The sequence below is a fragment of the Salmo salar genome, chromosome ssa06 (assembly GCF_905237065.1).
Source record: "Salmo salar chromosome ssa06, Ssal_v3.1, whole genome shotgun sequence".
Classification (NCBI taxonomy): Eukaryota; Metazoa; Chordata; class Actinopteri; order Salmoniformes; family Salmonidae; genus Salmo; species Salmo salar.
The window spans coordinates 55252781-55396959 of record NC_059447.1 but is presented as its reverse complement, the minus strand read 5'-3'; positions in this window follow the sequence as shown (position 1 = coordinate 55396959).

Genomic DNA, 144179 nt, shown 5'->3' with positions numbered 1-144179 from the left:
GAAGGCTCTTTGGCCCATACAGAGAGTACACAGTAGTGGCAGAATACCTGACCATTGTGATTGACCCAAAGTTAAGGAAAGCTTTGACTATGTACAGACTCAGTGAGCATGGCCTTGCTATTGAGAGGCAGGCCTGGCTCTCAACAGATGACAGGCTATGTGCACACTGCCCACAAAATGAGGTGGAAACTTAGATGCACTTTCTAACCTCCTGCCAAATGTATGACTATATTAGAGACACATTTTTCCCTCAGATTACACAGACCCACAAAGAATTTGAAAACAAATGCAATTTTAATAAACTCCCATATCTATTTGGTGAAAAAACACAGTGTGTCACGTCCTGACCAGTAAGAGGTTATTTGTCACGTCCTGACCAGTAAAGGGGTTATTTGTTATTGTAGTTTGGTCAGGACGTGGCAGGGGGTGTTTGTTTAGAGTGTTTCGGGGTTTGTTGGGCTATGTTCTTATGTAAGAGGGGTGTTTGTTTTATGTGCTTCGGGGTTTGTGGTTAATGTTCTATGTTAGTATATTTCTATGTTCATTCTAGTCTTTCTATTTCTATGTTTAGTTAATGGGGTTGACCTTCAATTGGAAGCAGCTGCTCCTCGTTGCTTCTAATTGAAGGTCCTATTTAAGAGGGGTGTGTTTTCTATGGGATTTTGTGGGTAGTTGTTCCTTGTTTAGTGTTTGTGCACCTGACAGGACTGTTTCCTTTTGTTCTTTTTTGTATACGTATTTATTTGTTTCTCCTTCTTCAAAATAAAAAGAAGATGAGTATACATATTCCCGCTGCATTTTGGTCCAATCCTTACGACAACAGTGACATTATTTGTTATTGTAGTTTGGTCAGGACGTGGCAGGGGGTGTTTGTTTAATGTTTTTCGGGGTTTGTGGGCAATGTTCTATGTTAGTCTATTTCTATGTCTGTGTCTAGTTTATCTATTTCTATGCTTAGTTTGTTGGTTTGACCTTCAATTGGAGGCAGCTGTTTCTCGTTGCCTCTAATTGAAGGTCCTATTTAGTAGGGGTGTTTTTCCATGGGTTTTTGTGGGTAGTTGTTCCTTGTGTAGTTGTGTTCCTTACAGGACTGGTTCTCGTCGTTGTTTTTTTGCATTAAGTGTTTTCTTTCATTTTCTTCTCGTTAAATAAAGAAGATGAGCAGACACATTCCCGCTGCGCCTTGGTCCCATCTTTACGGCGAACGTGACAGTGTGCCATCACACCAGCAATATTTGTGACCTGGTGCCAAAAGAAAAGGGAAAACAGTGAAGAACATACACCATTGTAAATACAATATTTATATTTATTTATTTTCCCTTTTTTACTTGAACTATTTGCACATTTTTATAACACTGTACATAGCCATAATATGACATTTTAAATGTGTCTATTCCTTTGAAACTTTTGTGAGTATGTTTACTGTTCATTTTTATTGTTTATCTATGTCACTTGCTTTGGCAATGTAAACATAGGTTTCCCATGCCAATAAAGCACTTTGAATTAAATTAAATTGAAATGAATTAGGGTTTTTGGGATATCGTGTTCAAATTAAGAAAAAATACTGTGTTCTTGCCAGAGGGGTCTTCAAAAACACCTGTTCACACATGGTATTCTTTCCATACAGGTTTATACATACTGTACAATCCCACAGTAGGTATGGAAAGAAAAGGGCCTCCACAGCTAACATGAGAGATGGGCTACTTCCGAGCCATGCAGTGACTTCAGAGTCTGTGTCCCAAATGGCACCCTATACCAAATAGTGCACTACTTTTGACCAGAGCGGTATGGGCCCTGGTCAAAAGTGGTGTACTATATAGGGAATATAGTACACAGGCATCCAGAGATACAGAGTGGCCTGCCCACTGGAATAATTAATCAGGGTTGAGGTAGTGTGTGTATGTGTGTGAGAATGGGGGGGATTTGGGGAGACAGATCTGGTGCACCTGTTACTTTCAACACCGTGCCATTAATCACTTCCTATACTGCAAAGAGTAGTTGTCTAACTCCATGTCTATTTCCTACCTGCTATCAGGAATAGGAGACCATAGAAGCCTATACTGTTTTACTGTCATCTAGGCCCTGCGATAGACTCGCATCCTGTCCAGAGGGTGTACTTGTACATCAAGCTGCCTCACGCTACAGAAACGGGAGCTAGACTCCTGCCCTATGGGCCTTTCTGGCTCGGACAAGGCTACTTACTATACTGTCATGTATAGATTAGCTTATCTGTAGCCAACTGTCTTTGTTTAGTTGATGTTGTATGAAGTGGTGGGCCTTGTACAGTTATGCCACTTAAGAGTGTGTGACAGGGTTCCATGGTGGCATCATTCCCAGGGTCACTAGGGATTGTGGGATATCATTTCTAACACTACCTCTACTGAGTGGTCTCTGAGAGGAAGGAGTCACGTATTCAGGCTGCACTTCAACAATGTGAGTGATGCGGGGGAGGGGAGGTGGAACTTGGGACGGAGCGATCGTGCTTGGTGCAAGTGGAACACAATACTCCCTCCGTCAACATCCCTCGATTTTCACAATTCATGATTCATCCCAGACCGGCAGTTGGTTGGTTGGTTTATTGGTTGGTTTGTGCGTCCTCTCTCTCTCTGCTCAAAACATCCTGATTAAGAGTGGGAGAGAGAGATGTTAAAGATAGGAATGAGATCATCATGTTTGCTAAACTAGAGGTGTGTCATCACTCATAATAGGACTTGTCGTTCACACACACACACAGATGTTTCATTCTCCCAGTGAGTGTCTCATTATTTGTTCATGACAACTGCAGCTGTAACAGTTTAACAGAGTACTTTATTAGTACCGATACGTCTTTCGTAAGCATGGGGATTCTGGCAGGATGGGGAAGTGCATGTGTGAGGTAACCACACACACACACACACACACACACACACACACACACACACACACACACACAGTACCATTGACTGTGTCCCAAGCGGCACCCTATTCCCCACTACTTTTGACCAGGGCCAATAGGGCCAAAGCAGCTGTTGATTTTTAGCCCCCTGACAAAAGGATGGTGTGTTAATTCAAGCATGTGATGGAGGTAGAGATGATGGTGACACATTCAACCCCTTTCAGTTAACCTGTTGGGGGTAGGGGGCAGTATTTGCACGGCCGGATAAAAAACGTACCCGATTTAATCTGGTTATTACTACTGCCCAGAAACTAGAATATGCATATAATTATTGGCTTTGGATAGAAAACACCCTAAAGTTTCTAAAACTGTTTGAATGGTGTCTGTGAGTATAACAGAACTCATATGGCAGGCAAAAACCTGAGAAGATTCCTTACAGGAAGTGGCCTGTCTGACAATTTCTTGGGCTTCTTCACTCTCTTTATTGAAAACTGAGGTTCTCTGCTGTAACGTGACACTTCCTACGGCTCCCATAGGCTCTCAGAAGGCGGGAAAAAGCTGAATGATGTCTTTGGAGCCCCTGGCTGAAAAACATTAGCGCCTTTGGTAAGTGGTCGATCAGAGGACAATGAGACTGAGGCGCGTGCACGAGGCCACCCCATGTTTTTATTTTCTCTGTCTTTGAACTAAAACAGGGATTCCCGGTCGGAATATTATCGCTTTTTTACGAGAAAAATTGCATAAAAATGGATTTTAAACAGCGGTTGACATGCTTCGAAGTACGGTAATGGAATATTTAGAATTTTTTTGTCACGAAATGTGTCGGGCGCATCACCCTTCGTCACCCTTCGGATAGTGTCTTGAACGCACAAACAAAACAGAGGATATTTGAACATAACTATGGATTATTTTGAACCAAACCAACATTTGTTATTGAAGTAGAGGTCCTGGGAGTGCATTCTGACGAAGAACAGCAAAGGTAATCCAATTTTTCTTATAGTAAATCTGACTTTGGTGAGGGCTAAACTTGGTGGGTGTCTAAATAGCTAGCCCGTGATGGCTGGGCTATCTACTCAGAATATTGCAAAATGTGCTTTCACCGAAAAGCTATTTTAAAATCGGACATAGCGATTGCATAAAGGAGTTCTGTATCTATAATTCTTAAAATAATTGTTATGTTTTTTGTGAACGTTTATCGTGAGTAATTTAGTAAATTCACCGGAAGTTTGCGGTGGGTATGCTAGTTCTGAACGTCACATGCTAATGTAAAAAGCTGTTTTTTATATAAATATGAACTTGATTGAACAAAACATGCATGTATTGTATAACATAATGTCCTAGGATTGTCATCTGATGAAGATCATCAAAGGTTAGTGCTGCATTTAGCTGTGGTTTGGGTTTATGTGACATTATATGCTATCTGCTGACATAATCTAATGTTTTGCTTTCGTTGTAAAGCCTTTTTGAAATCGGACAGTGTGGTTAGATTAACGAGAGTCTTGTCTTTAAAATGGTGTAAAATAGTCATATGTTTGAGAAATTGAAGTAATAGCATTTCTAAGGTATTTGAATAACGCGCCACGGGATTCCACTGGCTGTTGAGTAGGTGGGACGATTTCGTCCCACCTACCCTAGAGAGGCTAAATCACTGATCCCTCTTGCTTTCTCTCCACATGATTTGCTGTGTATGAGTTTATTGCTGGTGTGTGTGGACTGATTCAAGCAGGCCACTGATGATAGAGATTCTATCAGTTGCCTTCAATAAAAGTCAAATTCAGAGAAAGTGATTGTACCACTGAGCCATTATGTCATTTCCTGTCACAAACTCCTGTCACAAACTCAGATAGCTCCTGAGCCTTGACCTGTTGTTTCGGCCTGTTTGTTTCCGAAGTTGTATTTGTTTTATTTTTATAATGTTCATAAGAGTTTCTGTCAACACCTGCCAGCTAGGTTACAATGGAACCCACTCGCCTTGAATAGCTAACAAACTTTTTCAGCGCTAGAGAAGCTGTGTTTATTATGCTCTTGTACGGGACTGTGTAACGCCCTGGCCATAGAGAGGGTTTTTTGTTCTCTATGTTTGGTTAGGCCAGGGTGTGACATGGGTGGGCGTTCTAGGTTTATTTTTCTATGTTGGTGGTTTTCTTTGTTTCGGCCGTGTATGGCTCTCAATCAGGAACAGGTGTAGATCGTTGTTTCTGATTGAGAGTCATACATAGGCAGCCTGTTTTGCCTTTGGGGTTTGTGGGTGAATGCTTTCTGTTTAGTTGTAAGTACCTGACGGAACTGTCGGCTGTAATTTTTGTTTAATTTGTAAAGTGTTCATTTTTGCATTAAATTTCAAGATGAACACATCCTCCGCTGCACCTTGGTCTCATTCTGACGACGGCCGTTACAGACTGTCACGTCTACTGTCACGTCTACTCCCCTGCTCCGGGGCTTGACGTCGCCGGTCTACTAACCACCGGTCCTGGCAACCCATCATTACGCACACCTGGCAACCATCATTACGCACACCGCGCCCCATCATGAGGCACACCTGGACTTCATCACTCCCTGACTACTTTCCCTTTATCTAGCACTCCGTTATATCCCCCATTAAGTACTATTGTTTCCTGTTTTCATTTTTAGACGCGACTCCTGTTTTTGTATTCAATCCATGTTCGTTCCTTTCAAACTCACTGACTGCAATTGCTTCTTGAATCCCTGCGTCTTCGTTATGGGGACAATAATCCGGAGTTCCAATGCGGCAATTGTTTGCTTGCAGAGGGTTACAGGAATGAGGTGGCTATTTTTAGCAAGCAAATTTCAATTCTGCTCAAACTTATGGGGAAAACGAAAATGGGAACTTTCTTGCTCTCAAGACCTGTGGCTGGATGCCGCTCAGGCTTGATAGATGTATCGAATGGCCTGTGCTACCTGGAACTTGCTTGCAAAGGAAGTCGTCTCTTGTAGCCATCTTGTAGTGGAGTAGATGGAGAATAGCAAGAGGATTGTTCCAATCAGCGCTGATCTTGTGTCCCAAGTCGTGGAAACCTGTCACGACTTCCGCCGAAGTTGGCTCCTCTCCTTGTTCGGGCGGCGTTCAGTGGTCGACGTCACCAGCTTTCTAGCCATCGCCGTTCTATTTTTCATGTATCCATTTGTTTTGTCTTGTTCCCTGCACACCTGGTTTTCATTCCCCAATCAATCTACATGTATTTATTCCTCTGTTCCCCATCATGTCTTTGTGTAAGATTGTTTGTGTTAAGTGTATTTTGTCTATTGGTGTTTTTGTTACGCGCCAGACATTTGTCTATGTTCCGTGTTTTGGGCACGTTGTTTGTGCTTTTGATATTTTACCAGAATAAAGTGTGCGCCTGTTCACTTCACTCTGCTCTCCTGCACCTGACTTCGCCTCCAGTACACATCCAGTGACAAAACCAAAGGCAGAACCATGCTACTAAGCGGCCTGGAGTGTCAGAGAGGTTGACATGTAGAATAGATTTGCCGCACTGGTGCCTGATCTACCTGTGCCTTCATCGCCGGGACTGTGCTGTGCTGACTCCAACTACGCTGAAAGGTTCCACAAATTGTGTGAGGGGTAGGAATGGGTAGATTTCTCCATCCCCTTCTCTGATCATTGTATTGGGCAGTTCAATGGTGAGAAAGGTCTCAGTCCCTGGAGCAAAAACGTTGTGCTATCCAGGAACACAAGTACAGGACATCAATAAGCTACTCCCAAACATTTTAAACCTGAATCAGGAAATTAGTCTTTCATAGTTCATGTGGAATTCAATAACATTATGAAAAGCAGCTTAGAACAGCTGAAGTTAGATTCTTTAAAATCCATCTTGCTTAACACCAACAAACGCCCCATAATATCTGGCCCTGGTCCCTCCCTAAATCATGGCATTGAATGTTAAGCAGACTTTTAGCCCTCCATAACTGGCTACGTGACTATTGCAGCTCTGTGGGTGTAACATTTATTGAGAATTTTGATACCTTCTGGAAACAAAGCTTGTTTTATAAGGAGGATGGGATCCGCCCAAATAATTTGGGTTCCTGGATCCTTTCACAACATTATAAGACTGCGATGAGATAATGGCTTATCAATGATCCAAGCCCAGCTCATTTAATCCCTATCATTGTGTTGCTGAGTTGTCATAATGCTTCAGCAAATGTATATTATCCTAGGGGCATTGGAACACACAATGTAAATGACCTAATTTATGTCCCTCTAACTGCCCTGAATGACTCTGCTGATCCTACAGCTATTGTATGCAGTAATCATGGGCCTATGAACCAGAGTCATACTGTTAGCACTGAGGCGGTGTGCCCTAGTAGGAAGTCCACTATGTGCAGCTCACCCTGCACTTACATAAATAACATGAGCATGTCTACTTCTGCTAAGCTTCCCAGGAAAACAACATAAACAATCAAGCATCTAAGAAAAGTGCTACAAATAGCCCATGTTAACAAATGTAGCTTAAGAAACAAGGTTCATGAAATCAATAATATACTAGTAACAGATTCCATTCATATTCTGGCAATCTCTGAAACTCACTTAGATAATACCTTTGATGATACAGTGGTAGTAATATAGGGTTATAACATCTACAGAAAATACAGAAATGTCAATGATGGAAGTGTTGCCGTTTATATTCAGAACCACATTCCTATAAAGCTTAGAGACAATCTCATGTTAAATACTGTTGAAGTAATATGGCTACAAGTTCATCTGCCTCACCTAAAGCCCATTCTTGTGGGAAGCTGCTATAGACCACCAAGTACTAACAGTCAGTATCTGCATAACATATGTGAAATGCTTGATAATGTATGTGATAAACAGTGAGGTATATTTTCTGTGTGACTAAAATATTGACTGCCTTTCATCAAGCTGCCCACTCAAGAAAAAGCTTCAAACCGTAACTAGTGCCTGCAACCTGGTTCAGGTCATCAATCAACCTACAAGGGTAGTTACAAACAGCACAAGAATGAAATCATCAAAATGTATTGATCACATCTTTACTAATGCTGCAGAATTTGGCTTTAAAGCAGTATCCAAATCCATCGGATGTAGTGATCACAACATAGTAGCCATATCTTGGAAAACCAAAGTTCCAAAGGCTGGGCCTAATATAGTGTATAAGAGGCAATACAAGAAGTTAAGTAGAGATTCCTATGTTGTTGATGTAAAGAATATTTGTTGGTCTGTGGTGTGTAATGAGGTGCAACGAGACAATGCTCTTGACACATTTATGAAATTGCTTATTCCAGTTACTAACAAGCATGTACCCATTAAGAAAATGACTGTAAACACTGTTAAATCCCCTTGGATTGATGAGGAATTGAAAAAGTGCATGTTTGAGAGGGATAAGTCAAAAGGAATGGTCTGGCTGCACAACCAATTGGCAAATGTACAGCAAATTCAGAAATCATGTGAATAAACTGAATGAAAACAAGAAGAAACTATACTATGAAACAAAGAGAAATTATATAAATAATTATAGTAAAAAGCTTGGGAGTGACTTAAATGATATTTTGGGCAAAAAGGAAAACTCAGCTCCATCATTCATTGAATCAGATGGTTAATTCATTACAAAACCCTCTGATATTGCAAATTACTTTAATGTTTTTTTCATTGACAAGATCATCAGACTTAGGCAAGACATGTCAGCAACAAACGCTGACACTACACATCCAAGTATAACTGATCAATTAACTAAAGACAAGCATTGTCATTTTGAATTCCGTAAAGTGAGTGTGGAAGAGGTGAACAAATTATTGTTGCCTATCAACAATGACAAGCCACCGGGGTCTGACAACTTAGATGGAAAGTAACTGAGGATTATAGCAGACAATATTGCCACTTCTACTTGCCATATCTTCAATCTAAGCCTACTAGAAAGTGTGTGCTCTCCGGCCTGGAGGGAAGAAAAAGTAATTCCGCTACCCAAGAATGATAAAGCCCCCTTTACTGGCTCAAATAGCCGACCAATCAGCTTTCTACCAAGCCTTAGTAAACTTTTGGGAAAAATAGTGTTTGACCAGATACAATGCTATTTTACTGTACATTTTACAGACTTTCAGCACGCTTATAGGGAAAGACATTCAACACGTGATGGAAAAACGTACAGTATGTGTTATGGCTTTACACCTCCTGCTATATTGTGGATAAAGACTTACCTGTCTAACAGAACACAGTGGGTGTTCTTCAATGGAAGCCTCTCCAACATAATCCAGGTAGAATCAGAAATTCCCCAGGTCAGCTGTCTAGGCCCCTTACTTTCTTTCAATCTTTACTAATGACATGCCACTGGCTTTGAGTAAATCCAGTGTGTCTATGTATGCGGATGACTCAATCCTATACACGTCAGCTACTACAGCGATTGAAATCACTGAAACAATTAACAAAGAGCTGCAGATAACCTCTCTGGGGTATGTGGGACGCTAGTGGGACACACTATTCAACAGCCAGTGAAATAGCAGGGCAGCAAATTCAAAACAACAAAAATCTCATAATTGAAATTTCTCAAACATACAACTAATATAAACCATTTTAAAGATACCACTTCTCGTTAATCTAACCACATTGTCCAATTTCAAAAAGGCTTTACGGCGAAAGCATAACATTAGATTATGTTAGGACAGCGCCTAAACAAGAAAAACCACACAGCCATTTTCCAAGCAAGGAGAGGCGTCACAAAAACCAGAAATACAGCTAAAATGAATCACTAACCTTTGATGATCTTCATCAGATGGCACTCATAGGACTTCATGTTACACAATACATGTATGTTTTGCTCGATAAAGTTCATATTTATATCCAAAAACCCCATTTTACATTGGCGTGTAATGTTCAGAAATGTTTTGCCTCCCCAAAACGTCCGGTGAATGAGCACATCAATTTACAGAAATACTCATCATAAACGTTGATCAAATATTCAACTGTTATTCAAAGAATTATAGATACACTTCTCCTTAATGCAACCGCTGTGTCAGATTTCCAAAAAGCTTTACGGCGAAAGCAAATTTTGCAATAATCTGAATACAGCGCTCAGATATCAAAACAAGCCATACAGATACCAGCCATTTTGGAGTCAACAGAAATGACAAAAATGACATTATAAATATTCACTTACCTTTGATGATCTTCATCGGAATGCACTCCCAGGAATCCCAGTTCCAGAATAAATGTTTGTTTTGTTCGATAAAGTTCATCTTTATGTCCAAATACCTCCATTTTGTTCACGCGTTCAGTGGAGTAATCCAAATCCACTGTGCTCGCGCAGTGAGTTCAGACGAAAAGTCGAAAAAGTTATATTTCAGTTTGTAGAAACGTCAAACGATGTATAGAATCAATCTTTAGGATGTTTTTATCATAAATCTTCCATCATATTCCAACCGGACGATTCCTTTGTCTTCAAAAAAGAAAAGGAACACAGCTAACTCTCATGTGAGCGTGCGCCACTGAGCTCATGTCATTTTCTCAGTCATCTGATTCCAATGGCTCTTATTCTCTACCCATTCACAGTAGAAGCATGAAACAACGTTATTAAGACTGTTGACATCTAGTGGAAGTCTTAGAAAGTGCAAAATGACCCCATTGACACTGTATACTGGATAGGGAATCACTTGAAAAACTACAAACCTCAGATTTCCACACTTCCTGGTTGGATTTCTTCTCAGGTTTTTGCCTGCCATATGAGTTCTGTTATACTCACAGACATCATTCAAACAGTTTTAGAAACGTCAGAGTGTTTTCTATCCAAATCTACTAATAATATGCATATCCTACCTTCTGGGCCTGAGAAGCAGGCAGTTTACTACGGGCACGCTTTTCATCCGGACATCAAAATACTGCCCCCTACCCCGATGAAGTTAATTTCGGAATAGTTGGCAAGGAAGTTAGTCCAAAATATTTCAAAAACTCAAAACATTGTAGTTGGGACAAATCAATAATAAACCCTAAACCTCAACTAAATCTTGTAATAAATAATGTGGAAATTGAGTAAGTTGAGGTAACTAAACTGCTTGGAGTAACCCTAGATTGTAAACTGTCATGGTCAAAACATATTGATACAACAGTAGCTACGATGGGGAGAAGTCTGAACCTAATAAAACGTTCTCTTCCTTGTTAACAAGACTATCAATCGGGTAGATCCTACATACTCTAGTTTTGTCGCAGCTGGACTATTGTTCAGTCGTGTGGGACCTCTGAAATTACAATTTGCTAGGAACAGGGCAGCACGGCTGGCCCTTACATGTACACGGAGAGCTAACATTAATATGTAAATCTCTCATAGCTCAAAGTGGAGGAAAAATCGACTTCATCACTAGTTGTTTTTGGAAGAAGTGTTGATATGCTGAATGCATGAGCTGTCTGTTTAAACTACTAGCACACAGCTCGGACACCCATGCATACCCCACAAGACATGCCACCAAAGGTCTCTTCACAATCTCCAAGTCAAGAACAGACAAAGGGAGGTGTACAGTATTACATCAGGTAACTGATGCAAGCAGTAGAATCATATATATAAAAAAGATAAAAATACACCTTATGGAACAGTGGGTACTGCGAAGAGGCACACAGACAGGCACACATACACATGATAACACACTCACTACTCTATACACACATGTATTTTGTATTGTAGATACTGTATGAAATAGTAGAGTAGTAGCCTGAGGGAACACACTTAATGTGTTGTGAAATGTAATGTCATGTAATATTTTAAATAACTGCCTTAATGTTGCTGGACACCAGGAAGAGTATGGGGATCCTTAATAAATACAAATAAAACATTTTTCTGGACACAACTTACAGTAAACATGACTAGGCTGGCTTGTCTCATCAGTTTACCTGTATAGTAATACATAAGAGGTGTCCTTCTCTGAGCAATAACCACCTTTTACAAAATGTACTTCATTTTTTAAACGTTGAGTATTGCTATATAACCTGAAAACCATATACTTGCCTCCAAGTCAAAATGTACAACAGTAGGGTTTTAAAATACCTCTTAGCAGGAACACTCAGATCAATCATGTTTTTCTGATCTCAAGTTGAGAAGTTACAGCTTAACAGACACTTGAGATCAAGAGAGTGGGCCTCCTATGCAGCGGCCACAGCGCTGCTCACAACCTCCCAGGTGCCCACTTGCCTACCCCGCTAAAATGTTACCAAATCTAACACGAGTCGACAAGACTGCCGGATCACCCTATGTGTAACGTTAGTCGTACAAGGCGATGTTCTGGCTTTTACCACTGCTTTATTGTTATAGCCTTTCTGCAACATGAGCTTCTTTGAAGCAGTGTGACACGAGGAGAGGAGAAAAGAAGAGGAGGAGAAAAGAGATGAAGAGTCAAATCACAGAGACACTTCTGTGTCTACCGTAAAGCTTGACCACTAAACCTTTGAAACCCTGGCCGGCTGTACCGCTTTATTACAAGTGGCAATGAAAAAAGAGAATGATGAGAAATTATGCACAGATGTGACTTCTACAATGGATTTGATCCTCTTCCTCAATATCCTCTCTCCCCTGTCTCTGAAAGGCTTGACAGCCCAGAGATTGGCTGTGGTCTGTATATGCATCCCAAATGGCACCCAAGTCCCTACGTAGTGCACTACTTTTGACCAGAGCACTATATAAGGAATCTGGTACCATTTGGGACACGTCCTGCTGTGCATCTATTTGTTGCTACTCGTCCCTCTCCCTTAATGTGCCAGGTGTATCCTACAACAGCGTCTCAGTCTCACAGTTAAATCCCAGAGCTACAGAAACCCCCTCCTTCTCAGGCTGCCATTACAAAGAGCATCCAAAGGAAATGAAATATGTAGCTCTGGCTGTACAGGATCTAAATAACATGTGAGATGAATTACGCCGTTTCCTCCGCTTTACCTCTCTGTCTCTGATCTGTCTGGCTACAAGCCTCCTCCGCCTCTCTCATCATCACTTCAGATTTGGTTCACTCACCATTAAAATCACATTGATGTGCATTCCCTGTTATTGGACCTGTGTGTGTGTGTGTGTGTGTGTGTGTGTGTGTGTGTGTGTGTGTGTGTGTGTGTGTGTGTGTGTGTGTGTGTGTGTGTGTGTGTGTGTGTGTGTAATTAAGTCAGTTGGATGGAGCGAAAGGGTCTAATCAAATACCTGTTCAGCTATATTTGGGATCATGAGGATGAATTAAACCTTACATATACCTTCTGACCAAACCCTAGAGAACCTTCTGTTGATATTGGCAAGACAGGGAAAGTCTCACGCCCTGACCATAGAGAGCCTTTTTTATTCTCTATTTTGGTTAGGTCGGGGTGTGACTGGGGGGGGGGGGTGTTCCTTTCTAGGTGTTTTGTTTCTATGTTGGCCTGGTATGGTTCCCAATCAGAGGCAGCTGTTTATCGTTGTCTCTGATTGGGGATCATATTTAGGCAGCCATTTCCCCACTGTGTTTTGTGGGATCTTGTTTCTGTGTAGTTGCCTGTGAGCACTGCATTTGCTTCACGTTTCGTTTGCTGTTTTGTGCGTTTCACGAATAAAGATGTGGAACCCAGATCACGCTGCGCTTTGGTCTGTCTCTCCACACAAGCGTAACAGAAAGACTGTAGAATGCCTGCATATCTGCACTCAATCACTATGTGAAGAGGCACACATTCAACTGATTTGAACTAATTATACTGTATGTCTATGGAAAGTACTAAGTATATTTGAGTACTCTAGTCTAGAGTGATCTCACTGTAGGAAAAATGGGTTAGATGTACATGAGGAGTCCTCTATGTTGCAGTGACATGTACTCATGGATGCCAAGGAAATCCAAGCTTCCCCAAAAAATTGACCAAGATAAAAAAAAAAAGACAATCATTTTACTTTCGTCTCTCTGTGTTTCATAAATTTCCTTCAAACTCTTATTTAAAAATTGAATAAAAACATTTCCTCATCAATCTACACAAAATACCCCAAAATACCCAACAATTTTACTTTCGTCACTCTGTGTTTCATAAATTTGCTTCAACTCGCAAGAGGCTGAATGTACAGTGCATTCGGGAAGTATTCAGACCCCATTAGTTTTTCCACATTTTGTTGTGCTACAGCCTTATTTTAAAATTGAATAAAAAAAATAAAAAATTCCTCATCAATCTACACAAAATACCCTATAATGACAAAGCAAAAACTGTTTTTATAGATTTTCTAAAGTTTGGGGTCACTTAGAAATGTCCTTGTTTTAATCATTAAAATAACATCAAATTGATCAGAAATACAGTGTAGACATTGTTAATGTTGTAAATGACTATTGTAGCTGGAAATGGCAGATTTTTTATGGAATATCTACATATGCGTACAGAGGCCCATTATCAGCAACCATCACTCCTGTGTTCCAAAAGCACAATGTGTTCGCTAATCCAAGTTTATCATTGTAACGGCTGTTGTATGTAGTGGACCAAGGCGCAGTGGGTTGAGTGCTCATATTTACTTTTATTGAACACTTAATCACAAAACAAGAAAAAGAACGAACGCACAAACAGTCTTGCAGGCTAAACACAGCAGTGCAAAAACAACTTCCCACAAAAGACAGGTGAAAAAAGGGCTACCTAAGTATGACTCCCAATCAGCAACAACGATGTACAGCTGTTCCTAATTGAGAGCCATACCAGGCCAACAAAGAAATACACAACATAGAAAAACCATAGAAATACAAAACAAGAACATTACACATACCTACACGTACGCTACGGTCACAAGACGCAGGCCTCCTAATTGTCCCTAGAATTTCTAAGCAAACGGCTGGAGGTAGGGCTTTCTCCTATAGAGCTCCATTTTTATGGAATGGTCTGCCTACCAATGTGAGAGACGCAGACTCAGTCTCAACCTTTAAGTCTTTACTGAAGACTTATCTCTTCAGTAGGTCCTATGATTAAGTATAGTCTGGCCCAGGAGTGTGAAGGTGAACGGAAAGGCTGGAGCAACGAACCGCCCTTGCTGTCTCTGCCTTGCCGGTTCCCCTCTTTCCACTGGGATTCTCTGCCTCTAACCCTTTTACAGGGGCTGAGTCACTGGCCTACCGGTGTTCTTCCATGCCGTCCATGGGAGGGGTGCGTCACTTGAGTGGGTTGAGTCACTGACGTGGTCTTCCTGTCTGGGTTGGCGCCCCCCCCTTGGGTTGTGCCATGGCGGAGATCGTTGTGGGCTATACTCGGCCTTGTCTTAGGACGGTAAGTTGGTGGTTGGAGACATCCCTCTAGTGGTGTGGGGCCTGTGCTTTGGCAAAGTGGGTGGGGTTATATCCTGCCTGTTTGGCCCTGTCCGGGGTATCATCGGATGGGGCCACAGTGTCTTCTGATCCCTCCTGTCTCAGCCTCCAGTATTTATGCTGCAGTAGTTTATGTGTCGGGGGGCTAGGGTCAGTCTGTTACATCTGGAGTATTTCTCTTGTCTTATCCGGTGTCCTGTGTGTATTTAAATATGCTCTCTCTAATTCTCTCTTTCTCTCTTTCTGTCTTTCTCTCGGAGGACCTGAGCCCTAGGACCATGCCTCAGGACTACCTGGTATGATGACTCCTTGCTGTCCCCAGTCCACCTGGCCGTGCTGCTGCTCCAGTTTCAACTGTTCTGCCTGCGGCTATGGAACCCTGACCTGTTCACCGGACGTGCTTGTTGCACCCTCGACAACTACTATGATTATTATTATTTGACCATGCTGGTCATTTATGAACATTTTAACATTTTAACATTTTGACCATGTTCTGTTATAATATCCACCCTGCACAGCCAGAAGAGGACTGGCCACCCCTCATAGCCTGGTTCCTCTCTAGGTTTCTTCCTAGGTTTTTGGCCTTTCTAGGGAGTTTTTCCTAGGGAGTTTTTCCTAGCCACCGTGCTTCTTTCACATGCTTTGCTTGCTGTTTGGGGTTTTAGGCTGGGTTTCTGTACAGCACTTTGAGAATATCAGCTGATGTACGAAGGGCTATATAAAAATAAATTTGATTTGATTTGATTTGATTTGATTACCGAAAAACCCCGGAACAAACACCCCTCTTACATAAATACATATCCCAACAAACCCCGAACCACATAAAACAAACACCCCCTGCCTGATCAAATTGATCAGAAATACAGTGTAGACATTGTTAATGTTGTAAATGACTTTTGTAGCTGGAAACGGCTGATTTTTTATGGAATATCTACATAGGCGTACAGACGCCCATTATCAGAAAAAATCACTCCTGTTTTCCAATGGCACATTGTGTTAGCTAATCCAAGTTAATCATTTTAAAAGGCTAATTGATCATTAGAAAACCCTTTGCAATTATGTTAGCACAGCTGAAAACTGTTGTCCTGATTAAAGAAGCAATAAAACTGTCCTTCTTTACACTAGTTGAGTATCTGGAGCATTTGCATTTGTGGGTTCGATTACAGGCTTAAAACGGCTAGAAACAAAGAACTTTCTTTTGAAACCCATCAGTCTATTCCATGTGAGAAATTGCCAAGAAACTGAAGATCTCGTACAAAGCTCTGTACTACTCTCTTCACAGAACAGCGCAAAATGGCTCTAACCAGAATAGAAAGAGAAGTGGGAGGCCCCGGTGCACAACTGAGCAAGAGGACAAGTACATTAGAGTGTCTAGTATTGAGAAACAGATGCCTCACGAGTCCTAAACTGGCAGCTTCATTAAATAGTACCCACAAAACACCAGACTCAACGTCAACAGTGAAGCGGCGACTCCGGGATGCTGGCCTTCTAAGGCAGAGTTCCTCTGTCCAGTGTCTGTGTTTTTTTGCCCATCTTAATATTTTCTTTTTATTGGCCAGTCTGAGATATGGCTTTTTATTTGCAACTCTGCCAAGAAGGTCAGCATCTCGGAGTGTTGTTTCCAGCTACAATAGTCATTTACAAAATTAACAATGTCTACACTATATTTTTGATCAATTTGATGTTATTTTAATGGACATAAAATGTGTTTTTCTTTCAAAAACAAGGACATTTCTAAGTGACCCCAAACATTTGAACGGTAGTGTATGACATTTTTTACATAAGTATTCAGAACCTTTGCTATGAGACTCAAAATTGAGCTCAGGTGCATCCCTTTTCCATTGATCATGATTGAGATGTTTCTACAACTTGATTGGAGTCCACCTGTGGTAAATTCAATTGACTGGACATGATTTGGAAAGGCACACACCTGTCTATATAAAGGTTCCACAGTTGACAATGCATGTCAGAGCAAAAACCAAGCCATGAGGTTGAAGGAATTGTCCGTAGAGCTCCGAGACAGGATTGTGTCGAGGCACAGATCTGGGGAAGGGTACCAAAACATTTCTGCAGCATTGAAGGTCCCCAAGAACACAGTGACATCCATCAATCTTAAATGGAAGAAGTTTGGAACCGCCAAGACCCTTCCTATAGCTGGCCACCCGGCCAAACGGAGCAATCGAGGGGGAAGGGCCTTGGTCAGGGAGGTGACCAAGAACCCGATGGTCACTTTGACAGAGCTCCAGAGTTTCTCTGTGGAGATGGGAGAACCTTCCAGAAGGACAACCACCTCTGCAGCACTCCACCAATCAGGCCTTTATGGTAGAGTGGCCAGACGGAAGCCACTCCTCAGTAAAAGGCACATGACAGCCCACTTGGAGTTTGCCAAAAGGCACCTTAATAACTCCACATGAGAAACAAGATTCCCTGGTCTGATGAAACCAAGATTGAAGTATTTTAGCCTGAATGTCAAGCGTCATGTCTGGAGGATTCCTGGCACCATCCCTACGATGAAGCATGGTGGTGGCAGCAGCAACATACGGTGGGGATGTTTTTCAGTGGCAGGGACAGGGAGAGTAGTGAGGTTTGAGGGAAAGATGAACGGAGCAAAGTACAGAGAGATCCCTGATGAAAACCTGCTCCGGATGTCTGACTGGGGCAAAGGTTCACCTTCCAACAGGACAACGACGCAAAGCTCACAGCAAGACAATGTACAAGTGGCTTCGGGACAAGTCTCAGAATGTCCTTGAGTGGCCCAACCAGAGCCCAGACTTGAACCCGATCAAACATCTCTGGAGAGACCTGAAAATAGCTGTGCAGCAACGCTCCCCATCCAACGTGTGCCAAGCTTATAAGTGTCATACCCAAGAAGACTCGAGGCTGTAATCACTGCTAAAGGTGCTTCAACAAATTACTGAGTAAAGTGTCTGAATAATTACGTAAATGGCATATTTCAATTATTTATTTATTTTTACATTTACAACTATTTCTACAAACCTGTAATTCATTTTAGAATAAGGCTGTAACATAACAAAATGTGGAAAAATTCAAGTGGTCTGAATACTTTCCGAATGCACTGTATCTCACCAGAGAAAGAATCTGAGCGAATGAAACAGTGCCTTCTGTCTCAGTATGTTTGACACCATTTATCTGATGCTGTCTGGTCAGAAAGAGTATAACATTGTTGCCGCCTGTAGCATTGAATGCAATGGAAGCATTTGCATTTGCCCTCCCTTGATAAAAAGTTGATAAAATAATAATCAATCAGCGTTGAGCTAAACTGAGTGAGACCAATCACATCAAAGACGAAGTGTCATTATTGACAGAAAAACTAATATTGTTGCATCTCATTGTGTTGTTGTCCTCCGGTGGCTACTTAGCTAAAATTGTCCTTTTCCTAAATTCGCCAAGGATGGAGACAGGGATTTGAACTTAATTCTCAGTACTGGCCAATGATTATAACGGCGATTCTGATCCACCCATAAATTCATACATTGTGCCCCTGGTCTGAGAGGATGGAAGTTCTAGATATAGTATGCTAATCCTAACTAGCTGGCCGGGTGTATCGTTGCCCATGAAAGGAATTTAGGCTAGTGAGCAAGTATTTTAGCCAGGTAGCCTAGGACTACAAAAACTAAAAGCGTGTACTGTATTACAGCGTCATAGACCGTTTAGGCAACATGAAAGAGGAGGATGGCATTGGCATTTCTCTACAAGTAGGGTGAGAGTAGGGTTGTGGTGGTCATTACATTTTGTCAGTTGGTGTTTGCCAAGCAAATAACTGCCGGTCTCACTGTAATTGACCGTTAATTAACAAAAATACATTTAGTATCGCCTAGCGATACTTCCACGCATAGCCTTCAAGAAGAAAACGTAGTCTATTTCAGAAGAACAGAATAGCATCCTCTGAGTTGTCCTTATGTTAGGCTCTGATCTAGCTATGCCAAATGGCTGTGGGCTCCATATTTTATTTAGCAGACAAGATTTGCTTAGAATTCAATGGCAATATTATTGTTACGTTCACTGTCCTCAAACTCCCTGTCATATATAAGCCAAGGCGCAGCGTGCCGGTAATTCCACATTCTTTTATTGAAGTGAAACTGAACAAAACAAAAACCAGGTAAGCAGAATTGAAAGTGACACAACTGAGGCACACACAAAACACACACAGAAAATAATAATTACCCACAAATACAGGTGGGGAAAAGGCTGCCTAAGTATGATTCCCAATCAGAGACAACGATAGACAGCTGCATCTGATTAGGAACCATACTTGGCCAAACAAAGAAATACATGACATAGAATGGCCACCCCACATCACACCCTGACCTAACCAAAATAGAGGAAATAAAACATCTCTCTCAGGTCAGGGCATGACAATTATATTATAACTTATAGTATGAAGAGTACAACTGAACATAGCTGAATAAAATAGAAAGGATATTTTCTCCAAACGATTTGAGAGAGTGCAAAATATTCTATGTTGAGCGGTTAACAAAGAAACAGGTCCTCCTATATGCAACTTTAGTTGTGATACAAACATTAGGCTATATGTTTAGATTTTTAACACGTTCTTAGACTGCATGATGCGACTCTAATGATGATTTGAAAAAAGTTGTATGCAAGGCATGAGCTCTGCTTTGTTTTTTGCACAGGCTGCACACTGTTCATCAGTCTCTCATTCACAATTTGACAAGCACCTGATAATGCCTCGAATTTCTCGGTGGCATCCCCTTTGTGTGACCATAATGCCCCCTAAAACAATCAATGCCTTTTGAGACCAGTGGCCGTTGTGCCCTTGGGGTGAATACAGTGGCGATTTTAGCATGTTGGTGGGGCAAAAATTTGTAAAATGGGGGATGCATGCCAGCATAGCCATTACACAACACTAAACAAACATTAATTGCACTATAACGGTGACAAAGGTCTCCAACAGCAGAGTCCCAACAGCAGTCCCAATACCTTACCACTGCTACACCTGGCTATCAATGGAGCCTTGTTTGGCAGCAAAACAGTTCAATCAGACTAATTTACTGCCTTTTAAAAAACCATAGCTGATATGGCTGACTTGCTAAACAAATGTGGTTTATACTGACAATTGAGATGTACAAACTTTGGCATAAGGGGACGACGATCGGATAAGAGGCAATTCGTGATTTCGATTAAGACATTAATGAGCGAGCTAGGACGGACGTAATCAATATAACTATTTGTTCAGCACTTTTGAAATGTAGAGCGACAGAATTCAGAACATGGGCCGTTCTTACAGAATTCTCCTTGAACACCAAGTCAGAACAGTAGGATAAATAAAGGGGCATATAAGCAGACAATGAAAGCTATTACAATATTCAATGATTACATTTCTATAAAACAGGCTACATGTGCACCAACAAGTCAGAACAGTAGGTGTAATTAAGAGGGGAAAAGGGACCAAATTAATAGAGTGAGGCATATGGGCTACTAACAGCTTACTACACAACATACACTTAGTATTACTTTCTTAGCTACAGTATACATATCTCCCTGGTACATTACATAATTTATGCAGCAAGACATTTTTGGACTCACCTTGTTGTGTTGTGCTTACTTGAACAGGAAGATGGCTTGGTGGTCCTTCTTGGGTTAATTTTGTTATCAAATTGTAAAAAAAAAAGTAATTCTCTGCTGGATTTATGGTGCTTTCCAGACAACTGGGAAGTCTAGAAAGAGGCCCGACTTGGATGACCATTCAAAAGTATTTTCCCAGTCGGAGCTCGTTTTTTCCCCCGAGTTCCCAGTTGTTTTGAACTCACTGAAGTCAGATTTCCCTGTTCCATGTTTCCAGTTGACAGCATGCCCAATGTTGAATGTTTATGGTTTTAAGCTTGGAAAAGAGACCCTTAAACCCAGACTTGTGATCACACACCCACTCCACTGAATCGCATGCTAGTGATTGGGATGCAATGCTTGCAGTTAGCCACTGATTCTTTTCATTATTTATCTTCATATTACAAGGATTTAAAAGGATTTGCCAGTAGATCGTTGACTTGATTAATGATGATGACTGCTAGCTAAGATTTTGAAAGTATGATGAAAACATGATCAGTTCAATCAAAGCTACTGTAGATATAACGTGATTTGACGTCATTTTATCTGTGGTCAATGACCTTGAGCCTTCTTGGATGGGCAATTTTAATGTAACTATGGCAGCACCCAAGGGGCTTGAATTTTTTAGCTCTACCTTTAGATTTGGCGGTGACGTAGTGTCCCCATGAGTGACAGAACACTGAGACAATCACGGCGCAACTAGAGAACATTATGAAATAACATGCAAAACAGTCAACACCCCCCCCCAAAAAAAAAAAAAAATACAAATTTTTTTAAGCTAAAAAGAGCCCCACCTGCCTTGAATGACGGGTCGCCACTGGCTGTATATGCTAATTATAATTCCCTTCTCCCGGCTGTGTGCTCCGAAGCACCTCTCACTCTCTCAGATATCTCAATTCTTCTTAGCCAATGCCCGTCAAGTGATAGGTTCCTTCTCACAGACTACAAGTGAAAACAGACACATCGGGGACACAACTGCACGTGTCCTTATCGGAGGGGCATATTGAAGATGTTGTAAGAACTGTCCACATTTACTTTCCGTCAGCCAACAAGATGAGTAGGCCTAATGAACAGCAAAAGCATATGTCAATCTACGATCCCCCATAGTACAAAAGTTGACCTATTCTGGGCAAGAAATAAATATTTCAAACATAGTCTAGAACAGGGATACGGTAGATCCCAAATTAATACAACCACTAGCATAAAAAAACCTTGTAAAAGCAATGAAGCTGACGCAACAGATCAGAACGTGTAACTTAAAATCTTGATAAACTATTAAGCTATTTCTTCCTTCACATTATAAGAGCAGAAATATGCACACGGCAGTAGGCTATAAGTGCGAATGATCCAAAATGCAATCAGTGGGAAAACCATTCTCAAAAGTGACCTCAAATGTGATTATGCATGTAAAGCTTTTATTATAAAGTTACATTTTTATGGTGAAAATGATCTTCCTCAAACTTGAAACTCTTGCGCTGCGTATGTAGCCAGTTAGGCTCTACACCCGTTGTAAAGCAGATTAATGTGCTTAATTTTAAGAAGTTATTTGGCCACTTTAGTTGTTATACAAACTTTATCAAAACATATAGGCCTATGGGCTAGGCTACATGAGGTGTGCGACTATGATTTGAAAAAGTCACCAAAAAAAGGCATGCGCTGTTTCTTTCCTTACTGCACACAAACTGGGCATAATTCACAAGTGATAGGCTAATATTATCACCCATCAGACTATTCTTGATTTAATCTTGTCTTTACATATACTAAATAATGTATGTGTGAAATTTGTTTTGATTTAGAATGGACCATTATCATGCATCTATGTGTCATCTATGCAAATGTTTCTGTTTTCTCACGCAATTGCATAGCCTATAGAAATGTTATGCAACATGAGCTCATGGGCTCTCATGAAGTGTTTGATTAGATTTTAAATCACATTTGCATTGATGTCAGAGTGATTAGAGGGACAATAGAGTGCTGAGTACCAGGCAGTTAGCACGTTTGGTAGGCTACTAATGACCATCAGCAGCATCAGAGCTTGGAGAAGCCTAAACGTCATTACTCGTGTCCTACGGAGTGAAGGTAATGCGGTCACCGTCACCATAACATCCCTGTGAGTCTACATGTTTTTTCTGCACACACACACACACACACACACACACACACACACACACACACACACACACACACACACACACACACACACACACACACACACACACACACACACACACACACACACACACACACACACACACACACACACACAAATCAGTACCATGAACAGCCACATCATATTTAGCTTACGTTGATTTGACTAAATCATTTTGGTATCTTTTAGTTGTCACTGTATTAGACTAAGCATAGGTGATTAGATGATGTTGCAATGGTGCTGGAATAGTTGCAACCTGTTACTTGCGGTAACTCTCCAAATCAACAGTTGTTTAGAGGTCCGAAAATGTCGGCAACATTACTTTGCTTGACCATGCTGTAGGTCATGTAACTGTTTGTTACATGCAATATGTTTTGTGGACTTCACCGGACAGATATTTCTCTCCGGTTTTGTAATGAAACAAATGTGGAATTGCTATACGGCATTGTTTTAAGAAGGTCATACCAAGGATCATTTTGCTATTTCATTTTGAATTTTAAGACCCTTAAAGTATCCCCAAAAATCTGTTTGTATTTGCTGAACATTTTTTTTGGCCTTAGTGCTATTAGTCCATACAAATGCATTAAATAACACCGGCTGCAACTGGGAGACCCATGAGGCGGCGCACAATTGGCCCAGCATTGTCCGGGTTAGGGGAGGGTTTGGCCAGCAGGGATGTTCCTGTCCCATCGCGCGCTAGCGACTCCTGTGGTAGGCCGGGCGCAATGCACGCTGACACGGTTGCCAGGTGTACGGTGTTTCCTCCGACACATTGGTGCGGCTGGCTTCCGGGTTAAGTGTGCTTTGTGTCAAGAAGCAGGTGCGGCTTGGTTGAGTTGTGTTTCAGAGGACGCACGGCTCTCGACCTTTGCCTCTCCCGAGTCCGTACGGGAATTACAGCGATGGGACAGGACTGTAACTACCAATTGGATACAATGAAATTGGGGAGAAAAAGGGGTAAAATATATATAAAAATGCATTAAATAACACATTCTCTAAATGGAACAACAGTTAGTCCCCCGCAAAAAAATCTAAATGAAGTTTGATCTGAATTGTTTGTCCTTTTTTACAACCCCTTGTTTTTGGCACTAAACAGTGTCTATATACAATATACTTCAATATTTTCTTTTACCAGTACCGGGGGATCTTCAGAGCAGTCTTGTGAGGCCTGTGGGGGTCCTAGATCAAAACAACCCTCATGTTCATGTTTGTGAGATTCTCACCTTTGCATAGAGAGGTAGACCAATTTTTGGGATGTTTCATGGTCTGACATATACCGCTCTAGCTCTGTCACCTTTCACAGCGGATGCGGTGGATTGAGATGCATCCAATCCAAACAGATAGCTTAAACGGATGGATTTTTTTTGGCCGATTTCTGTGCTTATTAGATATCCACAAGAGCGCCGACATCGACCTTGGTGGGTTATATAGGGAGCCAATTTATTTTCAGCACTTTTATTTCCATGACTGATCAAATCTAATGTTATCATGGCTCTCCGTTGTCCCTCTGCAGCAGAAATATGGTGAGCAATACGTTTTGAACATCGAATCGCAATAAAATCACATTATCGAATGACAATACATATAGAATCGTGAGAATTGCAATACATATCGTATCAACACCTAAGCGTCGGAATAATATCGTATCGTGAGGTCCCTGGCAATTCCCAGCTCTAGTTTTTACCTGCTGAGAAGTTAGCTAGCTCAACTAAATTTAGCAGGAGTTGCAGATCTGTAATATTGTCCTCCAGGCCAATTAATAATGCTAGGAAATGAGTCCTTTATACAGTCTGCACTCCCCGATGTCCTTGATTTAAATCATTAAACTGATAAGGTATTCAAGGGGAGTCGAGGCCTGTTCCTCCTATTCTAATTATAACTAGGTGGAGGTCTGGAGGAAGGTGAGGGTGGAAGTCAGTCATCTGAATGGACTTGTCCACAAAGTCCTCTCCTTTCCTCTCCTCTCCACTCCTCTCATCTGCACTTTAATGTAGAACAAGCACCGGTCATTAACATTTTAAATGACCCAGGATGAGGTTGTGAGTTCTCCTCTGTGAGATTGGGAAAGAAGGTGGGGACTGAGAGGAGGACAGGATGCATTGGTATGCAGGGCAAGTGTGGCATACATGACAATGTCAACGTCAACACATTGAAATGACAAGCTGGGAAGATGGAGCAGGGAGAGAGAGGCTGTAACTCGGAGCAGCTTAGAGACGAAGACATAATCCTTTTAGCGTACGTTCAACAATAATATAGAGATAATTATTGTGGAAATGTCATGGTTTTATCGCAAAACAGCCATACTGTGAGAAATGCAATTTCCCCCTCCGATTATATATGTGACAACGGTTTTAAATGGAGTCATTTACACAAGTAATTTCAAATGCATTTTGGGAAATGTGTTGTAGTAGGCCATCTTCATTCTGAGCGCCTAAATGTCTGCTCGCATACAATCACACACACATGCACGCACACATAGACAATCTAAATATATTGCTTTAGTAAATGGGTTGTATTGATTAAACATTCATTGGTTTAGTATATCCCTAAACGCCATTTACTAATGCAAAACACATTGATTTAAAACCACAACGAGATGCCATTAATTGTTGCTAAATACAAAGTTGATTTAATAGGTTAATATTAGTGGTTAATCAATGGAAAACAATATTTCAACGTTACTGGGTTGTTCCACAAAATGAGTCCCTTTTGGGTAGTGTAAATGTTTGTTTTAACCTCATTTTAATATTTTGTCATGAAGAGCACATGGTCAACTCAATAGAAAACATGTTTTCACATCTCAAGAGATTAAATCAAAATCTGTAACTGCCTAGTAAGTGCCAAATAAAGTAACAGTGTTGACAATTTTATCTTAAATCAGCCAATAATGGAAGGGGGAATGGAAGCTTGTAGTATGCATTGGCTGATTTAGGATGGTAATTGAATGCACGCTTCACAAAAATAGATACATTGTTTAAACATTTCTAGCAGGTCTATCTTTGGGTAACAGGCAGTGGCGTAGCGGAGGTATATGCCTTATACAAACTTTTTTTCCCTGTGGGCATTGCATATACTCTTAATCCCCACTGATGCGTATCAAAGCAGTGTAGTGGAGATATACACTGTATCAATTACTAAGGCTGATGGAACAGATCAGAATATTTAGCTTAAAATATTGATAAACTATTATTTGTTGACATTTTAATCGCAGCAATGTGCACACGGAGGTCAGCCTACACGTAAATGTTCCAAAATGCAATTTTAGTAAAACATTGTAAAACGCAAACTGCACATGCAAGCGGTTTCATGGACAGAGATGGAAATATCCATTCAAAATGTAAAGATGCAAAAACTAATCATGGGATTCTAATATGACTAGGATAATACCTTTGACTGCTAGACAATATGCAGTAACAGGAGAGCGCATATTAGGATGTGTTTATAAAATATATTTCCCTCAACACTTCTATGGTTGGATTTTTCCTTGGCTACTTTGAAGCAACATAATATGAAGTAAAACATCCAGGTTTCAAACAATTAAGGAGCAGGAAAAATATAGCTATGCTAATGATAGGCCAAACTGTCTTCTGGTAGATGGAAAGGCTTTCCCAAAAGCCTTCTCAATTAAATGTTAACTAGCTACAAAGTAGCCTATGCCTACTTGGCAGAATGATATCATGATTTGTTGCATCAATCCAGTGGCCAGTGGTTTTGCAAAGTCAACCTCATGTGCGTTACAGAAACACAGCTAACCAAACATCAGTGCTAGCTGCCTGCGCAGTTACATTTACGTCATTTAGCAGACGCTCTTATCCAGAGCGACTTACAATTGAATTTTAAAGGGTAACAAAAATGTATTTTGATTTTCCCCAGACCTCAAAAGTGGTCTCCTGATGTGCTTTAAGCATTATTGTGAACATCCAATTTTGTTGCTTTGCTATAAAAAAATTTAAACATTGAGAACGAACCCCCCCGCCGCCCCCCCCCCCCCAAAAAAAAATATGAATTTCTGACTCAGTTGACAGCCTTATTTATCTATTTCAATAGTAGACCTACTGTTAACCTACAGTACAGCATGGGCTCTGGGGGCCCAGAAATAATTTAACTGAAAGTTAGGGCATATCGGTGAACAAATGGCATGGTCAGAGCTACGACGGTGCCAGTGCAATGAGTGGAGTTTACTCAGGTGTTTAAAAGTGCATATCAGTCCCGAGAGCTTAATGCTTCTTAGGTAATTCTTTATTCGTTTTAGTTTAGAAAACAATCTCTCTGCAGAAGCGACAGTTACAGGGATAGTTAAAAACAGCTTGATTGGACCAAAAGGCTTCTCAACACTTTTTACCCGCAAGCCATAAGACTCCTGAACAAGAAATCAAATGGCTACCCGGACGATTTGCATTGTCCCCTCCTGCCCCCAACCCCTCTTTTACGCTGCTGCTACTCTCAATATGCATAACTATACATTCATGTACATACTACCTCAATTAGCCCGACTAACCAGTGCCCCTCGCACATTAGCTACCCACACTATCTGCGTTGTGTCCCACCACCCGCCAACCCCTGTTTTACGCTACTGCTACTCTCTGTTTATCATATATTCATAGTCACTTTAACCATACCTACATGTACATACTACCTCAATTAGCCCAACTAACCGGTGCCTGTATATAGCCTCGCTACTGTATATAACCTCGCTACTGTTATTTTTCACTGTCTTTTTACTGTTGTTTTTATTTCTTTACTTATCTATTGTTCACCTAATACCTATTTTTTACTTAAAAATCGCACTGTTGGTTACGGCCTGTAAGTAAGCATTTCACTGTACCTGTTGTATTCGGCGCACGTGACAAATAAACTTTGATTTGATTTGATTGCCGTAGCAACATGAGGGAGACTGGGCAAAAGGGAGTGGTGCTTCATATAAGCAGTTCTGCATCTTTAAATGAGCCTCTCATTCTCTTTAATTGCAGGCCTCAACACATTACAGAAAGAGATTAACTGTATAGGAAGCTCTGGGGACAGGTGGTTTGGATACTGGACATCCAATAAATTAGCAGACTCAAACAGATATTATATTTGGTGGACAACAATAGTGAAAAAGAGACACAGACAGGAACATAGAGATAGATGCAGCAAGGAATACTTCGGGAGAAATGTTAGGCTATTTGATGTGTTTATAAAAAGTTTATAAATAGCAGCTACACTGAACAAAAATATTTATGCAACATGCAAACATTACAGTTCAAATAAGGAAATCAGTCAATTGAAATTCATTCATTAGGTTCAAATGTATGGATTTCACATGACTGGAAATACAGATATGCCTCTGTTGGTCACAGATATCTTATAAAAAAGGTAGGGGCGTGGATCAGAAAACCAGTCAGTATTTGCCTCATGCAGCGCGACACATCTCCCTCACATAGAGTTGATCAGGCAACTCTCACGTAGAGTTGTGGCCTGTGGAATGTTGTCCCACTCCTCTTCGCGAAGTTTCTGGATATTGGCAGGAACTGGAAGACACTGTCGTACATGTTTCTCCAGAACATCCCAAACAAGCTCAATGGGTGGCATGTCTGGGAAGGATGCAAGCCATGGAACAACTGGGAAATCTTCAGCATCCAGGAACTGTGTACAGATCCTTGCAGCATGGGTCTGTGCATTACCATGCTGAAACATGACGTGATGGCGGTGGATGAATGGCACGACAATAGGCCTCAGGATCTTGGCACGGTATCTCGGTGCATTCAAATTGCCATCAAAAAAATGCAATTGTGTTCGTTGTTCATAGTTTATGCCTGCCTATAGCATAACCCCACCGCCACCATGGGCACTCTGTTCACAACGTTGACATCAACAAACTGCTCGCCCACATGACGACATACATGTCGTCAGCCATCTGCCCAGTACAGTTGAAAATGGGATTCAAACATGAAGAGCACACTTCTCCAGCATGCCAGTAGCCATCAAAGGAGAGCATTGGAAGTTAGTCATGACGCTGAACTGCAGTCAGGTCAAGACCCTGGTGAGGAAGATGAGCACGCAGATGAGCTTCCCTGAGACAGTTTCTGACAGCTGTCCAGGTGGCTCGTTACAGACTTTCCCGCAGGTCCTGGTCCTGGGCTGGCGTGGTTGCACGTGGTCTGTGGTTGTGAGGCCGCTTGAATGTGCTGACAAATTCTTTAAAACGATGTTGGAGGCGGCTTATGGTAGAGAAATGAACATTAAATTCTCTGGCAACAGCTCTGATGGACATTCCTGCACTCAGCATGCCAATTGCACACTCCCTCAAAACTTGAGACATCTGTTGCATTGTGTTGTGTCAAAACTGCACATTTTAGAGTGGCCTTTTATTGTCCCCAGCACAAGGTGCAGCTGTATAATGATCATGCTGTTTAATCAGCTTATTGATATGCACTACCTGTCAAGTGGATGGATGATCTTGGCAAAGGAGAAATGCTCATTTCCAGGAATGTAAACAAATTTGTGTTCAACATTTGAGAGAAAAAAGCTTCTTGTGCATATGGAACATTTCTGGGATCTTTCATTTCAGCTCATGAAACAACTCATGGACCAACACTACATGTTGCGTTTCTTTTTTTGAGCAGTTGAAATAGCAGCTCAATACTGTATATAGCTATAGATAGTAGACTACACTGCATAATGAAATAATCCATGGTAACTAGTTTTGAGAATGGACTGACAGTATTATTTGGCAAAAATAGACCGGTTTTACACACCACAAACTTCTATCCAAGGTGGGAGAGAGTGCGAGGACGGTTCATGTCATTCAGTTTTAGGTAGGCTATACAGGACAGTTGTGTATAAACAGTACAGTGTGTATACAGGGGCTTGCGAAAGTATTCACCCCCTCCTGTTTTGTTGCCTTACAACCTGGAATTAAAATGTATTTTTCAAAGTGCCTACCACTTTGAAGATGCAAAATATTTTTTATTGTGAAACAAACAAGAAACAAGACAAAAAACCAAAACTTGAACATGCATAACTAAAGCCCTGACCTCAATCCAATAGAAAATGTGTGGGCAGAACTGAAAAAGCATGTGTGAGCAAGGAGGCCTACAAACCTGATTCAGTTACACCAGCTCTGTCAGGAGGAATGGGCCAAAATTCACCCAACTTATTCACCCAACAAACGAAAAGTTTGACCCAAGTTAAACATTTTAAAGGCAATGCTACCAAATACTAATTGAATGTGTCAACTTCTGACCCACTGGGAATGTGATGAAAGAAATAAAAACTGAAATAAATCATTCTCTCTACTAGTTTAAATGTATTTGGCTACGGTGTATGTAAACGTCCCACTTCAACTATATATATACAGTTGAATTCGGAAGTTTACATACAATTATGTTGGAGTCATTAAAACTCTTTTATCAACCACTCCACAAATTTCTTGTTAACAATCTATAGTTTTGGCAAGTCGGTTAGGACATCTACTTTGTGCATGACACAAGTTATTTTTCCAGAGTCAGGTTGGAGACCTGAGTCAACTCCTCATGCTTACCGTGGGGGGCGAGTGATCGAGCAAGCACCATGTTATGCGGGGATGCGCACTGTGTCGCCTGTGCGCAGCTACAGCCCGGTGCGCTCGGTGCAAGCTTCCCACAGTTGCCGTGCTAGAGTTAGCATTCATCCAGGAAGGATTTTGTCTGCTCAGTGTTCCTGGTCTCCGGTGTGTCTCTTCTGCCCAGGTTATCCTGCGCCAGCTCTACACATGGTACCCCCAGTTCGCCAGCACAAACCTGCGCGACCTGTTACAACGCCCCGCACTTGCCGGGCTACGGGGGTTATCCAGCCAGGACGAGTTGTGGCAGCCATAAGCTCCAGACCTCCAGTGCACCTCCACGGCCCAGTATACCCTGTGCCTGCTCCGCGCACCCGGCCTCCAGCGACGTTCCCTAGTCCAGAACTCCCAGCGACGTTCCCTAGTCCGGTGAGACCAATTCCAGCTCCACGAAAGAAGCCTCCAGTGATGATCTATGGTCCGAAGCCTGTAGACATGATCCATGGCACGAAGCCTCCAGTGATGATCAATGGCACGAAGCCTCCAGAGATGATCCATGGCCCGGAGCCTGTAAGGATAATCCATGGCACGGAGCCTGTAGGGATAATCCATGGCAAGAAGCCTGTAGGGATAATCCATGGCAAGAAGCCTGTAGGGATAATCCATGGCAAGAAGCCTGTAGGGATGATCCATGGCACGAAGCCTCCAGTGATAATCCATGGCCCGGAGCCTCCAGTGAGAATCCATGGCCCGGAGCCTCCAGTGATGATCCATTGCACAAAGCCTGTAGCGATGATCCATGGCACGGAACGTACAGCGACGCTCCCCAGTCCGGAACCTACAGCGACGCTCCCCAGTCCGGAACCTACACCGACGCTCCCCAGTCCGGAACCTACAGCGACGCTCCCCAGTCCGGAACCTACAGCGACGCTCCCCAGTCCGGAACCTACAGCGACGCTCCCCAGTCCGGAACCTACAGCGACGCTCCCCAGTCCGGAACCTACAGCGACGCACCCCAGTCCGGAACCTACAGCGACGCTCCCCAGTCCGGAACCTACAGCGACGCTCCCCAGTCCGGAACCTACAGCGACGCTCCCCTGTCCGGAGTCTCCAGCGACGCTCCCCAGTCCGGAGTCTCCAGCGTCGCTCCCCAGTCCGGAGTCTCCAGCGACGCTCCCCAGTCCGGAGTCTCCAGCGACGCTCCCCAGTCCGGAGTCTCCAGCGGCGCTCCCCAGCCCGGAACCTCTTGAGACGGCCTGCAGCCCAGAGTCTTCAGCGGCAGCCTGCAGCCCAGGATCTTCAGCGGCGGCCTGCAGCCCAGGGTCTTCAGCGGCGGCCTGCAGCCCAGGGTCTTCAGCGGCGGCCTGCAGCCCAGGGTCTTCAGCGGCGGCCTGCAGCCCAGGGTCTTCAGCGGCGGCCTGCAGCCCAGGGTCTTCAGCGGCGGCCTGCAGCCCAGGGTCTTCAGCGGCGGCCTGCAGCCCATAGACTTCAGCGGCGGCCTGCAGCCCAGAGTCTTCAGCGATGATCTACAGTCCGGTTCCTTCGACGATCCACAGTCCGGTTCCTTCGACGATCCACGGTCCGGTGGTACTAAAGCAGAGGGATCAGCGGGTGGAGCGGGGGTTACGCCCGAACCAGAGCCGCCTCCTCTGCTGGAGGATAAGGTTATGTGGACTGCATTAGAGCCGCCATAAACAGGAGTTACCCACCCTACCCTCCCTTTTATTTTTTAGGAGCATTCGGAGTCTGCACCTTTGGGGGGGGGATACTGTCACGTCCTGACCATAGTAAGATGTTGTTTTCTATGGTAGAGTAGGTCAGGGCGTGACAGGGGGGTTTTGTGTTTTTCTATGTTTTCTATATCTATGTTTAGTTCTAGTTTCCTATTTCTATGTTGTTGTTTTTTGGGATGATCTCCAATTTGAGGCAGCTGGTCCTCGTTGTCTCTAATTGGAGATCATACTTAAGTAGGTTTTTTTTCCACCTGTGTTTGTGGGTAGTTATTTTCTGTTTAGTTAGTCTGTGTACCTGACAGAACTGTGCGCTTTCATTTTCTGGTTGTTATTTTGTCTTTAGTGTTTGGAGTTATAATAAATATCATCATGAGCAATCAACACGCTGCGCTTTGGTCCCCCTCTCTACGACAGTCGTTACAGGTGGACTCCATTTAAGTTCTAGAAACATCTCAAAGATGATCAATGGAAACAGGATGCACCTGAGCTCAACTTCGAGTCTCCTAGCAAGGGGTCTGAATACTTATGTAAATAAGGTATTTCTGTTTTTGCTTTATCATTGTGGGGTATTGTGTGTAGATTGCTGAAGAAAATGTTTAATTTGATAAATTTTAGAATAAGGCTGTAACGTAACAAAATGTGGAAAAAGTCAAGGGGTCTGAATACTTTCCGAAGATCCCCATATGCAATAGGGTGCCATTTGGGACGTAGGCAATGTATCTGAGCACTATAAACCATAGGCCTTCCAACTCCTCCCAACTCCTTTACACCAATCAGATGAACCCCGGAACATGCAGTATGTCAAACGCTGATTCTCCTTTTTCTCCACAATGTGATTTATCGCACCACTTTTTGACCCGCTTTACTCTTCTCTTCCCTCCCTCCCTCCCTTGCTTCTTAGATTTTGCTGTAAATTCAAATGTACGCCAATTGTGAAAAATGTCAGCCTATATTTTATGCTGGTAGAGAATTATAGATTAGTTTGATAAGGGAAATATGTGAGTTTTGAATGGAGAGGAATGTATTTCAGGGGGTTGTGTTGTGTTTTGAAGGGGTGAAAGAGTAGTATTTCGAGTGGGGGAAATAAGTTGTATATTTAGGGGGTGAGAAAGTAATGTTTTGAGGGTGTGAAAGAGTACTATTTTGAGTGGAGAGAGTAGTATTTTGAGGGGGTGAGAGTAGTATTTTGCAGTAAGTGAGTCAGTGAGAGCCGAGGCAGTGAAACAAGACCCTTCAACCCCATCAGAAAACAAAGCGGGATCCCCAGAGCCCTTCTATCTCCGCTGACCTGCCTGGCAGCCAACATATCTCACAGCCATACAGACCACACCCTTTACCATTGTTCTCTCACACTACCCTGAGTACACACACACGCACACACACACACACACACACACACACACACACACACACACACACACACACACACACACACACACACACACACACAAACACTAGCATGCTTGCGCACACAAGGGACACACAACAAACACATTGTATGTTGTTTTACTCTCCTTGTGGGGACCTAAAATTAATTTCCATTCAAAATCCTATTTTCCTTAACCATAAACTTGACCCCTAAACCTAACCCTGACCTAAATTCTAACCCTAAGCCGAAAATAGCCTTTGTCTTTGTGTTGACCTGGGAAATGTACCCACAAGGCTTTACTATCCTTGTGTGGACTTTTGAAGATTTCTGGTACCCATGAGGATAGTAATACAAGTCCACATATGTGGGGACCGAAAATTAAATTTCCATTCTAAATCCTATTTTCCCTAACCATAAAACGAACCCTAATTTTAACCATAATTGTAACCTTAACCCTGAAACTAACCCGAGCCTCAAATAGCCGTTGTCCTCATGGGGACCTGGGAAATGTCCCCATGTGGGAGAATTTGCCTTGTTTTACTATCCTTGTGGGGAATTTGGGGGATTTCTGGTACCCACGAGAATAGAAAGGCACACGCGCATGCACACACTGCAATACAGAGCAGAGCAGCATTGCGCTGGCCACCTCCTCCCATTCTAGGGTCTCAGGGTTATAACAAGACCCTGAGGGCAGAGTGCTGTCAATTAGCGATAGCATCCCTCCATATAGCCATCTAGACCGTTTCCTTAATCACAATGCCTGTTGCCAAGCAACCACAATCCCATGGAACTCCTCACTCAAGACACCGTGGCCTGCTACACCCCCGAAGGCATCAAAACTCAAGACGTGTCTTGAGTGGAATGAATGGTTCAAAGGAACCCCTTTCAAAGATGCCAATGATGTCCTGGATGTATCTCGAATAAATGTTTTATGTAGGCTGATGTTTGTGTGTGTGTAGGGCAAATGGCGAGAGAAAGAACATGAGAGAAACAAATAGATGTTCTCTTCAACATTCACTCATACACTCTGATATAGTATTCAGGGCCGAGTCAAGCTGCTGTGTGGGTTTCATGTTGGACTTATGCTCAAAAGAATGTTCCCCTCGCTCTCTCACTTATTAAAATAACAAAAAGTCACAAATGTATCAGGATATATGAATTAAAAGGACATCTCTAAATTGGCAGTTCCAACAGCTGTTTGTTATCACTGCCTCTCTCACTTTTATTTTATCCAAACACTATGATCATGTTCTTTCGCTAGCTAACAGTCATTCACAGTTTTGCTACATCTTTCTTGAGGGAAAGAATGAAAAAAAGACTAAGGCTTAGATTAAATCAGATAAAGCATTAGCAGACACCCGCATAAAGGTTATTTTGGCGGTGTCAGAGGTGGAAATGCATTGGGGCCTTCAAATCAGTGAGCTGCTCTTGCATCATTGTCACGAAGCCAGACCGCCCACCTTGCATTAGAAGTTCAGAACGAGAAAGTTTAGGCTATATAGAAATAATTTAGCTGAGATTGAAAAATCGTTAAATGAAATAATTAGTATTTCTATCTTCCTAATTGAGGTGTAGATTACATCTCACATTCCAGTATTTGAACTTGTAAACAAGGCTGCATGGGATTTCATTGAACCAAATGAGTCCCACCGTAATGTTGGCACGTTTTGGACTTCTAACCCCTTTTAAACACTGTGTATTTGATTTTGCATCCGTAGAACCATTAGTCTGTGTGATTAATGGGTGCTGAGCTAGAGCGGTGTTTGTGAGACAAGGTCAAATCTCGAAGGGGTCCGGGGCTGAATATTTTTACAAAAACGTACAGTATGTAGAGTCGGAATGGTTTGAGATACAAATTATTAAAAGCTATTTATGAAAAGCCGAGACTCTAATGAACACGCACAAGCAATGTTTTGTTCTATGATGCTTATAAGCTACACAAGGGTCATTAGAAGGTAAGGGGTTATAAACATAGAATATCATAGGAAATTCCAGGACATAGTGTCTATAATACTGTAAAAAGATCACATACTGTTGAAGTCGGAAGTTTACATACACTTAGGTTGGAGTCATTAAAACACGTTTTTCAACCACTCCACAAATTTCTTGTTAACAAAATATAGTTGACACAAGTATTTTTTCCAACAATTGTTTACAGACAGATTATTTCACTTATAATTCACTGTATCACAATTCCAGTGGGTCAGAAGTTTACATACACCAAGTTGACTGTGCCTTTATACAGCTTGGAAAATTCCAGAAAATTATGTCATGGCTTTAGAAGCTTCTGATAGGCTAATTGACATCATTTGAGTCAATTAGAGGTGTACCGGTGGATGTACTTCAAGGCCTACCTCTTTGCTTGACATCATGGAAAAATCTAAAGAAATCAGCCAAGACCCCAAATTGTAGACCTCCACATGTCTGGTTCATCCTTGGGGAGCAATTTCCAAATGCCTGAAGGTACCACGCTCATCTGTGCAAACAATAGTACCCAAGTATAAACACCATGGGACCACGCAGCCATCATACCACTCAGGAAGGAAATGCATTCTGTCACCTAGAGATGAACGTACTTTGGTGCGAAAAGTGCAAATCAATCCCAGAACAACGGCAAAGTATCTATATCCACAGTAAAACGAGTCCTATATCAACATAACCTGAAAGGCACCTCAGCAAGGAAGAAGCCATTGCTCCCAAACCGACCCCAAAAAAAGCCAGACAACGGATTGCAACTGCACATGGGGACAAAAATCGTACTTTTTGGAGAAATGTCCTCTGGTCTGATGAAACAAAAATAGAACTATTTGGCCATAATGACCATTGTTATGTTTGGAAGAAAAAGGGGGACGCTTGCAAGCTGAAGAACACCATCCCAACTATGAAGCACGGGGGTGGCAGCATCATGTTGTGGGGGTGCTTTGCTGCAGGAGGGACTGGTGCACTTCACAAAACAAATAGCATCATGAGGACGGGAAAATTATGTGGATATATTGATGCAATATTTCAAGAAATAAGTCAGGAAGTTAAAGCTTGGTCGCAAATGGGTCTTCCAATTGGACAATGACCTCAAGCATACTTCCAAAGTTGTGGAAAAATGGCGTAAGGTATTGGAGTGGCCATCACAAAGCCCTGACCTCAATCCCATACGAAATTTGTGGGCAGAACTGAAAAAGCGTGTGCGAGCAAGGAGGCCTACAAACCTGACTCAGTTACACCAGCTCTGTCAGGAGAATGGGTCAAAATTCACCCAACCTATTGTGGGAAGCTTGTGGAAGTCTACCCGAAACGTTTGACCCAAGTTAACCTCTCGGGTAGGGGGCAGTATTTGCACGGCCGGATAAAAAACGTACCTGATTTAAATCTGGTTATTACTACTTCCCAGAAACTAGAATATGCATATAATTGTTTGATTTGGATAGAAAACACCCAAAAGTTTCTAAAACTGTTTGAATGGTGTCTGTGAGTATAACAGAACTCATATGGCAGGCAAAAACCTGAGAAGATTCCTTACAGGAAGTGCCCTCTCTGACCAGTTCTTGGCCTTCTACACTCTCTTTATTGAAAACTGAGGATCTCTGCTGTAACGTGACACTTCCTACGGCTCCCATAGGCTCTCAGAAGGCGGCAAAATGTTGAATGATGCCTTTGCAGGCCATGGCTGAAAAACAGTAGCGCATTTGGATAGTGGTCGATCAGAGAACAATGAGACTGGGGGCGCGTGCACGAGCCGACAGCATGTTTTTATTTTTTCGTCTTTGAACGAAAACAGGGTTTCCCGGTCGGAATATTATCGCTTTTTTACGAGAAAAATTGCATAAAAATTGATTTTAAACAGCGGTTGACATGCTTCGAAGTACGGTAATGGAATATTTAGAAATCTTTTGTCACGAAACACGCCGGGCGCGTCACCCTTCGTCACCCTTCGGATAGTGTCTTGAACGCACGAACAAAACAGAGGATATTTGAACATAACTATGGATTATTTTGAACCAAACCAACATTTGTTATTGAAGTAGAAGTCCTGGGAGTGCATTCTGACGAAGAACAGCAAAGGTAATCAAATTTTTCTTATAGTAAATCTGAATTTGGTGAAGGCCAAACTTGGTGGGTGTCAAAATAGCTAGCCCGTGATGGCGAGCTATCTACCTAGAATATTGCAAAATGTGCTTTTGCCGAACAGCTATTTTAAAATCGGACATAGCGATTGCATAAAGGAGTTCTGTATCTATAATTCTTAAAATAATCATTATGTTTTTTGTGAACGTTTATCGTGAGTAATTTAGTAAATTCACCGGAAGTTTGCGGTGGGTATGCTAGTTCTGAACGTCACATGCTAATGTAAAAAGCTTGTTTTTTATATAAATATGAACTTGATTGAACAAAACATGCATGTATTGTATAACATAATGTCCTAGGAGTGTCATCTGATGAAGATCATCAAAGGTTAGTGCTGCATTTAGCTGTGGTTTGGGTTTATGTGACATTATATGCTAGCTTGAAAAATGGGTGTCTGATTATTTCTGGCTGGGTACTCTGCTGACATAATCTAATGTTTTGCTTTCGTTGTAAAGCCTTTTTGAAATCGGACAGTGTGGTTAGATTAACGAGAGTCTTGTCTTTAAAATGGTGTAAAATAGTAATATGTTTGAGAAATTGAAGTAATAGCATTTCTAAGGTATTTGAATATCGCGCCACGGGATTCCACTGGCTGTTGAGTAGGTGGGACGATTTCGTCCCACATACCCTAGAGAGGTTAAACAATTTAAAGGCAATGCTACCAAATACTAATTGAGTGTATGTAAACTTCTGACCCACTGGGAATGTGATAAAAGCTGAAATAAATCATTCCCTCTACTATTATTCTTACATTTCACATTCTTAAAATAAAATGGTGATCCTAACTGACCTAAAACAGGGAATTTTTACTTGGATTAAATGTCAGAAATTGTGAGAAACTGAGTTTAAATGTATTTGGCTAAGGTGTATGTAAACTTCCGACTTCAACTGTAGTTGCTGTCACAAACTCCAAACTTCACACAGTTGTCACTAACTAGTTGGATATTAAAATATCCTAGTGAGTATAAACTATTTCTGTAATAACAGCATTCATATAAATGAGTTTTTCAGGTTTTTGCTGTGGCGGAACATTTTTAAATTGACATTTGTGAGGCGAAATACACTATTACAAACCTATAAATTATACATATAAAGATCCTAGAAATATTCCATTTGCACAAAAAGCCTATTTCTCTGAAATGTTGTGCACAAATTTGTTTACATCCCTGTTAGTAAGATCCTGACAGGTGTGGCATATCAAGAAGCTGATTAAACACAATGATCATTACACATTTGCACCTTGTGCTGGGGACAATTGAAAGGCCATTCTAAAATGTACAGTTTTGCCACACAATGCCACAGACGTCTCACGTTTTGATGAAGCATGCACTTGGCATATTGACTGCAGGAATGTCCACCTGAGCATTTAGCTATTGCTAAATAATTGAATGTTAATTTCTCCACCATAAGCCACCTCCAACGTTGTTTCAGAGAATTTGGCAGGACGTCCAACTAGCCACATAATCGCAGACCACGTGTAACCACGCCACCCCAGGACCTCCACATCCAGCTTCTTCACCTGCGGGATCATCTGAGACTAGCCACCCGGACAGCTGATGAAACTGTGGGTTTGCACAATCAAAGAATTTCTGCACAAACTGTCGGAAACTGTCACAGGGAAGCTCATCTGCGTGCTTGTCGTCCTCACCAGGGTCTTGACCTGACTGCAGTTCGGCGTCGTAACCGAATTCAGTGTGCAAATGCTGACCTTTGATGGCCACTGGCATGCTGGAGAAGTGTGCTTTTCAAGGATGAATCCCGGTTTCAACTGTACCGGGCAGATGGCATCGTGTGGGCGAGCAGTTTGCTGATGTCAACATTGTGACCAGAGTGCCCCATGGTGGCGGTGGGGTTATGGTATGGGCAGGCATAAGCTATGGACAATGAACACAGTTGCATTTCATCGATGGCAATTTGAATGCACAGACATACCATGATGAGATCCTGAGGCCCATTGTCGTGCCAGTCATCCGCCGCTATCACCTCATGTTTCAGTGCACAGCCCCATGTCACAAGGTTCTGAACACAATTCCTGGAAGCTGAAAATGTCCCAGTTCTTCCATGGCTTGTAAACTCACCAAACATGTCACTCATTGAGCATGTTTGGGATGCTCTGGATTGACATGTATGACATGAAAGTGTGTTCCAGTTCCTGCCAATACCCAGCAACTTCGCAAAGCCATTGAAGAGGAGCTGGACAACATCCCACAGGCCAGAATCAACAGCCTGATTAAGTCTATGCGAAGGAGATGTGTTGCGCAGCATGAGGCAAATGGTGGTAGATACTGACTGGTTCTCTGATCCAAGCCCTACCTATTTTTAAGGTATCTGTGACCAACAGATGCATATCTGTATTCCCAGTCATGTGAAATCCATAGATTTGGGCCTAATTAAATAATTACAATTGACTGATTTCCTTATATGAACTGTAACTTAGTAAAGTCTTTCAAACATATGTATGTTGCGTTTATATCTTTGTTCAGTATAAGGGCAGGACACGCAGATAAATTAAAGTTGAAGAAATTGAAAGTCGATTTTTGCTGGGGTCTCGGATAGGGTTAATGTAACAGGCAATGTCCAATGGCAATGTCCGCAATAATGCCGGGAAGCACTTGCAGATTTGACAGCTTGAGAGCAGTTCCACCTCCACCACCATCAAAATAACCATCCGAATCCGATTGAATAGAGCCCTAAGGGTAAGTCCCAAATGGCACCCTATCCCCTTTATAGTGCACTACTATAGTGCACTACATAGGGAACAGGGTGTTTGGGATGCACTATATATCAGGATGGATGTGTTTGTTAGTGGAGAGACCTGTTTGCCCTTTAAGCAGTGTCTCAGGAGGTCTGGGTGGACTGTTGATCCTTGTGTGATTCTGCAAGCGAGAGAAGGATGAAAGCCCCATCAGAGAGATGCTAGAAGAGGGAGCTTTAAAGGCACAAACTGGGATCTGGGAATCTGTTCAATGTTTATTTCAATTCAAGTTACTCTTGATATTCATGGAAACAAGTGATGGCTTAGACTGCTTTAATACATGGGATCTAGGAATCATTCTCAAGATTCTTAAAAACAAGTAGAGTGGCTGCATACCATTTTGCTGACAAATCCTAGATTTGAGATTCAACGCAGGCAAGCTAAGCCTCTCAGACACAGAGAATGGGTGTGATGCCCGGCGCCTGCCTGCTGCCGAGTGTCATTCTCATCCCATCGCCAGCCAGCCAACTCGCTGCAGTCCCTGTTTATACCATCTCCATACTCTTAGAAAAAAGGTGCTATCTAGAGCCTAAAAGGGTTCTTTGGGTTCTTTTGGTTCCAGGTAGAACCCTTTCACCAAAGGGTTGTACATGGAACACAAAATATTTCTACCTGAAACCAAAAAGGGTTCTTCTATGGGGACACCCGAAGAATCTTTTCGTAAACATTTTTTTCTAAGAGTGCAACATTCAAAAGAGAACTGCCACTGTAATCAGTCATGTCAGCTTTGATCTTGGAGGGGAGAGGGAGAAATAATGACATGCTTTCTGGAGGTGCTCTTTTCACAATAAATGAAAGTCAAGATTACATTTGAATTTTCAGGGTAATGAGAGCTGGTCCCCCGAGGAGGAGGAAGAGGAGGAGGAGGAGCAGGAAGAAGAGAGGAACCTTGGTTCCGGTAATGCTGTTGTGGCCCTGAGGAGGAGAATGCTCTATACTGCAGTTTTCTATGGATGTTGCTCCCTCTTGCAATATAAAGGAGCTTACTGTTTACCTAATGCATTTCCACTTTGTTTCTCGTTTTGAAATGGTAATAGTCGTCCATGTGGTAAGAGCCTTTAGCCTATTGGTAATTCCGTTTAGAAAAGCTGTTTCTATCAGGGATCATCAACTACAGTACCAGTCGAAAATTTGGAAACACATACTCATTCAAGGATTTTTCTTTATTTTGACTATTTTCTACATTGTAGAATAATAGTGAAGACATCAAAACTATGAAATACACATATGGAATCATGTAGTAACCAAAAAAGTGTTAAACATCCTTTGCCTTGATGACAGCTTTGAACACGAATGGCATTCTCTCAACCAGCTTCATGAGGTAGTCAACTGGAATGCATTTCAATTAACAGGTGTGCCTTCTTAAAAGTTAATTTGTGGAATTTCATTCCTTCTTAACCTGTTAGGGCTAGGGGGCAGCATTGACACGGCTGGATAAAAAACATACCCGATTTAATCTGGTTACCACTCCTACTCAGTAACTAGAATATGCATATACTTATTACATATGGATAGAAAACACCCTAAATTTTCTAAAACTGTTTGAATGGTGTCTGTGAGTATAACAGAACTCAAATGGCAGGTCAAAACCTGAGAGATTCCTTTACAGGAAGTGGCCTGTCTGACCATTTCTGGAACTTCTTTGCCATCTCTATCATTTACTAAGGATCTCTGCTCTAACGTGACACTTCCCACGTCGTCCATAGGCTCTCAGAGCCCGGGAAAAAAGAGAATGTCGTCATTCCAGCCCCAGGCTGAAACACATTATCGCCTTTCTCAAGTGGCCCATCAAGAGACACTAGCTTATGCGCGTGACCCCGACCGCCCCGCCTTTGGGATTTTTTCCTCTGTTTGCCGAAAAGGAGATTCCCTGTCGGAATTTTATCGCTTTTCTACGAGAAAAATGACGTAAAAATAGATTTTAAACAGCGGTTGACATGCTTCGACGTACGGCAATTGAATACTTTGAATTTTATTGTCAGGAATTGCGCCAAGCGCGCGACACTTCTTTACTATTTCGGATAGTGTCTGGAACGCATCGAACAAAACGCCGCTATTCGGATATAACGATGGATTATTTTGGACCAAACCAACATTTGTTATTGAAGTAGACGTCCTGGGTGTGCATTCTGACGAAGACAACAAAAGGTAATGACATTTTTATAATAGTAAATATGATTATGGTGAGTGCTAAACTTGCCGGGTGTCTAAATAGCGAGCCCGTGATGCCTGGGCTATGTACTTAGAATATTGCAAAATGTGCTTTCACCAAAAAGCTATTTTAAAATCGGACATATCGAGTGCATAGAGGAGGTCTGTATCTATAATTCTTAAAATAATTGTTATGCTTTTTGTGAACGTTTATCGTGAGTAATTTAGTAAAATGTTAGCGAATTCCCCGTAAGTTTGCGGGGGGTATGCTAGTTCTGAACGTCACATGCTAATGTAAAAAGCTGGTTTTTGATATAAATATGAACTTGATTGAACAAAACATGCATGTATTGTATAACATAATGTCCTAGGGTTGTCATCTGATGAAGATCATCAAAGGTGAGTGCTGCATTTAGCTGTCTTCTGGGTTTTGGTGACATTATATGCTGGCTTGAAAAATGGGTGTCTGATTATTTCTGGCTTGGTACTCTGCTGACATAATCTAATGTTTTGCTTTCGTTGTAAAGCCTTTTTGAAATCGGACAGTGTGGTTAGATTAACGAGAGTCTTATCTTTAAATGGCTGTAAAATAGTCATATGTTTGAGAAATTGAAGTAATAGGATTTTGAAGATTTTGAAAATCGCGCCACAGGCTGGCAGTGGATGTTACGTAGGTGGGACGAATTCGTCCCGCCGGTCCCATAGAGGTTAATGCATTTGAGCCAATCGGTTGTGTTGTGACAAGGTAGGGATGGTATACAGAAGATATCCCTATTTGGTAAAAGACCAAGTCCATATTATGGCAAGAACAGCTCAAATAAGCAAAGAGAAACAACAGTCCATCATTACTTTAAGACATGAAGGTCAGTCATTGCGGAACATTTAAAGAACATTGAAAGTTTCTTCAAGTGCAGTCGCAAAAACCATTAAGCGCTATGATGAAACTAGTTCTCATGACGACCACCACAGCAAAGGAAGACCAAGAGTTACTTCTGCTGCAGAGGATAAGTTCATTAGAGTTATTGCAGCCCAAATAAATGCAGAGTTCAAGTAACAGACACATCTCAACATCAACTGCTCAGAGGAGATTGAGGGAATCAGGCCTTCATGGTAAAATTGCTGCAAAGAAACCTCTACTAAAGGACACCAATAATAATAAGACACTTGCTTGGGCCAAGAAACATGAGCAGTAGACATTAGACCAGTGGAAATCTGTCCTTTGGTCTGATGAGTCCAAATTTGAGATTTTTGGTTCCAACCACCTTGTCTTTGTCAGACGCAGAGTTGGTGAACGAATTATCTCTGCATGTGTAGTTCCCACAGTGAAGCATGAAGGAGGTGGTGTGATGGTGTGGGGTGCTTTGCTGGTGACAATGTCAGTGATTCATTTAGAATTCAAGGCAAACTTAACCAGCATGGCTACCACAGCATTATGCAGCGATAAGCCATCCCATCTGGTTTGCACTTAGTGGTATATCATTTGTTTTTCAACAGGACAATGACCCAACACACCTCCAGGCTGTGTAAGGGCTATTTGACCGAGAAGGAGAGTGATGAGTGCTGCATCAGATGACCTGGTCTCCACAATCACCTGACCTCAACCCAATTGAAATGGTTTGGGATGAGTTGGACCGCAGAGTGCAGTTAAAGCAGCCAACAAGTGCTCAGCATATGTGGGGACTCCTTCAAGACTGTTGCAAAATCATTCCAGGTGAAGCTGGTTGACAGAATGCCAAGAGTGTGCAAAGCTGTCATCAAAGCAAAGGGTGGCAACTTTGAAGAATCTCAAATATAAAACATACTTGGATTTTTTAGCACTTTTTTGGTTACTACATGATTCCATATGTGTTATTTCATAGTTTTGATGTCTTCACTATTATTGTACAATATAGAAAATAGTAAAAAGGAAAAAAAACCTTGAATGAGTAGGTGTGTCCAACATTTTTGACTGGTACTGTATATTCAGCCACAGGGCGATTTATTATTATTTTTTTTTTTCTTGAGCAGATGGTCAGGGGGCTGGAACATAATTACAAATAATTCTTACATTTGTACACCAAACATTAGGAACACTTTCCTAAAATTTAGTTGCACCCCTCCCCCTTTTGCCCTCAGAACAGCCTGAATTCATCAGGGCATGGACACCTCAAGGTTTCAAAAGCATTCCATGTTGAATCCAAAGCTGGCCCATGTTGACTCCAATGCTTCCAACAGTTGTTTCAAGTTGGCTGGATGTTCTTTGGATGGTGGACCATTCTTGATACAGACGGGAAACTGTTGAGCGTGAAAAACCCAGCAGCATTGCAGTTCTTGACACCTACTACTATACCCTGTTCAACGGCACTGAAATATTTTGTCTTGCCCATTCACTGTATGAATAGCACACATACACAATGTATCTACTTTCTCAAGGCTTAAAAATCCTTCTTTAACCTGTCTCCACCCCTTCCGTAAGGGATCATAGCTTTCACCTGGATTCACCTGGTCAATCTATGTCATGGAAAGAAAAGGTGTTCTTAATGCTTTATATACTCAGTGTATAGCTCTCTATTATGCATGGGAATAGTTTGGAACATATATATTTTTTTAAATTACTTGCTGCTGATTTGCTGGTGTTTTTACAGTCTTTAATGTCCAACAATAAAACATGGGGGGGGGGGTGGGTCAAATAAATCCCCTGAGGTCCGCCGGTTGGTGAATCATGTTTTATGTTATTTACCTACTGCACTTTCTATATTGTTAACCTCTCTAGGGTAAGTGGCACCAAATCGTCCCACCTACGTAACAGCCAGTGTAATCCCGTGGCGCGTTATTCAAAAACCCAGCTAAATGCAGCACTAACCTTTGATGATCTTCATCAGATGACACACCTAGGACATTATGTCATACAATACATGCATGTTTTGTTCAATCAAGTTCATATTTATATCAAAAACCAGCTTTTTACATTAGCATGTGACTAGCATGTGACTAGCATTCCCACCGAACACTGCCGGTGAATTTACTAAATTACTCACGATAAACGTTCACAAAAAGCATAACAATTATTTTAAGAATTATAGATACAGAACTCCTCTATGCACTCGATATGTCCGATTTTAAAATAGCTTTTTGGTGAAAGCACATTTTGCAATATTCTCAGTAGATAGCCCGGCATCACAGGGCTAGCTATTTAGACACCCAGCAAGTTTAGCACTCACCAAAGTCAGATTTACTATAAGAAAAATGTTATTACCTTTGCTGTCTTCGTCAGAATGCACTCACAGGACTTCTACTTCAATAACAAATGTTGGTTTGGTTCAAAATAATCCATAGTTATATCCAAACAGCGGCGTTTTGTTCGTGCGTTCAAGACACTATCCGAAAGGGTAAATAAGGGTGACGAGCATGGCGAAATTCGTGACAAAAAATTCTAAATATTCCATTACCGTACTTCGAAGCATGTCAACCGCTGTTTAAAATCAATTTATATGCCATTTTTCTCATAAAAAAGCGATAATATTCCGACCGGGAATCTGCGTTTAGGTAAACAGACGAAAGAAAATAAAGCATTCGGTCGACTCGGGCACACGCCTAAGCCCATAGTACTCTGATCGGCAACTTGCCAAAAGCGATAATGTGTTTCAGCCAGAGGCTGCCTCGATATCGTTCAGCTTTTTCCCGGGCTCTGAGAGCCTATGGGAGCCGTAGGAAGTGTCACGTTAGAGCAAAGATCCTCAGTCTTCAATAAAAAGAGCCAAGATGAAACACAACTTGTCAGACAGGCCACTTCCTGCATGGAATGTTCTCAGGTTTTGGCCTGCCATTTGAGTTCTGTTATACTCACAGACACCATTCAAACAGTTTTAGAAACTTTAGGGTGTTTTCTATCCAAAGCCAATAATTGTCCATATATAATAATTATATGCATATTCTAGTTACTGGGCAGGAGTAGTAACCAGATTAAATCGGGTACGTTTTTTATCCGGCCGTGTCAATACTGCCCCCTAACCCTAACAGGTTAAAAGGTAACATTACATTATGTAAGAGTGAAAGGAAAAATGAAAACATGCACATCATACATTGTGTTTGTATAACGCTTTTCATGATACTCAAAAACACTTACATTAAACAGTCAAGAACTAAAATAAAACAATACTAGTAGTTACCTAGTTAAGGCTCTGTTTTAACAAACCTAATGCAATAGTAAATCTTAGCCCTGGTGGTAGCGCTATAGGTCCATGGGTGTGTCCAAAATATTTTTTGCTTTTTTCACAGCAGGAATTATGGGTGCAGTAGCTGGCAGTGGCGCAAAAGGGCTGGGTTTTGATGAATAAATAAGTTGTAGGGCTGGCTTTTGATTTATAAATAAGTTCTAGGTGTGTCGAGGCTTGACCCCTCACTGGCCAATCAAAACATGCGCCATTTCTAAATATTTTGTTGCTTTAGGTTGTGTATTTATGTTTTTTAATGTATTGCGTTGTCATCAACTCCAATTTGAATGTTATGTTTATTAATTAGCCTAAAGAAACAAAATAACAACATGAAGTTCTATCCCATCTTGAATCAGCCGTGAATAACTAGTGTGTGTGTGTGTGAGAGTGAGAGTGAGAGTGAGAGTGAGAGAGAGAGAGAGAGAGAGAGAGAGAGAGAGAGAGAGAGAGAGAGAGAGAGAGAGAGAGAGAGAGAATTCTGAGGCTGCACATGTCTCTGGATATGTGAGGAAAGCCCCTGGGTAAGTAATCTTAATCACGATAATCATTATGATTAAGACAGCTGCGTAAACAGAGAAACACTGAGGAAAACAGAAAAACTGCATGTGCGTGCTGTGTGTGTGGGTGGGTGCAACAGGATATCTCTTCATGCAGCTGATTTAGTGTTGGATGCACTGATAACAACAAACACATGCAACAAATCAATGTAATCCTCGCTGCACACAATGTCACGGTGGGACCATACTTGCGAACATTAGAATAAGTTTAACTTTTCTCTCTCAAAATAAGCATCAGCCAATTAAAATTGTTGACGTAGTTGTACGTGATCAAACGCTATGTAAGCTGTTGGTAGACTTAGCCCTATGCTAACCTGCACAGCTGGTCTTAATTATATCCGGTTCAAATTGCAGCAACGTTCAATTAAAAGTCTTGATGCAATTGGACGTCATCCAACACATTAGTTTTTCCCCTGTTAGAAATGTACAATTACATTAATTGTGGTACTTTGTTGAGAAGATAAGTGCAGACAAAATCTTGTAAATGAAGATTACAAATACATTTAATAAGGAGTTTCTTGTTGGATGTCACGTATACCCCTTCTCCGGCCTCTTGGTCATCAGGCTGCTGATTATCCCGCACACCTGTCACCATTGTCTTGCGCACCTGCGCCTCATGACACTCACCTGGACTCCATCACCTCCTTGATTATCTTCCCTATATCTGTCACTCCCCTTGGTTCATTCCTCAGGTGTTATTGACTCTGTTTTCATGTCGGTGCGTTGTTTGTGTTTTGTGTTCATTATTTATTTTATTTATTTAAACACTCACCCCCTGAGCTTGCTTCCCGACTCTCAGTGCACTCGTTACATTGGAGTTCCTCTTGCAGACTGACACATAGGCTACTGGCACTAATACATAAATAATTGTCGCAACTATAGGCTACAGTATATTACATAGACGTGTAGGCTATACTTAGATGTACAATGATTTATATGCATTATTATAATCATCCACTTCATCACATATGCATTATTTGGTTCGAGCATCAGCAGTGAACAGTGTTTTCTCTAACAAAAATGCTTGACCCAAGAAGGGCTCAAACCACGATTAATGTGCACTGTTTTCGAGTCAACCACTTTAGCGGTGTGTGCCACCAGGAAGTAATGAGTATGACGGTACAAGTCCATAAGGGTCTTCAACATTTTTTTTTTTACAATGTCCGATTAACTTAAATGTTGCATAGACCTTTATCTTTTTTCCATAAAAGCACATGGATGCGTGTGAAACGGATTAGCAAAAATGTGAGATTTTGCCTTTTGTCTAACGTTAGTTGCTAGCATAGTCAATGATGAATCATTATCAGAGACATGGCACCCACAGAGATGGTTGCCTCGCTTCGCGTTCTTAGGAAACTATGCAGTATTTCGTTTTTTTATGTATTATTTTTTACACTGTTACCCCAGGAAATCTTAAGTCTTATTACATACAGCCGGGAAGAACTATTGGATATAAGAGCAACGTCAACTTACCAACATTACAACCAGGAATATGACTTTCCTGAAGCGGATCCTCTGTTTGGACCACCACCCAGGACAATAGATCGGATCCCAGTCAGGATCTGTAGACGGGCTCACCGCTCCCGAGTATACTACTCGCCAATGTCCAGTCTCTTGACAATAAGGTAGACAAAATTCGAGCAAGGGTTGCCTTCCAGAGAGACATCAGAGATTGTAACATTCTCTGTTTCACGCAAACATGGCTCACTCTGGATATGTTGTCGGTACAGCCACCCGGTTTCTTCATGCATCACGCCGACAGAAACAAACATCTCTCTGGTAAGAAGAAGGGCAAGGTTGTATGCCTTATGATTAACGAGTCGTGGTGTGAACATAACAACATACAATAGAACATAGAATTCCTTACAATCAAATGCCGACCACATTATCTACCAAGAGAATTCTCTTTGATTAAAGTCACAGCCGTGTATATCCCCCCCAAGCAGACACCTCGATGGCCCTGAAAGAATTTCATTTAACTCTATGTAAACTGTAAACCACATATCCTGAGGATGCATTTATTGTAGCTGGGGATTTTAACAAAGCTAATCTGTACAAAAAGGCTCCTTAAATTTTATCAGCATATCGAATGCACGACCCGGGCTGGCAGCATTCTGGATCATTGCAACTCAAACTTCCGCAACGCTTACAAAGCCCTCCCTCGCCCTCTTTTCGGCAAATCTGATCACGACTCAATTTTGTTGCTCTCAGCCTGTAGACAGAAACTAAAACAGGAAACGCCCGTGCTCAGGACTGTTCAACGCTGGTCCAAACAATCTAATTCCACGCTTCAAGATTGCTTCGATCACGTAGACTGGGATATATTCTGGATAGCCTCAGACAACAACATTGATGTACACGCTGATTCGGTGAGCGAGTTTATTAGCAAGTGCATCGGTGATGTTGTACCTACAGTAACTATTAAAACCTTCTCCAACCAGAAACCGTGGATTGATGGCAGTATTCGCGCAAAACTGAAAGCGCGAACCACTGCTTTTAATCATGGCAAGGCGACTGGAAACATGACCGAATACAAACAGTGTAGCTATTCCCTCCGCAAGGCAATCAAACAAGCTAAGCGTCAGTATAGAGACAAAGTAGAGTCGCAATTCAACGGCTCAGACACGAGACGTATGTGGCAAGGTCTACAGTCAATCATGGATTACAAAAAGAAAACTGTTGGTTTGTCGCGGACACCAACGTCTTGCTCCCAGACAAACTAAACAACTTCTTTGCTCACTTTGAGAACAATACAGTGCCACTGACACGGCTCACTACCAAAACCTGCGGGCTCTCCTTCACCGCAGCCAATGTAAGTAAAACATTTCAACGTCCTCAGAGCATGCTCAGACCAACTGGCTGGTGTGTTTACGGACATATTCAATCAATCCCTATCCCAGTCTGCTGTTCCCACATGCTTCAAAAGGGCCACCATTGTTCCTGTTCCCAAAAAAGCTAAGGTAACTGAGCTAAACGTCTATCATCCCATAGCACTCACTTCCGTCATCATCAAGTGTTTTGAGAGACCTGTCAAGGATCATATCACCTCCACCCTACCTGACACCCTAGACCCACTCCAATTTGCTTACTGCCCCAATAGGTCCACAGACAACGCAATCGCAATCACACTGCCCATCTGGACAAGATGAATACCTATGTACGAATGCTGTTCATCGATTACAGCTCAGCATTTAACACCATAGTACCCTCCAAACTCGTCATTAAGCTCGAGACCCTTGATCTCGACCCCGCCCTGTGCATCTGGGTCCTGGACTTTGACGGGCCGCCCCCACCCCGCTGATGCTCAACACTGGGGCACCACAAGGGTGTGTTCTCAGCCCTCTCCTGTACTCCCTGTTCACCCATGACTGCGTGGCCATGCACGCCTCCAACTCAATCAAGTTTGTAGACGACCCTGCAGTGGTAGGCTTGATTACCAACAGAGACAGCCTTCAGGGAGGAGGTGAGGGCCCTTGGAGTGTGGTGTCAGGAAAAGAACCTCACACTCAACGTTAACATAACAAAGGAGATGATCGTGGACTTCAGGAAACAGCAGAGGGAGCACCCCCCTATCCACATCGACGGGACAGTAGTGGAGAAGGTGGAAAGTTTTAAGTTCCTCGGCTACACATCACGGACAAACTGAAATGGTCCACCCACACAGACAGTGTGGTGAAGAAAGCTCAACAGTGCCTCTTTAACCTCAGGAGGCTGAAGAAATTTTGCTTGTTACCAAAAACACTCACAAACTTTTACAGATGCACAATCGAGAGCATCCTGTCGGGCTGTATCACCGCCTGGTATGGCAACTGCTCCGCCCAGAACCGTAAGGCTCTCCAGAGGGTAGTGAGGTCTGCACAACGCATCACTGGGGGCAAACTACCTACTCTCCAGGACACCTACACCGCCCGATGTCACAGGAAGGCCAAAAAGATCATCAAGGACACAACCACCCGAGCCACTGCCTGTTCAACCCCCTATCATCCAGAAGGCAAGGTCAATACAGGTGCATCAAAACGAGGACCGAGAGACTGAAAAACAGCTTCTATCTCAAGGCCATCAGACTGTTAAACAGCCATCACTAACTTTGAGTGGCTGCTGCCAACATACTGACTCAAATTTCTAGCCATTTTAATAATAAAAAATTGGATGTAATAAATGTATCACTAGCCACTTTAAACAATGCCACTTTATATCATGTTTACATACCCTACATTACTCATCTCATATGTATATACTGTACTCTACACCATCTACTGCATCTTGCCTATGCCGCACGCCATCGTTCATCCATATATTTATATGAACATATTCTTATTCATTCCTTTACACTTGTGTGTATAAGGTAGTTGTTGTGAAATTGTTAGATTACTTGTTAGATATTACTGCACGGTCGGAACTAGAAGCACAAGCATTTCGCTACACTCGCATTAACATCTGTTAACCATGTGTATGTGACCAATACGATTTGATTTGATCATTCAGACCAAGAGGAACAAAAGTAAATGATGAATTTGAAGGTATAAAATATCCCTCTGGTGGCCAAGTTGACCTATTTTAAGAGTAGTATATTCCCATTGCCAATGCTGATCTAGTTGTTATTTTCAGATGGAATACATGTTATGATTGAAAAAGCTAACTGACAAGTGTCAGACTAGCAGGTTCTTTTCCCCACAGTGCACTGAAATAAAGTCAGTTCAAGACTCTTTCATGGTAGACGTCCCAGGTCATTTCAATATTGTGATGTCCCATTTCAGATGCTGCATGCTAAGTGGCTGAGAGACATCATCTAGACTTGACCTTCCTCCACTCTGATCTCTGACTCCTTGACTGTCATTATAGACAGTGACCTCTACAGTAAGTCACAGGGAGGAGCCAAGAGCAAACAAGGGGGAGTGCCCAATTAAGCATAGTGTGCCCTTGTCGCAATCCAGATGGGAATTGTTTCAATGACAAAAGCCATTTTCAAATGGCTGGGGCTTGGATTGGATTGTAAATGTCTGTTATTTTCTTATGTTTGGTAATTCCAGCCAGTTAATGCCTGTCATGTGACTCTGATATGCAGTCAACATAGGCAAACAAAATCCAGATTTTTAATGGTGGTCAATGGTGTTACCCAGTGCACACTCAGTATATGCTTTAACCTCTAGGGTAGGGGGCAGTATTTGCACGGCCGGATAAAAAACGTACCCAATTTAATCTGGTTATTACTACTGCCCAGAAACTAGAATATGCATATAATTATTGGCTTTGGATAGAAAACACCCTAAAGTTTCTAAAACTGTTTGAATGGTGTCTGTGAGTATAACAGAACTCATTTGGCAGGCCAAAACCTGAGAAGATTCCAAACAGGAAGCGCCCTCTCTGACCATTTCTTGGCCTTGTTGATCATCTCTATCCAAAACAGGGGATCTCTGCTGTAACGTGACATTTTCTAACGCTCCCATAGGCTCTCAGAAGGCGGCGAAAAGCTGAATGATGTCTTTGCAGCCCCTGGCTGAAAAACATTAGCGCATTTGGTAAGTGGTCGATCAGAGGACAATGAGACTGAGGCGCGTGCACAAGGCGACACCATGTTTTTATTTTCTCTGTCTTTGAACGTAAACAGGGTTTCCCGGTCGGAATATTATCGCTTTTTTACGAGAAAAATAGCATAAAAATTGATTTTAAACAGCGGTTGACATGCTTCGAAGTACGGTAATGGAATATTTAGAAATGTTTTGTCACGAAACGCGTCGGGCGCGTCACCCTTCGTCACCCTTCGGATAGTGTCTTGAAGCAACGAACAAAACAGAGGATATTTGAACATAACTATGGATTATTTTGAACCAAACCAACATTTGTTATTGAAGTAGAAGTCCTGGGAGTGCATTCTGACGAAGAACAGCAAAGGTAATCCAATTTTTCTTATAGTAAATCTGACTTTGGTGAGGGCTAAACTTGGTGGGTGTCTAAATAGCCAGCCCGTGATGGCTGGGCTATCTACTCAGAATATTGCAAAATGTGTTTTCACCGAAAAGCTATTTTAAAATCGGACATAGCGATTGCATAAAGGAGTGCTGTATCTATAATTCTTAAAATAATTGTTATGTTTTTTGTGAACGTTTATCATGAGTAATTTAGTAAATTCACCGGAAGTTTGCGGTGGGTATGCTAGTTCTGAACGTCACATGCTAATGTAAAAAGCTGGTTTTTGATATAAATATGAACTTGATTGAACAAAACATGCATGTATTGTATAACATAATGTCCTAAGATTGTCATCTGATGAAGATCATCAAAGGTTGGTGCTGCATTTAGCTGTGGTTTGGGTTTATGTGACATTATATGCTAGCTTGAAAAATGGGTGTCCGATTATTTCTGGCTTGGTACTCTGCTGACATAATCTAATGTTTTGCTTTCGTTGTAAAGCCTTTTTGAAATCGGACAGTGTGGTTAGATTAACGAGAGTCTTGTCTTTAAAATGGTGTAAAATAGTCATATGTTTGAGAAATTGAAGTAATAGCATTTCTAAGGTATTTGAATAACGCACCACGGGATTCCACTGACTGTTGAGTAGGTGGGATGATTTCGTCCCACCTACCCTAGAGAGGTTAACTACTAAAGTGTGCTTTTCAGGTAACATGAGTCATCTTGCAGCATCCCCTCCAGAGTGGATGTCCATTTACGACCTGCCTGCCTCACCTCTTGTTCAGCACATATTGAAAGCTTAAAGGTCAACTCCACCATTTTTCAACATAATTTTCTATAAGGGCACAGGGCGAGACCCAGATGCAGACACGGGAGGTTGATGGTTCTGGTCTCTGATATGTATTAGTATCCAAGGGGGCAGGCAAGAGAATGGTTGTGGACAGACAAAAAGATCATAACATGGTCAGAGTCCAGGAGGTACAGAGTGGCAGGCAGGCTCGAGGTCAGGGCAGGCAGTATGGTCAGGCAGGGGGGTTCAGAGTCAGGGCAGGCAAGGGTCAATACTGGGAGGACTAGCAAAAGAGAAAATAGAAAAAGCAGGAGCACGAGAAAAACACGCTGGTTGACTTGACATGAAGAGACAAACTGGTACAGAGAGACAGGAAACACAGGGATAAATACACTGGGGAAAATAAGTGACAATCACAAGGACAGGTGAAAGATCAGGGCGTGACAATTTTCATTATCTCCAACACAATACAAGTGTCAACGTTTGTGGAAATGGCGCATTTCTAAGTTTTGTTGAAAAAAATATAAAATTCAAAAGTTCTTCAAAAGTTAAAACTGTTTCCATTGATCATCCTTGAGATGTTTCTACAACTTGATTGAGTCCTCCTGTGGTAAATTTAATTGATTGGACATGATTTGGTAAGGCACACACACCTGTCTATATAAAGGTTCCACAGTTGACAGTGCATGTCAGAGCAAAAACCAAGCCATGACATCGAAGGAATTGTCCGTAGATCTCCGAGACAGGATTGTGTCGAGGCACAGATCTGGAAAAGGGGACCAAAAAACATTCTGCAGCATTGAAGGTCCCCAAGAACACAGTGGCCTCCATCATTCTTAAATGGAAGAAGTTTGGAACCTTCAAGACTCTTCTTAGAGCTGGCCGCCCGGCCAAACGGAGCGATCGGGGGAGAAGAGCCTTGTACAGGGAGGTGACCAACAACCCTATGGTCACTCTGACATAGCTATAGAGTTCCCATCTCAGTGGAGATGGGAGAATGTTTTAGATGGACAACCATCTCTGCAGCACTCCACCAATCAGACCTTTTTTGGTAGAGTGGCAAGACGGAAATAACTCCTCAGTAAAAGGCACAACAGCCCGCTTGGACTTTGCCAAAAGGCATGTAAAGACTCTCAGACCATGAGAAACAAGATTCTCTGGTCTGATGAAAGCAAGATTGAACTCTTTGGCATGAATGCCAAGTGTCACGTCTGGAGGAAACCTGGCACCATCCCTACGGTGAAGCATGGTGCTGGCGGCATCATGCTGTGGGGATGTTTTTCAGCGGCAGGGACTGGGAGACTAGTCAGGATCGAGGGAAAGATGAACGGAGCAAAGTACAGAGAGATCCTTGATGAAAACCTGCTCCAGAGCACTCAGGACCTCAGACTGGGGCAAAGGTTCACCTTCCAACAGGACAACGACCCTAAGCACACAGCCCAGACAATGCAGGAGTGGCTTTGGGACAAGTCTCTGAATGTCAATGAGTGGCCCAGCCGGAGCCCGGACTTGAACCCGATCGAACATCTCTGGAGAGATCTGAAATAATTGTGCAACAATGCTCTCCATCCAACCTGACAGAGCTTGAGATGATCTCAGAGAAGAATGGGAGAAACTCATCAAATACAGTTGCCAAGCTTGTAGCGTCATACCCAAGAAGACTTGATTCTGTAATCGCTACCAATGGTGCTTCAACAAAGTACTGAGTAAAGGATCTGAATACAGTCCTGTAGCCTCCTGCTTGAGTTTTTGCTTGTAATGCGAATTACGGGGATTAGGGCCTGGTCCAGGAGGAGCTGTAAATCTTTATCCTTCAATAAACAAAACATCTTTGTCCGGTAATCGCTGTTCTGATGTCCAGAAGCTCTTTTCGGTCATAAGAGACAGTGGCAGAATCATGTGCAAAAACAGTTTAAAAAAATTACATCTAAAATACACACAATTTGTTAGGTGCCCTTGTAAAACGGCAGCCACACCCTTACGGCACCATTCTGTCAGATACACTATATATACATATATGTATGTGGACACCCCTTCAGATTAGTGGATTCGGCCATTTCAGCCACTCCTTTTGCTGACAGGTGTTTAAAATCGAGCACACAACCATGCAATCTCCATAGACAAACATTGGCAGTGGAATGGCCTGACTGAAGAGCTCAGTGACTTTCAACATGGCACCGTCATAGGATGCCACGTTTCCAACAAGTCAGAGTGTCAAATTTCTGCCCTGCTAGAGCTGCCCCGGTCAACTGTTATTGTGAAGTGGAAACATCAAGGAACAACAACGGCTCAGCCGCGAAGCTTTAGGCCACACAAGCACATAGAATGGGGCAGCTGAGTGCTGAAGCGTTTAGTGCGTATGTCCACGGTTGCAACTCTCACTACCGAGTTCCAACCTGCCTCTGGTAGCAACGTCAGCACAAGGCCTGTTGGTTGGGAGCTTCATGAAATGGGTTTCCATGCCTGAGCAGACGCACACAAGCCTAAGATCCCCATGCGTAACGCCAAGCGTCGGCTGGAGGGGTGTAAAGCTTGACTTTAGAGAAGTGGAAAAATCATTCTCTGGAGTGATGAATCACGCTTCACCTTCTGGCAGTCTGACGGACGAATCTGGGTTTGGCGCATGCCAGGAGAATGCTACCTGCCCCAATGCATAGTGCCAACTGTAAAGTTTGGTGGAGGAGGAATATTTGTCTGGGGCTGTTGTTCATGGTTCGGGCTAAGACCCTTAGTTCCAGTGATGGGAATTCTTAACGATTCTAGACATTCTAGATGATTCTTTTCTTCCAACTTTGTGGCAACAGTTTGGCGAAGGCCCTTTCCTGTTTCAGCGTGCCCCTGTGCACAAAACCGAGGTTCATACAGAAATGGTTTGTCGAGATCGTTGTGGAAGAACTTGACTGGCCTGCACAGAGCCCAGACATCAACCGCATCAGACACCTTTGGGATGAATTGCAACACCGACTGCGAGCCAGGTCTAATTTCCCAACATCAGTGTCCAACCTCACTAATGCTCTTGTGGCTGAATGGAAGCAAGTCCCCACAGCAATGTTCCAACATCTAGTGGAAAGCCTTCCCAGAAGAGTAGAGGCTGTTATAGCAGCAAAGGGGGGACCAACTCCATACTAATACCCATGATTTTGGAATGAGATGTTCGACGAGCAGGTGTCCACATGCTTTTGGTCATGTTGTGTATGTAGAACGTGGTTTGGGGCTGGAGATTATGAATACAAGGTTGAAAAGTGGTGGAATTTCCCTTTCAGCATTTCCCTGTTCTGCACACAACATGCTGACTTTGAAAAACAGACCTGGATCTCTCTCTCTCTCTCTTTTTCTAAACAGCACCCATCCAACAACCACTTCTGCTCCGATCAACTGTTCCCAGGCAAGGCTAGGGTGAGATGGGGTACAGCCAAACTAACCATACTGCAAATAACGTAGCGCTATATATACCAGCTCATCAGTGCACAGCCGCCACCCAAACACCCCCAATCTTTAAGATTGAGTTCCAAATGACAACTCTATTCTCAATATAGTTCAATACTTTTGACCAGAGCCCTATGTGATCTGGTCAAAAGTAGTACTCTGTATAGGGGGCCATTTGGTACGTATCCTAAGACATCACAATGGCAACGTCTATGCTGTGCATGCTACTGTGTCTGAGTGGTAGCCACTGTTCTCTGTCTGCACGGAGGAAAGACAAGCCAGGTTGACAGGTCAGTGATAAGTCAGAGTGACCTGTAGGGGTTCATATAAACCCACCATTGTAAGCATTGGAAATGTTAGGACTCACTCACTCACTCACTCACTCACTCACTCACTCACTCACTCACTCACTCACTCACTCACTCACTCACATATCCCTAAAGCTCAATCCCATGGTCATGCATTACAGTCTGGAATTGGTTGATGAAAGCATCGTTGGGAGGCTCTGTACGATTGTATTTTTCAATTTGTTAAGGTTATGATAACCAAAATAAATGACATATTACTGGTTGCAAACATACAGTATCAGGGCCGGACTGGCCATCTGGAAATTCTGGCAAATGCCATCTTTTACTAAGGTGGCTGGTCGAAATTGACACAAAAAAAGGCAAACGGCGGGTGGCCAATGGGCCTTTTAAGATTTCTTTAATTACTTTTTGTGCAATTTCTCTGTTGTCATAATAATATATAAAGAGCATTTGGCTGATCAGTGGGCAACGGCCGGGGTGGCTGGTGTGGCTAAAATGTCATGGCTACATTTTGTCCCAGTCCCCCCCTGAAACATACAGTATCATTCAATGACAATGGAAATTCGTAAAGCTATATCTAGCTCTACCCAGAATATTTTTGGGGTCTTCGATTTTTCTTGTTTTGGGGTTTATTTGTTACCACCTATCATTCATTGAGAAGAGGTACTGTACACCTTATTTTGTAAGGTAAGGCATGATTCTTTTAAAATGTATTTGTATTTATTATTATTTATTTAGGGGTGGATCAGCTAGTGTGGTTTCTATCAATGTAATTGTCTGCATCATTTCCAATCCCCCATATATATTTTATGAATATAATATTATTTTATTATTATTATATATTTTTTTATTATATATATTTTTAAATATACTTTATTTTATTATTTTCCCCTAGCCCTACCACCCCTCCCCTAATTGAAGTAAGCTAATGGACAACAACACAACAACACTTCACTTCTTGTTCCAGCTTATACATACCACAGTATATATATTTTACGGACACAGTATATTTTACATTAGTTATCTTTTGTTTGTTTTTAGTCCCATCCTTCAGCTACCCTTAACCTCTTCCATTGATCTCTGAAGACCATACAGTTTTGTTTTTGCAATATATTTTTTAACTGTACTGTGATGTTCCACAAATGTTCTGAACCTATTTTACGGACACAGTATATTTTACATGAGTTAAAAATATTTGTGGGCTTTGACTTTTCTTTTTTCATCAGGAGTTTTCTGTGAGCAGCAGCAGCAGTCATGGCGAACGTGCAAAGACGTTTTTCTTCCACCAGGAATACCATGAAGACCCACGTTGGAACAACTACTTCTTTGAATAATGAAACAATCTCCAGAGGATTCAATTAATCAATGACAAACCTATGAAAAAAAGCAGTGTTCGGAAGGGATTTATGTCTTTCTTTCTTTCTTTCTTTCTTTCTTTCTTTCTTTCTTTCTTTCTTTCTTTCTTTCTTTCTTTCTTTCTTTCTTTCTTTCTTTCTTTCTTTCTTTCTTTCACCCAAGACTCACTGGGTGTGAACAGACCATTGTAATAGTTGTCACAGCAGGGTATTTATTGACATGCTAGTGCTAAAAAATGAGATTTTATATTGTTTGAGAAAAAAATATTCTGGGGTGCCTGGCTTGCAAGGTTTTTACTTTTCGATTCTAGCATGTTTTTATTATTCTGTTGGTCCCCCAGTCTAAATCTGTACTGCTTTGCAAACGGCCGTTATCAATCCCACTTTTTTTTTTAAAGAAAGCCTTTTAAAAAAACCTATTAACGCCAAGCTGGCAAATTAAAGTGAAAGTGAGTTTGTATCTTACAGAACATACAAATCTGGAAATAAATAACATCATTCGCCTTTAGAGCGGCAGAGGAGAATGAGGAGAGGGAGAGAGAGGTAAGGAGCGAAGAGAGGGAGAGAGAAATTGGAGAGAGAGGGAGCAGCTGCGGTCTTCAAAGGGAAATGTAGCTAGCGCTCAGTTCAGCCTTTGCAAGAGAGCACTACTTTTGACCAGAGCCCTGGTCAAAAGTAGTGCACTATATAGGGAATAAGGTGCTATTTGGGACGCAAGTTGGGTCGGGGGCAGCAGGGTGATCAAGAGCCTAAAGGCTTACAGCCCATTGCTCATGAATGTATTTATTTACACGGCAGCCTCCGGACCGACTGCTTTATGTATTCCAGACCAACGGCAGGAAAGCGGGGTCAGCCGCTCAGCCCACATCTGTGAGCGAGATTCAGATCCAGAGGGGCAGGGTTTGGAAGAGAGAGAGCGAGAGAGAGAGAGAAAGAGGAGGGGGACAGAAGGGAGGGAGCCCGTTACCCGTCCAGGGGTGACCAGAGGTCCCCCTTCCGGAATCCAAAGCCGCTTCCTGGGCCCTGCCTGCACTTTATTAGGGCCTACTGTTGGTAAGGAATCGGCAATAAGCAGCAAGGCTCCTCTGGATGTCATTCAAGGCCTGACCATTCATCTCCCCCACTCTCTACTCCCCTTCACACATTTGCTGCTCAGCCTCTCACCTTTATCTTATCACGCTGGCATGTAGTGTGCATCCCAAATGGAAGCCTATTCCTTTTATAGTACACTACTTTTGACCAGAGTCCATAGGGCTTTGGTGGAGGAGTGAAAGAAGAGATGAGATGCCGGCTTTCTCTGAATTCATCCACCCTAAATAAAGTCAAGGTCATTTTTATTTTATTTCACCTTTATTTAACCAGGTAGGCTAGTTGAGAACAAGTTCTCATTTACAACTGCGACCTGGCCAAGATAAAGCAAAGCAGTGCGACACAAACAATAACACAGAGTTACACATGGAATAAACAAGAGTACAGTCAATAACACAATAGAAAAAAGAAAGTCTATATACAGTGTGTGCAAATGGTGTGAGGAGGTAAGGCAATAAATAGGCAATAGTAGCAAGTAATTACAATTTAATAAATTAACACTGGAGTGATAGATGTGCAAATAATGATGTGCAAGTACAAATACTGGTGTGCAAAAGAGCAGAAATGTAAATAAAAACAATATGGGGATGAGGTAGGTAGATTGGATGGGCTATTTACAGATGGGCTATGTACAGCTGCAGCGATCAGATAGCTGCTCGGATAGCTGATGTTTAAAGTTAGTGAGGGAAATATAAGTCTCCAGCTTCAGCGATTTTTGCAATTCGTTCCAGTCATTGGCAGCAGAGAACTGGAAGGAAAGGCGGCCAAAGGTGGTGTTGGCTTTGGGGATGACCAGTGAGATATACCTGCTGGAGCGTGAGCTACGGGTGGGTGTTGTTATCGTGACCAGTGAGCTGAGATAAGGCAGAGCTTTAATAAGCAGAGACGTATAGATGACCTGGAGCCAGTGGGTCTGGCGACGAATATGTAGCGAGGGCCTGCCGATTAGAGCATAGACTGTATACCACCCAGTCGTGGGTGGTATATGGGGCTTTGGTGACAAAATGGATGGCACTGTGATAGACTGCATGCAGTTGGCTGAGTAGAGTGTTAGAGGCTATTTTGTAAATGACATCGCCGAAGTCGAGGATCGGTAGGATAGCCAGTTTTACTAGGGTATGTTTGGCGGCGTGAGTGAAGGAGGCCTGGTTGCGGAATAGACAGCCGATTCTAGTTTTAATTTTGGATTGGAGATGTTTAATATGAGTCTGGAAGGAGAGTTTACAGTCTAACCAGACACCTAGGTATTTGTAGTTGTCCACATATTCTAAGTCAGAACCTACCAGAGTAGTGATGTTAGTCGGGCGGGCGGGTGCGGGCAGCGAACGGTTGAAAAGCATGCATTTAGTTTTACTAGCGTTTAAGAGCAGTTGGAGGCCATGGAAGGAGTGTTGTATGGCATTGAAGCTCGTCTGGAGGTTTGTTAAAATAAGAAAACACAATACGCTTAATGATAAAATGCAGACTACGTAACAAATAGGACAATCCAGCTGTTATGCCCAGGCCTGTTAAATCATCCCCTGTGTATCCCAAATGGAACCCTATTCCCGTTATAGTGCACTACTTTTGACCAGGGCCCATGAGCTCCGGTCAAAAGTATTGCAGTATATAGGGAGCAGGGTGCCATTTGGGACGCACATGTGTTTGGGGAATAGAGACAAAGATTTCTCCCCAACACCTCTAGTCAATGACAACTACTTACAGGCAAAGGGTAGCACCATAAAGTGCACATGAAATTGATTATAAAGGCAGATTAATCATTTGAGATGTAGGGGTTATTAAGATGTATCTGGAGTGCTGCTATCTAGACAGGGATTTCTATTCTGAGGGTTGACACATTTAGCATTTAATTCAATCTGATAGCACTAAGCACAGTGTAGTGCACTACTTCTGACCAGGACCCATAGGGAATAGGGTGCCATTTGGGAGGCAGCCAGTGTACAGAAAGTTAAGACACCATCTAATCTGGTGGAGTTCGATTGGGCCAGGGCAGGCGGACAGGTCACCCATCTCTCCAGGTTAATGTCTGCCATAGGGAATCCATGGTCATGAAGGGATCCAGATTTTTAGCAAACCCTTTTCCTAACCTTAACCTAATTCCACTAACCTGCAACTAATTATCATAACCTGCTGCGTAAGCTAACCTGCTACGAAAAGTCAAATCTGACATACATTTTACAAAAGCTGGATCCCTTCTAGCCATGACCAGAATACATGTACCTGACTCACATTTTAAAAGTAGACTCAGCAATATGACACTGTGACACTATTAGATCTTGTTGATGATTTATATAAGCAGGAGGTCATCCTACTGTGATTTGTGATGTCATATTACTGAGTCCACCTATAAGGAATAAAACAAAACGGGAGAGTGGTTTTGACCACTACTTTCAATATGACTTTGGCCAGCAGTTCAATCTCATGGAGAAAGGTTGGTGTCACGTCCTGGCCAGTATAAGGTTAATTGGTATTGTAGTTTGGTCAGGACGTGGCAGAGGGTATTAGTTTTATGTGGTTCGGGGTGGTGTGTTTGTTGAAGGGGCATTTGATTTAAGTATTCCGGGGTTTTTGGGCACTGTTTGGTTTTCATGTATTCTATGTTTAGTCTAGTGTGTCTGTTTCTATGTTTGGTTAATTGGGGTTGGGACTCTCAGTTGAAGGCAGGTGTTTGTCTATCTGCCTTTGATTGAGAGTCCCATATATTAGGGTGTGTTTGTTTGTTATTTGTGGGAGATTGTTCTGCGTTTAGCCTTATGCTTTGCCAGACTGTTTTTTGTCGATCGTATTCCTGTTTGTTATTTTGGGTGTTCATTTGGTACTTATTAAAACGTCGAGATGAGCATTCACATAGCTGCTGCGTTTTGGTCCTCTTTAACCGACGACAAGCGTGACAGAATCTCCCACCAACTAAGGACCAAGCAGCAGAGGAAGGAGCAGAGGGACTTCGAGTTGGACTGGCGGGAGAAGTGGACCTGGGAGGAATTTCTGGACGGGGCCGGACCTTGGCACCAGGCTGGGGATTATCGCCGCCCGCAGTGGGAAATTGAGGCAGCCAAGGCAGAGAGGCGGAGGTACGAGGCCATGGACGCGCTGAGGGAGAAGCACGAGAGGCACCCCCAAGAAATGTTTTGGGGAGGGCACACGGGTAGTTTGGCTAGGCCTAGAAAGAGCCGGAAGCCAGCTACCCGTGGTTATATGGAGGAGCGTATGAGGTGGAGAGCGCCATGTTTCGCTGAGGAGCGCACTCTCTCACCCATACGCACGCACAGTCCGGTGCGCGTTATTCCAGCCCCTCGCAGGTGCCGTGCTAGAGCGGGCATCCAGCCTGGTAGGAGGATGCCTGCGCAGCGCATCTGGTCGCCGGTACGCCTCCGAGGACCAGGCTACCCAACTCCCGCTCTACGCACGGCTACCATCAGGCCTCTGCACAGCCCAGTCTGCCCTGTACAAGCACCCCGCTCGTACAGGGCTACTAGTTCCATCCAGCCAAGACGGGTTGTGCAGGAGGTAAGATCAAGACCGACTGTGCGCCTCCATAGCCCTGGGTTTCCAGCTCCTGTCTCTCGTGCGGACCCGGAAGTGCGTCAACCCAGTCCGACTCGTCCAGTTCCCGCTCCCCACACTAGCCTTCAAGTGCGTAAACCCAGCCTCGCCAGTCAACAGTCGTCAGAGCTGCCCGCCAGTCAACAGTCGTCAGAGCTGCCCGCCAGTCAACAGTCGTCAGAGCTGCCCGCCAGTCAACAGTCGTCAGAGTGGCCTGCCCGCCAGTCAACAGTCGTCAGAGTGGCCTGCCCGCCAGTCAACAGTCGTCAGAGTGGCCAGACCGCCCTGAACTGCCGGAGTGGCCAGACCGCCCTGAACTGCCGGAGTGGCCAGACCGCCCTGAACTGCCGGAGTGGCCAGACCGCCCTGAACTGCCGGAGTGGCCAGACCGCCCTGAACTGCCGGAGTGGCCAGACCGCCCTGAACTGCCGGAGTGGCCAGACCGCCCTGAACTGCCGGAGTGGCCAGACCGCCCAGACTGTCCCGAGCTGCCAGACCGCCCAGACTGTCCCGAGCTGCCAGACCGCCCAGACTGTCCCGAGCTGCCAGACCGCCCAGACTGTCCCGAGCTGCCAGACCGCCCAGACTGTCCCGAGCTGCCAGACCGCCCAGACTGTCCCGAGCTGCCAGACCGCCCAGACTGTCCCGAGCTGCCAGACCGCCCAGACTGTCCCGAGCTGCCAGACCGCCCAGACTGTCCCGAGCTGCCAGACTGCCCAGAGCTGCCAGACTGCCCAGAGCTGCCAGACTGCCCCGACAGCCTGGAGCGGCCAGAGCCGGAGCCACCTCCAGAGATAGGTGGGTTGGGGAGGGGGGGTGTAGCACAGTGCCGTCGTTGTCGGCAGCCACCCTCCCTTCCCTCCCTTTAGTAGGGGGGAATTTTTCTTTTTTGGTGTTGCTTGGGGTTATTTTTGTTAAGGTGCTTCCGGGGTTAGCACCTTTAAGGGGGGGGGGTACTGTCACGTCCTGGCCAGTATAAGGTTAATTGGTATTGTAGTTTGGTCAGGACGTGGCAGAGGGTATTCGTTTTATGTGGTTCGGGGTGGTGTGTTTGTTGAAGGGGCATTTGATTTAAGTATTCCGGGGTTTTTGGGCACTGTTTGGTTTTCATGTATTCTATGTTTAGTCTAGTGTGTCTGTTTCTATGTTTGGTTAATTGGGGTTGGGACTCTCAGTTGAAGGCAGGTGTTGTCTATCTGCCTTTGATTGAGAGTCCCATATATTAGGGTGTGTTTGTTTGTTATTTGTGGGAGATTGTTCTGCGTTTAGCCTTATGCTTTGCCAGACTATTTTTTGTCGATCGTATTCCTGTTTGTTATTTTGGTGTTCATTTGGTACTTATTAAAACGTCGAGATGAGCATTCACATACCTGCTGCGTTTTGGTCCTCTTTAACCGACGACAAGCGTGACAGTTGGTATGTAAATGATTTTTACTTTCACATTCATAATATATACAGGCTAGTCCATAATTATTGGCCCCTTGATAAATATGAGCAAAAACACAGAACAAAATTAACAATAAAAAATACTGAGCTATATTGTATGTTTTAAAGCGAAATTATATTATTTTAGACTAATAGAATTGCTCAGAGAAAGAGATTTAGTAAAACAAGTAATAAGAACAATTCTAAAAAAGATAAAGGCTCAAAATGTCACGGCTGTTTGAAAGAGCGGACCAAGATGCAGCGTATTCGTAGTTCCACGTTTTATTAAATCATTGAAACCGAATGCAACAATTAACACTTTAAGTAAATACAAAACAACAAACTGTGACGCTGGAGGAACATGAACAATCACCCACAAAAACCTGTGGAACAAACCTAACTTAAATTGGACCTCCAATTAGAGACGACAACCTCTAATTGGAGGTCATGCCAAACACCACCAACATAGAAATACAAACCTAGAACCAAAACATAGACATACAAAACCCAGACAAACACCCCCTGACCATTTCTACCATAGAAAATAACACTCACATGGTCAGGACGTGACAGTACCCCCCCCCCCAATGGTGCGGACTCCGACCACGCCTAAAAAACACAACACAAAGGGAGGGTAGGGTGGGTGACAACTGTCTATGGCGGCGGCTTTGGTTCCGGGCGTGGTAAACCCACTGCCCGCTGATCCCCCCGCTTCTGTATGACTGGGGGAACCATACCATGGGTCCTCGTCGGATTCTTTGAACCACCAACCGCCGCTGATGACTCCAGGCTGCAGATCGCCGCTGATGATTCTGGGCTGCAGACCGTCGCTGATGACTCGGAGCTGGGAGGCGTCTCTGGAGTCTCCGGACTGGGGAGCGTTGCTGGAGGCTCCGGGCTGAGGAACGTCGCTGGAGGCTCCGGGCTGAAGAGCATCTCTGTAGCTGGGGACCTTCGCTGCAGGCTCCGTGCCATGGGTCATCACTACTGGTTCCGCGTCATGGATAATCACTGGAGGCTTCATGCCTTGGATTATCCCTACGGGCCATGGATCATCATTGGAGGCTTCATACCATGGATTATCGCTGGAGACGTCGGACCATTGACCATCATTAGAGACTTCCTTCGGGGCGCTGGAACTGGTCTCACCGGACTGGGGAGACGTACTTCGGACCGCGTGCTCACAGCAGGCACCAGCCTTACCAGGCTATGGTGGCGGACTGGAGGTCTGCTACATGGGGCTGGCATAGGAAGCGCCAGGCTAGTCACACACACACCTTCAGGCTAGTGCGGGGAGTAGGAACAGGACGTACTGGGCTCTGGTGACGCACTGGAGGTCTGCTACGTGGGACTGGTATAGGAGGCGCCAGGCTAGTACCACATACCTTCGGGCTAGTGCGGGGAGCAGGAACAGGGCGTACTGGGCTATGGTGGCACACTGGAGGTAGAGTGCGCGGAGCAGGCACAGGGTACACTGGGTCTTGGAGGCACACTGGAGGTCTGGATCGCACGCCCTGCACAACCCGCCCAGGCTGGATCCTCAACTCCGCTCGATCACTGCGGTGTGCGGGCCCAGTTCGCACCGGCCTTTGTATGCGCCCTGGTGACACAGTGCGCGTCACCGCAAAATACGGTGTCTGCTCCATCACTTGCTCCTCATAGTAAGCCCGGGAAGTTGTCTCAGGACTCCATCCTGACCCTGCCCAACTCCCCTTGTGCCCCCCTAAAAAAAAATTGGGGGCTGCCTCTCAGTCTTGCCTTCAGGTGCATTTAGAGCCTCCTCTCGTCACCGCTCTGCTCTTGCTGCCTCCACTTCTTCCCATGGACGGCGATTCCATCCCTTCTGGATTTCCTCCCATGTCCAGGATCCCTTGCCGTCCAATATCTGTTCCCATGTCCATTCCTCCTGCTGCTCCTTCTTACGCTGCTTGGTCCTTCTTTGGTGGGTGATTCTGTCACGGCTGTTTGAAAGAGCGGACCAAGATGCAGCGTTTTCGTAGTTCCACATGTTTTATTAAATCAGTGAAACCGAATGCAACAATTAACACTTTAAACCTCACGAAGAACAATCACCCACAAACAACTGTGGAACAAACCTAACTTAAATAGGACCTCCAATTAGAGACAACGACAACCTGCTGCTTCTAATTGGAGGTCATGCCAAACACCACCAACATAGAGATACAAACCTAGAACCAAAACATAGACATACAAAACCCAGACAAACACCCCCTGTCACGCCTTGACCATTTCTGCCATAGAAAATAACACTCACTACGGTCAGGACGTGACACAAAAGTATTGGCTCCCCTGTTTTCAAGACTCTAGCACCCTGCTCTTGTAAGGAAAACAGCACTGAGACTTTTTCTAAAGTGTTTTATGAGATTGGAGAACACATTTGTTAGGATCTTAGGCCATTCCCTCATACATAATATTTTCAGAACCTTGATATCTTTAGTCTGCTCTTATTGACCGCCCTCTTTAGGTCAAACCACAGGTTTTCAATCGAGTTCAAGGCCAGAGACTGAGGTGGCCATTGCTAAATATTGAGTTTGTTGTCAGTTAACTATTTATTTGTGGATTTTGATTGGTCCTTAGGATTATTGTCTTGCTGGAAGATCCACTTGCGACCAAGTGTCAGCCTCCTGGCAGAGGCAACCAGGTTTTGGGCTAAATTATCCTGATACTTGGTAAAGTTCATGATGCCGTTGACCTTAACCTCTCTAGGGCCGGCGGGACGAAATCGTCCCACCTACGTAACAGCCAGTGGAATCCTTTGGCGCGATATTCAAATACCTTAGAAATGCTATTACTTCAATTTCTCAAACATATGACTATTTTACAGCTATTTAAAGACAAGACTCTCGTTAATCTAACCACACTGTCCGATTTCAAAAAGGCTTTACAACGAAAGCAAAACATTAGATTATGTCAGCAGAGTACCCAGCCAGAAATAATCAGACACCCATTTTTCAAGCTAGCATATAATGTCACAAAAACCCAGAAGACAGCAAAATGCAGCACTAACCTTTGATGATCTTCATCAGATGACACACCTAGGACATTATGTTATACAATACATGCATGTTTTGTTCAATCAAGTTCATATTTATATCAAAAACCAGCTTTTTACATTAGCATGTGACGTTCAGAACTAGCATACCCCCCGCAAACTTCCGGTGAATTTACAAAAAATTTACTAAATTACTCACGATAAACGTTCACAAAAAGCATAACAATTATTTTAAGAATTATAGATACAGAACTCCTCTATGCACTCGATATGTCCGATTTTAAAATAGCTTTTCGGTGAAAGCACATTTTGCAATATTCTCAGTAGATAGCCCGGCATCACAGGGCTAGCTATTTAGACACCCAGCAAGTTTAGCACTCACCAAAGTCAGATTTACTATAAGAAAAATGTTATTACCTTTGGTGTTTACATTTACGTCATTTAGCAGACGCTCTTATCCAGAGCGACTTACAAATTGGTGCATTCACCTTATGATATCCAGTGGAACAACCACTTTACAATAGTGCATCTAAATCTTTTAAGGGGGGGGGTTAGAAGGATTACTTTATCCTATCCTAGGTATTCCTTAAAGAGGTGGGGTTTCAGGTGTCTCCGGAAGGTGGTGATTGACTCCGCTGTCCTGGCGTCGTGAGGGAGCTTGTTCCACCATTGGGGTGCCAGAGCAGCGAACAGTTTTGACTGGGCTGAGCGGGAACTGTGCTTCCTCAGAGGTAGGAGGGCCAGCAGGCCAGAGGTGGATGAACGCAGTGCCCTTGTTTGGGTGTAGGGCCTGATCAGAGCCTGAAGGTATGGAGGTGCCGTTCCCGTCACAGCTCCGTAGGCAATCACCATGGTCTTGTAGCGGATGCGAGCTTCAACTGGAAGCCAGTGGAGAGAGCGGAGGAGCGGGGTGACGTGAGAGAACTTGGGAAGGTTGAACACCAGACGGGCTGCGGCGTTCTGGATGAGTTGTAGGGATTTAATGGCACAGGCAGGGAGCCCAGCCAACAGCGAGTTGCAGTAATCCAGACGGGAGATGACAAGTGCCTGGATTAGGACCTGCGCCGCTTCCTGTGTGAGGCAGGGTCGTACTCTGCGAATGTTGTAGAGCATGAACCTACAGGATCGGATCACCGCCTTGATGTTAGTGGAGAACGACAGGGTGTTGTCCAGGATCACGCCAAGGTTCTTAGCACTCTGGGAGGAGGACACAAGGGAGTTGTCAACCGTGATGGCGAGATCATGGAACGGGCAGTCCTTCCCCGGGAGGAAGAGCAGCTCCGTCTTGCCGAGGTTCAGCTTGAGGTGGTGATCCGTCATCCACACTGATATGTCTGACAGACATGCAGAGATGCGATTCGCCGCCTGGTTATCAGAAGGGGGAAAGGAGAAGATTAATTGTGTGTCGTCTGCATAGCAATGATAGGAGAGACCATGTGAGGATATGACAGAGCCAAGTGACTTGGTGTATAGCGAGAATAGGAGAGGGCCTAGAACAGAGCCCTGGGGGACACCAGTGGTGAGAGCGCATGGTGCGGAGACAGATTCTCGCCACGCCACCTGGTAGGAGCGACCTGTCAGGTAGGACGCAATCCAAGCGTGGGCCGCGCCGGAGATGCCCAACTCGGAGAGGGTGGAGAGGAGGATCTGATGGTTCACAGTATCAAAGGCAGCAGATAGGTCTAGAAGGATGAGAGCAGAGGAGAGAGAGTTAGCTTTAGCAGTGCGGAGAGCCTCCGTGACACAGAGAAGAGCAGTCTCAGTTTAATGCCCAGTCTTGAAACCTGACTGATCAGGATCAAGAAGGTCATTCTGAGAGAGATAGCAGGAGAGCTGGCCAAGGACGGCACGTTCAAGAGTTTTGGAGAGAAAAGAAAGAAGGGATACTGGTCTGTAGTTGTTGACATCGGAGGGATCGAGTGTAGGTTTTTTCAGAACGGGTGCAACTCTCGCTCTCTTGAAGACGGTGTTCTTCGTCAGAATGCACTCCCAGGACTTCTACTTCAATAACAAATGTTGGTTTGGTCCCAAATAATCCATAGTTATATCCAAACAGCGGCGTTTTGTTTGTGCGTTCAAGACACTATCCGAAAGGGTAAAGAAGGGTGACGAGCATGGCGCATTTCGTGACAAAACATTTCTAAATATTCCATTACCGTACTTCGAAGCATGTCAACCGCTGTTTAAAATCAATTTTTATGCCATTTTTCTCGTAAAAAAGCGATAATATTCCGACCGGGAATCTGCGTTTAGGTAAAAAGAGGAAAGAAAATAAAGCACGGGGTCGACTCGTGCATGCGCCTAAGCCCATTGTCCTCTGATCGGCCACTTGCCAAAAGCGTAAATGTGTTTCAGCCTGGGGCTGCCTCGATATCATTCAGCTTTTTCCCGGGCTCTGAGAGCCTATGGGAGCCGTAGGAAGTGTCACGTTACAGCAAAGATCCTCAGTCTTCAATAAAAAGAGCCAAGATGAACAACAACTTGTCAGACAGGCAACTTCCTGCATGGAATCTTCTCAGGTTTTTGCCTGCCATATGAGTTCTGTTATACTCACAGACACCATTCAAACAGTTTTAGAAACTTTAGGATGTTTTCTATCCAAAGCCAATAATTATATGCATATTCTAGTTACTGGGCAGGAGTAGTAACCAGATTAAATCGGGTACGGTTTTTATCCGGCCGTGTCAATACTGCCCCCTAGCCCCCAACAGGTTAAGAAGGGCCCCAGGACCAGTGGAAGCAAAATAGTCCCATAACATCAAAGATCCACCACCATATTTTACCATATGTGGTACTTTCTGCAAATGCTTCTGTTTTTCATCACCAAACCCACCACTGGTGTGCATGACCAAAGAGTTATATTTTCATGTCATCTGACCATAGCACCAGTTCCAATCCAAGTGCCAATGCCGTTTACCAAACTCCAGGAGATGCTACGATTTGCTAGGAAGCCAACAATGACAATCTACTAGCTATCAATTACAATCAACCACAAGATGGGGATGGCGATCAGCATGTGGAGGGACATATGCCTCTGGCTCCATGTGATAAAACCACCCAGGTAATCCCCACTAGTTTTCATGGAGATGGCAAAGATAAGGAATGTTTTTCTTTGTGGAAATCACGTTTAGAGCTAGCTGTTAAGGCATGCAATGACACTCACAGAACTCTGTGGCATGAAACCTTAGAGTTCTTGGGAACAGGAATGATGGTGATCATCTTAACACATGTGGGGTTTACAGACTGTGACAAGGAGAGGTTGAAATTTACAGTGAATATGCCTGCCAGCTGTTCTGCGCAGGCTCTGAGAAAGCGCCCTGGAATACGCGCCCTGGGCCCCGTGGCCTTGCGGGTGTTGACCTTATTAAAGACTTTCCATACATCAGACTCAGAGAGCGAGATCCCCCAATCTTCTGAGTTGGTGGTGGCCACACCCGGCACGATGTTGTTATTGTCAAAGTGTGCATAAAATGCATTGAGTTCATCTGGTAGAGAGGCTTCGTTTGGCAGATCATCGCCGGGTCCTTTTGCTCATTTGATGACTCTGCAGAGGTCATATCAGGACTTCTTGTACTTGTTCCTTTCCTCAGCCGTAGCCTTAGGGTTGTCTGTGATAGCCCTGTGTGCCGTAGCCCTGTCCTTTAGTTGAACGCCAACCTCAGTGTTAATCCAGGGTGTTAGATTGGGGAAGCAGCGAACCTTCACTCTGGGGACAACGTTGCAGATGCAAGACGACAGATTTAAGTGCCTTTGAACTGGGTATGGTAGTAGGTCACAAATTGCAATTCTGCTGGGTTTTTCCACGCTCAACAGTTTCCTGTGTGTCAAGACATCCGACCAACTTGACACAATTGTGGGAAGCATTGGAGTCAACAATGGCCAGCATCCGTGTTGATTTGTGCAACTCAATTTAAAGAAAGGTGTTCCTAGTATTTGGTATACTCAGTGTATGTAGTTTGTTTATATGTATGCTGTATGTGTCAGGCTTTAGCTGAGATTTTTCTTAACAGAGCTCAGTATATTTGACCAGGCATCAATTGTTTCTTGACTAACACCATTCTTGCTGTCGATAATTCTAATGTTGTAACTTTTAACAGTAACTGTATCTACTGGCAAATTGGGAGAGAGTGGGGTGATTGCCATCTAAGAGCCAACATCTTTTTTTGCGGCAGTGATGCCTGGCATATAGAAAAAAAAGGAGCTGCCTGATAATGTCTTCAAATCTTGGAATGTTCTCAAACCATGACTGTCCATGATATCAGTGCGACCTCTGCATTGTGTTTTGATTGGCGAACAGATGGCCCGAGGATCAGAGTTGGTCTAATGATGCTTTATTTTCTGATAAAGAAACAAACATCCATAAATGAAATGCTATGCTGCCAGTATGCACCAACTTCTCTGTAAAGTACAAATTAATAACAGGAGACAAGACTAGACATGCTAGCCCAATGATGACATGTACAGAGACAAGTACAGTAACTAGCTAGCATGTACAGCATTCACAAATCAACAGATAAAAAGTTAATAAATTAATGAATTGCATAAAATCACAAGATACTGGTAGAAGACCATAATATTACAAAGTCTCAGACTATATAAACTAAATATCTGTGTTTTAACACATCAGATTCATGAGGATTTTCATGGGACAATTTTACATGAACCTACCTCTTCCACATAGATACAGTAGAAAGGGAAGAGGTAAGGGGAGCAGAGGATGTTTATGAGGAGGAATACAGAAGGAGAAGGAAGTGTGCGACATTAAAAAGGGTGCTTACAACAAAAAAAGGAATGTACACTAATATCAGGCATGGGAACTATTCAGATTTTGTATATTTACACAACATGAAATTCGAATTTCCTGGGCCAGGGGCTCCATAGAAAATTCAAAAAGCAGTGGTGAGATGGGATCACCTTTGAATGCTACTTCTAGTTATTCTGAACGGGACAGAGCAGGTATTTCCTGTTTTTACTATGGCTGTGGGATTGACGTATAGTATTTTTATCCTATTAATACAATTGGAGTCAAGTCCCATATGTTCCAAAACTGACCAAAGATATGACCATTTGAGTCTATCAAAAGCTTTTTCTGCATCGAGAGCTCCCCAAGTAGATTTGGTTTCTGACGAAGCTGATGTAAGATATGTAATAAATGACGGAGGTTATCTGAGGATAATTGTTTTTTAACAAACCTGCTTTGGTCCAGATGTACCAATTTGGTTAAGTACGTTTAGAGACGGGACGACAGAGTTTTTTCAAATAGTTTAATATCTGTTTATCAAGGATAGAGGGCGATAGTGAGAGCACTGGGTGGCGTCCTTACCTTTTTTATATATAAAAGTAACATTTCTGCTGTATTTCCATCCCTTCCAAATGAACCTTTGTGAATGGCTGTATTAATTATTTTAAGAGACAGTGGACCTAATTGGTTCCAAAATTTTAAATTGACCTCAGGAGGAATTACGTCACAACCAGGTCATTTGCCTTTATTCATGTTAGCCAATGCCCTTTTGAGTTCATGAGGCCAGATTTGGGCTCCCAGCAAGCCGGCTTCCTCATTTGAGAGAAGAGGGGTTTTTATATATTTTAAAAAGGACTCGATCTGGCTTGGTGTGGATTTACAATCAGATGTGTATAATTCTTTATAGAAACAGGAGAATCTTTGGTTGATTAATTTGGGTTCTGATAGTAATGTACCTGACTCAGATTCAGTCATTTCAATATCCAGTAATTGATCATTACTGCAAAGCTTTTTAGCCAGTGGACGAAAGGGTCGATTACCATGCAATTAATGGTTGAGTCTAACTCGATGGATGGCAAATTCTGCTCTCTGTCTTATCAATAGATTTAGTTCTGTCTTGAATTTGAAGAGAGTAGTCACTACCTGGTCTGAACATCATTAACAACTTTTCCAATTCGGTTATCTTCTTTAATTGTGATTTATTCAGCCCAGATGCAAATGCAGTTGTGTTTTTTTTTAATAAAACCTTTGACAGCGTCAAACCTATGTCTTCAGGTTGCTCATCACATAAGCATGGCTCACCAAACCACGCTATTTTGTTGAGTAGCCTTGCTTGATCATGAAGATTTGTATTAGTGTAGCAGATGGTGATCTGTCAAACTCACTCCTTAGACTAAAGTGCAGTACTTAAGTAAAAATACTTTAAAGTACTAGGAAAAGTACTTTTTGGGGGGCATCTGTACTTTACTTTCTATTGATAGTTTTTACAACTTTTATTTTTACTTCACTACATTCCTAAAGAAAATAATTAACTTTTTACTCCATACATTTTCCCTGACACCCAAGAGTACTCGTTACATTTTGAATGCTTAGCAAGACAGGAAAAGGGTCCAATTCACATGTTTATCAAGGCAAATCCCTGGTCATCCCTACTGCCTCTGATCTGGAGGACTCACTAAACACACGTGCTTCATTTGTAAATGATGTCTGAGTGTTGGAGTGTACCCCTGGCTTTCCGTAAATTTAAAAAACTATAATATGGCTTGCTTAAATAAGGAATTTGAAATTATTTTTACTTTTACTTTTGATACTTAAGTATATTTGAGCAATTATATTTACTTTAGATAATCAAGTATATTTAAAACCAAATAATTTTTTACTTTTACTCAAATATTATTTTACTGGGTGACCTTCACTTTTACTTGAGTCATTTTCTATTAAGTTATCTTTACTTTTACTCAAGTATGACAATTGGGTACTTTTTCCACCACTGCTAAAGTGTAAACCCTTACGCAATTGAAGAAGGACTTTTTTTAATAGCATGATGAGTTGAAATGCTTCAGGAGGACGGTCACGTGTGTTTTCGAACCGAAGTACTGAGTTTGAGTCTCCGTATGAGCTGAATCAGGGGAAGTGGTATTCGCAAAGCAGGCAGTGTGATGTCCTTTACATTGGTGCGCTCAGCTCAACTACTGGGGTCGCTGTGTAGTGAGTTTGGAGGGTGAATGTAGCAGATGGGGATCTGTGAAACTCACTCATAAGCCTGAAGTGTCAGCCCTTGCGCAATTGAAGAAGGCCTTTTTAAATAGCGTGGTGGGTTCGAACTCTTCAAGAGTGCGGTCTTGTGTGTTTACAAGGCAGAGGTCCTGAGTTTGAGTCTCGATATGAGCTGAATAAGGGGGAAGTGGTACTTGATAAGCAAGCAGTGTGTGGTCCTTTACATGAACTTCCGGAACTTATCCCTATGGGCTTTAGCTAAGTGGGCTAACACAGTCTGTGACATGCAGGAGACCTGGTTCAAACCCAGAGAGTCACAAGACCAACATTAAGTAGGAAGTAGAAAGGCTATCATTAGAAGGGCTATGGCATTCATTCAGGAATGTCCGTAGTCATGGTAGCATCCACATTAATGTAGAAGTGTTTAGAAACATATTATATTCTTATTTACAATAAAAGTGACTCCAAAATTACACAATATATTTCTATTGGGCACAAAATAATCTGAAACAACCAAAACAGACAGCAAATGCATCTAACACATTTGTAGAGTCACAAACTTGATGTAGTCATTGTGTACTATGAATATGGGACCAAATAATAAACTTTTGACTACTTTAATACACATAAGTGAATTTTCTCAAATGTTGGTCCCAGAAAATGGCAGGACCATGTAAAAAAAATGCTATAATTTTGAAACTGGTTCACCCGATATGGATGAAAATACCATCAAATTAAAGGTGACCGTCTGCGTTATTTCATTATACAATTTCAAATCCAAAGTGCTGGCATACAGAGCCAAAAGAACTAAACATTTGTCACTATTCCAAGACTTTTGGAGCTCACTGTAAGGATGCATAAGCAGAAAATAACCCCATACATACTGTAAAATATGGTGGTGGATCTTTGATGTTATGGAACTATTTTGCTGGTTCTGGAGCCCTTGTTAAGGTCAGTGGCATGATGAACTTTACCCAATCTTAGGACATGTAACCCAAAACGTGGTTGCCGGCCAGGAGGCCGTGGCTCCAAGTGGATCTTCCAGCAAGACTATAAGCCCAACAGAATTGGGCTCAATTCTAATTGAAGGCAGCTTCTACTTTTCAGTTGATTGAGAAGTCATTGAAAATAAATGTTTTTTTTCTCAATTATTTGATTGTAATATTTTTCTTCCTGAATTTAATGCCTTTCAATTCGAATTGAGCCCAACCCTGAACCAAGCACTCATCAAAATCCACAAATAAATGGTTAATTGACCACAAAATCATAGTTTTGCAATGGCCATCTCAGCCTCCCATTGAAAACCTGTGGTTTGAATTGAAGAGGGCAGTTCATAGGCGAAGACGAAGGATATCAAGGATCTGGAAATAGTCTGTACGAAGGAATGGTCTAAGATCCCTCCCAATGTGTTCTCAATGTCATTAAACATTTTAGAAAAAAGTCTCGGTGCTGTTATCCCCGCAAGGTGAGGTATTGAAAGTGGTTTGGGTGCTGGGGAGCAAGGCCTGGGGTCATTCTCATGAATGGGACACTTTTATATTATAACTCCAACACCTCCACAACCCCCTGCCCTACTCCCCTCTCTCTCTGTTCCCCCTCTCCCCCTCTTCTCAGAGGCCCAGCAGGACTTGGCCTGCCTCCCATCTGGTGTCCGAGTGAGGGCCCAGCCAGCCAGCCAGCCAGGAGCAGAAGCACTGCTGCTGCCCCCACGGTAACATTAGCAAGTCAATGAAAGCTAATCATCCCCTCTCATCTCTCCTTTCTTCCCTCTTTCCTTTCTTCAGCTGGCCAGTGGAAGACACTATGGAGAGTCTCTCTCTCGGTTTTCTCTGTCTTGCTCAATTCAATTGTGCTTTATTGGCATGGGAAACATATGTTTATATTACCAAAGTGAAATAAACAACAAACAAAAGTGAGAAGAAACAAATTTAACATCAATAAAAATGTATAAAAATGTAAAATGTACACTAAACATTGCACTCAAAAATGTTTAAAAAATATAAGATATTTCAAGTGTTATATTATCAGTTATGTACAGTGTTTTAGCAATGTGCAAATAATTGCAGTATGAATAAAGATGAATAAACTGTAAGAACAATTTGTGGTAATCACAATATTGCGGTGGTGTAAAGTACTTAAGTAGTACTTTAAAGTATTTTTACTTAAGTTGTTTTTTGGGGTATCTGTACTTTACTATTGCATTTTTTGTAAATTTTTACTTTTACTTCCCTACATTGATAAAGAAAATAATGTACTTTTTACTCAATACATTTTCCCTGACATATAAAAGTACTTGTTACATTTTGACAGGAAAATGGTCCAATTCACAGACTTATCAAGAGAACATCCCTGGTCATCCCTACTGGCTCTGATCTGTCGGACTCACTAAACACACGCTTTGTTTGAAAAATTAATGTCAGAGTGTTATAGTGTACCCCTGGCTATCCGTAAATAAATACAATACGAGAAAATTGTGCTGTCTGGTTTGCATAATATAAGGAATTTGAGATTATTAATACTTTTACTTTTGATATGTAAGTACATTTTAGCAATTCCATTTACTTTTGATACTTAAGTATATTTAAAACCAAATACTTTTAGACTTTTACTCAAGAAGTATTTTACTGGGTGACTTTCACTTATACTTGAGTCATTTTCTATTAAACCTGTTGGGGATAGGGGGCAGTATTTGCACGGCCGGATAAAAAAACGTACCAGATTTAATCTGGTTACTACTCCTGCCCAGTAACTAGAATATGCATATAATTGTTTGATTTGGATAGAAAACACCCTAAAGTTTCTAAAACTGTTTGAATGGTGTCTGTGAGTATAACAGAACTCATATGGCAGTCAAAACCCTGAGACAAATCCTGACAGGAAACTGAAATCTGATGTGTGGAAATCACTTCAAACATTTGCCATTGAAACACACAGGGGCTTGTGAATGATTTAGCACTTCCTATGGCTTCCACTAGATGTCCCCAGTCTTTACAAAGTGGTTTGAGTCTCCTACTATCAAAATTGACTGAAAGAGAGGATGTTTATCTTGGTCACAGGGGATGGGCCATTACCATTGTGACGTCGGCGCCCATGGGTACTCTCCCTTTTCGAAACGTTTTGAAAGACAATGCAACCGTCCCAATGGAATATTATTGAAGCCCTGGTTGAAAAAGCCCCTAAAGATTTATGTTATACAACGTTTGACATGTTTGAACGAACTTAAATATATTTTTTATTTGCTCATTCCTGACGACAAGTCAGATGCACACGGTACATTTTCACTAGCCTTCGGAGCGCGCTAACACTATTGGGACATAAATTATTAACTTTTTTGAACAAAACTACATTTGTTATGGACCTGGGATTCCTAGAAGTGCCTTCTGATAAAGATAATCAAAGGTAAGGGATTATTTACAATAGTATTTTTGATGGTTGATCGTTCCAAGATAGCTCCAACATTTATAGCCTAGACTTTTTTTCTGGGCATACCACGTCGTTTATTGCAAAGTGTGATTTCCCAGTAAAGTTATTTTTAAATCTGGCAAAGAGATGGCATTCAAGACATGTTAATCTATAAGTCTTTGAATGACAATATTACATTTTAACAATGTTTTCGAATAGTAATTTTGTCAATTGTAGCGCTGATTCATCGGAAGCATTTGAGGGAAAAGATTTTCTGAACGTCATGCGCCGATGTAAAATGCTGTTTTTATATATAAATATGAACTTTATCGAACAAAAAATGCATGTGTTGTGTAACATGATGTCCTAGGAGTGTCATCTGATGAAGGTTGTCAAAGGTTAGTGCTGCATTTAGCTGTGTTTTGGGTATTTGTGATGCATGCTAGTTGCTTTGAAAATGGCTGTGTGATTATTTCTGGCTGGGTACTCTGCTGACATAATCTAATGTTTTGCTTTTGCTGTAAAGCCTTTTTGAAATCGGACAACGTGGTTCGATTCAGGAGAGGTGTATCTATAAAACGGTGTAAAATAGTCATATGTTTGAGAAATTGAAGTTATAGCATTTATGAGGTTTTGCATTTAGCGCGACGCGATTCCACTGGCTGTTGATTAGGGTGGGACGCAAGCGTCCCACTGGCCCAGACAGGTTAAGGTATATTTACTTTTACTCAAGAATGACTTTTGAGTACTTTTTCCACCACTTCAATATTGTTTGTACTCCACTGGTTGCCCTTTTCTCACAGGAATGGGCCACAAAACTTGCTGCTGTGATTGCACATTGTGGCATTTTGCCTAACATGTGGGAGTTTATCAATGTTTGATTTGTTTCAAATTCTTTTGGGGTCTACGGGATCTGTGGGAAATATATGTCTTTAACCTCTCTGGGCTAGTGGGACATCACCGTCCCACTCTATTCAACAGCCAGTGGAACAGCGTGGCACGAAATACAAAAACTTCAAAATGCAATAATTTCAATTTTTCAAACATACGACTATTTTACACCATTTTAAAGATAAGACTCTCGTTAATCTAACCACATTGTCCGATTTCAAAAAGGCTTTACAGCGAAAGCAAAACATTAGATTATGTTAGGAGAGTACACAGCCCAAAATAATCACACAGCCATTTTCCAAGCAAGCATATATGTCACAGAAACCCAAACACAACCTAAATGAAGCACTAACATTTGATGATCTTCATCAGATGACACTCCTAGGACATTATGTTATACAATACATGCATGTTTTGTTCAATGAAGTTGATATTTATATCAAAAAACAGCTTTTTACATTGGCGTGTGATGTTCAGAAAATGTATCCCCACTGAAAACTTCCGGTGAATTTACTAAATTACTCACGATAAACGTTGACAAAATACATAACAATTATTTTAAGAATTATAGATACAGAACTCCTGTATGCAATCGCTTTGTCAGATTTTAAAATAGCTTTTCGGGGAAAGCACATTTTGCAATATTCTGAGTACATAGCTCAGCCATCACGGCTAGCTATTTTGACACCCGCCAACTTCGGGGCACACTAAACTCAGAATTAGTATTAGAAAAACTGTATTACCTTTGCTGATCTTCGTCAGAATGCACTCCCAGGACTGCTACTTCAACAACAAATGTTTTTGTTCCAAATAATCCATAGTTATGTCCAAATACCTCTGTTTTGTTTGTGCGTTCAGGTCACTATCCAAAGGGTAACGCGCGAGTGCATTTCGAGACCAAAAAAATCTAAATGTTCCATTACTGTACTTAGAAGCATGTCAAACGCTGTTTAAAATCAATTTTTATGGTATTTTTCTCGTAAAATAGAGATAATATTCCAACCGGACAATAGTGTATTCATTCAAAGAGGAAAAGAAAAAACAGCATGGTCTCATGAACGAGCATATCCAATCTCTTTGTCCTCAGGCAGACCACTGACAAACTGAGCTACTATACTCTGCCCAGAGACAGGAGACGCCTCAATCCACTTTCTGAAGGCTTTAGAGAGCCAATGGAAGCCTTAGAAAGTGCTACGTAACCCCACAGATACTGTAGTTTCGATAGAGAATCTAAAGAAGAACTACAAATTCTCAGACAGGCCACTTCCTGCTTGGAATTTTCTCAGGTTCTTGCCTGCCATATGAGTTCTGTTATACTCACAGACACCATTCAAACAGTTTTAGAAACGTCAAAGTGTTTTCTATCCAAATCTACTTGTAACGGCTGTCTTCGTCCTCAGACGAAACAGAGAAGTCATTGTCTGAGAAAGTGGACCAATACGCAGCGGAGTTAGTGTTCATCTATGAATTTAATTAAGCAAGAACACTATACAAAAACAAAACAAGGAAACCGACAGCCAAACAGTCCTGTCAGGTGCAAAACACTAAACAGAAACAATTACCCACAAAACCCAAAGGAAAAACATGCTCCTTATGTGTGACTCCCAATCAGCAACAACGAGCTTCAGCTGTGCCTGATTGGGAGCCACACACGGCCCAAAACAAAGAAATACAAAAACATAGAAAAAATAACATAGAACGCCCACCCAATGTAACACCCTGGCCTAACCAAAATAAAGAACAAAACCCCTCTCTATGGCCAGGGCGTTACAGTACCCCCCCCAAGGTGCGGACTCCGGCCGCAAAACCTGACACTGAAGGGGAGGGTCCGGGTGGGCCTTCTTACGGCGGCGGCTCAGGTGCGGGACGTGGCCTCTGTTCCACCTTTGGCGTCGCCCTCTTAGGTGGCACACCTGGCCGCGCCGAAGGTCTGGTGGACGACCCTGACTGCGCCCGGCTGGCGGGCGGCCCTGGCTGCGCCCGGCTGGCGGGCGGCGATGGCTGCGCCCGGCTGGCGGGCGGCGATGGCTGCGCCCGGCTGGCGGGCGGCGATGGCTGCGCCCGGCTGGCGGGCGGCGATGACTGCGCCCGACTGGCAGGCGACCCTGGCTGCGCTGGCCCAGGATTCACCAGGCTGGGGAGACATGAAGGAGGCCTGGCCCTGGGCGCAGGCACAGGACTAACCAGGCTGGCGGGCGGCTCTGGCGGCTCCAGACAGGTGGGCGACTCTGGCGGCGCTGGCCCAGGATTCACCAGGCTGGGGAGACATGAAGGAGGCCTGGTCCTGGGCGCAGGCACAGGACTCACCAGGCTGGGGGGCGGCTCTGGCGGCTCCGGGCAGGTGGGCGGTTCTGGCGGCTCCGGACAGGCGGGCGGCTCTGGCGGCTCCTGACTGGCGGGCGGCTCTGGCGGCTCCTGACTGGCGGGCGGCTCCTGACTGGCGGGCGGCTCCTGACTGGCGGGCGGCTCTGGCGGCTGCTGACTGGCGGGCGGCTCTGGCGGCTCCTGACTGGCGGGCGGCTCTGGCGGCTCCTGACTGGCGGGCGGCTCTGGCGGCTCCTGACTGGCGGGCGGCTCTGGCGGCTCCTGGCTGGCGGGCGGCTCTGGCGGCTCCTGGCTGGCGGGCGGCTCTGGACTGTCGAGGCTGGGCTGACGCACTAGAAGCTTGATGCGTGGTGCTGGTACTGGACGTGCCAGCCTGGAGACACGCACCTCAGGGATAGTGCGTGGAGCGGGAAACACTGGACCATAGAGGCGTACTGGCAGTCTCGAGCGCAGGACTGGTATTACCCGTACTGGCCGGATACCCCCTTCTCCCTGGCACATGCGGGGCGCTGGTACTGCGCATACCGGCCTGAAAATACCCGGACTTGCCACAGCACCCATCACCCCAAAGCACGGGACCTGTCCTGTATGTCTCTGCCCAAAAAGGGTTCGGGGAGCTGGCCTGGGGCTCCATCCACACCCAGCCAAACTACCCTTTTGCCCCCCCAATTTTTTTTTATTGGGGCTGCCTCTCAGACTCCCTTAACTCCTCCATAGCCCTGGAAATGCTTATCCTTAGTTCTGTCCATGTCTCGCGATAGTCCATCCATTGCTCCCTCCTCCGCTGCTTGGTCCATTTTTGGTGGGTAATTCTGTAAGGGCTGTCGTCGGAAGAAGACCAAGGTGCAGCAGAGGATGTGTTCATCATTAGAATTTTAATAGAACAACGTAAACACTATACAAAAAAACAAGAAAACTGACAGCCAAACAGTCCTGTCAGGTGCAAAACACTAAACAGAAACAATTGCCCACAAAACCCAAAGGATAAACATGCTCCTTATGTGTGACTCCCAATCAGCAACAACGAGCTTCAGCTGTGCCTGATTGGGAGCCACACACGGCCCAAAACAAAGAAATACAAAAACATAGAAAAAATAACATAGAACGCCCACCCAATGTAACACCCTGGCCTAACCAAAATAAAGAACAAAAACCCCACTCTATGGCCAGGGCGTTACACTACTAATAATATGCAAATATTTGACTCTGGGCCCGAGTATTAGGCCGTTTACTCTGGGCACGCTTTTCATCCGAAATCGAAAATACTGCCCCCTATACCTTGACAGGTTAACAGCTGATTCAAAGTTTTGTAATTATCATGTATATGTTTTTGTTCTTTGTTATATGGTCTCCATTTTGGATACGCAGCTCTTCGTGTTGTTTTTTGTTTAGTGTGTTACAATTTTCCCAGAAGGGATTTGATTCTCTCTCACAGACAAGAGAGTGTTATCTCTCTCTGTCTCTCTCTCTCTAAAGCACATTGGTGGAAAAGAGAAGAACTATGAGGGCTGTGTGTGGACACTATTTACAACACAGCACAACACATGAGAAATAATATTCTCTGGATAATCACAAATGTCCAAAGAATATGATCCATTATGATTGATGTTAACATATACTGTACATGATGAAAGTCTGGAGATCAAATAATTCTAAATCGTTCATAAATATCCAGGGGTTGTAACCCAAATTATTTTCAAATCGTTTCATTCTGAACAGAGTCATTCTTCTGAACCAGTTTGACCAAAAAAAAGTACTGGTTTATATCGTTCCTTTCTGTTCCTTTTCAAACCTCAAATATATATTTTTACATTAAGCTCGACATTAAATTACTTCACTAATCAGTGCGGATAGAGCAGATTGCTGTGGAGCGGGTAAGCAAATTTAATCTTAACAGGAAAGTTGTTAAGAGCAAATTATATTTTGCTGCAACAGCATGGCTTAATCATAGCGAAAGACAAAACACACACACACTCTGCCGCCAGTTACAGTGTAAAGCATGAGATGCAACTGACATTTTTAGGGTGAGGAGAGAGCGAGAGAGGATGGAGGAGGCTTGCCTTGAAGTTCTGGGCATCTTGTTATGACATGCATTATCTGAATTAGGCCCACAGAACTGAAGGAACTTTTAATGTCTTTGAACTTCCGAATCGGTTTAATGTTGGACCAGAGTAAATGTTAGCTAGCTAGCTAACAAGCTTGTGTGTGCAGAGCAGCACTAGAATTAAAAACACATCTTACCTTTTTGTAGTTAATAAATCCAATGTGAAAACTATTATATCTTTAACTAGCTTTGAAAAAGTAAATCCATTCTCCTCTAATTAAACATCTCTCCCTAATTCCTGAACTACACTTCTAACATTGTCAGTAGGCTATAATAACCTATTATTCAGAGGGGATGGGCAGGGATGGTCAGTGGCATACCGCACGGTCTGAACAAGGCCCCCACCCCCTCAATCCACCCAAAATTAGCAGTTTTGTAGCTAATCTTGTACAATTCTACACATTTTGCCATGAGGCTGAAATAAAATGTTGCTGTTTAAAAGCTAATTTCCTCTTATTCTACACATATTGCCATATTGGCTGAGAGAACATTTAGCATTTTTCCAGCAAATTTCCATTTTTTATTTTATTTTTTTGCCATGGCTTATAACGTGTTCATATGCAAAAAAATGGGCTTGGGGCACCTCCGCTTTGCAGGTGCTGCAGGGGTGTGTGGTACTCCAGTTTGTACAGTATATTCCTCCAGAACTCCATAAGTGGCAGCTGAATATTGATCCCATTAATGAAACAAAAGGCTTCTGATGTCTAGCGAGACCCTTATTAATGTTTGTGACCTGTAATATGAGAGCAATTTCCATCTGTGGGCACACGGCATACTCTGAATTTGAGAAATAAAGTGGGGATGATTGTTAATATTTAATTGCTCGGGGGACATGCATTCAACTTTTATCACTTCCGCAATATGTCATTTGCATCTCTGTGTTCAGAGGACAGCGATGGAGTGGACCAGCCCGCCTGCAAGCCACCAGACAGCCAGCCAGGTAGGGAAGCTATGAGAGGCAGATCCAGGCACACTGCCAACCACCCTCCGCACTCTAATGTGTGCAGACAGGCAGAGAAGACTGATAAAGGTAGGGGTCGTGGGGCCGTGGGGGAGCGTAGTGTTCTTTAGGGATGGCTGGGGGGAGAGGTGGGAGGGAGGCATTTATTTGGGTTAGGGGGGATAGATTGGTGACATAAATGCATGGCCACGGAGGAGAGGAGGATACAATGGGATTGGGGTGGGCTGGAGAGGGATGGTGTGATGGAGCAGAGGGCTGATGGGGGAAGGAGGAGAGGGGAGAAGAGAGAGGCAGAGGGGAGGGTCTGGATGTGTGTGTAGGAGACAGACAGTCGGGGTGAATGCTGTGCCACCACTGTGTTCTAACACTCCTCATTGCTCCTTGAAAGGTTTTTATTTACCTGTTTAACCATTTAGAAATTAAAGCACTTTATGTATCACGCCCTGTATTTTGATTAGCGCGCCAGGTGGTGCTAAGATTTGTTAAGTCGTGTGTAGGTAGGAGAGGGTTTTTTTAAACTTTTACTTTCTTTGCTTTGGTTCCGTCCAGCCCCTTTTCCCCACTTTTTACCGTAAACAGTAATATTCCCTGCCTCTGTCAACCTTACCCGCACCTACGAACACATCTCTTTCACTCTACGGGGAGTTGAGTTGTAGCAGGGTGTTGCATTCCCTCCACCAAGAGGCGTACGTAACAGTGACCAATACACACTGATTTGATTGCCACTTATTTGTCATAGCTTTAATCTGAGTCTGGAGATGTTTGTCCTCAGACCTGGAGGGAAACCAAAGTCATTCCTCTACCCAAGAATGGTAAAGCACCCTTTACTGGTTCTAACAGCTGACCAATCAGCTTGTTTGACCAGATACAATGCTATTTCTCTGTAAACAAATTAACAACAGACTTTCAGCATGGTTATATAGAAGGGCACTCAACATGTACTGCACTGACACAAATGACTGATAGGTTGAAAGAAATTGATAACAATTGTGGGATCTGTATTGTTAGATTGTAGTGCAGACTTTAATATTATTAACCATAATCTGTTATGGGAAAAAATGCTTGTTAAGTGTGGTGTACCGCAGGGGAGCTCTCTTGGCTCTTTACTGTTTTATATTTTGACTAATTACCTACCACTAGTCTTAAGTAAAGCCTGTGTGTCTATGTATGCTAATGATTCTACATTAACCACGGTTAGAGAAATCACTGCAACCCTAAACATAGAGTTGCAGTCAGTTTTAGAATGGGTGGCCAATAATATACTAGTCTTCAACATCTCTAAAACTAAAAACAGTGCGGCGGCAGGTAGTTTAGTGTTTAGAGCGGTGTGCCAGTAACCAAAAGGTTGCTAGATTAAATCCCCGAGCTGACAAGGTTAAAAAAATCCGCAATTCTGCCCCTGAACAAGGCAGTTAACCTACTGTTCCTAGGCCGTCATTGTAAATAAGAATTTGTTCTTAACTGACTTGCCTAGTTAATTAAGTTTAGGTGCTGCAAAGAAGGACCTAGAAAAGCTGCAGCTGGCCCAGAACAGGGTGGCATGTTTTGCCCTTCACTGTTTGTCTTATTTAACTGATTATTTTTCATGATACTGATTATATATCATATTTGTATATCAAGTGTCGTGTCATAGGGAGGAGTAAGCAAGGGGGTAAAGAAACATCTCACTGGGCAAAACCTTCTTGAATCAATGTTGATTCCACATCATTTCAACCTGAGAAAATCTATGTGATGACGTTGAATCAATGTGGAAAACTGATTGGATTTGCAAAAAAATCATCAACGTAAGGGCATTTTTGTTCTTCACCCAACTTTTAAACTGAATCTGTTGAATTCACGTTAGTTGACAACGTGTGTGCCCAGTGGGATAGTCTAAGCATGAATCACTATTCCTCTGAATTTTCACCATTAAAACCTTTTACAGCTAGGGGTTCCGCCAGCGGAACGTTTCGACAACATCCGGTGAAATGGCAGAGCGCGAAATTCAACAAAAAAAAATCCCGAAATGTTTAACTTTCATACATTCACAAGTGCAATACACCAAATTAAATAATCTAGCCACCATGTCAGATTTCAAAAAGGCTTTATGGCGAACGCAAACCATGCTATTATCTGAGGACAGCAGCACCCCATCAAACACATGACAATCATAATTCAACCCGCCAGGCGCGACACAAAACTCAGAAATAACGATATAATTCATGCCTTACCTTTGAAGATCTTCTTCTGTTGGCACTCCAATATGTCCCATAAACATCAGAAATGGTACATTTGTTCGATAAATTCCGTCATTATATCTCCAAATGTCCATTTGGCGCATTTGATTCAGAAAAACACTGGTTCCAACTCACGCAACATGACTACAAAATATCTAATAAGTTACCTGTAATCTTGATCCAAACAATTCAAACAACTTTCCTAATACAACTTTAGGTATTTAACGTAAATAATCGCTAAAATTTAAGACAGGATAAACGGTGTTCAATACCGGACGAAAACAAAGTGGAGCGAGCTTTCAGGTCGCGCGCCCCAACCACAACAGTACACTAGACTTGACCCTCGTTCTGAACAGCCATAATTCATTACTCAAAAGAAAAACATCAACCAATTTCTAAAGACTGACATCCAGTGGAAGCGATAGGAACTGCAAGCAAGTGCCTTAGAAATCTAGATCCACATAGAAAACCCATTAACCTCTATGGGCTAGGCGGGACGTAATCGTCCCACCTACGTAACAGCCAGTGTAATCCAGTGGCGCGATTTTCAAATACCTTAAAAATCCTATTACTTCAATTTCTCAAAGATATTACTATTTTACAGCTATTTAAAGACAAGACTCTCGTTAATCTAACCACACTGTCCGATTTCAAAAAGGCTTTACAACGAAAGCAAAACATTAGATTATGTCAGCAGAGTACCCAGCCAGAAATAATCAGACACCCATTTTTCAAGCTAGCATATAATGTCACAAAAACCAAGAAGACAGCTAAATGCAGCACTAACCTTTGATGATCTTCATCAGATGACAACCCTAGGACATTATGTTATACAATACATGCATGTTTTGTTCAATCAAGTTCATATTTATATCAAAAACCAGCTTTTTACATTAGCATGTGACGTTCAGAACTAGCATACCCCCCGCAAACTTCCGGGGAATTTACTAACAATTTACTAAATTACTCACGATAAACGTTCACAAAAAGCATAACAATTATTTTAAGAATTATAGATACAGAACTCCTCTATGCACTCGATATGTCCGATTTTAAAATAGCTTTTTGGTGAAAGCACATTTTGCAATATTCTAAGTACATAGCCCAGCCATCACGGGCTAGCTATTTAGACACCCGGCAAGTTTAGCCTTCACCAAAATCAGATTTACTATTATAAAAGTTTGATTACCTTTTGTTGTCTTCGTCAGAATGCACTCCCAGGACTGCTACTTCAATAACAAATGTTGGTTTGGTCCAAAATAATCCATCGTTATATCCAAATAGCGGCGTTTTGTTCGTGCGTCCCAGACACTATCCGAAATGGTAAATCAGGGTCGTGCGCATGGCGCAATTCGGGACAAAAAAATTCTAAATATTCCAATACCGTACCTCGAAGCATGTCAATCGCTGTTTAAAATCAATTTTTATGCAATTTATCTCGTAAAAAAGAGATAATATTCCGACCGGGAATCTCCTTTTCGGCAAACAGAGGTAAAAACACAAAGACGGGGGCGGCCCGTGCACGCGCCTAAGCCCACAGTCCCTTGATCGGCCACTTGAGAAAGGCGATAATGTGTTTCAGCCTGGGGCTGGTATGACGACATTCAGGTTTTTCCCGGGCTCTGAGAGCCTATTGGAGCCGTGGGAAGTGTCACGTTACAGCAGAGATCCTTTGTAATTGAATGAGATGTCAAAGAAAGACAATAAATGGTCAGACAGGCCACTTCCTGTAAAGGAATCTCTCAGGTTTTGACCTGCCATTTGAGTTCTGTTATACTCACAGACACCATTCAAACAGTTTTAGAAACTTTGGAGTGTTTTCTATCCAAAGCCAATAATTATATGCATATTCTAGTTACTGGGCAGGAGTAGTAACCAGATTAAATCGGGTACGTTTTTTATCCAGCCGTGTCAATACTGCCCCCTATCCCCAACAGGTTAAACACTGTCGCCTCAACAAACAAAAAATTCCTCGATGGTTTGTCCTCGGGGTTTCACCTGCCAAATAAGTTCTGTTATACTCAGACATTATATTAACAGTTTTAGAAACTGTAGAGTGTTTTCTATCTAAATCTACCAATTATATGCATATTCTAGCTTCTGTGCCTGAGTAGCAGGCAGTTTACTTTGGGCACGCTTTTCATCCAAAATTCCGAATGCTGACCCCTATCCTAAAAAAAGTTAATCAACCTGAACAGCCCTGTGTCCTCAGATAGCCCTGCATCCTTTTCCAACACCATGTTAATAAATAAGAGGAGAGGTGAATTAAGGTTAGTCCCTGTTTTATGGCGTAGATTTATCCCCAGATCTGTTTGTAGCAAGCCCCAGGACGAGGATCACATGTGAGGGGAATGGGTGTGTTGTATAAACATTGTCAGAGGAAATAAGAGCAACGATCCCTGAAACTAGGACTGTAAAACCTAAGCTACCATATTTAGAGTACACAACATAAAATTGGTTGAGCAGGACATCGGCTGTAATTGCATATGTGTGTGTGTGTGTGTTACAGCCAGAATGGATTCCAGATTGTGTCAGTAAAAAAACATTCAGGGTTCAAGCACTCGAGAGCGAGTTTATTTGGCAGCATGTATGCCAGACAACAGTTTCAGGACAGTCTGGAGTAAACTGTATAGTCAGAGTTCTATCTACATGCATAAAAATGATAAAGGCCTTGCGAATTCACACTCTTCCCCTAGACCAGGGCCCTCCAACCCTGTTTCTGGAGAGCTACTGTCCTGTAGGTTTTCGCTCCAACCCTAATCTAGTGCACCTGATTCTAATAATTAGCTAGTTGATAAACTGAATCAGGGATTGGCCTGAAAACCTACAAGAGGGTAGCTCTTCAGGAACAGGTTTGGAGAGCCCTGCCCTAGACTCTGATGTTATGAAAACAGTAATTCTGTCACACTTCTAGCGCAGTTTTATTTCTGTGCTACGCTGAAGCTGCAGCTCTGAAGTATATTTTACTGGCTATCGTTGCCGTTTTGGGCTTAAAGCTTTATATTAATGAGGAATGTTACTTTTACATTGAACGCGTTTTGATTTCACTCCCTGGCAGTGGGGAAACCTTTCTTTTTGCATTGACAGATCACACAACAAATGTGGAGAAAGCCTGATAAAGTTTGAAACCATGACACCTTTGGGCTCACAACAAGCTGTTTTACAGCAAGGTTGTTACGAGAAGAAAGTGGCTGTAGGCTCTAAGTCACCTGCATGTTTCTTTTTTAGTAATTGGCTTGGAGGGACGAGACAGCCTATTAAACACCCGTTTTCAATGCTGTTTCCCATTGATACTCTCACTCTATGCTGGCTTCAGCCCAAATGGCACCCTATCCCCTACATAATGCACTACTTTTAACCAGAGCCCTATGGGTCCTAGTCAAAAGTAGTGCACTATATAGGGAATAGGGAGCCATTTGGGATGCAAACCCCAGTCTCTCGCCCTCTACTATTCCCCACACATTGCTCCTCCAGCTTGTTTTCCAGGCAAGCAGAATGTGACCAAACCGAATTCCCACAGGCAGGTGGTAGGGGGTGGAGGGGCTAGGGGGGGTAGATGGTGAGGAGTCATTGGACACGTTTTGTAGTTAAAGCTGTAACCCACCTCCTGCAGCCCCTGGAGCTTTAATTACCAAGAGCAGCATAGTGTGGAGCTGACACCCACCCACACAGAGGCAACTAGATCCCTCTGTGTCCCACCGATACCTACACAGAGAGGGGACAAAAAGTCACAAACACTGGGACACACACACACACACACACAATAGCCCTCCCTTGAATCTAATAATGTGGTATTCACCCACAGGCGCAATAAAAAGCAACATACCTCACACTGGGATTAACACACAAACAACAGAGATTATCCCCAATCTGTAGAATAGCCACATTCACTGACTCCCTGCAAGAATCTATTGCAAGTCACCTGAGTAGTTGTGTTGTTTGAATGGATGACTGATTGAAGTGCTCCAAGGTAAATGGAGATGGAGGTTTTGCTGGCTGAATGAATAGATGTAAATCAATCTTGTGTAGCACATGGGGATGTGTGAAATATACTCCTCAGCCTGAAGTGTCCCCACTTGCGCCACCAAATAGCTAGCTTTTCGCGTGGTGTGACTGAATAGACGCTTCAGGAGGGTGGTCACGTGTGCTAGCAAAGAAGAGGTCCTGGGTTTGATCTTCAGTGTGAGCCAAATCAGGAGGAAGTGGTACTTGCTAAGCAAGCAGCGTGACATCCTTTACACTTGGAAACCAACATCCTCCAAACATCAAAGTGTTGCTCACAGAAACCTCTTCTCGCAGTACTAGCCTACTACCTTGACACTGTCTGAATCCCAAATGGCATCCTATTCCCTATATAGTGCACTACATTTGACCAGGGCTCTGGTTGAGATTAGTGCATTTAATAGGGAATAGGGTGCCATGTAGAATGAATCCACTGACTTACACATTTTCTGTGGTCCAAAAAACAAGACTACAACAGATCGTTCCATGTGGCTGCTTTGTATTAATATTTAATAGACCACCACCAGATATAATATAACCTACACAAACAATAAAAAGCCCTACCTATGTTACAGAGCTGTCTGTGGGATGTTACAATATTCACTGATCGCAAGAATATCTGACCTTTGTCCCAAATGGCACCCTAATCACTATATAGTGCACTACTTTTCAACATGGCCCATGGGGTCTGGTGAAAGTATTGCAATATATAGGGAATAGGGTGCTATTTAGGAAACAGCCCAGGAGTCCCATTGGGTCCCCTTTCCTAACACATGGAGTAGAGGAAGGGAACAGGGGCCATCTCACTCCCCCATCCACCCCAATGCAAATCAAATCAAATGTTATTTGTCACATGTGTCAAATACAACAGTGAAATGCTTACTTCAAGTTTTAATGTCACTTACACAAGTACAGTGAAATGCCCTTCTTGCAAGCTCTAAACCCAACAATGCAGTTTTCAATATAAGTGTAGTACTAAAAATAACACAAGGTAGAACAAAAACACAGAATAAATAAGAAAGTAAGTAAGCTATATACAGGCTCAGTTCCAATACCATATTTACAATGTGCAGGGATACTGGAGTGATAGAGGTTAGGTGACTAGGCATCAGGATATATGATAAACAGAGTAGCAGCAGCATGTATGATGATTGTGAGTGTGTTTGCATGTGTGTAGAGTCAGTATACATGTGTGTGCATGTTGTGTGTGTGTTGGAGTGTCAAGTGTGTGTGAGTGTGTAGAGTCCTGTGTGTGTGCATAGAGATTAAGGGGGGTCAACTCGTATAGCCATTTTGTTAGTTATTTAGCAGTCTTATGGCTTGGGGATAGAAGCTGTTCAGGAGCCTGTTGGTGTCAGACTTGGTGCACTGGTACCATTTGCAGTGCGGAAGCAGAGAGAACAGTCATTGGCTTGTGTGGCTGGAGTCCTTCCTTTCACACCGCCTGATATAGAGGTCTTGGATGGCAAGGAGCTCGGGCACCAGTGATGTACTGGGCTGTCTGCACCACCCTCTGTAGAGCCAAGCGAGCTAGGGTGGTGCTGTTGCCATACAAAGCAGTCAAGAGGATCTGAGGGCCCATGCCAAACCTTTCAACTTCCTGTGGGAGAAGAGGCGTGCGGTCGTTCCTTCTTCACGACTGTACGAGTGTGTGTGGACCATTTTAAGTCCTTAGTGATTTGAACACTAAGGAACTTGAAGCTCTTGACCCGCTCCACTGCAGCCCCATCAATGTGGATGGGGGCGTGTTCACCCCCCATTTCCTGTCGTCCATGATCAGCTACTTGGTCTTACTGACGTTGAGGGAGAGGTTGCTGTCCCGGCATCACACTGCCAGGTCAATGACCTCCTCCCCGTGGGCCGTATTATCCTCGCCGATGATCAGGACTAGCACCGCTGTGTTGGAGTCATGTGTGGCCATGCAGTCATGGGTGAACAGGGAGTACATGAAGGGACTAAGCATGCACCCCTGTGGGGCCCCTGTGTTGAGGGTCAGCGTGGGTGAGGTGATGTTGCCTACCCCCACCACCTGGGGTTGGCTCGTCAGGTTCCCGGTGGCTCAGTTGGTAGAGCATGGTGTTTGCAATGCCAGGGTTGTGGGTTCGATTCCCACGGGGGGCCAGTACTACAAAAAAATTACAAATAAAAAAAATGCATGAAATTAAATGTATGAAATGTATGCATTCACTACTGTAAGTTGCTCTGGATAAGAGTGTCTGCTAAATGACTAAAATGTAAAAATGTCCAGGATCCAGTTGCAGAGGAAAGTGGTCAGTCCCAGGGTCCTAAGCTTGGTGACACAATGGTGTTAAGGCTGATCTGTAGTCAATGAACAGCAGTCTTACATATGTATTCCTCTTATCTAGGTGGGCGTTAGGGCAGTTTGGAGTGCAATTGAGATTGCATCATCTATGGATCTGTTGTGGTGGTATGCAAATTGGAGTGGTTCTAAGGTGTCTGGGATGATGGAGTGTGCCATAACCAGTCTTTCAAAGCACTTCATGATTACAGATGTGAGTGCTACAGGGCAGTAGTCATTGTGGCATGAAGCCTAAGAGTTCATGGAACCAGGAACGATGGTTGAAAATGACTGAATATGCATGCCAGCTGTTTTGCGCATGCTCTGAGAACGGGCCCTGGAATACTGTTCTGGCCCGCGGCCTTGACCTGATTAAAGACGTTACTCATGTCGGCCTCGGAGAGAGAGATATCACCCAGTTCTCTGGGTAGGTGGGGCCCTCACACACTACACAGTGTTGTTATTGTCGAAGCGGGGGCATTGTTATGTCTACTCCCGCTCCTCTTCTATGGCACTCATTATTACGCCCACCTGTCACCATCGTCTTCCTGATTACCTCCCCTATATCTGTCACTCACTTTGGTTCTTTCCTCAGGTGTTATTGTTTCTGTTTATATGTACGTTACTCGTGTTTCTTTTTTGTTCCATGTTCATTTATTTATTAAACTCACTCCCTGTACTTGGTTCCCCATTATTAGCGTACACGTTACAGATATGTGGTCATTAAGGTAGATATGTACAGTTGAAGTCAGAAGTTCACATACACTTAGGTTGGAGTCATTAAAACTCGTTTTTCAACCACTCCACAAATTTCTTGTTAGCAAGCTATAGTTTTGGCAAGTCGGTTAGGACATCTACTTTGTGCATGACAAGTCATTTTTCCAATGATTGTTTACAGACAGATTATTTCATTTATAATTCACTGTATCACAATTCCAGTGGGTCAGAAGTTTACATACACTAAATTGACTGTGCCTTTAAACAGCTTGTAAAATTCCATAAAATGATGTCATGGCTTTAGAAGCTTCTGATAGGGTAATTGGCATCATTTGAGTCAATTTGAGGTGTACCTGTGGATGTATTTCAAGGCTTATCTTCAAACTCAGTGCCTCTTTGTTTGACATCATGGAAAATCTAAATAAATTATCCAAGACCTCAGACAAAAAAAATTGTAGGCCTCCACAAGTCTGGCTCATCCTTGGGAGCAATTTCCAAACGCCTGAAGGTACCACGTTCATATGTACAAACAATAGTACGCAAGTATAAACACCATGGGACCACGCAGCCATCATACCACTCAGGAAAGAGACATGCACAAGAGTATCTGTGCATGTGCTATGGTGCATGTGCTTTGGTTCCATAGCTAAAACGTGGTAGCTATGGAACCAAAACAGCAGAGACATTTTGACTCACGCTTCAATGCTCTATCAACTCCAATGTAAATAACACGAGTAAGTCTACCTCTGATAAGCTTCCCAGTAAAGCATTAAAAACAATCAAGCAACCCAGAAAAGTGCTAAAGATAGCCCATATTAACATATGTAGCCTAAGAAACAAGGACCATGAAGTCAATAACTTGCTTGTAACAGATGACATTCATATTCTGACTATCAATGAAACTCACTTAGATGATACCTTTGATGATACAGTGGTAGCAATACATAGTTATAACATCTAACGAAAAGACAGAAATGCCAACAGAGGTGGTGTTGCGGTCTATATTCAGAACCACATTCCTGTAAAGCTTAGAGACGATCTAATGTTTAATACTGTTGAAGTAATATGACTACAGGTTCATCTGCCTCACCTAAAGCCCATTCTTGTGGGAAGCTGCTATAGATCACCATGTGCTAACAGTCAGTGTCTGGATAATATGCGTGAAATGCTTGATAATGTCACGGGTATCGTCGGTGAAGGAGGACCAAAATGCAGCAGGACTGTGATTGTTCATTTTGAACATTTATTAAATCAAAACGAAACACAAAAACAACAAACAAGAGAACGAACGATCCACTGACAGTCTGGCAAGGCACAAGGCTAAACACAGAACAATTTCCCACAAACACACAGACAAACACACCCAACTAATATAGGACTTCCTATCAAAGGCAACACCACACAGCTGCCTTCAATTGGAAGACTACACATAGAAATACATAAACATAGACCATAAACCAAAAACCCGGAAATACTAAATCAAACACCCTTTTACCAAAGCACCACCCCGGACCACATAAAACAAATACCCTCTGCCACGTCCTGACCAAACTACCATAACAATTAACCCTTATACTGGCCAGGACGTGACAGATAATGTATGTGATATCAACAGAGAAGTATATTTTCTGGGTGATTTTAAATATTGACTGGCTATCATCAAGCTGCCCACTCAGGAAAAAACTTCAAACTGTAACCAGTGCCTGCAACCTGGATCAGGTTGTCAGTCAACCTACCAGAGTAGTTACAAACAGCACAGGAATTAAATAATCAACATGTATTGATCACATTTTTACTAACACGGCAGATATTTGCTTTAAAGCAGTATCCAAATCCATAGGATGTAGTGATCACAATATAATAGCCATATCTAGGAAAACTAAAGTTCCAAAGGCTGGGCCTAATATAATGTATAAGAGGCCATACAAGAAGATTTGTAGTGATTCATATATTGATGATGTAAATAATATTTGCTGGTCTGTGGTGTGTAATGAGGAGCAGCCAGACACTGCACTTGACGCATTTATGAAAATACTTATTCCAGTTACTAATAAGCACGAACCCATTAAGACAATTACTGTAAAAACTGTTAAATCCCCTTGGATTGATGAGGAATTTAAAAACTGTATGGTTGAGAGGGATGAGGTGAAAGGTATGGCAATTAAGTCTGGCAGCCCAACTGATTGGCAAACGTATTGCAATTTAAGAAATCATGTGACTAAACTAAATAATAAAAAGAAAAAAAAACTCACTACGAAACAAAGACAAATGATATAAAGAATGATAGTAAAAAGCTTTGGGGCACCTTAAATGAAATTTTGGGAAAAAAAGCCAACTCGGCTCCATTTATTCATCACAAAGCCCACTGATATTGCAAACTACTTTAATTACTTTTTCATTTGCAAGAGAAGCAAACTTAGGGATAACATGCCAGCAACAAACGCTGACACTACACATCCAAGTATATCAGACCAAATTATAAAAGACAAGATTGGTACTTTTGAATTCCGTAAAGTCAGTGTGGAAGAGGTGAAAAAAATGATTGTTGTCTAGCAACAATGACAAGCCACCAGGGTCTGACAGTCTAGAAGGAAAATTACTGAGGATAATAGCAGACGATATTGTCACTCCTATTTTCCACATCTTCAATTTAAGCCTACTAGAGAGCGTGTGCCCTCAGGCCTGGAGGGAAGCTAAAGTCATTCCGCTACCCAAGAATAGTAAAGCCCCCTTGACTGGCTCAAATAGCCGACCCATCAGCCTGTTACCAACGCTTAGTAAACTTCTGGAAAAAAAGGTGTTTGACCAGATACAATGCTATTTTACAGTAAACAAATTGACAACAGAATTTCATAATGCTTATAGGGAAGGACACTCAACAAGCACAGCACTTACACAAATGATTGGCTGAGAGAAATTGATGATAAAATGATTGTGGGGGCTGTCTTGTTAGACTCCAGTGCAGCTTTTGACATTATCGATCATTGTCTGCTGCTGGGAAAACTTATGTGTTATGGCTTTACACCCCCTTCTTTAATGTGGATAAAAAGTTACTTATCTAACAGAACACAGAGGGTGTTCTTTAATGGAAGCCTATCAAATATAATCCAGTTAGAATCAGGAATTGCCCAGGGTAGATGGTTAGGCCCCTTGCTTTTTTACATTTTTACTAACAACATGCCATTGACTTTGAGTAAAGAGAGAGTTTCTATGTATGCAGATGACTCAACACTATACATGTCAGCTACTACAGCGACTGAAATGACAGTAACACAACAAAGAGCTGCAGTTAGTTTCAGAGTTGGTGGAAAGGAATAAGTTAGCCTTAAATATTTCTAAAACTAAAAGCATTGTATTTGGAACAAAACACTCACCAAACCCTAAACCTCAACTAAATCTTGTAATAAATAATGTGGAAATTGAGCAAGTTGAGATGACTAAACTGTTTTGAGTAACACTTAGATTGTAAACTGTCATGGTCAAAACATATTGATGCAGTAGTAGCTAAGATGGGGAGAAGTCTGTCTATAATAAAGTGATGCTCTGCCTTCTTAACAACACTATCAACAAGGCAGGTCCTACAGGCCCTAATTTTGTCACACCTTGACTACTGTTCAGTCGTGTGGTCAGGTTTTACAAAAAAGCGCTGCATGATTGGCCCTTGGATGTACACAGTTAGCTAATAAACTCAGCAAAAAAAGAAACGTCCTCTCACTGTCAACTGCGTTTATTTTCAGCAAACTTAAGATTGGTAAATATTTGTATTAACATAACAGGAAACAACAACAACGGAACAAGTTCCACAGACATGTGACTAACAGAAATGTAATAATGTGTCCCTGATCAAAGGGGGGGGGGGGTCAAAATCAAAAGTAACAGTCAGTATCTGGTGTGGCCACCAGCTGCATTAAGTACTGCAGTGCATCTCCTCCTCATGGACTGCACCAGATTTGCCAGTTCTTGTTGTGAGATGGTACCCCACTCTTCCACCAAGGCACCTGCAAGTTCCCGGACATTTCTGGGGGGGAATGGCCCTAGCCCTCACCCTCCGATCCAACAGGTCCCAGACATGCTCAATGAGATTGAGATCCGGGCTCTTCACTGGCCATGGCAGAACACTGACATTCCTGTCTTTCAGGAAATCACGCACAGAACGAGCAGTATGGCTGGTGGCATTATCATGCTGGAGGGTCATTTCAGGATGAGCCTGCAGGAAGGGTACCACATGGAGGAGGATGACTTCCCTGTAACGCACTGCGTTGAGATTGCCTGCAATGACAACAAGCTCAGTCCGATGATGCTGTGACACACCGCCCCAGACCATGACGGACCCTCCACCTCCAAATCGATCCCACTCCAGAGTACAGGCCTTGGTGTAACGCTCATTCCTTCAATGATAAACGCGAATCCGACCATCACCCCTGGTGAGACAAAACCACGACTCGTCAGTGAAGAGCACTTTTTGGCAGACCTGTCTGGTCCAGCGACGGTGGGTTTGTGCCCATAGATTACATTGTTGCTGGTGATGTCTGGTGAGGACCTGCCATACAACAGGCCTACAAGCCCTCAGTCCAGCCTCGCTCAGCCTATTGCGGACAGTCTGAGCACTGATGGAGGGATTGTGCGTTCCTGGTGTAACTCAGGCAGTTGTTGTTGCCATCCTGTACCTGTCCCGCAGGTGTGATGTTTGGATGTACCGATCCTGTGCAGGTGTTACACGTGGTCTGCCACTGCGAGGATGATCAGCTGTCCGTCCTGTCTCCCTGTGTCGCTGTCTTAGGCGTCTCACAGTACGGACATTGCAATTTATTGCCCTGGCCACATCTGCAGTCCTCATGCCTCCTTCCAGCATGCCGTTCACGCAGATGAGCAGGGACCCTGGGCATCTTTCTTTTGGTGTTTTTCAGAGTCAGTAGAAAGGCCTCTTTATGTCCTAAGTGTTCATAACTGTGACCTTAATTGCAGAATGTTCCACAGGTGCATGTTGATTAATTGTTTATGGTTCAATGAACAAGCATGGGAAACAGTGTTTAAACCCTTTGCAATGAAGATCTGTGAAGTTATTTCGATTTTTATGAATTATCTTTGAAAGACAAGGTCCTGAAAAAGGGATGTTTCTTTTTTTGCTGAGTTTATGAATAATATGCATGTCAATCTAACCTGGCTGAAAGTGGAGGAGAGATTGACTTCCTCACTGCTTTTATTTATGAGCGGTATTGACAAGTTGAATGCACAGTGCTGTCTGTCTAAACTACTGGCACACAGCTCAGGCACACAGCTCAGGCATCCATGCATGCCCCACAAGACATGCCACAAGAGAGGTCTTCACAGTTCCCAAGTCCAGTACAGACTATGGGAGGCACACAGTAATACATAGAGCCATGGCTACATGGAACTCTATTCCACATCAGGTAACTGACGCAAGCAGTAAAATTTGATTTAAAAAACAGATTATAAAAACACCTTATGGAACAGCGGGGACTGTGAAGCAACACACACATTGGCACAGACACATGCGCGCACACACACACACGATAACATACGCACTATACATAAACAAATATTTTGTACTGTAGATATGTGGTAGTGGTAGAGTAGGGGCCTGAGGGCACACAGTGTGTTGTGAAATCTATGAATGTATTGTAATGTTTTACTATTGTATAAACTGCCTTAATTTTGCTGGACCCCAGGAAGAGTAGCTGCTGCTTTGGCAGCGGCTAATGGGGATCCATAATAAATACAAATACAAAATACAAATGCTCCTGTTTGTTGCAGAAATTGACCAACTGCTACGGTTTACTTCAGCATCTACGTCATTTTGCCAATTCTTCCTTTAAACCTAAACTAACCTATGACTTGACCCATCTACTTATGTATTACTGCCCCACAGTGGCAAGAAGTATAAAACACAAAAACGAGCTCCTAGCCTCCCACGCATAGGCTTCTTTCTGGCCCTAACATGTAAACAAAATAATATAAAAACAAAATATAAATGTTTTATCAACATAAACCTAAATAAAAAAGTATTACTTTTTTTAATAAAGTGGATCTGTAAACCAACTGAATCTCAAAACGAATAGAAATAAAAACGAATAAAAACACAAACCTATAATAACCTTGCTGTCCACACTTTGTGTCTGCAGCTGCCTCAGATACAGAGGAATAGCTAGGAACACATGCAAATACACAGGATCAACACAGCCAACCTGCAGTGGCAGGGCCAGGGAAACATAACCCACACAGACCTGTGTGTTATTAGACACTGTGGAATGAGAGAGGAAGGGGAAATAGCAAAGTGTTAGAGAGAGAGGGAGAGACGTCTAAATGATGAAATAGCCGTTAAGGTTCAGCAAGCAACTGTCTCACTCAAAGGGCGAGAGAGAGAGACAGGGACTGAAAGAGATAAACATCCTCTGTCTGTGAACACCATTTGTTCATATTACTGTAGGTTTCATTATATGTTGATGATCCTGAGGCACTGCATTTCTATGGAACGAAGCATTGCACAATAATTTAGGTTTATTAATCCCCAATTAGAGACAGAGAGAGAGAGGCAGACTGAGTACTGGGAGGAGTGTGTATGTGTGGTGTGTGTATGTGGGGAGGGCTAACACTCATGTAGCCTACATTTATGCGGAAGACTATCACTATATAAAGTGCATTGGGAAAGTATTCAGACGCCTTGACTTTTTCCACATTTTGTTATGTTACAGCCTTATTCTAAATTTGATTTTTTTAAAAACATCAATCTACACACAATACCCCATAATGACAAAGCAAAAACAGGTTTTTAGAAATTTTAGCAAATGTATTCAAAATAAAAACTGAAATATCACATTTACATAAAAATTCAGACACTTTACTCAGCACTTTGTTTAAGCACGTTTGGCAGTGATTACAGCCTTGAGTCTTCTTGGGTATGATGCTGCAAGCTTAGCACATCTGTATTTGGGGAATTTCTCCCATTCTTCTCTGCAGATCTTTTCAAGTTCTGTCAGGTTGGATGGGGAGCATCACCGCACAGCTATTTTCAGGTCTCTCCAAAGATGTTTGATCGGGTTCAAATCCGGGCTCTGGTTGGGCCACTCAAGGACATCCAGAGACTCCTGAAGCCATTCCTGCATTGTCTTGGCTGTGTGCTCAGGGCGTTGTCCTGTTGGAAGGTGAACCTTCGCCCGTCTGAAGTCCTTTCCGTTCTGGAGCAAGTTTTCATTAAGGATCTCTCTGTACTTTGCTCCGTTCATATTTCCCTCGATCCTGACTAGTTTCCCAGTCACTGTCGGTGAAAATCATCCCCACAGCATGATGCTGGCAGCACCATGCTTCACCATAGGGATGGTGCCAGGTTTCCTCCAGACGTGACACTTGGCAATCGGGCCCAAGAGTTCAAACTTCATTTCATCATTCCAGAGAATCTTGTTTCTTATGGTCTGAGAGTCCTTTAGGTGCCTTTTGTCTAACTCCAAGCAGGCTGTTATGTGCCTTTTACTAAGGAGTGGCTTCCATCTGGCCACTCTACCATAAAGGCCAGATTGGTGGAGTGATGCAGAGATGGTTGTCCTTCTGGAAGGTTCTCCCATCTCCACAGAGGAACTCTGGAGCTCTTCTAGAGTGACTATTGGGTTCTTGGTCAGCTCCCTGACCAATGTCCTTCTCCCCCGATTGCTCAATTTGGCCGGGCGGCCAACTCTAGGAAGAGTCTTGGTGATTCCAAACTTATTCCATTTAGGAATGGTGGAGGCCACTGTGTTCTTAGGGACCTTCAATTCTGCAGATATTATTTTGGTACACTTCCCCAGATCTGTGCCTCGACACAATCCTGTCTTGGGTCTCTACGGACAATTCCTTCGACCTTATGGCTTGGTTTTTGCTCTGACATGCACTGTCAACTGTGGGACCTTTTATATAGGCTGGTGTGTGCCTTACCAAATCATGTCCAATCAATTGAATTTACCACAGGTGGACTCTGGAGAAGTGGAATTGAGTTGTCTGGAGTGATGACTGACAAATCTGGGTTTGGCATATGCCAGGAGAACGCTACCTGCCCCAATAGTGCCAACTGTAAAGTTTGGTGGAGGAGGAATAATGGTCTGGAGCTGGTTCGGGCTAGGCCCCTTAGTTCCAGGGAAATCTTAAAGCTACAGCATACAATGACATTTTAGAAAATTCTCTGCTTCCAACTTTGTGACAACAGTTTGGGGAAGGCCCTTTCCTGTTTCAGCATGACAATGCCCCCATGCACAAAGCGAGGTCCATACAGAAATTATTTGTCGAGATCGGTGTGGAAGAACTTGACACGCCTACACAGAGCCCTGACCTCAACCCCATTGAACACCTTTGGGATGATTTGGAATGCCAACTGTGACTCAGGCCTAATCACCCAACATCAGTGCCCGACCTCGTTAATGCTCTTGTGGCTGAATGGAAGCAAGTCTGCGCAGCAATGTTAAAACATCTAGTGAATAGTGGAGACTGTTATAGCAGCAAACTCCATATTAATACCAATGATTTTGGAATGAGACTAGCAGGTGTCCACACACTTTTGGTAATGTCGTGTACATTTAAATGACAACATTCTCAAGAAAGCTAATATCAACTTTACAGTGATGATCCAGTGCATTAACAACCCCTCAAAATACCATGTTTTGCTACCATTAATCCATGGATTAGCCTTTGTAGTCATCATTTATCTTTTTTGCTCACAGCCCAACTCCGTTGTTTACCAGTACATGAGAGAGAGAGAGAGAGAGAGAGAGATAGAGAGAGAGAGAAAGAAAGAGAAAGAGAGAGAATGGAGACAGTGTGTGCGCATGCTTGCGTGTTTATAGCCAGCCCACTGCTGTGAGCTGTAGAGCAGTGTTGGGGAGAGGCCTAATGGTTACTTATGCCCTGAGGGCCAACAGTTCAACCCAGTTCAAAGGGATCAACAGAGCCATTTTAATATTCCAATCAAACATTCGTTAACATTTATGTAAGAGGCTGAAGCCTGAGCTGGGCTAATAAAACAACCAGGAGACTGTTAAAAAGGTTACGCCCCAAATGGCACCCTATTCCCTATGTAGTGCATTTTTGCCAGGGCCAATAGGGAAAATGATACCATTTGGGACACAACCATAAGCTAGTTATTGTTTATTTGCATGGTTGAGGTTAAGTGCACTGCTTCGGGGGAAAACAGGCAAAGGGATTTAAGATGCTTGACTATTGCATTGCACTTCGTTCCTCTTTCTAGCTGGAATTCTCTGCGATATACTTGACTCAAACCCTTTTGCTCTTTGGGGAGCATAGGTCATTCACAAACTTCCTCCATTAGGTTCAGTGTTGAGTGGTTTTCTCCACCATTCTATGACTACTCTGTATACATAACAGCAGATCTGAGAGCAGGCTCTCGATCACCAGCTTGTCCATGCTACTCAGCACCTACTGAGTTAAACTAGGGGAAAGTAAGGGAAACTATGGCGAGACAGGGAGAAAGTGGGAGTGACATTAGAATGGTTCGGTCTGATGATACATTATGTTTTGTAAGAACATGGCTGACTAGGCTGTTTTCAAGCCATTCATTTGCTTTACCAGGGAGAGATGGTGGTATGTGTGTGTGTGAGTGTGTGTCTCTGTGTGCATGCGTACGTATGCGTGCGTGCATGTGGGTGTGTAGCTCAGTTTGTAGCAGCCTTCTCTTGTGGTCCCTTTGCTGCCATGCTAAGTGATGTGCGTGTGTCGTCATAAGATAACATCCGGCAACTGTATCCTGTCCCAAATATAGAAAGAGGGCCTGAGAGGGGAAAAGATAGCTAAGCGCTAAGGCAAATGAATACCCTGCAGAGCTACATGCAAATGGCTGGTGGCTGGTCTTGTATGGCACATATGGGAGTTTTTACAGCTCACTGTGGACAGTTTTCCGTTCTCTTAAAGCTGAGGAATTGTTACCTGCTAATGACCATGCTCTGCACCGGCTAACAGATGGGGTCTCGATGGGGGGAAAAAGAGGATGGAAAGAGCAATCGAGAGTAAATACAGAACACAGAGGTTGCTGGTCCAAAGGGCTCTGGTCAAAAGTAGTGTACTCTACAGGGAATAGGGTGCCTTTGGGACCTACCCAGCGACTATTCTACAGCGGTACAAGTCAGGTCCTCATTTATAAGAGGCACTCTTTCAGAGAGATGTATTTGGGGGCTTCCCGAAGTCTGTCAAAACTCTTTTTTTTTTTTTAAACAGTTAAAAAGTAAGGGATTAACTCTTCATCTCGAGCCAAACTACAGGCCCTTTCTTAGTATACTAAAATATAACTGGATTTTTTTTTTTTTACAGATTACTAAAAAGCCTTCCTGCATTTAGCCCACTATGTTCATGTCTCTGGAAAATAATTAATAGCTTTCTTTTAAAAAGGGGTGTGCCGATTAAGCACTGGGCCAAGTTCTCAAGCACCAGCGCAGCATGGCAAAGTCATTTGTGAATGACAAACTGTAGACTATGTCATGGTTGCATACATTTCTAGGGAACTCAAAGCATATCATAAACAATTAATAGAATGATAATATGTTGTCATAAATCGCAGAAAATACCTCATAAAAAGCATCCAAACAGTCCGGTAATGAGTTTCTTTTACTAGTTTAAGGGGAGCTCTTTCCTTGCCAACAAAACCCAGAGAAAGATTAAATAAAACAAATATAGCCCTAAGAATAATACTACACAAATGGCTATAGGCCCTAGTCAAAAGTAGTGTACGATGAAGGCAATAAAGTGCCATTTGGACCTCACAATTTATCCCTATACTGAGGAAGGAGTGTGCGTCTGTTTCAAGCCTACAGCATCTGCCTACAGAGTTGCTGCTGGAAGCACTTTAGTTCACAGCATAGTGGCAAATACAAGCCTGCGACATTAAATCAGCAAGCATGGCCATATTGTAAGGCTGGAAACAATTTGAACGCCTCGTCACATGAGAGCATTTGTGCTATTCCAGGCCTGAGTTAAGAAAAACATTGGGATCCCGAGTGGCACCCTACTTTCTACAAAGTGGACTAGCTTTGAACAGGGCTCTGCTCCCTGGGTTTGTGTGCACTGGAGCAACCTTCCCTAGGACTCTGGTCCCCCTTTAACCCCAGAAGGTCAGCTGTCAGAGTGCATGTGTGTACGTGTGTGTGTCAGCCATCAGTGGACAGATCATAACCAGCCTGGCTGATCTGATAAAGTGTGTTACTTTCTGATGGACATGATGGGAGGAACTGGCTGGCTGGATCAACAGAGCACAGTAGTGCTGATACGGTGACAGAGGATTCTCTCTCTCCCCCTCCCCTCCCTCTCAATTCAATTAAAATGGGATTTATTGGCGTGGGAATCGTGTTTACATTGGTAATGCAAGCGAAATAAACAAACAGCAAAAAACAACAAACTGCAAAAACCTATTACACACAGAAAAAGTAAACACTACACAAAGTTTCAAGAGAATATCGAATAAAATATTAGTGGTTAATATTATTAGCGGCTTCTCAAAGTAGGGCTGATGAGGTGACAGAGGACCTGCATGCATTCTCTCTCTCTCTCTCTCTCTCTCCCTCTCTCTCTCTCTCCAAGGCCTGTCTTGTGTACTCTTAAACTTAACCATAGGTGAAATGCAGACCACTAGTCAAAGTGTAGCTATGTGGCGCTCCAGTACAGCTGTATGTGTCACACAGGGTAGAGGTCTTTTTTTTATATAGAAACCTGTTCCAAACGGACCTGCGGACAATTAGACACATTCCGTTTAGACCTGGTTGGGTCCAGACACGGTTCGATCTGAGTCTGGACTTTATTAACCGGAGCAGATACAGCACGAGGGGGGGGAGGGGCGCTCTAGCAGGCGGGGGAGGGGCCGTACTGTGAGGCTTTGACACGGAGAGCAGGGAGGGAGGGAGAGATGAGAGACACAACCAACCAAGCCGACTCACGCTATAGTAAACTAATAGCTCAAATATGACTGCAGCAGTCGCATTCGGATCTGTATGGGCCCTTTCGGACAAGTCAGTTAAAACTACACAAACCCGAGACCCGTGACAATCATATCAGATCCGACCCAGACCTGTGACATTATTAAGAATTCTGGATCCAGAACTGCACTGGTCCCTGATTGGGTCTCGGGTACAGGTGGATCCGTAAAGACCTCCAACACAGAGTAGGCAATCCCAGTGGAATAAGTCATAGAAACACTCATAAGGTCTTATAGGTCTGAAAACAAATCTAACAATCCTCAATATGGGACCATGGGACCATGCCAACGTCTCAACATTACAATGGACATTTTGAATAGAACCAGGATTATAATTATCAAGCTAAAGCCACACAAAGCCCCTATGGATCATCCTGTGAGCATAGACCCCTCCATTCCATTTCCAGGTTATCAAAAAAGATTTGCCTGTCCACCACAGATAAATAAAGTACCATTTATATTCATTTATTCAGCCCCAGGACACATGTAAATTAAGAGGGTCCATTCTTCATCTGAATCTATGAAACTTAAGCAGGGGGCCAGATTGAAATGCTTTTACCTTCTGTGTTGAGTGTAGTGGCAGGGCTGTCTTATCCCCTTTATAGTGCACTGCTTTTGACCAGAGTGCTGGTCAAAAGTAATTTACTATGAAGGGAATAGGTTGCCATTTGGGATGCATCCTGGTATAGCGCCAGCCCCGCAACGGAGGTGGGTGAACAGATGTTTTTGTATCAGAGTAATGTTATTGTCACACAAACAAGCCCAGGCACGCTGACTCTCTCCCTCTGTCTCTCCCCCTCTCACCCCCTCTCTTCCTCTCAACTGATGGAATATGTGGCCTGACAGACCTTTGTGATGGAACCACTGATGTCCTGACGTCCCTCGTACCCTCCTTTGCTTGAGTTTTGATCGAAGCATATGAGCTCATTTAAAAATGCGGAATGAAGGCTGTTCCAAAGGGACAACATTTTAATCACAAGGAAGACAGATGACAGCTGCGACGAGACGGTGGATACATGTGTCAAATACACACACTGTATTCAAATTGCATTATACAGATGTTGGATCAATGTATGCTCATTTATGCATTCAATCAGAAACAAAATCATTGAAGTTCAGGTTTAGGTGTTGTGTACACATCTGGAGTGGAAAGTGACAAGCATACAGTGTAATTACAGTTTATGACCCTTAGTTCACCCATCCTCTTCTCATTTAATCACAGATTTGACAGCACACTTAAAAAACATCTCAAAGTAATGAACACCTTATTAAAAGTTATAGATTCCTTTCTATTGGTGGTTTGCTCGCTGGCAGGAAGGCAAATGGCTTTGGGTATACATGTATGCACATCCTCAATCATCTCTGGAATATTTTGCAATACCAGAAATATCTTGGAATATATGTATAAAAACTTAAAGTGAAAAGGTGGTGGAATCTGTAAGGGAGTGTGGAGATAAAACTCTGCCAAAAAAGTAATCTCTACAATGGACAAATACAATGACCAGCCTGATCAAACATACCCTCTGTGGATTAAAAGCTAAAGTGAACTCATGCTTGTGATCTCTGCTCTCCTATGCAGTGTTTATTGTGCGTGCATGTGTGCATTCGTGCCTGACTATATGCGTGTCTGCCTGCGTGTGTCTGTTTTATGTGTGCTTGCTTGTGTGTCTGAAGAACTAAGTAAAGCCTGGGCCCTAGCTCCATTACAGGGATATATTAATGGATCAAACTGCATCCAGACGGCAGCCATATTCTAAATGTATGGCAGAATCATTTGTAGGCATGATTAACATGTCTGAAAATACAACCACACCAAAGGAACGAACTGTGCTGACGATGACTGATCTCAGACCAGGCTTTAAATCAAAATCTCATTAATTGCCTTGCCTGAGAGGCAGAGGCACCGGCACCACATGCCCCTCGCTCACAGGCAGGAAGAATCTAATGGTTTACACTTTTCTTTTTCCACTTTTATGTTTCACAATTTCCTCTTTCCTCCCTCACTCTTTCCAGCATGCACCACCAGCCATGGGGGCTTTCTATTTCTGGGGTAGTTTTGATCCAGAGTGGACCTTAGTGTCTAGGTTTGTGTTGCGTTGTGAATAGATTTGTGTTGTGTGGTTCTCTGTCAGTCGACTCGGTTCGAAGACTTGGCTGAAGACTAATTCAATCATGCATAACATGCCACTCAAAGCTTTATGGGTGTAAGCCCTGCATGTCTAGAGAGGCACCCCACAATGCTCTGGTTTCCTCCTTCTACTCCTCTTCACGAGTCTATTTGGTTTACTAGCTTAGCATTTAGCAGCTTTCTTCAGAAAACCTAGATCTCAACTTAACTTTTCCATTTGGTGTGGGTTACCACTCTACTAGAGCTGTTACGGTGACCATATTACAGCCTCACCGGAGGTCACGAGTCAAATTCCATGTTACTGTTTAGTCACAGCTTCCCCAAGTTCTGATGATGCTGATGGTCATTAGTAGCATACCAAACTTGCTAACTGCCCTCGATTGTCCCTCTAATCACTGACATCCATACAAATGTATTTGAAAATCGAATCAAACACTTCATGAGAACCCATGAGTTCATGTTGCGCAACATTTCTATAGGCTATGCAATTGCGTGGGAAAACAGAGATTTGATGGCCTCCATTAAAAAGAGGAGGCTCCCATCAGCTTTCTATAGGCTAGGCCTACTATATTTATTTCTCAACTCTCCTAATATTAAGCACATTGCTTTTCTTTACAACAGGAGTATAGCCTACCTGGCTGGCATGAAAATGAACCATGGGAAAAATGTCTTTCATTCGCTATTTAAGTGCAAAGATGACATTTTTTCCCCTGTACCCTGTTTCGAGTGCTTGGTCCATTCTGAGCATGGTCCATTCTAAATCAAAATACATCTCAAACATCTCAGGGGATAGTAGATTGACATAGGCTAGTGCTTTTTCTGTTCGTTAGGCCTGCTCCTTTTCTGGCTGTCGAAAAGTAAATGTAGACAGTTCTTCCAACATCTTCAATATGCGCGCAGTTGTGTCCCCGATGTGTCCATCTTCACTTGCAGCCTGTTAGAAGGACCCGATCACGTGACGGACAATAAGAATAAGAATTGAGATATCTGAGAGAGTCATGTGAGTGATAGGTGCTTCGGGCATGCAACCGGGAAAAGGGAATTGTAATTATTATATTCAGCCCAAGGGGATACCAGCAAAAGGCATTATCAACTGTTTGTCAAATTGTAAATGAGAGACTCAAGAAGTGTGTGCAGTCTGCGCAAAAAAACAAAGCCGAGCTCATGCCTTTCATGCAACTTTTTTCCAATCATCATTAGTCACATCATGCAGCCTTAGAATGTTTTAAAAATCAAAACATACAGCTCAACGTTTGTATCACAACTAAAGTTGCATAAATAACTCTAAATTAAGCATATGGGAGGACCTGTTTCTTTGTTCTTTGTGCACACTCCCTCAATCGTTGGGAGAGAATATACTACCGGTCAAAAGTTTTAGAACACCTACTCATTAAAGGGTTTTTATTTTTACTATTTTCTACATTGTAGAATAATAGTGAAGACATCAAAACTATGAAATAACACATACGGACTCATGTAGTAACCAAAAGAATTGTCACACAAATCAAAATGTATTTTATATTTGAGATTCTTCAAATAGACACCCTTTGCCTTGATGACAGCTTTGCACACTCTAGGCATTCTCTCAACCAGCTTCATGAGGTAGTCACCTGGAATGCATTTCAATTAAAAGGTGTGCCTTGTTAAAAGTTAATTTGTGAAATGTCTGTCCTTCTTAATTTCTATGGGCTAGGTGGGACGTGACAACCTGCGGGACACACTATTCAACAGCCAGTGAAATAGCATGGCACGAAATACAAAACAGCAAAAATCTCAATTTCATTTTCTCAAACAACTATTTTACACCATTTTAAAGATAAACTTCTCGTTAATCTAACCACATTGTCCGATTTCAAAAAGGCTTTATGGCGAAAGCATAAAATTAGATTATGTTGTGAAGTTTATGTCCTAAGAAAAACCACACAGCCATTTTCCAAGCAAGGACATGCATCACAAAAAGCAAAAATACAGCTAAAATATTCACTAACCTTTGATCTTCATCAGATGGCACTCATAGAACTTCATGTTACACAATACATGAATATGTTTTGCTTGATAAAGTTCATATTTATATCCAAAAACCTTATTTTACATTGGCGTGTGATGTTCAGAAAATGTATTCCCACCAAAACTTCCGGTGAATGTGCACATCAATTTACAAAAATACTCATAATAAACGTTGATAAAATTTACAACAGTTATTGAAAGAATTATAGATACACTTCTCCTCAATGCAACCGCTGTGTCAGATTTTAAAATAGCTTTACGGAGAAAGCACATTGTTCAATATTCTGAGTACATAGCTCAACCATCAAAGCAAGCTATACAGATACCTTCCAAGTTCTGGGGTCAACTAAACTCAGAATTAGTATTATAAATATTCTCTTACCTTTGCTGATCTTCGTCAGAATGCACTTCCAGGATTCCTACTTCCACAAGAAATGTTATTTTTGTTCGAAATACTCCATATTTATGCGTTCAGATCACTATTCAAAGGCATAACGCGCGAGCGCAGTACCAGAGACGAAAAGTCAAATAGTTCCATTACCGTTCGTAGAAACATGTCAAACGTTGTTTACAATCAATCCTTAGGGTCTTTTTAACATAACACGTTGATAATATTCCAACCGGACAGTAGCGTATTCATTCAAGAAGAAAAAGAAGGAGGGGCGCGCTGCTGGGCTCGCGCATCACCAAGTTCTTTGTCCTCAGGCAGTCCACTCATTGACTGAGCTCCTAGGAGAAGGATGAAACGCGTTTCTAAAGGCTGTTGACAGCCAATGGAAGCCTTAGGAAGTGCAACGTGACCCCACAGACACTGTAGTTTTGATAGGGATTCAAAAGAACTATAATTCTCAGATTTCCCACTTCCTGGTTGGATTCTTCTCACATTTTTTGCTGCCATATGAGTTCTGTTATACTCATAGACGTCATTCAAACAGTTTTAGAAACTTCAGAGTGTTTTCTATCCAAATATACTAATAATATGCAAATATTTGACTCTGGGCCCGAGTATTAGGCCATTTACTCTGGGCACGCTTTTCATCCGAAAATGAAAATACTGCCCCCTATACCTTAAAAAGTTAATACGTTTGAGCCAATCGGTTGTGTGGTGACAAGGTAGGGGGGTATACAGAAAATAGCCCTAAGACCAAGTCCATATTATGGCAAGAACAGCTTAAATAAGCAAAGGGAAACGACAGTCCATCATTACTTTAAGACATGAAGGTCAGTCAATACGGAACATTTCAAGAACTTTTGAAAGTTCCTTCAAGTGCAGTCGCAAAAACCATCAAGCGCTATGATGAAACTGGCTCTCATGAGGACCGCCACAGCAAAGGAAGACCCAGAGTAACCTCTGCTGCAGAGGATAAGTTCATTGGAGTTACCAGCCTTAGAAATTGCAGCCCAAACAGAGTTCAAGTAACAGACACATCAACTGTTCAGAGGAGACTGTGAATCAGGCCTTCATGGTCAAATTGCCACAAAGAAACCACTACTAAAGGACACCAATAAGAAGAAGAGACTTGCTTAGGCTAAGAAACACGAGCAATGGACATTAGACCGGTGGAAATTTGTCCTTTGGTCTGGAGTCCAAATTGGAGATTTTTGGTTCCATCGCCGTGTCTTTGTGAGACACTATGTGGGTGAACGGATGATCTCCCCATGTGTATTTCCAACCGTAAAGCATGGAGGAGAATGTGTTATGGTGTGGGGGTGCTTTGCTGGTGACACTGTATGTGATTTATTTCGAATTCAAGGCACACTTAACCAGCATGGCTACCACAGCATTCTGCAGCGATACACCATCCCATCTGGATTGGGCTTAGTGGGACTATCATTTATTTTTCAACAGGACAAACATTGTGTTAGTGTGTTACCCCACCATTGAAGCAGCATCCCTTTTACATTCTCCTGTAAAAGATAAACCTAGCTGCACGTTTTTACCTCGAGTTGTTTGCTTTACACACTGTGCCAGCACTTAACACGCGCTTGGCTAGCTAGCTAGCTATCGTCACTCAGGTGGTGTTTATGTTTACGTATAGGTGTGTGTAGCATTGTGTAGAGAGTTGTGTTGCGGTGTGTGGAGATTTGTGTTGCATCTATGGAGCCAATGCCAATTTGATTTCAAAAGAATTGGGTCAAAAGAAAAAAGATCATAAATGAATAGAAAAAAAGCGAAAGTGAAGCAATGCAAGTTGAAACTGAAAAAAATCGAATGTATATGAAAAATATAGAAATATTTTGAAAGCATGTCATTGACGTTTGCATACAATCTTAGTTTCTTTGGTCAAACAATTTTAATTCTCGGTTCTTGTCATCTTTTCTCTGCGCCAAGTTTTGATACTCTTTTGGCGACCATGACTACTATTCAGTAACCTGAGCCAGCAGCAGTTGACTTGGCTGTTGGTCCAATTCTTTTGAACTCAAATTGACTCCATGTGTGTCATTCTGTGTAGATTTGTGTTGTGTGTAGGTGTGTGTTGCATTGTTTAGAGATCTGTGTTGCGTTGTGTGTAGATTTGTGTTGTGTGTATTAAGTTGTGTGTAGATTTTTCTTATTGTAACATGTAGGTTTGGCTGTTGATATACACTACCTAAAATGGTATACCTTTGAGGCATCACAATGAAAATGATAAAAACAAACAGGTATGACATGTTGCATTGTACATGTATGTTGCATAGCAAAACAGTCAAATACATACTGTATGGGGCATATCAACTACTCAATCAACTAATCAACCAATTGAATTGCTTTCTTGGATATCCATTCAAATAAGTAACACTTGTTACTGCAACAAAAACAAACACTACAACATCTCCCCAAGCTGTGTGCCTGTTCTTTTAAGGTTTTCTTATAATAACACTGTGACATGTTGCCTTCATTGAGCTGACTTAGCGATGTAGCTAGCATCACATTTTCCAGCAGGCAGGCAGGAATGTGTGTGTGCGCGCACAGCCATCAATAGTGATGTGGCAGATTGGGCCTCATTAGGAAACATGAAATGCTAGGTCAATGACCTATGATGTCACAGTAGAATGTTAAATACACTACCTCACTGTCTCTGAGCAGGGGGCTATAAAGTGCAGAAGAACCTTGCTGTCATCGGGGCCTTAAGGAGTGTATGGAAGATCAGGGCTGAGCTATTAAACTGATTTAGAAAAAGAGAATATCATGTACTCTCCGAATATTGGAGTGTCAATCAAAGAGCTGTGGTTTGAGCATAATCTCCTGAATATCAGGGAGAAGCAAGAGCAGGACAGTGACTCATAGTATATGAGGTGTTGCTGAGAATGAAGCGTGAAGCATGCATGCAGACACACACAAGTTCAGGCACAAACACACATACAGGCACACGTGCGCAGGCACGGACACACGCGAGCTTGCAAACAAAGACACACACGCAAGCATACACGACCAGGGGAGAAAGTACGGTATGGTCCAGTACATTTAGTTTTCATTATTGTGAAAGGCTCATGTTTTACCGGTACAGTGTACTCCCAGTATTTATTTTGCAGGGACGCCGTACCGGTAAAACATAAGCTTTTCACAATAATGAAAACTAAATGCCAAGAAAGCTGTAGGCTATTACAAATGATTTATCAGTACCATATGTCAGAGGCATGAACAATGAGCGAATGAACCTGAAAACGGGTGGTATGGCCTACGCTCCAAAATGTTGCCAAGGCAGAAATGAGTGGCAACACCGAGACGTTGACGGACAGCAGTGGAGGCATTAATTCTGCCCTAAAGACAATCCCCCAAATGTCATTACCCTTTTTAGTGTTTTGTGTAACAGATGTCTCATTCCATTTACCTGTTTGGGGGCTGGAAATATGTTGGTAGCCTAGAAAAACATGAAATGAATGTTTGACAATCAGATGAAAACATCATGTCTGGTTGTGTTTATGCCACAATAAAAGGTAATACATTTTAAAAGTTAAATGACACATTTTTGACTAGGCCCACAGAGATGTTATTGAATTAATAGGGATTCTATAAATCAGGATTTGGCAGCCGCCTGAAGCAGAAGTTTGACGAGGGCGGCATTTCCCTAGCTAAAACAGACAAAGACGCACCTCCAACAATACATAACACCTCACATTATTCTGCCCAAAAACAATGATAACTTCTCTCACCCAGTGGCATGAGGGCGATGATGCCGCCCCATGATATTTAGCTTGTCCATACCCAGGGTGTCTCTCCAGGGTGCTGTTGTAGAGGCGCAGCACTCCACCAACGCTAAATAAAATCCATTTAACATAAATGATGTAGCCTACGGTAGAGAGAGTAGTAGCCTATGTGGTTTTTCTGTAGCCCATAGACTGGAGACCAAATGCAATACAATGTCATGAGACAGATACTTTTTAAATCATGAACTTATGAGGAGAGAGTGTGTAGGAGAAAGTCAGCTAAAACGACAAGCGGGCAGACATCGTCTTTCAGCACCAGCAACAATTGTCTTCATTTTAATTAGACTTCACTAACAACAAGAGGGCTTTGTTGGAGCCTTTCTTCCTATTAAAAAAAATGAGGTAGGCCTACTTGTTTGACAGACACAGTTATGCTAGTCATAGATTTTGTCAGTATAGCCAAATCCTCCATTACTGTCACCATGCAATCCTTCAAAATCTCAGTGTCTGGGAAGGGCTTGGTGGGTTTGGGTAAAACCAGGGCTCAAATTGTGAGGGTATGCCATACCGTTTGATAAAGGGATAAAATCATACCCATTGTTAGCTTTATATTTTGAAATAAATAAAAAGTATCGGGATAATATAAAACTTTCTATAAATTATGCTTAACTCGCCAATGTCCACAAAAGACATGACTGATGCATATGGAGATACAGTACATTGATTAATCTCTATGACATTCTGAAGCTGATCTGCAGCCTTCAATATTCGAGAAAAAAGAAAATCTGACTTTGCTGTTCTATCACCATTAATTTAGCTTTTTATTTGCTGAAAAGGGATGTTTAAATCCACACAGCTTTTATGGAAGCACTTATGTTGTTGGGTTAAGCAACTGACGAGTAGGTCTAGCAAGCAGTTGAAGCTATCAAGGCACAAGGCGAGACTCAGATGCAGATGGTTGGAGTCTTACAATCTTTATTCATCCAAAAAGGGGTAGGCAAGAGAATGGTCGTATACAGGCAAATGGTCAAAACCAGTTCAGAGTCCAATAGGTACCGAAAAGCAGGCAGATTCAAGGTTAGGGCAGGCGGGAAAGTAGTCCAGAGTCAGGCGGTGGTCAAAACCGGGAAGACTAGCAAAAGAGAATCGAAAAGGAGTACAGGGGAAAACACGCTGGTTGACTTGACTAAACATACAAGACGAACTGGCACAGAGACAGGAAACACAGGGATAAATACACTGGGGGAAATAAGCGACACCTGGAGGGGGTGGAGACAATCACAGGGACAGGTGAAACAGATGAAGGTGTGACAGAAGCTGAACTTTTTCTGCCTCAGTAGAGCGTCTGTCTGGGTGGAAAGATAACTTTTGAAAGTGCCGTGCTTAGATTCATAAGGATGTCTAATATTTAATTATTTGCAAATGACGACTGTTTCGTTTCAAGCAAGACACTGTTTGACAATGGAGAAATATGGTAAGAAGGCCTATTTCTCTATCCATTCTTCTGTGAAACTTCTATTTTCATTATCCACCTTTCTTTTGAGACTTTCATAGCAACATTTTCTCTTGATTGCAAGCTGTGTTTCCCCAATCAATGCACAAAGAAATAAAAAAAAAACTAATTTAATAGAGGCATTGGTTATTTTATCAGTGTAATCCCGTACCGGGACGAAATTAAATAGACTTTCAAATCAAATGAAACTTTATTTGTCACATGTGCCGAATACAACGTGTAGACCTTACCGTGAAATGCTTAAAAGAGTTAAGAAAATATTTATATAAAGTAAAAAATGAAAACAAAATAACAATAAGGCTATATAGAGGGGTACATGTATCGCATAGCAGCATTGTAAAAAAACAAGTGGAGGGAGGGTGGGGTGTCAATGTAAATAGTCCGGTGGCAATTTGATTAATTGTTCAGCAGTCTTTTGGCTTGGGGGTAGAATCTGTTAACCTGTTAGGGCTAGGGGGCAGTATTGACACGGCTGGATAAAAAAACATACCCGATTTAATCTGGTTACCACTCCTACCCAGTAACTAGAATATGCATATACTTATTACATATGGATAGAAAACACCCTAAATTTTCTAAAACTGTTTGAATGGTGTCTGAGTATAACAGAACTCATTTGGCAGGCAAAACCCTGAGACATTTTCTGACAGGAAGTGGATACCTGATGTGTTGTATTGCCTTTAAACCTATCCCATTGAAAAACACAGGGGCTGAGGAATATTTTGGCACTTCCTATTGCTTCCACTAGATGTCACCAGCCTTTACAAAGTGTTTTGAGTCTTCTGGAGGGAGATCTGACCGAACAAGAGCCATGGAACGATGATGTCCCATTAGACACCTGGCGCGCGAGTTCATGTTGGGTACCCTCGTTCCAATACGTTATAAAAGAGTATGCATTCGTCCACCTTGAATATTATTAATGTTCTGGTTAAAAAAGGCCCTAATGATTTATGCTATACAACGTTTGACATGTTTGAACGAACGTAAATATATTTTTTTCCCCTCGTTCATGACGAGAAGTCCGGCTGGCTTAGATCATGTGCTAACAAGACGGAGATTTTTGGACATAAATGATGAGCTTTTTTGAACAAAACTACATTCGTTATGGACCTGTGATACCTGGAAGTGACATCTGATGAAGAGAATCAAAGGTAATGGATTATTTACATAGTATTTTCGATTTTAGATCTCCCCAACATGACGACTAGTCTGTATCGCAACGCGTATTTTTCTGGGCGCAGTGCTCAGATTATTGCAAAGTGTGATTTCCCAGTAAGGTTATTTTTAAATCTGGCAAGTTGATTGCGTTCAAGAGATGTAAATCTATAATTCTTTAAATGACAATATAATATTTTACCAATGTTTTCTAATTTTAATTATTTAATTTGTGACGCTGACTTGACTGCCGGTTATTGGAGGGAAACGATTTCCTCAACATCAATGCCATAGTAAAACGCTGTTTTTGGATATAAATATGAACTTGATAGAACTAAAAATGCATGCATTGTCTAACATAATGTCCTAGGAGTGTCATCTGATGGAGATTGTAAAAGGTTAGTGCATCATTTTAGCTGGTTTTATGGTTTTGGTGACCCTGTCTTTGAATTGACAAAACATTACACACAACTCTTGTAAATGTACTGTCCTAACATACTCTAAATTTATGCTTTCGCCGTAAAACCTTTTTGAAATCGTAAAACGTGGTTAGATTAAGGAGATGTTTATCTTTCAAAGGGTGTAAAATAGTTGTATGTTTGAAAAATTTGAATTTTGACATTTATTTGGATTCAAATTTGCCGCTCTTGAAATGCACCTGCTGTTGATGGAGTGCACCACGGGTGGCACGCTAGCGTCCCACCTAGTCCATAGAGGTTAAGGAGCCTTTTGGTCCTAGACCTGTTGCTCCGGTACCACTTGCCGTGGGGTAGAAGAGAGAAAAGTCTTGGATGACTGAGGTCTTCGACAATTTTTTGGGCTTTCCTCTGACAACGCCTTGTATAGAGGTCCTGGATGGCAGGTAGCTTGGCCCTAGTGATGTACTGGGCTGTACACACTTACCCTTTGTAGTGCCTTACGGTCAGATGCCGAGCAGTTGCCATAGCAGGCGGTGATGCAACCGGTCAGGATGCTTTTGATGGTGCAGCTGTAGAAATTTTTGAGGATCTGGGGACCCATGCCAAATCTTTTCAGTCTCCTGAGGGGGCAAAGTTGTTGTCGTGCCCTCGTCACGACTGTCTTGGTGTGTTTGGACCATGTTAGTTTGTTGGTGATGTGGACAACAAGGAACTTGAAGCTCTTGACCCGCACCACTACAGCCCCGTCGATGTTAATGGGGGCAAGTTCGGCCCGCCTTTTCCTGTAGTCTACAATCATCTCCATTGTCTTGCTCACATTGAGGGAGAGGTTGTTGTCCTTGCACCACACTGCCAGGTCTCTAACCTCCCTATAGGCTGTCTCATCGTTGTCGGTGATCAGGCCTACAACTGTTGTGTCATCAGCAAACTTAATGATGGTGTTTGGCCACGCAGTCGTGGGTGAACCGGGAGTAGAGAAGGGGACTAAGAACACACCCTTGAGGGGCCCCAGTGTTGAGGATCAGCGTGGCAGACTTGTTGTTGCCTACCCTTTCCACCTGGAGGCGGCCCGTCTAGAAGTCCAGGATCCAGTTACAGAGGGAGGTGTTTAGTCCCAGGGTCCTTAGCTTAGTGATGAGCTTTGTGGGCACTATGGTCTTGAACGCTGAGCTGTAGTGAATGAACAGCATTCTCACATAGGTGTTCCTTTTGTCTAGGTGGGAAAGGGCAGTGTGGAGTGCGACTGAGATTGCGTCATCTGTGGATCTGTTGGGGCGGTATGCGAATTGGAGTGGGTCTAGGGTATCCGGGAGGATGCTGTTGATGTGAGCCACGACCAGCCTTTCAAAGCACTTCATGGCTACAGACATGAGTGCTACGGGCGGTAATCATTTAGGCATGTTGCCTTCGCTTCCTTGGGCACAGGGACTATTGTGGTCTGCTTGAAACATGTAGGTATTACAGACTCGGTCAGGGAGAGGTTGAAAATGTCAGTGAAGACACTTGCCAGTTGGTTCACGCATGCTTTGAGTACTGGTAATCCATTTGGCCCAGCAGCTTTGTGAATGTTGACCTGTATAATAAAGATCTTGCTACCGAGAGCGCTATCACACAGTCGTCTAGAAGAGCTTGTTCTCTCATGGGTGCTTCAGTGTTGCTTGCCTCGAAGCGAGCATAAAAGGCATGTAGCTTGCCTGGTAGGCTCGCATCACTGGGCAGCTTGCGTCTGGGTTTCCCTTTGTATTTCGTAATAGTTTTCAAGCCCTGCCATATGCGACAAGCGTCAGTGTCAATGTAGTAGGATTCAATCTTAATCCTGGATTGACGCTTTTCTTGTTTGATGGTTCATCTGAGGGCATAGAGGTATTTCTTATAAGCATCCAGATTAGTGTCGCGCTCCTTGAAAGCGGCAGCTCTAGCCTTTAGCTCAATGTGGATGTTGCCTGTAATCCATGGGTTCTGGTTGAGATATGTACGTACGGTCACTGTGGGGACGACGTTGTCGATGCAGTTGTCGATGAAGCCGATGACTGAGGTGGTATACTCATCAATGCTATTGGATGAATCCCGAACCATATTCCGGTCTGCTAGCAAAACAGTCCTGTAGCGTAGCATCCACGTCATCTGACCACTTCCGTATTGTGCGAATCACTGGTACTTCCTGCTTTAGATTTTGCTTGTAAGCAGGAATCAGGAGGATATAATTTTGGTGAGATTTGGCAAATGGATGGTGGGGGAGAGCTTTGTATGTATCTCTGTGTGTGGAGTAAAGGTGTTCTTTTTCCTCTGGTTGCACATGCTACATGCTGGTAGAAATGAGGTAAGATGGATTTAAATTTGCCTGCATTAAAGTCCCCGGCCACTAGGAGCGCCGCTTCTGGATGAGCATTTTCTTGTTTGCTTATGGCCTTGTACAGCTGGTTGAGTGCGGTCTTAGTGCCAACATTGGTTTGTGGTGGTAAATAGACGGCTACGAATAATATAGATGAGAACTCTTGGTAGATAGTGTGGTCTACAGCTTATCATAAGGTACTCTACCTCAGGCGAACAATACATCGAGACTTCTTATGGGCAGGTGGGACTGTAGCGTCCCACCTGGCCAACATCTGGTGAAATTGCAGAGAGCGAAATTCAAACTACAGAATTATAAATATTTAACTTTCATAAAATCACAAGTGTAATACATTAAAATAAAGCTTAACTTCTTGTTAATTCAGCCGCTGTGTCAGATTTCAGAAAGGCTTTACGGCGAAAGCACAACATGCGATTATCTGAGGACAGCGCCCCGCATACAAAACCATATTTCAACCAGGCAGGTGCGACAAGAAAGTCAGAAATGGCTATATAATAAATGCCTTATTGGCGCCAACTAAACGGCGCCAACTAAACTGACTTTTTGGGATATAAAGGATTTTATCTAACAAAACAACACTATATGTTATAGCTGGGACCCGTTGGATGACAAATCAGAGGAAGATTTTCAAAAAGGGAATATTTAATCGCTATTAGTGAATTTATGAAACCTGTGCCAGTGGAAAAATATTTTGATGTTGGGCGCCGTCCTCAAACAAGCGCATGGCATGATTTCGCTGTAATAGCTACTGTAAATTGGATAGTGCAGTTAGATTAACAAGAATTTAAGCTTTCAACCGATATAAGACACTTGTATGTACCTATGTTTAATATCCATAATTTTAACCTCTATGGGCTAGGTGGGACGCTAGCGTCCCCCCCGTGGTGCACTCCATCAACAGCAGGTGCATTTCAAGAGCGGCAAATTTGAAACCAAATAAATGTCAAAATTCTAATTTTTCAAACATACAACTATCTTACACCCTTTGAAAGATAAACATCTCCTTAATCTAACCACGTTGTCCGATTTCAAAAAGGTTTTACGGCGAAAGCATAAAGTTAGATTATGTTAGGAGAGTACATTGACAATAGCTGTGTGTAATGTTTTGTCAATTCAAAGACAGGGTCACCAAAACCATAAAACCAGCTAAAATGATGCACTAACCTTTTACAATCTCCATCAGATGACACTCCTAGGACATTATGTTAGACAATGCATGCATTTTTAGTTCTATCAAGTTCATATTTATATCCAAAAACAGCTTTTTACTATGGCATTGATGTTGAGGAAATCGTTTCCCTCCAATAACCGGCAGTCAAGTCAGCACCACAAATTAAATAATTAAAATTAGAAAACATTGGTAAAATATTATATTGTCATTGAAAGAATTATAGATTTACATCTCTTGAACGCAATCAACTTGCCAGATTTAAAAATAACCTTACTGGGAAATCACACTTTGCAATAATCTGAGCACTGCGCCCAGAAAAATACGCGTTGCGATACCGCCATGTTGGGGAGATCTAAAATCGAAAATACTATGTAAATAATCCATTACCTTTGATTCTCTTCATCAGATGTCACTTCCAGGTATCACAGGTCCATAACGAATGTAGTTGTGTTCAAAAAAGCTCATCATTTATGTCCAAAAATCTCCGTCTTGTTAGCACATGATCTAAGCCCGCCGGACTTCACTTCATGAACGAGGGGAAAAAATATATTTACGTTCGTTCAAACATTTCAAACGTTGTATAGCATAAATCATTAGGGCCTTTTTTAACCAGAACATGAATAATATTCAAGGTGGACGAATGCATTCTCTTTTATAACGTATTGGAACGAGGGTACCCAACATGAACTCGCGCCAGAGTCTAATCGGCCATCACCGTTCCATGGCTCTTGTTCGGTCAGATCTCACAGTAAAACACTCAAAACACTTTGTAAAGGCTGGTGACATCTAGTGGAAGCAATAGGAAGTGCCAAAACATTAATCAACCCCTGTGTGTTTCAATGGCATAGGCTTAAAGGTAATTCAACACATCAGGTATCCACTTCCTGTCAGAAAATGTCTCAGGGTTTTGCCTGCCAAATGAGTTCTGTTATACTCACAGACACCATTCAAACAGTTTTAGAAACTTTAGGGTGTTTTCTATCCATATATAATAAGTATATGCATATTCTAGTTACTGGGTAGGATTAGTAACCAGATTAAAATCGGGTACGTTTTTTTATCCAGCCGTGAAAATACTGCCCCCTAGCCCCAACAGGTTAATGATTATTTATTTGAATTGCGGACCCTCCAGTTTCACAGGAAGTTGTCCCGCTAGCGGGATGCCTAGCCTTAATGTCCCGTTGGTAGGATAATCTAAATCTTAGATCATTTTTTTTTCAATGATTGCATGTTGGCCAATAGAACAGATAGCAGTGGGGGTTTACTCACTTGCCTATGAATTCTCAGAAGGTAGCCCCCTTTTTCTCTGTCTTTTCTTGACGTAAATTACGGGGATTTGGGCCCGTTCCTGAGAAAGCAGCATATTCTTAGCGTCGGACTCCTTAAAGAAAATATCTTCTTCCAGTTCGAGGTGAATAATCGCTGTTCTGATGTCCAGAAGTTATTTTCGGTCATAAGAGATGGTAGCAGCAACATTATTTACAAAATAGGTAACAAAAATAAGTTACAAACAATGAGAAAAACTAACAAAATAGCACAGTTGGTTAGGAGGAAGTAAAACGTCTGCCATCCCCTCTGGCGCCATTCTTCACCCCTGCACATGACACACGCACACAATAATCAATGTAATCATAGCATAGCACAGACGAGGAGCTATACAATTTGTTGGAACGACATTGAAATAAGACCTGTAAAATGTCTAGATTTTACTAGGCAAGTCAGTTAAGAACACATTTTTATTTACAATGACGGCCTATGAACAGCGGGTTAACTGCCTTGTTCATGTGCAGAACGTCAGATTTTTACTTTGTCAGCTCTGGTATTTGTTCTAGCAACCTTTTGGTTACTAGCCCAACGCTCTAACCACTAGGCTACCTGACGCTAGGCTAGATGCCTCTGCCCCACAGGTATCAACATACTGTGTCAGCCAATCAATAGAGACTGCATGGCCCTCACCTTTACTTTGCTCTCATTGAACCTGACTGGGGACCAAGTGTTGGGTTTACTTGTTTCCAAGGCTCCCACTTCCTATCATGCCTCTGAACTGCATATCGTTACCCGTTAGATGGTGAATCATTGGCACAAAGGCACTTCTAAAGCTCCTTTTTGAAGGAGGACTGAACTTCCTGATTTAACCTCGGTTTGAATGATCTTCATTAGAAAATGAAACAGAGTGAGATTTGGGTTTTGGAACTGTGCTTTGATGTGGGTGTCTCTTGTGTGTGTTCGAACGTGGGAAGCGTTTGTACTTTCATGTTGACAAAACATTACACAGTTAGTCACTCCCCCTTCTAGATAACCTGGTTAGACTGTTTCAAGTTTTGTGTCTGGTAGGAGCCTAGACAAGATAGCAAGCCAATTACCTTCAGCCAGCCAGGATGTGACTGTGGCAAAATCAGTTTGACTTTGGATAGTTTATCTGTGGGGCTAGTTAGGGGCCTTCAATAAATTACACGATGTAAAGGGGACAATATTTTCATGGTGCACATATTTTAGTTCTCATTAAATGCTTCCAATATTTGTATTTTAATTTATAGTTGGTTTGAGGTTAAGTAAATTAAATTTGGAGCTATTGACATTTTAAAATATTGTCCCATGTACATTGTCTAATTTCCTGACGGTCCCTAACGAGCCCCATAGGGATATCAAATGTCAAACCAGATTAACCATGGGCATTACAATGGGGTTGGCTGCCGCTGGGCTCTCAATTCAGGGCATGTGGGCAGGATTGAAATAAACCCAACCCAAGGAAAATGTTACGGTACCATTCATTCCGTGGTACAATTTTTTCTTCATTATCTCGCAAAAATCTCAGTTTTGGACAAGACTGACTTTAAGGCCAAAATGATCATATTTACACTTTGTGGTCAATTTTGACACTAGAATACATGTGGTTGTGAAGGGCTTAACATTTTGGGGGTGTACCTGGACTCAGTGGTGGGTTAGGAAGAACTGGGAGGGGCTGTCACAGGCAGTGGTGTCAAGACTGGACAAGTGGAGGAGGCTCCTGTCTCAAGTGTCATATAAAGGGAGGGTGATGATAATCGACAACCTGGTGGCATCTTCCCTGTGGCATAAACTGGCTGTCCTCAACCCCCCGCTGGTCTGCTTGCAGACCTGCAACGCAAGCTGGTGGACTTTTTCTGGTAGGGCTATGACTGGCTGAGGGCGGCAGCGTTGTACATCTTCCACAACCCAGTCATCCCTTTGAGATCAGTTCAGTCGGCCACCCTGCAGAGGCGACTGATGGCAGTGGGCTTATTAAGGCTGGGTGACCAGCGACTGCTGGGAGAGGAGGGGTGGAAAACCCCGAAAGTCCTGGCAAAACAAACAGGAATAACGTCTCTTAGGCTACTGGAGAGATTCCTGGAGATGGTCCAGGAGGCACTGACTGAGCCAGAAAGGGAGGTGTTTGAGAGGCCAAAGGGGGAGGAACCACCAGTGTTTCCACCACTGCAGAGACTGGGGACTGGCAAGGGGAACTGGGGGACTTGTTAGATTTTAATAAACTTCCAATAGGATGCATGACGAGGCCCTGGTGAAATAGACAGCCGAGCCATTGTTATGTGGTGATCAGAAAAACCCAACGGGAGAATGGTAGCGACCAACAGCATATTGCTCTGATTCCTGGACATGTAAAAACGATCAAGTCGGGCTGCACTTAGCCTAGCCCCAACAACCTTCACCCATGTATACTGTCATGTGTCAGGATGTTTAGTTGTCCAAACATCCACTAGGTCAAACTGATTAATGATGTCCCTTAATAGGGCTAGGGGGCAGTATTGACACGGCTGGATAAAAAACGTACCCGATTTAATCTGGTTACTACTCCTGCCCAGTAACTAGAAAATGCATATAATTATTGGCTTTGGATAGAGAACACCCTAAAGTTTCTAAAAGTGTTTGAATGGTGTCTGTGAGTATAACAGAACTCATATGGCAGTCAAAACCCTGAGACAGATCCTGACAGGAAACTGAAATCTGATGTGTGGATCACTTCAAACATTTGCCATTGAAACACACAGTGGCTTGCGATTCATTTAGCACTTCCTAAAGCTTCCACTAGATGGCCCCAGTCTTTACAAAGTATTTTGAGCCTCCTACCATCAAAATTGACTGAAAGAGAGGATGTTTACCTTGGTCACAGGAAATGGGGATGGGCCATTACCATTGTGACGTCGGCGCCCATGGGTACTCTCCCTTTTCGAAACGTTTTGAAAGACAATGCAACCATCCCAATGGAATATTATTGAAGCCCTGGTTGAAAAAGCCCCTAAAGATTTATGTTATACAACGTTTGACATGTTTGAACGAACTTAAATATATTTTTTTTGCCCATTCCTGACGACAAGTCAGACGCAGACGGTACATTTTCACTAGCCTTCGGAGCGCGCTAACGCTATTGGGACATAAATTATTAACTTTTTTGAACAAAACTACATTTGTTATGGACCTGGGATTTCTAGAAGTGCCTTCTGATAAAGATAATCAAAGGTAAGGGATTATTTACAATAGTATTTTTGATGGTTGATCGTTCCAAGATGGCTCAAAACATGTATAGCCTAGACTATTTTTCTGGGCATACCACGTCGTTTATTGCAAAGTGTGATTTTCCCAGTAAAGTTATTTTTAAATCTGGCAAAGAGATGGCATTCAAGACATGTTAATCTATAAGTCTTTGAATGACAATATTACATTTTAACAATGTTTTCGAATAGTAATTTTGTAAATTGTAGCGCTAATAAACCGGAAGCATTTGAGGCAAAAGATTTTCTGAACGTCATGCGCCGATGTAAAATGCTGTTTTTATATATAAATATGAACTTTATCGAACAAAAAATGCATGTGTTGTGTAACATGATGTCCTAGGAGTGTCATCTGATGAAGGTTGTCAAAGGTTAGTGCTGCATTTAGCTGTGTTTTGGGTATTTGTGATGCATGCTAGTTGCTTTGAAAATGGCTGTGTGATTATTTCTGGCTGGGTACTCTGCTGACATAATCTAATGCTTTGCTTTTGCTGTAAAGCCTTTTTGAAATCGGACAACGTGGTTCGATTAAGGAGAGGTGTATCTATAAAACGGTGTAAAATAGTCATATGTTTGAGAAATTGAATTTATAGAATTTATGAGGTTTTGCATTTAGCGTGACGCGATTCCACTGGCTGATTAGGGTGGGATGCGTCCCACTGGCCCAGAGAGGTTAACACTCCCACTGATCCTGAATGAGACTTCCCCATTTCTGTCTTTCGTAAAATCCATTGTACAGTTCCAGTCCCCGCCGACCACCAGCATCTCCTCAGGCGCTACCTGTGAGAGTTCCTGTCTAAGACACCCAAATAGAACCCCCCTCTCTCTCCCTATGTTAGGCGCGTACACATTTATAAAGCCAAACCCATGTTGTTAATTTCTGCTTTTACAACAAGCAGCCTACCCCTACACACCTCCCTTTGAAGAGTCAGACCCAATACAAAAAGGACTGCCTCCCCTGCACTAAAATTTGTCCCATGGCTCAACGCACTTGCCCCTTTCCACCAGAGCCCCCAATCGACTTCCTTCACCATGTCACTATGTGTCTCCTGCAGAAACAACACCTGTACTTTGTTTTGTTTTATTAATTTTCCAACAAACTCCTCTTTCCTGCATTTCTGGCGCCATTTATATTAAGCGAGTCTAGCCAAAGAGTCTCCATAAGAAGTGGGAGAAAGACAGCAAAGAAAGACCAATAGCAAAGCTCAAAAATCCCCAGTGCCAGAAAGAAACTATTCATCTAAACAGCGTCTGTAGGTAGACCTTTGCGCACCATTGTGACCCACTTCCTCAACCTAAACCATTTCCTGGGTGAGAGGACACCATGCACCTCATTTTTCATAGCATGTTGTACTGATCTTACAAACTTTCTCAGATCAGAAAAAAAAGCCTCAAGGTTAACTTTTTTCCCTTGGTCTCATTCAGGAACCTTGTCAGTTCCCTCACCGTGTACTTTGACCCCTCTGCTTGACTGGCTGTCAGCTCCGGACCCATTGGGGAGGAGCCTGAAAAAAAGGCCTCATCATCCTCTTCCTCACTCACCTTCCTCCTCCTCATTTCCCATCGTGACCACCTGCCCTTCCTCTCTGGTCAGGGCCTCCCAGCACCAGGCAAAGATTCCTTGGTGCCTTTGACCACCCCAGCCTCTCCCCTCCTACCTCCTTTCTTCTCCCCCTTTTTCCTTTCACACTTGACACCCTCCTCCTCCCCCCTAGTCTTTCACACTTCCCCACTATACTCTCCTCATCCACTAGCATAACCTGATTAGACCCAGCCTCAGCTACACCACCATCTATAGCTTGACTAGGCCCAGCCTCATCTACACCACCATCTGTAGCCTGACTAGGCCCAGCCTCATCTACACCACCCTCTGTAGCATGACTAGGCCCAGTATCTGCTACCCCACCATCTCTAGCCTGACTAGGCCCAGCCTCATCTACACCACCATCCCTGGCATGACTAGGCCCAGCCTCTGCTGCCTGCATCTCATTGCTCCCTGCACGTTGACCTCGATTTCCCCCACTGGGGCTTATACCCTCACCTTGTCTACGGCCTTTATGTGGGCACGCAAAGCTCTTATACCCCAAATCCACACACTCAAAACACCGTAGACCATCTGTGCTGGCAAACCCTGCATAGAGCCCCTCTCCATGCCTCACTTTAAAATGCACATTTAACTTTTGTTCATTGTTGTTCAGAAACATGAACACTTGCCTCCAGAAGAAACAACATGCTGAATGGCATCTGCCTGAAAACCTGCTGACAGTACACGAAAACCGCTAGCAAACTTACCAAAAGGCTAATTTGCAACTACCACCCTGGTCGAAGGGGTAGAAAGAGGCAAAAATGGCACCCCTTACAAATATTCCATGAGCAATGAGCATACCCATCAAATTTGCTCTTTTCAAGAACACAACCACAGCTTTGTTTATTCTGGAAGTGGAATGTATAAATTCAGCTCCTACCTGTTCATCGACTGCAAGCAGAACCACCTTAACTCCATTCTCAGGAACACACCTGAATCCATGCCGTTAGGACAGTGTCTCCTCCACGCTAGGCTGAGAAGCCATCGTACACACCACACCTTCCAAACCCCAGGAAACTAAAATGCTGTCCTCTTCCACCCTAACTTTGAAAAAAACAGTGGGTACCACTAAAAACAAATAGTGCATTAACCCTTCACAGTAGAAAAGAAACATTGAAAGAAAAGACCAAGGAGAGAATCAAGAAAATAAGTTAGGACAGGGCCCTCCACACCAAACACTCAAACTGCAAAAATCTCCCAGCATGCACTGCAAGAGAGAGAGGGAGAGAATAGAGATGGGGTGGGAGAGATGAAAAAGAGAGGAGCAGAGTGAAATGAGATAAATCAAAGACAGTGCTACAGAGTTGCAGAGAGAGATCAGCCCGCATGGTGCAACAGATAATTCCCTTTCCTCTTTGCTGTGATAACTTGGAAGAATTCACAATGAATGCGTCCCAAATGGCATCCTATTCTCCAGGATATATAGGATATATCCCTCACTATATAGGGAATAGGGTGCCATTTGGGACACAGACAAAGTGCCACTGACCTGCGGCAGACGAACTACTGAGGAGTGATACCACAAGAAGCAGAGCAGACATCCAACAAGCCATGCAGACAGTTCAATAATCACCCATTTCTCAATTACAGTAACACGAACAAATGGATATCTGCGCTGTAACTCCAGCCACAGAGCTCTGTAGATCAATGTCACAGTGTCTGTTGTCAGAATGACTGTATCACTGTTATTAGACTGCTTGATTAGATGGTAGGCATGGATAATCCATTTCCGTGTGCGTGCGTGTGTCAGTAAATGTGTGGTACAATATTGTTAGGGTTAAACTGGATATTTGTTTGCATAACTTATATAAGATACCGGGGAAGCTATGCTACATTATTAAGTATATAAACTACGGATAAGTCAACTGCTGAAGACAAGAACTACACCCGGCGACAGGAAGTGCGTCACGAGGCTGGGACCACGCTCCTCCTCCCTCTGACAGGCCAGCATTGAGCGGGAACTATCACTGTCAGAGTATATAAGAGAGAACAATAGGATGGGACGCTCTCTTCTCTGTCTGCCCTGCGTGGTGTAACAGCGAGACCGTATACGAACGACATATTTACCATACACGTGTTTGCATTAATTAAAGTACAGCTAAATCAGAAGTTACTATGTGCTGACTATTTTGTTCTGATACCAGAAACGAATTGACGCAACTTTAACAATATGTTCCCTATGTAACTCAGTGACCATGATGGTGTGGGTGGAGTAAAGGAACAGAGTCCATAGCAGACTGGGGTTCCCTGCTGGCACAGGACCTGAGAAGGCAGATAGACAGGCAAGGGGAGATGAGAAACATAGCAGACAGACAGGACCTAGACATCCCTATACATCAAGGAATCCCAAACACTGATCATCTGGAATGTAAGGACTGGACAAAAAAAAATCACAACCCAGACTAACAAAAAGACAACTGAAACATGACGCATGTATTCCCTAAAATGGTGAATAATAAAACATCACTTTGTGTGTCATCTGTTGGTGGGCGAGGGAGCACATTGATTGCACACAGCCAATCTCTCTATATCTTGCTCTCTCTTTCACCCAGCCAGGTCACCTGTGATACAAGTCAGTATTCGAGGACATAGGGAGATGACGTGGAAACCAGCAATTAAGGGCAACACTGAGGGCTGCAGCCTTCAAGTAGGTTTCGGTTCAGCTAAGGCGCTGCGGATGGGCGTAAGCATCTACCTCTGATTCCAAAGGTTGCAAGTTTGAATCCAGCGATAAAGTCAAATCAAATTGTATTTGTCACATGCGCCGAATACAACAGGTGTAGAACTTACAGTGAAATGCTTACTAACAAGCCCTTAACCAACAATGCAGTTTTAAGAAAATACCCCCCAAAAGTAAGAGATAATAACAAATGATTATAGAGCAGCAGTAAATAACAATAGCGGGGCTATATACAGGTGTACCGGTACAGAGTCAATTTGCAGGGTCACGGTGACGAGGTAATTGTACATGTAGGTAGAGTTATTAAACTGACTATGCATAGATAATAACAGAGTAGCAGCAGCGTTCCGGAGGGGGGGGTCAATGAAAATAGTCTGGGTAGCCATTTGATTAGCTGTTCAGGAGTCTTATGGCTATTTGGGAGCTTCTTGGACATAGACAAGGGGCTCTGGTACTGCTTTCTGTACGGTAGCAGAGAACAGTCTACGACAAGGGTGGCTGGAGTCTTTTTAGGACCTTCCCCTGACACCACCTGGTATAGAGGTCATGGATGGCAGGAAGCTTGGCCCCGGTGATGTACTGAGCCGTACGCACTACCCTCTGTAGTGCCTTGCGGTCAGAGGCCAAGCAGTTGCAATACAGGCCGGTGATGCAACCCGTCAGGATGCTTTCGATGGTGCAGCTGTAAAACCTTAGGAGGAGCCATGCCAAATCTTTTCAGTCTCCTGAAGGGGAATAGGTTTTGTCGAGCCCTCTTCATGACTGTCTTGGTGTGCTTGGACCATGTTAGTTTGTTGGTGATGTGGACGCCAAGGAACTTTAAGCTCTCAAACTGCTCCACCAAAGCTCCGTCGATGAGAATGGGGGCATGCTCGGACCTCCTTCTCCTGTAGTCCACAATCATTTCCTTTGTCTTGATCACGTCGAGGGGGAGGTTGTTGTCCTTGCACCACATGGTCAGATCTCTGACCTCCCTATAGGCTGTCTCATCGTTGTCGGTGAGCAGGCTGTTGTGTCAATAGCAAACTTAATGATGGTGTTGGAGTTTTTCACTCATGACTGCACGGTCAGGCACAAGGAGTACAGGAGGGGACTGACCCCTGAGGGTCCCCCGTGTTAAGGATCAACGTGGCGGATGTGTTGTTACCTATCCTTACCACCTGGGGCGTCCCGTCAGGAATTCCAGGATCCAGTTGCAGAGGGAGGTGTTAAGTCCCAGGGTCCTTAGCTTAGTGATGAGCTTTGAGGGCACTATGGTGTTGAACACTGAGCTGTAGTCAATGAATAGCATTCTCACATAGGTGTTCCTTTTGTCCAGGTGTGAAAGTGCAGTGTGGAGTGCAATAGAGATTGCATCATCTGTGGATCAGTTGGTGTGGTATGCAAATTAGTGGGTCTAGGGTTTCTGGGATAATGTGTTGATGTGAGCCATGACCAGCCTTTCAAAGCATTTCATGGCTATAGACGTGAGTGCTACGGGTTGGTAGTCATTTAGGCAGGTTATCTTAGTGTTCTTGGGCACAGGGACTATGGTGGTCTGCTTGAAACACAATGGTATTGCAGACTCGGACAGGGATGTTGAAAATGTCAGTGAAGACACTTGCCAGTTGGTCAGCGTTTGCTCGGTGTACACATCCTGGTAATCAGTCTTTCCCTGCGGTCTTGTGAATGTTGACCTGTTTTAAGGTCTTACTCACATCGGCTTTGGAGAGCGTGATCACTCGGTTGTCCGGAACAACTAATGCTCTCATGCATGTTTCACTGTTACTTGCCTTGAAGCGAGCATAAAAGTTATTAAGCTCGTCTGGTAGGTTTGTGTCACTGGGCAGCTCTCGGCGGTGCTTCCCTTTGTAGTCTATAATAGTTTGCAGGCCCTGCCACACCCGACGAGCGTCGGAGCCAGTGTAGTACGATTCGATCTTAGTCCTGTATATAGGCTTTGCCTGTTTGATGGTTCGTCAGCGGGCATAACGGCATTTCTTATAAAGTTCCGGGTTAGAGTCCCGCTCCTTGAAAGCGGCAGCTCTACCCTTTAACTCAGTGTGAATGTTGCCTGTAATCCATGGCTTCTGGTTGGGGTATGTACATACAGTCACCGTGGGGACAACGTCCTCGATGCACTTATTGATAAAGCCAGTGACTGACGTGGTGTTCTCCTCAATGCCATCGGAAGAATCCCTGAACATATTCCAATCTGTGCTAGCAAAACAGTCCTGTAGTTTAGCATCTGCTTCATCTGAACACTTTTTTTTATAGACCGAGTCACTGGTGCTTCCTGTTTAAATTTTTGCTTGTAAGCTGGAATCAGGAGGATAGAATTATGGTCAGATTTGCAAAATGGAGGGCGAGGGAGAGCTTTGTGCGCGTCTCTGTATGTGGAGTAAAGGTGGACTAGAATGTTTTTTTCCCTCTGGTTTCACATTTAACATCTAGACGTTCCGCTAGCGGAACACCTGCTCCAGTATCCAATGATGGGCGTGGCGCGAAATACAAAGTCCTCGAAAATCCGAAAACTTCCATTTTTCAAACATATGACTATTTTACACCATTTTAAAGACAAGACTCTCCTTTATCTAACCACACTGTCCGATTTCAAAAAGGCTTTACAGCGAAAGCAAAACATTAGATTGTCAGCAGAGTACCCAGCCAGAAGTAATCAGACACCCATTTTTCAAGCTAGCATATAATGTCACAAAAAACAAAACCACAGCTAAATGCAGCACTAACCTTTGATCTTCATCAGATGACACTCCTAGGACATTATGTTATACAATACATGCATGCTTTGTTCAATCAAGTTCATATTTATATCAAAAACCAGCTTTTTACATTAGCATGTGACGTTCAGAACTAGCATTCCCACCGAACACTTCCGGTGAATTTACTAAATTACTCACGATAAATGTTCACAAAAAACATAACAATTATTCTAAGAATTATAGATACAGAACTCCTTTATGCAATCGCTATGTCCGATTTTAAAATAGCTTTTCGGTGAAAGCACATTTTGCAATATTCTCAGTAGATAGCTCGCCATCACAGGCTAGCTATTTTGACACCCACCAAGTTTGGCCATCAGCAAACTCAGATTTACTATAAGAAAAATTTGATTACCTTTGCTGTTCTTCGTCAGAATGCACTCCCAGGACTGCTACTTCAATAACAAATGTTGGTTTGGTTCCAAATAATCCATAGTTATATCCAAATAGCGGCGTTTTGTTGTGCGTTCAAGACACTATCCGAAGGGTGCCCGGCGCGTTTCCTGACAAACAAAATCTAAATATTCCATTACCGTACTTCGAAGCATGTCAAACGCTGTTTAAAATCAATTTTATGCGATTTTTCTCGTAAAAAAGCGATAATATTCCAACCAGTCGTTGTTTTCGTTCAAAGACTGAAAATAAAAACATGGAGTCTTCTCGTGCACGCGTCCCCAGTCTCATTGTTCTCTGATCGACCACTATCCAAATGCGCTACTGTTTTTCAGCCATGGCCTGCAAAGTCATCATTCAACATTCTGCCGCCTTCTGAGAGCCTATGGGAGCCGTAGGAAGTGTCACGTTACAGCAGAGATCCTCAGTTTTCCATAAAGAGAGTGTAGAAGGCCAAGAAATGGTCAGAGAGGGCACTTCCTGTAAGGAATCTTCTCAGGTTTTGGCCTGCCATATGAGTTCTGTTATACTCACAGACACCATTCAAACAATTTTAGAAACTTTGGAGTGTTTTCTATCCAAAGCTAATAATTATATGCATATTCTAGTTTCTGGGCAGGAGTAATAATCAGATTAAATCGGGTACGTTTTTTATCCGGCCGTGAAAATACTGCCCCCTACCCTAGAGAGAATAACCAGTCAGAATGCCTAACCTTAAAAATTCTGAGTTAATGCCTAAACTTAACCTTAAACTCTTTGAAATTTCACATTTGGAACAACTTCAAAATTTCACGTTTGAAAAACATGGATGAACGTCTAGTTTTGACATGAGACTGGGAGAGCTGGTAGCTATCGATTTCCCCCCCCCCGCTCCCTCTTGCTCTGTCACACCCACTTTCTCCATTCTCTCCCTCCTCTCTTTACCCTCCTCTCTCTTTACCCTCTCTCTCTCCATCCCTCTCTGAGAGATGTGATGTGACAGGATGAGGCTATATGATCTCAACTCCCTGGCTCTGCGGTGGGGCCTGGAGGCCGTGGGCAGACTGCTAGTCTACTGTCTGTTTGACACTCCTCCTGCCCTGCCTGGCTCCTCTGGGTGACTGAACACTTATAACACCTGGAATACGCTTACATCATCGTGTGTGTGTGTGTGTGTGTGTGTGTGTGTGTGTGTGTGTGTGTGTGTGTGTGTGTGTGTGTGTGTGTGTGTGTGTGTGTGTGTGTGAGAGAGACTTTCTGTGTCCCTATGACTCACACATGTTGGGAACATACCACATACATGTATTCTACAGTCATTAAAGTGTTAAAAAATTCCATTAAACAATCTGTTCATAACATACAGTATAACAATATGTTATGTATCTCTTTCTGTACATTATGTCTAATTGTACAATTCAAAGCAACTGTAGAATGAGATCAGATTGCCTTGACATTCCGCATAAAAAAAACTACAGTTTACTACACTTACTATAGAATTCTATAGTAACACTTTTTTAACTATAGTAAAAACTACAGTATTTAATTTGCATGTACCCTGCTAATTTCCCACTAATATTGCAATTGGTGCTACCCATAAGTGAGAAACCTACATGCCTAGTATAGACCATATATTGTGTCTCCTACAGGTTATAGAAAAGAGCAGAACCTCTGAACTATCCATTCAGACCAGGCCTGGGAAAAGGCCCGTGACCTGATCCAATACGGCCCACGGAATCATGCTCGGATCACATAAAGAATTTGCGATAGTAAACTTTTGAAAACATATTTGTTATTCAAATTAAAAGCCCAATGAATACTCGTCTTTGTGTAATGATTTAACTCCCACCGCGTGTGGGACATTTATTTGAAGGCACGTATAAATAACAACTACACGAGGAGAGACAGTGACTGACAGGCTGACACACACGTCACAGTTACAAATAGTAGCTAGCTAGAAATTGTGCAAAAAGGAGTTTTTCAAAGAAAGGGAAAGTAGACATCGAAATGTTTCTTTATTGAGGTATCAGGGAAATGTGTGTGTAAAGAGAGCATCGCTGTCTTGAAAGACTAACTAGTCCTGACACTTCCAGACGAAGCATTCAGAGAAATATAGGAATATGTCTTCTGAGCAGAGGGCAAGTGGATTGAAAGAGTTGCTTTCCCAGTTGCAAAAGCAGCAAGGACTTTTCACAAAACTGCATTCAGCAAATGACGGAATTGCGAGAGCTAGCTATGTACTGTCCCACAAAATTGCTAAACATTGCAAACCATTCGCTGAGGGCTAGTTCATTAAATAATGTTTAATTGGCTCTGCAGCAATACTTTGCCCCGACAACAAAGAGCTGTTTGAAAATGTTTCCCTGACAAGACGAACAGTGACACGGCGTGTGAGGACATTGAAGAGAATATGTAAGAACAGTTGAAAGACAAGGTAAAGGATTTCACCTATTTCTCCTTGGCTCTGGATGAGAGCAGTGATGCACATGACACGGTGCAGTTGTTGATATTCTTACAAGGCATAACCCCAGACTTTGAAATTACAGAGGAGCTTGCTTCAGTGCAGTCAATGAAGAGCACAACCACAGGGAAATATTTATTGGAGGAGGTTAATAAGTGTGTGGCAAAGCTGGGACCACTGATGGGTGCCCAAACTTGACAGGAAAAACGTTGGCCTTTTGAAAAGGATACAAGATCAAGTAGCTGAGCTGAACCCAGATCAGAAAATGATTTTGTTTGCATTTCATTATACATCAGGAGGTGCTCTGTAAATGTGTTCTGAAAATGAGCCATGTTGTGAATAGTCACTAAAGTGGTAAACTTCATAAGAGCAAAATCTTTAAACCACAGGCAGTTTGTCTCACTGTTGAAAGAGACAGAGTCGGGTAATGCAGATTTCCCCTACCACACAAACGTAAGATGGCTGAGTTTGGGCAAGGTGCTTAAAAGGGTGTGGGACCTGAAGTCAGAGATTGCTGAGTTGTTGCAAATGAAAGGGAAAATATGTCGATTTCCCTCAACTGCAAGATAAGGAATGGTTGGCTGATTTTTACTTCACCGTGGACATCATGGCCCACATGAATGAACTGAATGCCAAACAACAAGGGAAGGGCCTTTTTGACCAGCGGGTGAAGTATAGATTGCTGCTGCGTGCTTTAAACGGTGAGTTTTCTCGTCATTTTCAGGATTTCAAAGTATTGGAAAATGACATGCTGTTGGTTTCCTCTCCTTTCACCTTCAATGTCGATAACGCTCCCACTGACATGCAACTTGAGTTTATCGATCTTCAGTCTAATGCAGTGATTGAAGAACTATTCAAAACAATGTCAGTGATGAGGTTCTATGCATCTCTCGATGAAAAAAGCATTTCAAAGATTAGGAGTCGTGCTAAGAAGATGTTTGTACTGTTTGGGTCAACCTATGTACAGTTGAAGTCGGAAGTTTACATACACTTAGGTTGGCGTCAAGCACAGTTCAATATTTTAACTGTCAAACATCGCTTTAACCCAATATTCAAAAAATATGAAGTGCTAATGTAGCAATTCATGTTGATATCAAATAGCTCCTTAGTTTGTCTTGAGAGACCAAACTCTGGTGAAAAGAACCTTCAAAACCACACATCCCAGACAACTAGCAACAAGCTACAAATTGAGAAACATGAGACTAAATAAAAAGAGAACTTTGTATGAGTAACTACCTAACTATACTTACAAAAATAAACCTAGTTAGCGAGAAACGGAACCCTGCATGCCCTATGTTAGACACAAAAATGAATAAGATATTAAATGAATAGATTAAAAAACAAACACTGACATCGGTTACACTTTGTTTGGCTAGCCCCCTTTAGACGACCAACAGATAATCAAACAAACTGCAACTCTGTTGATAGACAACAGCCTGTATCGGGCAAAGAGAGCAACAGTCAGTGCCTCTCCCTTTCATTGCAACTGTGTAGAGTGGAACTCCCCCTCTCCTCACCAGTCTCTCCCCTCCTCTCTGCTGATAGGGATAAGTGTTGTGACCTCTGGCAATGTTAGAGAATCATTAGCCAGGCCCTGGCTCTGGAGGCCAGACACATGCGTAGCCTAGTGTATAGTATAGTACAGTACATGTACAGTGGGGTCTGAAATTGACAACCTTGATAAATATAAGCAAAAATGACTGTATTGTCACACCCTGATTTTGTTTCACCTGTCTTGTGCTTGTCTCCACCCACGACCAGGCGTCTCCCATTTTCCCCATTATCCCCTGTGTATTTATACCTGCGTTTTCTGTTTGCCTTGTATTGTCAGGCTGTCCCAGCGTGTTTCCTGTTTTTCCCTGGTCTCTAGTTTTTTGTTTCTAGCTTTTCCTGTTCTGACCGTTCTGCCTACCCTGAGCCTGCCTACTGTTCTGTACCTTTCTGATTCTGACCTGGTTTATGAACTTCTGCCTGCCCTGACCCTGAGCCTGTCTGCCGTCCAGTACTTGTCGGACTCTGATCAGGTTACGAAACTCTGCCTGTCCTCGACCTGCCCTTTGCCTGCTCCCTGTGTTATAATAAATTATCTGAGAACTGAACCATCCGCCTCCTGTGTCTGCATCTGGGTCATATCCTGAGTAGTGATATGTATAAAATAAATAATTCAAATACTGACCTATATTGAATGCAAAAAAAAGGGGAAATAATATTATTTTCTACTAATACAATTGTTCAGAGAAAAATATTTAGTTTGAGAAGTAATACTGTTTTTCCTCAGAAAGGCAGTGGTCAAAATTATTCACACCCCTGTTTTCAATACCTTTCAATTCCTCCCCTTGCGAGGATAACAGCACTGAACCTTTTTCTAAAATGTTTTATGTACGTCCATACAGAACCCTTCCATATCCTTGATATCCTTAGTCTGCGCTTATGGGCTGCTCTTCAATTCAAGCCACAGGTTTTCAAGTCTGGAGACTGAGATGGCCAATGCAAAATGTAGATTTTGAGGCCACTTTACCATTTTGAAGTGTACTTGGGGTTATTGTCTTGCTGGAAGATCCACATGTGGCCAAGTTTCAGCCTCCTGCAGACGTAACCAGGTTTTGGGCTAAATATCCTGGTACTGGGTAACGTTCATGATGCCGTTGACCTTAATAAGGGTCCCAAGACTAGTAGAAGCAAATGTATTTCTCTGAGCAATTGTATTAGTATATAATTTCCCTGTTTCTTTGAGCATACGATATAGCTCAGTATTTGAATTATTTTATACAGTAATTTTTGCTCATTCTTTTTTTGTGGGGGGGGGGGGGGGTCAGCTTTAATATTGCAGATAGATTGTAACTTCCATCAATGTAATTGTCTGCATCATTTCCAATCCCCCCCCATATATTTTTTTGTAAATATATACAGTGCATTCAGACCCCTTGACTTTTCCCACATTTTGTTACGTTACAGCCTTATTCTAAAATGGAATAAATCTGTGTTTTTTCACTCAATCTAAACACAATACTTCATAAAGAAAAAGCAAAAACAGGTTATTAGACATTTTTGCAAATGAGTAACATAAAAGAAATGAAATCACATTTACATAAGTATTCAGACACTTTACTCAGTACATTGTTGAAGCACCTTTAGCAGCGATTACAGCCTCGAGTTTTCTTGGGTATGATGCTACAAGCTTGGCGCACCTGTATTTGGGGAGTTTCTCCCATTTTTCTCTGCAGATCCTCTCAAAATCTGTCAGGTTGGATGGGGAAACTTGCCCTTTGTAACAAGTTTCACAAAATTATTTTAGGTAGCATTTCTATGTTGAAGATTAAAAAAAGAATTTGGTGCATTTTTCCCGATATTCTATCAAGTTCACTTTATTTTTTTATAATACATTAAACTTGATCTTTCTTGAATAAGTTCCTCCAGTTCTTTTTCCTCAAACTTTACCTGTACCTTAGAGGCACAGAATGTGTTTTTCCTTTGTAAATAGGGACTCTTGACTTAATTTGCTTTTGTAGTAGAGATGAGTACTAAATTGCATGGCCTCTAAAGGCACATTTAAAAGTGTTCCATACAATAAGGGGATCTGCTGTACCTATGTTATGTCGGAAAATTCTCCTGTCCTAGTTAAAAACAAGTTATCATCCAATAGGCTTTGATTCAATTTCCAATATCCTGGCATATGTGGAAACTCTGTAAGAGTAATGTGTAGTGGCTTACGAAAGTATTCTGCCCCTTGGCATTTTTCCTATTTTGTTGCCTTACAACCTGGAAATAAAATTGATTTTTTTTGGGGGGGGTTTGTATCATTTGATTTACACAACATGCCTACCTCTTTGAAGAGGTAAATTATGTTTTGTGAAACAAACAAGTAATAAGACGAAAAACAGAACTTGAGCGTGCATAACTATTCACCCCCCCGAAGTCAATACTTTGTAGAGCCACCTTTTGCAGCAATTACAGCTGCAAGTCTCTTGGGGTATGTCTCTATAAGCTTGGCACATCTAGCCACTGGGATTTTTGCCCATTCTTCTAGGAAATACTGCTCCAGCTCCTTCAAGTTGGATGGGTTCCGCTGGTGTACAGCAATCTATAACCTGTTAGGGCTAGGGGGCAGTATTTGCACGGCTGGATAAAAAAATGTACCCGATTTAATCTGGTTACCACTCCTACCCAGTAACTAGAATATGTATATACTTATTATATATGGATAGAAAACACCCTAAAGTTTCTAAAACTGTTTGAATGGTGTCTGTGAGTATAACAGAACTCATTTGGCAGGCAAAACCTGAGAGATTCCTTTACAGGAAGTGGCCTGTCTGACCATTTCTTGAACTTCTTTTCCATCTCTATCTTTTACTAAGGATCTCTGCTCTAACGTGACACTTCCCACGTCGTCCATAGGCGCTCAGAGCCCGGGAAAAAACAGAATGTCGTCATTCCAGCCCCAGGCTGAAACACATTATCGCCTTTCTCAAGTGGCCGATCAAGGGACTCTGGGCTTATGCACGTGACCCGACCGCCCCCGCCTTTGTGATTTTTTTCCTCTGTTTGCCGAAAAGGAGATTCCCTGTCGGAATATTATTGCTTTTCTACGAGAAAAATGGCGTAAAAATTGATTTTAAACAGCGGTTGACATGCTTCGAAGTACGGTAATGGAATATTTAGAATTTTATTGTCACGAATTGCGCCATGCGCGCGACACTTCTTTACCATTTCGGATAGTGTCTGGAACGCACGAACAAAACGGCGCTATTCGGATATAACGATGGATTATTTTGGACCAAACCAACATTTGTTATTGAAGTAGACGTCCTGGGAGTGCATTCTGACGAAGACAACAAAAGGTAATCAAACTTTTATAATAGTAAATATGATTATGGTGAGTGCTAAATTTGCCGGGTGTCTAAATAGCGAGCCCGTGATGCCTGGGCTATGTACTTAGAATATTGCAAAATGTGCTTTCACCAAAAAGCTATTTTAAAATCGGACATATCGAGTGCATAGAGGAGGTCTGTATCTATAATTCTTAAAATAATTGTTATGCTTTTTGTGAACGTTTATCGTGAGTAATTTAGTAAAATGTTAGCGAATTCCCCGGAAGTTTGCGGGGGGTATGCTAGTTCTGAACGTCACATGCTAATGTAAAAAGCTGGTTTTTGATATAAATATGAACTTGATTGAACAAAACATGCATGTATTGTATAACATAATGTCCTAGGGTTGTCATCTGATGAAGATCATCAAAGGTGAGTGCTGCATTTAGCTGTCTTCTGGGTTTTGGTGACATTATATGCTGGCTTGAAAAATGGGTGTCTGATTATTTCTGGCTTGGTACTCTGCTGACATAATCTAATGTTTTGCTTTCGTTGTAAAGCCTTTTTGAAATCGGACAGTGTGGTTAGATTAACGAGAGTCTTGTCTTTAAATAGCTGTAAAATAGTCATATGTTTGAGAAATTGTAGTAATAGGATTTTTAAGGTTTTGAAAATTGCGCCACAGGCTGCAAGTGGCTGTTACGTAGGTGGGACGCAAGCGTCCCACCTAGCCCATAGAGGTTAAACAGCGGTTGACATGCTTCGAAGTACGGTAATGGAATATTTAGAATTTTTTTGTCACGAATTGCGCCATGCTCGCCACCCTTATTTACCCTTTCGGATAGTGTCTGGGACGCACGAACAAAACACCGCTATTAGGATATAACGATGGATTATTTTGGACCAAACCAACATTTGTTATTGAAGTAGCAGTCCTGGGAGTGCATTCTGACGAAGACAACAAAAGGTAATCAAACTTTTATAATAGTAAATCTGATTTTGGTGAAGGCTAAACTTGCCGGGTGTCTAAATAGCTAGCCCGTGATGGCTGGGCTATGTACTTAGAATATTGCAAAATGTGCTTTCACCAAAAAGCTATTTTAAAATCGGACATATCGAGTGCATAGAGGAGTTCTGTATCTATAATTCTTAAAATAATTGTTATGCTTTTTGTGAACGTTTATCGTGAGTAATTTAGTAAATTCACCGGCAGTGTTCGGTGGGAATGCTAGTCACATGCTAGTCACATGCTAATGTAAAAAGCTGGTTTTTGATATAAATATGAACTTTATTGAACAAAACATGCATGTATTGTATAACATAATGTCCTAGGGTTGTCATCTGATGAAGATCATCAAAGGTTAGTGCTACATTTAGCTGTGGTTTGGGTTTATGTGACATTATATGCTAGCTTGAAAAATGGGTATCTGATTATTTCTGGCTGGGTACTCTGCTGACATAATCTAATGTTTTGCTTTCGTTGTAAAGCCTTTTTGAAATTGGACAGTGTGGTTAGATAAAGGAGAGTCTTGTCTTTAAAATGCTGTGAAATAGTCATATGTTTGAAAAATTGAAGTTTTTGTATTTTTGAGGAATTTGTCATTCGCGCCACGCCTATCATTGGATATTGGAGCAGGTGTTCCGCTAGCGGAACGTCTAGATGTAAGAGGTTGAATGAAAAAAGGAAACCGCACACTGTTCTTGATAGTATCACTGATATTTAATAAGCTTACGTATCGGCCTAACGGCCTTCGTCAGAGCTTTTGTGAATTTTCAGAAAACAGCACCTCTATGTAGACCTAGCCCCACCCACATCCGTTCCACGTATGGAAAGGGGTTGGAGGCAAAGGAAAAATAAATAAGTGCTACCAAACATAACAATATGCATTTCACAAATATTACAAAAGTGTATAGACAAGACGTACCGAACTCGTCCATAAAATCACAACGAGGACATAGCAAGTTTTCATTAATCAATGGGTACATCATACGAAAAAACTAAGTAATCTTAAATAGGAACATATTTTAAATTCACAACATAACATACATAGGCATTTCATCATTAAGTCCTTTAGGAAATAATGTCTGGAGGGTGAAAATCCAAAAACATTCTCTTTTGCTCAGAGTATTATTAATATCACCTCCCCTGTCTGATATCTTGACTTTCTCTATACCACAAAATCTAAAGGTAGAAATGTCATGCTTTTGGTCATTAAAATGTACTGCGACTGGATAATCCCTGTCGTTTCTCCTGATTGAACTTTTATGTTCACTAATTCTCTGTTTGAGAGAGCGGGAGGTTTTACCGACATAGCAGAGCCCACATGGACATTTAATAATGTAAATAACATGGGTGGTGGTGCACGTGATGATATCGTTAATTTGAAACCGTTTTCCTGTGTGTGGGTGGCAGAAATATTCACACTTCATCATATTGTTGCACTGTGCGCATCCTCTACATTTATAGCTACCATTTGGTAGCGGGCGTAAAAGAGCCTGGCTGATTTTCTTTCGTGGCTGGCAGTTGGCATGAACCAATTTATCGCGCAAATTGCGACCTCTCCTATACACAATGAGTGGTGGATTCTTGAATTCAGCCGGCAAAGCTGGGTCCGATGATAAAATATGCCAATGTTTCTTAACCACACCTCCCACTTTTCGCGAATTCAAAGTATATGTGGTTGTGAACATAACGGAGTGTTCTTTTGCTTTAGCTGGTCTTTTTTGTAACAATTCATCTCGTGTTTTTCCCAATGCCAAATGAAGAGCTTCATCCACACATTGTGGCGAATAGCCTCTTCTTAGAAACCTAGTGCACATCTCCACTGCTTTTTCTAGATAATCATCATTGGAATAGCATATACGACGCAGTCTGAAAAACTGGCTTCTAGGAAGTCCTCTTTTTAATGGCTCAGGGTGGAAGCTGTCCCCCTGTAATAGAGTATTTCTGTCTGTTTCTTTTCGATACAGAGTTGTAAACAGGGTTCCATTTGATTTCTCAATCCACATATCGAGGTAATGAACGCGTTGAGTGTCACTTTCAATAGTAAATTTGAGATTGGGATCCATGTCATTGAGTAGTGCCATAAAATCTGACAGCTCTTGTTCAGTTCCTTCCCATATGCAAAAAATGTCGTCAATATATCGATACCACTTCAGGATTTTATTCAAAAATGGATTTTCGTTTTTGTTAATGACTAAACGTTCTTCAAATAGACCCACATAAAGGTTAGCATAGCTCGGAGCGAATGTGGAGCCCATCGACGTTCCATTCGTTTGGAGGTAGTATTCATCATCAAACCTAAAATAGTTATACTTTAAAACATATTCTGCCAGCTCTAAAATAAAGTTTGTTGGTGGATATTCATTAGTATCTCTGTCTCCCAAATAGTGAGCTAGTGCTGCCAGCCCCCCCGCATGAGGAATGCTGGTATATAGACTCTCGACATCTAATGTGACCAGAATACAGTCTTCTTTCAAACCCGTTATTGGTGAGATCTTGTTTATGAAGTCTATAGAGTCTTTTACATATGATGGCAATGCTTGCACATGAGTTTTAATAAAAGCGTCTACAAAGTTCGACAATGGCTCTAGCATTGAGCCTATTCCTGCAACCACTGGTCTGCCTGGATAATTGCCTTGTTGTGTTTTAGGTTTGTGTAATTTCGGTAAAATGTAGAGGCATGGACGTATGGCACATTTGCAGCAGAGATATTCATATTCAGGTTTTGAGATAAGGTGGTTTAATAAGGCTTGCACCAAACTAGAGCATATATCCCTTTGGAACACCTGTGTGGGATCAACACTTAGTTTTCTATAGAAACGTTCATTACTGAGTTGTCTCTGAATTTCTTCTTTATATTTTCAACTGTTTCAACTGTTGCCATGCACCTGTAACAAGATTGCTCAGATGTGCGAGTGCCTTTTGAATCTAGATGTAAGAGGTTAAAATGTAATATTGTCATTCAAAGACTTATAGATTAACATGTCTTGAATGCCATCTCTTTGCCAGATTTAAAAATAACTTTACTGGGAAATCACACTTTGCAATAAACGACGTGGTATGCCCAGAAAAAAAGTCTAGGCTATAAATGTTGGAGCCATCTTGGAACGATCAACCATCAAAAATACTATTGTAAATAATCCCTTACCTTTGATTATCTTTATCAGAAGGCACTTCTAGGAATCCC